General features: G+C 35.3%; 8 protein-coding genes and 1 pseudogene across 8 annotated transcripts; 6 read left to right on the plus strand and 3 right to left on the minus strand.

Moving 5' to 3' along the window:
* Positions 1 to 8,452: 8,452 nt before the first annotated feature.
* LOC114261971 (GATA transcription factor 9) lies at positions 8,453 to 10,415 on the plus strand. The gene is made up of 2 exons (XM_028202297.2): positions 8,453 to 9,005; positions 9,474 to 10,415. Exons 1-2 carry the CDS (start codon positions 8,685 to 8,687, stop codon positions 10,161 to 10,163), a joined length of 1,011 nt encoding a protein of 336 aa, XP_028058098.2. The 5' UTR covers positions 8,453 to 8,684; the 3' UTR covers positions 10,164 to 10,415.
* Positions 10,416 to 36,834: 26,419 nt separating this feature from the next.
* On the minus strand, positions 36,835 to 38,780 carry LOC145812841 (protein FAR1-RELATED SEQUENCE 5-like). The gene is made up of 3 exons (XM_082908067.1): positions 38,066 to 38,780; positions 37,805 to 37,976; positions 36,835 to 37,549 (listed from the first exon to the last, which is right to left on the minus strand). The coding sequence occupies exons 1-3, from the start codon at positions 38,778 to 38,780 to the stop codon at positions 36,835 to 36,837; spliced, it is 1,602 nt and encodes a 533-aa protein (XP_082764193.1).
* Positions 38,781 to 38,927: 147 nt separating this feature from the next.
* On the plus strand, positions 38,928 to 40,388 carry LOC145812842 (uncharacterized). Its single transcript, XM_082908068.1, has one exon. It carries the CDS (start codon positions 38,928 to 38,930, stop codon positions 40,386 to 40,388), a length of 1,461 nt encoding a protein of 486 aa, XP_082764194.1.
* A 5,442-nt stretch (positions 40,389 to 45,830) lies between these two features.
* Positions 45,831 to 46,829, minus strand: LOC145812844 (uncharacterized protein At5g49945 pseudogene; annotated as a pseudogene).
* A 7,116-nt stretch (positions 46,830 to 53,945) lies between these two features.
* On the minus strand, positions 53,946 to 54,860 carry LOC145812845 (uncharacterized). The gene has a single exon (XM_082908070.1). The coding sequence runs from the start codon at positions 54,858 to 54,860 to the stop codon at positions 53,946 to 53,948; it is 915 nt and encodes a 304-aa protein (XP_082764196.1).
* A 19,604-nt stretch (positions 54,861 to 74,464) lies between these two features.
* LOC114296995 (nuclear pore complex protein NUP35) lies at positions 74,465 to 78,592 on the plus strand. The gene is made up of 4 exons (XM_028241327.2): positions 74,465 to 74,593; positions 74,675 to 75,294; positions 76,759 to 76,870; positions 78,126 to 78,592. The coding sequence occupies exons 2-4, from the start codon at positions 74,699 to 74,701 to the stop codon at positions 78,432 to 78,434; spliced, it is 1,017 nt and encodes a 338-aa protein (XP_028097128.2). The 5' UTR covers positions 74,465 to 74,593; positions 74,675 to 74,698; the 3' UTR covers positions 78,435 to 78,592.
* A 25,537-nt stretch (positions 78,593 to 104,129) lies between these two features.
* LOC114296999 (CASP-like protein 3A1) lies at positions 104,130 to 109,101 on the plus strand. The gene is made up of 3 exons (XM_028241331.2): positions 104,130 to 104,500; positions 105,789 to 105,924; positions 108,591 to 109,101. The coding sequence occupies exons 1-3, from the start codon at positions 104,214 to 104,216 to the stop codon at positions 108,804 to 108,806; spliced, it is 639 nt and encodes a 212-aa protein (XP_028097132.2). The 5' UTR covers positions 104,130 to 104,213; the 3' UTR covers positions 108,807 to 109,101.
* A 4,583-nt stretch (positions 109,102 to 113,684) lies between these two features.
* On the plus strand, positions 113,685 to 124,873 carry EMB2083 (AAA-type ATPase family protein). The gene is made up of 11 exons (XM_082907795.1): positions 113,685 to 115,333; positions 116,185 to 116,357; positions 116,592 to 116,693; positions 116,800 to 116,964; positions 117,117 to 117,257; positions 118,262 to 118,420; positions 121,747 to 121,832; positions 122,111 to 122,189; positions 123,710 to 123,832; positions 124,290 to 124,346; positions 124,431 to 124,873. Exons 1-11 carry the CDS (start codon positions 114,013 to 114,015, stop codon positions 124,644 to 124,646), a joined length of 2,622 nt encoding a protein of 873 aa, XP_082763921.1. The 5' UTR covers positions 113,685 to 114,012; the 3' UTR covers positions 124,647 to 124,873.
* Positions 124,874 to 132,935: 8,062 nt separating this feature from the next.
* On the plus strand, positions 132,936 to 142,064 carry LOC114296997 (uncharacterized). Its single transcript, XM_082907796.1, has 9 exons — positions 132,936 to 132,966; positions 133,186 to 133,313; positions 134,222 to 134,335; positions 134,432 to 134,467; positions 134,611 to 134,748; positions 135,808 to 135,894; positions 140,253 to 140,300; positions 140,383 to 140,459; positions 141,633 to 142,064. The coding sequence occupies exons 3-9, from the start codon at positions 134,261 to 134,263 to the stop codon at positions 141,781 to 141,783; spliced, it is 612 nt and encodes a 203-aa protein (XP_082763922.1). The 5' UTR covers positions 132,936 to 132,966; positions 133,186 to 133,313; positions 134,222 to 134,260; the 3' UTR covers positions 141,784 to 142,064.
* Positions 142,065 to 144,179: the final 2,115 nt, after the last annotated feature.

Consider the following 144,179-nt stretch of genomic DNA (forward strand, 5'->3'; position numbering starts at 1 on the left):
GAGAAATAGTAGACTCAGTTACCAACCTGAAGGGAGTTTTCTTGACATAATAGAAGTATACTTCCACTCGGACTTCCGAGAGATAGACTTGTCTCTGCTCGGACTTCTGAAGGAGAGCCTTCCGAGGGACAACTCTTGCTCTCATTAGTGCGGGTCTGAAGAACAGCTCTTGATTTCATCAATACGAGCTCTGAGGATCTTTCTTTTCAAAGTAGAGTGGACTCTTACTCGAACTCCCGAGGGATAGCCTTTGCTTCCATTAGCTACCGAAATAGAAGTGCGCATCCACTCGGACTTCCGAGGGATAGCCTTGTTTCTGCTTAGACTTCTGAGGGAGAGCCTTGTCTCCTGCTCGAACTCCCGAGGGATAGCCTTTGCTTCCATTAGCTGCCGAAGTAGAAGTGCGCATCCACTCGGACTCCCGAGGGACAGCCTTGTTTCTGCTCGGACTTCCGAGAGACAGCCTTGTTTCTGCTCGGACTTCCGAGGGACAGCCTTGTTTCTGCTCGGACTTCTGAGAGACAGTCTTTACTTCTGTTGGTAGAAGCTTGGTAGACTCGGTTATCTTCCAGAGGAATCTTTCTTGCCAAAGTAGGGTGTGTGCTACCTTCGGACGCCCGAGGGACAGTCTTGCTTTTGTTCGGACTTCCGAGGAACAGCCCTTACTCTCATTAGTGTGGGTTCCAAGGGCCCCGAGGACGTGGATCTCAATCAAAAATTTATTTGTCTGAAATAGTAAAACCGACAAATGAGATGAGCAATATCAATTTCAGATCATGATTCAGGCATTATCGGAATGGGGCAATATCAACAAATAATAATGATCTATTTAAGTTACAACAATTTTATTACTCTGAGCAAGTTTATGAAAATGCAACAATCAAGTTTTTATCTCTCCGGGCCAATTCCTCTCAAGCCGACGTAAAGCTACAACGGTCACACAAAATTTTGGCATCAGCTATGTATTTCCCAAGCATCCACAAGTTAAACAAACCACAATATATCGTCTTTATTATTCAACAAGAGGAAGAGGGAGCCAAATTTCATACTCACAAATTTGGGACTGTTAGAGGGGTGAAGTCCGAAGCCGATGTTGGAAATTCAAGTTAAAATCAGAGAGGTTTTACAGACTGTAATCAACAAGACTGGGCTAGGCTTGGCAGGACCACACACGTTGCGTTGAGTGGGCAAACGTGCGTGGTGGGCGTCGGACAAGTTCAAGCCGGAAGCAACGCTGGTACCACAGAAGAGTCAGCAACCACACACGTTGCGTTGAGAGGGCGAACGTGTGTGGTGTGCGTTGGAACCGTCGAAGTCAACAGTGATTGGAGCTGGAACCAGTGAGTGTAAAGCAAGGCCAAGATCTATGTATTCGGAGCTTTGAAAAATGTTGCTAAGCCAGGAGGGCACACCAACGACGAGTTGAACAGCGTTAGGCAAGACCACACACGACGCGTTGAACGGGCGACGTGTGTGGTTTGCATTGGACCGCCGAAGCCGGAGGAAGAGTTTCAGCAAAGAGAGGCTGATGGTAAGCTGGTTCGGTCTTGGCACATGGTATCAAGCGTGACATCATTCCTATCACATCTCCACCATTGACATCAATATTTCAATGCAAGCATCAAATATTCTATTTACGTTAGATTTGTCAACATGAATTTCAAGACTACATTTCTTATGCAAATCAAGATTCAATAGAGGCAATAGCTATTTCAAGACAAAATTTTCAGTAGCAGCACCAACAAAACTCAAAAGATTCAAATTATTTCTCTCTCTACACCAATGAATCTATGCAACATTAGTACCCCATCTATGTCAATATTTATCGACACAAAGTCAAGCTCCAAAATATGAATTTCAGGGCTACATTTCATCATGAGTTCAAGATCCAGTCGGAGGGGTTCAACAAATAGCAATACCAATGTGTGTATCATCGACAACAACAACACGTTTGTTTCTTTCTTTTCAACGAAGCAAAGTGTCATTTTGTCTACATTCAAACCAAGCTTCTGAGTAAAGTTTCAAATTCAGGAATTACAATATTCAAAGATTCAATATTGTGATTTTAGCAACATCAGATTTTGAGTCAACAAAAATGCCTCAAGACTTGCCTCCATTTCAAGGAAAAAATCAACGGAGGGCTATTTAAGTTTTATTTTCTTTAAGTAATGAGCAGCAATTGACACATCAAGATTCACAAAATATATATATCAGATGTAGAGATTCTGAAGTTGGGTTTACCACAAAGAAGGCTTCCACCAATTTTTCTTTAAAAAAAATTTTCGAATAGCTTACCCACCAACGTACAGAAGCGATAAAGAGGTGGTAGAACACTTGGACAGACCGACGCCGCAAGGGCGGACGTGGTCGGCGTTGGCCAGATCACGGCTGAAGACGGTGCCTGGAAATTGCATTGCTTTTTTTTCTCCAACTCAACTGCGTGTCTGTCTGGATATAATCCCTCTGATTAGACTCGTCGCACTGCTTCAAGACCTTCTGCAAATGAATAAACCGTTCTTTTTTTTTTTTTTGTTGATCATTGGTAGCCTTAGAATCAGTTGAATGACAGATCTCTGAGTTGACCTCAATGGGAACTGGAGATCCACCGCACATAAAGTTCATCATTGAAGCCATATGATTTGGTCTAACTACAGGAGAACAAAACAAATTGCTCTCCTTCATCTGAGTCTGCTGTCGAGGTAATTCCTGTTGCTTGTGGCAAGAATGCTTTGAGCTTGATTGACGGTTATCAGCACTTTTGTCCGTACTGTCCTGAATTTTTTTTTTGCCTGGTTCTGAATCAAACTTTCTTCGGGCATTCATGAAATGATCTTTTACACCATTTTTGCTCGAGGAAGGGCCAAAAGGGGGGCTTAAAGGGCACTCAGGTGTGAGTCTCTTAGTTCCAGAAACCTTGATTGCATCTGTGATGGATTTTCCACCCAGAATGGGGGAATTTTCTGGATGATTACGTATCAAAGTTCTATTATCATTCTGGACATCTCTCAGTGCTATCTTTCTTAGTAGCGGTGACTGTTTATGGTCAGAAGGCATGCCAGCCCCACTGTTGCCCATCACATTGCTGTTTACTTCAGAATTAAGCATTATGGAACAAATATTTTAACTCAACTTAGAGAAAATTGCAAAGCCCTTCAAGCACAAGCACAAGCCGTAAGATAAAATCAACAAGCCCCTCCGTGAGCAAACCCGAAGCAGAACAACTCGAAGAAGAAGAAGGAAAGCTGCTTGAAGAAGAACAAAAAGCCTGGGTTGGTCTCTGTTTTAGAGAGAGGGGCGGCTGAGTATAGGGTTTGATAAAAAGAGACTAGGTCAAAAATTTATGGTCCTATAAAAATAAATAATGGGTCTTATCCTTCTAAAATAAAAAATGATGGTCGGTGTGCTTTATTTTTTTTTATTTTTTTTTTTTTTTTTTGCTTGGAATGAAAAATATATATATATATATATTGAGATGGTCTCTGAAAAAAAAAAAAAAAAAAAAAAAGAGTACAAAAAATTAAAATTTTTGCTTGTCAATTTTTTCTGTAAATTGAAGTGCGTCATCAACTTTATCCATAGACTCTGTCGTGACAAAACGTTTTTTTTTTTGGGGAACGTGATGCGAAACAGGGTCGAAGAAATGACAGTATGCATGTCTGAGAAATTTAAAATTTCTCATACACGCAAGGGGCAAATGTAAGAGGGGCTAATTTGAGCCCACTAAATTATTTAGGCCCAATAGCCCAAGATTAGTGGGCCCGAATTCATCGCAAGTCCAAGAATCGGTGGGCCCAGATTTATCGCCATTAAACGGATTGAATCGCTCTAAGCCTCGAAAGGGTTCGGATCCACGAACCTAGAGACTTACTCGGGCCCGGACTCGAAAGGGTATTAAGCGAGCCTAGAGATCCGAGGCACTCGGACTCGAAAAGATTCGGACCCACAAATCTAGAGATCCGAAGTACTTGGCTTCGAACGGATTCAGACGCAATCTAGAAGTCGCTCCGTTAATGAGTCCCAGAACACTTGCGGGCTCGGAGCTTTCCGGGATCTACGCACCAGAACCATGGGCGTAATGGAGTTCGAACAAAGGACCCGATCCCAAGGACGGTGAGTGGAGATAAATTCACTCTTCGGTTAAACTAGCCTATACCCGGGTCGAGGTGGCACGACCCCGGGGGGTCCATGAGACTCGGCAATATTTTGCGGCAGGACGTCCTCTGGGACTACCCCTGACCCTTTGGGATGATTGGGGATCATTGGTTAGGTGTGGCTAAGAAGAAGGGTTCGCCGAGGGAGTGATCTCCTCTTCGGGGTTTTCTCATCCTCGGAGAAGTCACCTCCTCGGAGAGGTCACCTCCTCGGAGAAGTCACCTCCTCGGAGAGGTCACCCCCTCGGACAAGGTGGTTAGAGAGAATATCCCCCATGTGCCTTGCACATGGGCTCCATCCTACATCATGAGGTGCCTATAAATAGCACCCACCCATAGCTTTACAAGGGATGGATTTTGGAGATTTTTAACTCTTGGGAAAGAACTAATTTCCCTTCTCCATTATCAACCTTGAGAGTGAAAGTGGGAGATCAATGGGAGAGCATTGCCATTATTCTATTCTCTAGCCATTTTGCCTTCTTCTTCACCCAATCTCTTATCTCCATCATCTCCTTTGTTGTTGTGTTCCTAAGTTGAGATTATTGAAGAATCTAAGCCTTTTATCATATTCCAGAGAATTCGAATTTCTCAACTCCTTTCTTGAACCCTCTCCTACAAGCCTAAATTTCAATGCCAAGATATATTTTTTATCTCATGTTTATACATTTTGTGTTTGAAATTTTTTGTACACATAACAATTATTTTCTGTCTTAAATCAAATGAACAGAACCAAAAGCTTCTTATATTTTCTTTACCAATCCCAAATAAAAGAAAAGGCCCTAGAAAATCAAGAGATTGTTGGTGTTACACCTAAAAATGTTGAGATGAAGTTTGACTGCAAGTAATGTGGATTTTTTTCTCTTCAACATGATATAGTAACCAATTGAATTAGCTATACATTCTCAATTGAGTGGTTAAGAAGTCTTGAAACAACATTTGATTATTTGTCATTCATTATGAGATTTTTTATTTATTGTATTCAGTTCTTTATTTCCTCCTTTTATGGTCTATGTTTTTGTGATGGCTATTGGATTTTTAAGTATAAGTTTAGAATTTTTTTGTCAATTGATAGATTTACAAATATCAAGACAATTAACATTTATTGAAGTTTCATACTTCTACTTTTTTGAAAACATTTTTCAGCAAGTGTGACACTTTTAATATTATTTTTTTATTACTGCTTAAAACTCCAAAATCACTCAATTTTGAAGGTATGAAATTTTACGATTTCTAGACTAAAACAAGTGTGATGGTTAACTTCTATTGCTTTTACATAGTTTGAATTTATGTAAAAATGTAGAATTTTACACTTTCAAACCCACAAAAAGTGTGAAATTTCTCCTCTCTCTCTCTTTTCTTTTCAATTTATATAAGTAAGTTCCAACAATATAAATTTTATCAAAACCTTGTACAATAAAAATTATGAAATTTTAAAACTAAAAAAAAAAATAAATAAATAAAAAGAAGAAGAAGAAGAAGAAGAAGAAGAAGAAGCAGCAGCTAATGGCATGTTACTCCTTCTCATCTCTACTTGTGTATAGATTAAGGCATATACCTAGAAACCTAATTTTTAATAAAGGGAATTATGGTGCGTACATGACTTAAGGAATTAATAAAATTGTTATAGGATTGGCTTCCAAGTCCTATTACTGAACTTTTTGTTGAAAGACCCTTATATTTATCAAATTTAATGTATTTTTTTTATGTTTGAAATTAATTTCTTACACAATGGCCAAAAAAAAAAAAAAAAAGATACGCGTTCCATCACTTCCAACTATTAGATTTAAAAGGCATACTTCATGCCATCAATTATAACTATGTTTTTATCATACCAAAAGTCAAATAGACAAGCTAGTAAATATCTTGATTAGCATTATGTTAGGTTTGACAATTTTTCCTCTACTATTGTGTGAAACACAACACAAATATACTTTTGTCTAAACGTCAATTTGAAATTCAACAATGATTCATCCCATTAAAAATATCACCATTAATAACACTAATGTATTAAAAAAATAAAAATAAATAAAAAAATACAACTTTAAGACCAAAACATCACATCATTAATGGCGGGACCCACTGCCACCTAATTAGTGGGAGCACTTTAGTGCTCCCAAGCATTTTTCTTTGAAATTTAAATTTAACTGCATTAAATAGTTCTACGATAACTAAAAAAATAATAATATACCAACATAATTTTTATGAGTGGTGCTACATATATTAATTAGTGTACTAACTAATGTATTAATACTAATTATGACATTATTATTAACTCCACTCATTATACAAATTATAAATATCAAAAACATCTGAAATTATGTCACATCGTTAATTGGTACATTAGTTAGTGCACTAATTGATATATATAACATTAGTCAATTTTTATATAGAGATTTGTTTTTTCTCAAGCTGTCATCTTAACTTGAAAGAATGTTTAGACTTGATAAACCCATTTTGGAATCGATTTCGATGATCCAAACTGTTTACTTTTTAAAATTTTGTGGGTAGAATATTGATGTAAAAAATCAAGATGATTAGATATCGGTAACTATATATTTGAATTATATTTATTTTTAAAAAATAGACAACAAATATAATTTCAAGAATGACCATCTATCTTTTGTAATATAAATTTAGTTTAAATATATAGCTACTGATGTCTTATTATTTTAATTTTTTGCATTAATATTCTCATGCTCGACATTGAGATTTCTAAGGCTCAAAGGCAATAATTAACTAATAAACATCACTAGATCATTTGGGGCTCTTCACATATATTTTTTTTTTCATTCAATGAAATTTTTTTTTAAGGTAAAGGATAAAAGATTTGTGTCAAAATTATAAAAAATACTTAGCATTACATTACAACAACTAATAAGTATCACTTAATCCTCCCTCTTCTTGTATTTTTAGAAGCACATAAATCAATCATATTTTGCATAATCTAGTTGTTTTTTAAAATCATTTTCAATGGATAACAATACTAATACATTCAATATTTCTTGTGACATGGTTGATTAAAGGTAATTTTTGATCGTTTTTAACTTAAAAAGCTTATTTCCCTTGATGCAACTATAACCGAAATAGTCAAAAAGTATCCTATAAGCAACTCATGAATATGGGAAAACAATTTGCCATTAATTGCAGATGATTGAGCACTTCAATTGGTTTATTGACTTCTTTTGAATGAGCCTTTTAAATTTTTAATGGGTCAATTTATTTTAAACTAGTTTGGGTCTTCTTTAATTTATTTTGAACTTAAAACATACATAATATATTATATTAAACTATAATAGGAGAGGGTCCTTTTTTAGGTCTATTTTGAGGGGTCCTAAGTCATGACTTGGTGAGCCTATGTCTCGGGCCGACTCTAAATACTCTATTCAACGAATCTTAAAAAATAAATAATTTAGATTATTAAAACAAAACTTATGATAAACTCCACAGATGTCTTAATTTCTTTCGTGTTAAAACTCCATTACGAGAGTAGCCCAACTCCTTATGTAGAATAATTTAGTTTTTTGTGATCTTATCATTTTTAATAAAAGAAATCTACTAGTATTTTCATTATTTTACAAATGTCAGTCACATAATTTTGGATGTGTTTTGTAGCGTAATAGTTGTATAGCAGCACTTCGTAAGGTAAGGTTGCGACTTTAACTTTCATGGAAAAGAGTTTAATATTATTTGTAATATTTATTCCTCTCCCATAACAAAAGTTGAAAGTAACTATAAAGGATTATTGAATTATTTGTTAACTTTCTAGCTATTATTGGCCATGGCAAGTTGAGTTTTAGCTTTTCTTAGGTTAAAATTTACAAAAAAAAAATAAAATAGGTTAAAATAGTAAATAAGATTTTAAATATCATATTAAATTTATAATCATTTCATTTTTTCTCTCACAAATATCATATCTAACTATAAAAAAATTCAATTATATTCTCAAATATAAAATTTTTTACCTACTAAAATAGCAAAAAACTAAAATAACCAATTTTTCCAGCAAGACCATTGTGATAGTGGTCATTTTAATATAATATTTCTCTTATTTATAATTACTCTCTTAGGATACCGATTTAAAAATAAATAAATAAAATAGCCCTTTCAACTTTTAAAAAATTCAAAAAAATCACTAACCAAATCAATGCCAAATTTGCATATTCACCACAAGAACTAAAAAGAAAAAAGGAAAAAAAAAAGAAAGAAAGAAAGGAAGAAAAAAAAAAAAAAAAAGTGCTTTTGAGTAATTTTCCATGTAGAAACACCTGTACATAACTAGCCAAGTGAGAAGCGACTTGCCAATATTTAAATTTACATTAATTATTTTTAGATGCTACTGATTTTCATATATTTACATTTCGACCCCTCTTCTCACTCATCAAAACCCAACCCCAACTTTCAGCTCTCTCCGCCCGTCATCTTCAAACACAATCCAACCCCCTCTCTCTCTCTCTCTAACTTTTTCTCTCTCTAAAATTCTCAAGGAACCGTTACTTTGCGTCTCTCGTGTCCCAAACGAGAAAGCAAGCTCACATGACACACCCTTCAATGGATTCATCACAGTTCTTCTTCGCCGGAGAAGCCCATTTCTTGCCTGAGAATCGCCATTTCGATCAAAAACCTTTGGAGAACAACAATCATTTCACCATTGAAGACTTGCTCGATTTCCCCAAAGACGAAGAACTCATGACTGACGCCTTCTTCGATAATGTTGCCGGAAACTCCACCGACTCTTCCACCGTCACCGGAAACAGCTGTAATTCCTCGGTTTCAGGCGGGGAAACTCAGGTTTCGGGTAATATTAGCTGCCGCAGCTTCGCTGATGCTCAATTATCCGGCGAACTTTGCGTTCCGGTAATTTTCTAGGTTTAAAAATGTTTCCATTGCTTTGAAACCTAGTTTTTATAGTTTTTTTTTTTTTTCGGCTTGATTTTCTCGTATAATGAAAAATTTTGTAATTTTCTTATCATTCTGTGAATAATTTGAGCTGAATTTGCTAATTCGAATAACAAATTCCTCTTATTTTCTCAATCCATTTGCTACATTCAATTTTTCGTTAATTTCCGTATTTTTAAATTTTTTTTTATAAATATTTAATTTTGATACATCTAGATTTTATCTTAAAAAAATACTTTATCAAAATATTAAAAAAATATTGAAAAATAAAACTAGATAAGAAAGAGGGTTGAATTTTGCCAAATTTATTGAGTAAAAAAAATGTAGAAATTCATGTAAATTTAGCTTGAAACTGCGAATATAATTCAATAAAGTTGAAAAATTCATGAAATAATTTGAAATTTTTTGAATTGTTTGAATGAACAGTACGAGGATTTGGCTGAGCTTGAATGGCTCTCGAACTTCGTGGAAGACTCGTTCTCGAGCGACGATTTGCAGAACCTCCAACTGATCACCGCCACAACAGCTCCGATCGACACCTCATCCTCCGAAACGGTACGCCCCACCACCGAGTTTCGGTCCGAGACTGGCCCGGTATTCCCAGCCGACGTGGCAGTCCGAGGCAAAGCCCGCAGCAAGCGCTCACGCGCCGTCCCTTGCACCTGGGCCTCACGCGTCGTCGTCCTCGCCCCCCCGGCTATCTCATCCCCGGAACCAAACACCACCGTATCAGCCAAAACGACGCCGTCGAAGAAGAGAGACTCGGGTGAGAATCCGGGCCGGAGTTGCCTGCATTGCGCATCCGAAAAGACTCCGCAGTGGCGGACCGGGCCTATGGGCCCAAAAACGCTTTGTAATGCGTGTGGGGTCCGGTATAAGTCGGGCCGGTTGGTGCCCGAGTATCGACCTGCTGCGAGTCCGACTTTTGTGTCGGCAAAGCATTCGAACTCGCACCGGAAGGTTCTGGAGCTCCGGAGGCAGAGGGAGGTTCAGATGCAGCAGCAGCAACAGTTTTTAAGTCAAAGCTCGATTTTCGGCGTATCGAACGGTGGTGATGAATTCATGATTCATCATCGTCATCATCAAATTGGTCCTGATTATGGTCACATGATATAGTGTGTGACGGAGTAGCGTATTAGGGTGGAAGTTTTCCTAAGTTTAACATTTAGTTTTCTAATTTCGGGATAATTTCAGTTTTCCATGAAAATTAAAAAAAATCGAGAATTAGGACAAAAAAAAAAAGAAAAAGGGAGGGAGAAGATGATCAATTCGTTGCAGACTTTATCATGTTGTCTAATTTTTCTTTTTCTTATTTTTGTTTTGGAATTTTTGCTAAATTTGGCAAATTAATCAAATTCCATTTCTTCAGATTTTTATTTATTTATTTAGAATAAATGCTATATAAACAGAAGGAATGAGCTCCCCTAAATGAATTAAAATGTATTGTTTGGGCTCGTGAAACATATTTTAATGATTTGAACCGTTTATTTAATAAAAATTTTTGTGTATATTATTTATATAAAAAATTAGATCAATCTAAAAATTGTAATATATTTAATCTATTGTGTTTATCACTAAAGCAAATAGATGGTCTATTTTTAAAAACAAATTAAACGGTTTTTTTTTTTCGATGAGTGTGATAAATTAAATATGTTAGAGTATCTCTAATGTTTTTTTTTTTTTTTAAAAAAAAAATCAAATTTGAGTAAAGATTTAGGTTAAGAGTTTTATCTAATACTAAGCGTTTTAACGTTAAATTTTTAATTTTCATCAAATAACCGATCGATCGAGAGGATATCTTGGCAGGCGTCCAACCTATAGTGTAAATTTTCTTCAAAACTTCTCCAATCTGGTTGTCTATCCAATTGTTTGGCTTGTCATCTATCCAGTTGACCGGCTAGTTATCTATCCAGTCATCCATCAACGGTCACTTGCGAAATTTGATAAAATGTTAAATGCTCATTTGATTTGATGAAAAGAGTAGGGATCTCTTTATTTGATACTAATTTGGTGAAATAGTTGGAAACATAAAAGGTGAGAAATGCAAAAAATCTAATTTTCTTATGAATAACAAATGCAAAAAATCTAATAAGTTGAATGATTTAAATAATTAAATTCTACAAACTCAGACAACATTCTCTTATTCAAATCATGAACCGAAAGTGGGAGACAACTCCTAAACGGAAAAAGTATACAAAATAACATGAACTTATCAATTTAAAACAAAGTGCACCTATATAATTATAATTACAAAGATGTCATTATTACATTGTTCTAGTAGATTGATAATATTATTTTGTTTTATTTAATTATCGTGAAAGTAACTATTTTGGTTGAGGGGAGAGAAATAAAAGGTGAGAAAATTTCTGTTGAAAAAAAAGTAGTTTGCACATAGCAATCATGGAAACAGTGGAGCACCACTTTTTTTAATGAAAACAATGGGCCATATTTATAGAAGAGTCCCTGTGACCATATCATCTCAAAAGGTTGACATTTGCACATGGAGAGCTCATGGGTTCATTATTATTATTTTTGTTTACAAGCCATGGTCTTTGCTATCTTCTTTATATTTAATTAAACCTAAAATCAAATTATATATTTTCATTGCCAACTTTCATTCACAAAATTCTCAGTCAACTCCTCCAAAATTTTAAAATTTTTAATTTGCTTGTTTCATGCTAAACTAAAGAATATAGTTAAAAGATAATAGAGAAAAATAAATGATATTCACATCTTATTTTGCCTTTAAAACTCTTAAAAGAAATATATAAAAATTAAATGTCAATATTATTTTTCCAAATAAATGTTCACATAAAGATTTGAAAAAAATTAAATTTCAGTAAAAAAAAATTACTCAAAACAATTAGATTTTTGTTGAGGTGTAACTTGGGTGAAACTAAAAATTGCGTCCCGTATCACAATTTTCATTAGCATCAAATACAGATCAACTTGTACCTCCATAAGTAGTTACAATTATTTTGAATTCTTTCAATTGAAATTCAATTTTTTCTAAACAATTTGATATTAGCTATGTTATGATATTAAACTTTTTCTATAGAATAAGATACACATGTGAGATATAAGGTGTGACTTCTATTTATGTTTCACTATGTAAAATTATATATTTGTTTTATGTTTACTCAATTCACATTGGCAAATGGCTAAGCAATGCACTTTCCATCTCGGCATTGAGGAAGGAGGAGTAGGAGGAAGGGTAGTGATTCATTGACCCTGTTGAGTTTTTATTCCCACTAGAAAGGAGCAAAAAATGGAGAGTGGTGTGGAGTTTAGTGATAGGTTGACGTGTTTGGGTGTTGAGAGAGAGACAGAGAGAGAGAAATGAACATCGTGTTTTGTACGTAGTAATTAGTAGGAAAACCTGCATCAAAGTGCGTATAGTAGAATCAATGTGGGAAAAGATCGAGAAAGAGAAAGTTACTTAGAAAATCTGAAAGAATTTTTTTAAACAGGTGTTACATGTATTAATTAATATAATAATATATATTATGATATTATTATTTTAAAATTATAACTTTATTTATTACATAAATTATAAATATTAAAAAAAATTTAAATTATGATATCATTTATTAATATACTAATTGATACACATAAAATATTTTTCATTTTCTTTTCCTAGTTTGGGAAATGGAGTAGGAAGAAGGTCATTATGGCACAGTTATGATATTTAAAAATAAAAATAAAATTTAAATTAATTAATTTAGTTGGGCAAAGCACATTGGGGCGATATAACTGCCCACCTGATTGTAGACATTTGCTCTTCCATTGGCCCTACTTCTATTTTTAAAATCCATATCTCCAATGTTCTTTTACTCCTGTCTTTATTTATTTATTTTTCATAATTTGGTGTCTAATCTTAAAAGATCAACTAATTTGAGGATCAATCTTACTGGAGACGTAATAAAAATCAATAAAATCGGTCCAACTAATTGAAATCGACCAAAATTTTAGTTTTTAGTATGTTTTTCATAACATACCGTTTGTTTTAGTTTTAAAACTTTTTATACCGATGCAAACTGAACCAACTGAATATTATATTTAAATATTTTTATGTTATAATTTGTTGAACATTATATGACAAGTAACTAATATAATACACTTTTGTGATAAAAATTAGGGAGAAAAACATTTATAGAGCAATTTTAACATATTTTTTCCATTTATTTTCAATGTAAAATTCTATAATTTACTATAAAACCTTTTAAAATTTCATGTAAATTTCTCTTCTATATCAAACTGATAAAATCGATAAGACCGAACTCTAACATATGGTCTGTATAGATTTCTCAATCATAAAAATTGAAAAAAATCAGTTCGATACTAAATATACTCTTAACACCGACCGAACCGAACCGTTTACACCCCTAAATCTTACTATCTACTAAGGAGGAATTCAATTAAAATCGGGACAAAATTCCATATGAACTAACTCTAAAAAATTATTTGTACTCAAGAGATTTCGAATCTAAGACTATAAAAGAAGCACACCCATTAATGTGTGTATATATTTTCTTTTTCGATGAGTATATAACATCATTCACTAAATTAGTGATTTTTTTTAATAGTCAGTCTAATATTTGGATTGGAGGGTTTGGTTGACGGTTGTAGGCACTCACCTCGTTGATTAGAATTGTTCATTTTTCAGAGTTCCCCAAGTAAATCATGTCATGCTTATAAAGGCTTATTTTAGAAAGTAGGGGAAAAAAAAAAACTTATTAACTTATTTGAGTCACATTACTTTTCTATTTTTTTGCACAATTTTTCAAAAAAAATCATAAAAAGTCCATAACCTACTTTTTTTTTCCTACTTCCCAAAACAAGCCAAAAAATCAAGTTGATCCGACATTACTAATCATATAATTGGATCACATTTATCTTCAAAATGTATGATCCCAAAATCTTACTTACAATTAATTTTTCAAAAACAAATGTCATCTAAAATGTAGATATTAATAGCTAATCAATTTAATCCAACATGATTTTTACGTAGGTGGTATTTTTGGAGGCATAAAGTAAATGATATACGTTTATCAAGGTGGATAAAAAATACTCCCACAGTCCCCTCAACGAAATCCTCTAGTTCAATTGTCTAGTTAGAGGGAAGCCTATCTCTCTCTTCTTCTTTTTTTAAAGAGAAAAAATAATAATAATAATAATAAATTGATTTTAGTAAATTCCACACTAAAATTGGACTTCACTTCTAATTGACAACACCCAATTTAGTTCTCATTTGATTTGTGTCCGAGAGGAATAAATTGGATATAGACTTGATCTATGGTGAAATTTGCACAAAATGACTGGACTAAAATGCGAACCCAAAATCTCAAGAATAGCTACTTAAGTTTTAACCACTGAATCAGTGGACACTCTGATCACATCAATTGGCAAGTTAAATCTCTAATGCTGTGTTTGGTTGGAGAATTTAGGGAGGGATTTGGAAAGGGAAACAGAAAAGGTGTGTAAAACTAGGTGAAATATAAACATGTTTTATTCATATTTCACCTATCTTTTCCATTTCCTTTTCCAAATCCCTCATCAAATCCCTCCACCAAACACAGCATAAGTCTAATCTGTTTCTCACACCTTGCACACATTTCTCTATCACCCTCACATAGTATTATATACTTGTTGTATATAGCATCTCTTAATCACATGCACTATAATAAATTAATTTCTAGTCTTTATACTTGATACCAATTAATTTTGGAAATTTTCTCCAAAATTCTTACATTACATCCTTTTTTTTTTAGAGTAATGTTAGAAACCCACACGTTTATACTTACAAATTCATCCACAATGATATAACAAGAGAGTTGAGCCCTCAATTATTAAATGTGTAATAAATCAAAACTCATCTCTTATCACATTATTGTGGATAGAATTGTGTGAACTCTTTGAAAATCTCAAACATTTTTTTTTTTTTGGTGCAACTTTATATATGTTTGCCTATATATAAGTACTTGAAAGTACATTGTATGTACATTAATTAGAAATATCAATGTGGAACTCACTCACTCAGTGTATGCTTGGATTGGAGACATTTGTGTGTACATTACATGTGATGTGAGGGGGACTTTGGGGGTACAGTAGACATGCATGTGGAATATGGATAGTGGGCACATGCACACTACGTGACATGCATCACTTTTTTTATTAAGCTTCTTTATTTTTTTATTTATATTACTTTTTGTTTATTTTTATTTTCATTTTTTGGTTCTGTATAGTATTATCCAAAACTCTGAGCATGGCAGCTGGGGAGGGTGTCAATGTCTGTCTAGGGATCTTTCCATGTTACTATTTTGAAATTCATAACAAGTTTCAATTATTCTTTATTGATAATTCCTGCATATAAATCTGGGCGGTAGTGCAATTGGCTTGGGGGAGAGCTCTAAGGTGTTGCCACACAACAAATTGGCGTGGATTCGACTCCACTACACGAGTCTCAACTTAAATGGAGTTTGTATTGAGGGGTCAGTGCAAGCTTTGAGATTATATACTCTCATTTAGAACAGACAATAAGATACTTTGGTAATCTCATCATGGATGCTACTTTAGACTTGCGGTAAAGATGTGAGGATTTTCCTGTAACAAAAAAAAAAAATTCTTGTAGATTACTTTTCTTTAGTGAAAAGATTGTTAGTGTGAGAATTATTAGTGAGGGGAATAAGAAAAATTGTATTTGTTTGTGATATATTTTAGTGAGAGATTAATTATATGAAATATCATAAATACCCTTTGGAATTTTTTTTTAAAAAAATTATATTTTATAAATATTTTTTTTACTATATTATTTTAATATTTATATATATATATATATATATAACTCAATACCAAAAAAAAAAAAAACCACACAAACACACAACACACTACATGGGCAAAATAGTCTTTTTATTCAAGCTAATTCCCTAATTTTGAAACCCAATCCTTCGAGGCCTTTGCTAATCTCCTCTTCCAAAACCTATCTTATTCCTAAGGGAGTATGACTATGAATCCCTTTCCAAATTTTATAAATAAACAATATTTTAATAAGTCTCACATCTATTCTAATCCAATCACATCTCCTGTAATCCAAAACAAATAGGCATTATCCCTTGTCCTACATTAAATAAAAGAGTATAAGAAGGGTATTATTGTAATTTCATATAGTTTTGTTTTTGTTTTTTTAAAAAATTGCATTAGTTATTTATTAAATAAAATGGATTAAAATATTTTTAATATTATTTTTTTAAATAAATTATTAATCATATACATATATATGTATTTTTAAAATACAAAATTTGTGAAAGAAATATTTTAATATTTTAATAAATACAAAAAAAAAATATTGTACCCCCACTTTACAAAAATATGTGTAAGGGCTTTTACATAATTTAATAGATTTAATCTCAATCAACTAATACCATCACACTAATACATAAATAAACATTCTTTATCCTCCATCTCTAACTTAATACGACCACACTAATAATTTTCTCAACCAATCCCACTGTATTCCAAATCCCCTCTCTTCTATAAAGCCAAACAAACATGGCCTTCCTAACTATGATTTTATGTTTGCATGTTAGAAATAAGCCCTTCTCAGGTGTCATAATGTGGTGCTATAAAGTTGCACAATTTATGTCAAAATTCATAATTTAAAAAAAATAAATTTACAAATACAAAAATAATCACAAAATCAAACACAAAGTATATATATATAGATAATTTGTTTGAGAAGTGAATCCCAATTATACATTATATATATATATATTTTGCCCATATGAGTTTTATTTTGTGTTTAGTTTTTATGTTTGTAATATAAAAAAAAAAAAAATTCTCTTAAATTTGAGTAGAGTGACAATTTTTTTTTTTTTTTTTTTTTTTTAAAGACATTTTCATGATAACTAATTAATTCCTTGGGTGGTGGCTGGGTGGGTCACAAATTACAATCAGTAGGTAAGGGCTAAAGCTAGCAATTGCTTGTCTAAATGGAAAAGTTTGGTGGTAATCTTCTTTCATGTGTTGATATGGCTGCAATCATAATGCAAATTGAGCTGGTACATATTATCTGTTTTTTTTTTTTTTTAATTTATCATTTTATATTATTAAAATAAATAATAAGATTTTATTTTTTTTAATTATTTGTTTAATAATTATTTTTAAATAATAAATTAATCATAAATAAGTGATGATACAAAATGATAATAAAAAATCAAAATCGATGATATATATTATTTATTTATAAAAAGTGCTAAGAAAAGAAAAGACCAAGGATTGATCTCATGTTAGCCTTGAATCAACCCATTATTAGGTAACTTTTGGTGGTTGAAACTTTTCCATTGTTGGTACTATGCATAATGATACATCCTTCAAGGTGACACTAGCTAATTGTTTCACCCTTTTTCTATTTGGCTTTTTCTCTTCTTTCATTAAATTGGTGAAATAAACTACCAAAAGCCATATGCTAGTGTGTGAGTGAATTTTTGATCACACTGTCAACTTAGTATTCAGTTGGAGAGTACTGGCAGAATAGATGACGCCTGAATGACCTGCAACAGAAAGAGAAGATTCCGACGGTAGTTCGTCCACTCGGGGCACTCCAACGATCAAGTCAGTTATCTCAAAGATAATCAATAGTGCTTAACTCACTATTCAGAATATAAATTGCGTACCTTTAACCCATGGGGGTGCCTCTCTTTTATAGCCAACTCAATCATAATCCCAATAGAAGCCTAGCTTCAATAGACTTTAGCTCAGTGCCTATCTTGGACTCTCCAATAGATAAAGATAAACTCCCTAAGAGTGTTTTCATTATCCATGCTGAAGTCCTTCTTCATTCTAGGACTCGTGTGCCCTATCCGCTTATCTCGGATTCCGATATCTTCGAAGGTAACCTCGGCCTAGCTGAGATAACCTCGGCATCACAACCAGGACACGTGGCACCTCGGCTGACACGTCGGCGTCACCTTGGCTACGTGTTGGTACTCAGAAAATATATCCCTACAGCTAGAATGGTGAATGAGAAGATAAGTGTGAAACCAATCTTTAAAAATAGAAAAATGTTTGGTGGCCCGAATTCTGCGGCTCGAATGGCTCGAATATGTCAAAACGACGTCGTTTTGGGTGTTTCGAACCATTCGAGCCATGTATTTTCGGGCCACCAACCATTTCCGTTAAAAATATAAATTCGGGAACTCCTTCTGTACATACGCACCAAATTATGCATATGTTTAGGAGTTGGGGTTCCTGCAAGGCACAACAGGATGTTGTGAGACCTATTGAGAGCGTGTCCTAAGTCTTTTTCAATTATTCGAACCATTTATATTGTAAGATTTATCGAATAGATCATCGATGCAAAAAATAAAGTAAATAGGACATCTGTAACCTCTTAGTAAGAGCACTTTTGTTTTTCAAAAAATATACAATTAACATGATTTTAATAATTTTTATAAAACAATTAGGACTTGATCATGGGGTTATAGATATCCAATTAACTTAATTTTTTTTACGGATGATACACTTGACAAATCTTACAATATGAACGGTTTAGATTATCAAACTACAATAAGAAAATATCTCTACGGGCAGTGGGGAGCCAAAAAATTAAATTAGATGAGGCACTTATTAATTACAATATCAAAAATTTTTACAAAAATATTTCATGCAAGTTTTCAAGATTGATTTTGAGAAACATCAAAAAAAATAATGCTATTTCTAACTAGTGTATCATGAACAATACAAAAAAAAATATAGATATAAGTCTTAAAATAAATTATATATTGATAAAAAAATTATATAAAATTTGATTAAAAATTCAATATAATGGTAATATCACATCATCATTGATATGTGATATCATCAACTAATAATACGTAAACACATAGAGAGTGAACTTTACCTGTCAAATGTAACTAACAATCCAATAAATTTCATATCTTTATAGTGAGATTACTTATATTTGCATGTCAATAATAATGACATTGCCGTTACATTCAAAAACTTTTTATAGATAATATAATTTATAGTAGTCTTTTTATTTTGAATTAAAACAACCATTATTGTTCTCATAATTTTTAAAATGTTGTTGTCATTTCACTCTAATAATATTTTTGTAATTTTTTTTTATTTAAAATATTTTCTTTATGTTTACAAAATTTAAAAAAAAAAATCCCAAAATCCAGGAGGGCACGTGACTCTCCTGGCCTTCACTCCCTCCGCCACTGTTTACGGGACCTCACAGCATGAAATAGAAAAACACAAATGAGTCCAAATTCGATAATTCTTTTGGAAAATCGATTTTGAATCAAAAATGCCAAAAATGGACTAATTTGCTAGATTACAGAGTCACCACCTAAATAATTTTAGAAAATTGAGGAAACTTGAGACTCATGCCAAAGGCCACTTATCCGTCATCACCAAAGTATCTCGGCTCAGGAACTTAGGTACGAGAGGGGAAGGTTATGAATTGAGCACCCCACTTGCCCGATCAAAGGTCGGCGTCTACTAATCATGATATGATTCTTATTTACATTATATGCACATGTTCCGATTATTAGGCTATTTTACTATGTGACACACACAAGCATAGACTAATTTGCAAAAGTTGTAATACTTTGATTTTATGTTTTTTTGAAAATTGTTTAGAATATGTACCACTTGAAAAGTGATCTCATATGTACATTCATCAAGTTATCCCAATTTGAGCAATTAGCCTTCATCCACAGGCATTCAAACAAGTATATCACTTAAGCACTTAGGTATTCATGCTTGATATGAGAACAATCACACGCATGCGATATGATAAAGCAATAAGTGTTCACCTAGTACTCCAATGCAAGCCAAACAAAGCAAAAGAATTAGAACATGCATGCTCCTAAATAATGCAACATGAATAATGCAGCACATGCGATATGCAATTTAAATCGGTTTGACTACTAACATGACATGCGAATCAATTTAATAACATGCGACTTGAGCACGTTTACAAAAAAGTAATAAATAACAATGTGGGTTAGAATGATGCGCTGAGCCTAATGCATGTAAGACAAATGAATGCTTTATACATGGGAAATGCTAAACGAAATATGATGCTCTATGCTATCCATTATAAGCGGGTAAATAAAAGTGAGAAAGACGTGAGTTTGGAAGACATACACTCATTATTACAATTTCCCCTCTCACAAAAGGGTTCGAATGAATGAATTAGCTAAGCTAACTAACTACCTAGAATTTAATTAACTATTCTAGCTAATTAAATAATTACAACACAAAATTAATCAATCTAATTAATTACAACACCAAGTTAATTAGCTATTCTAACTAAGTATTTAAATATTACAAGTCCACAAGTTCATAGGCCCCAGGAAATGAGGGAATAGCTTATGCATGCACATGATTTGCTCTCCAAAAATGCCTTTGTACTGTTTTACACCTCAGCCTCTACTCTACTCTGTGAAAAAAAGGTGGTATTGCCTAGCTGAAAAAGGTGGTCAGCAGGCCAGAAGTGGTGGACGACCATACACTAATAGTGGCCTGCTGTACAATAAAAGTGGCCTGTCGACCACTCATTTGTGATACTGTCTTACTGTAACAGATAACAAACAGAGCAATTTCAGGGAATGTTTGTCCACATTGCCTCTCCTTATCATTAAATAGCTTAAAGGAGGGGTATGCTTGATTCGCAAACCATCGATTGATGTAAATTCCTTGCATGATGGCCTAAGAATCAAAGGATCAAAGGATACAATCTCAATAAATATACAATGAAAGACCTACGAACCTCCTCCCTATTATGATATTGATCAAGGGAAATGGTTGTCGTTGACTCTTGAACCGTTTTCATCACTAACAAGTATGAAACGACTCAAGACTCAATGGATCCAATTAACGTCTGATTGAACCCAAGACATTTTATTATCTTGCTCCATTTTATTCCAATTTTATTACCCCATTTCATTACCTTTCCATTCATTAATCGATTGAGTCCAAAATAAGCATTAAGTCCACTAAAGGAGGGAAGTGTCAAACAAAGGGTTGTTTTGGGCATGAGAGAGATGTCATGCCGTTGGTAATGAACATCCGAAGAGATTAAACCATTAGGCATAACAATCTTTATCTCAAGCTTAAACAAACAATCGGTTTGAAACGACTCTCAAAGCAAAGAAGGAGCCCAGAAATTAAAGAAGTACAGAGATGATTAGAAATGAACATGAGTATGGAAAGCTTGAAATAAACATTATCAACTCAAATAGCTTGGTGTTTAATGCCTAAAACACCAAACCTATGAGGATCGTTACACTATAAGAATGCAATACAAAGCATGAATGACATGAACAACTTAAAACAGTCTAAAAATAGGCTAAAATAACACTGAAATTAAGGTAAATACATCTACAAAAGCAAGCTAAAATAATGGAGCAATTAAGCTAGCAAACAAGCCAAATGAAGGGAGACTAACCCCTTCATTTTTTGAATTTCAAAACCATATTTTAGCCTCTAAAAAACCTTTGAAAATAAGTGGTAAAAAGCTCAAAAAAAGATAATGAAAATGTGGGAAACACAAGGGTAAAAGCCTAAAAGACAAGGTTCAAAGAGGGGTGGTCCACTCCTCTACCCTTAATGGCTTTAAACCACAAGTTTCAGCCCACAAATACAGGTGAAAAATGGCCTCAAAACAGTAAGAAAAGATAGTGAACAAATAGAGGAAAGAAGATAGGATTTATACTTCTTGAAGAAAAGTATTCTTTTAAATTATAAACCACCAATTCCATACCCTCAAGAGCTAAAATGCAAGCCCAAACACCTCAGCAAAGAACCCTCAAGGTTTGGTTTAAAATGTCTAGGCAAAGTGCATAGAAGTTGCAAGGGAGAGAGAGAAATGTAAAGAGAGAAATATTTTTTAAAACTTTGCTCCACAAAATTTTTCTAACCCAAATTTTTTAGAAGGAGTCATCTATATATAGAAATATATGAGACTATCTCAGAAATATCCATACAAACACAGCTGGTGCAATGCATGTATCCGAGAAGACAGTTGGCACAACTGGCAAAAAGATCTGAATTTTTACACAAGTGGCCGGCCGGTCACTAAAAAGGGGGCATACACCATTTGTGGTCGGCAGGCCACTAGTGGGTCTGCAGGTCTTCGGATGGTCAGGCTTGAAAAACTATTGTTTTGGTCCAAAAACAAGACACAAGGTTTGTAGGTTTCTGAGGCTCAAAACTGAGGTTTCCTGTTGAGGAAATCGAGCATTTTGACAAGCGTGCACATTCATCATTGAGTGATCTAATTAGTAGCACCCAAGTCTTAAGGGCGGTCAAAAATGGGGTGTTTACACTTTATCTGTTTGATAAACTTACATATCGGACTGAGATAACTCATTTTTCTAAATCTCGACGACTGACAAGCTAGACTGATGTAAAAATTTAAAATTACCTTCAATCTGTAGAGATTGGTAGAGGTTATGATCAATGAGAAAGAAGTTTTTGTGCATGATCACCTTTTTCAAACGATGCAATTTGGGAGGAGCACCTTCCTTTGGACCTTATCTGGCGCACTACTCATTCTAGCATCATTTGGTAAACCACATTTCTCTAATGTTGTATTTGGTTGGAAAATTTGGAAAGACATTTGGAAATGGAAAGAAAAAAGGTAGGTGAAATGTGAATAAAATACCTTTACTTTTTGTGTCTGTAGATGAACATCTATTAATCGGCTTAGAATTAAGGAGAAAACCCCTTTTCAACATATTTGCACAACAACCACAACAACTAGAGTAAATTAACAAAAACACAACACCCACAAAAATAATAGCAACCTACAAAGGAGGATGATTTACAACAACTATAAAGTAGAAGAGAGAAGGTCAAACTGATACTATCCTCTTTATAGATCCGCGTTAAGCTCTAAACAGCACCATCAAAAATTCTGTTTTTTAATGGCTTGCTAAGAAAGGTGCAAAGGACTTAGATCAAAATAGAGTGGTAAGAGGGGAGCTAAAAGAACTAAAAAAGTTTATTATTTTGTAATTATAAAAGAGGAAGACAAGACACCAGGGATGGGGATAGGAGGAAAAGGGAGGGAAAGGCCAAATCGATGCAAAAGCAACTTGAAACCCAGTTTCCTCAACTCCCTCTCCCCTCTGGAAGGCAAAAATCAACTAAAGAAGGTAAGAGCAGCAAATTTGAAGACTCGCCGGAGGCCCGTCGGGAATCGCAAAACAAAAAGCGAAGGTGGCAAAAACCCTAGGGGTAATACTAGGAATATCAAATTTTCTACCAAATGAATGACAAAATGTCTCACATGGGTGTGGGGTCCACACTTCATTTGGTAGAAATTTTGGGCCCTATAGCATTTTCCAAACCCTAGTGTTCAAGGGTTTAGCGATAAATGTATAACTAAGACAATAAATTTTGTAATATCAATTATAAAATGCGTAACCTTACCATGAAGTAGCGTAACAAAATGTCTAGAATTTTGTGACTTGATTACACATTTTGTAACTTGGTTTCGATATTTTTTGTTACGGTAATTTCTGGCAAGGTTACCAATTTTATAATTGATGCTACGAAATTTAGTCACTTGGTTGCACATTTAGTGGTAGGGTGCAATGATACACCATAACATTTTCCTATAAAAAAATTAGGATAAATTACACTGGCCTCTTATGAAGTTTTAAAAAAAAATTAGTAAATTCAATGGTTTTAATATAATTACACTGACCTTTCTTTTAGTAAAATTAAATTAATCGAATTAATTCAGATAGTGCAAAAATACAAAAATAAACAACGTAAGCTATGCATTTTTATATAAAAGAGATAACAATATCATTTTTTCATCTATATAACCAACAAATTATTGATGAAAATAGAACAAAGTGTTATATAACTTAAAATTTCAAAGGAACTTAATGTAATTTTGTCAAAATTGTGGGATTTACTGTATCTTTTGTAAACTTCAATGGAGATCAGTGTAATTTATCCAACAAATTAGAAGTAAATTATATTTAGGTTTAGTTTCTAAATTGAATTTTTAGTTATTTTTTAATTTTTTACGAAAAAATGTACAAAAAAAATTTAAAAAGAATGAGTTGAATTTTTATATTCACATTTTAATTTTTTAGCTAATTTATTAGTATGTTTCCAAATAAGCCCTAACTTGTGGTTCTAGAAAAATATAATTTAATTTCATAAATTTAACATTATTTCACTGTTATTTCTTTCAATAAAATTAAAGTGATCAAAATTATTTTACATAGTGAGTACTTATTGAAATAAATAAAAATAAATATATATTTTAGTAGAAGAGATATATTTATTTATACAACTATTGAATTATTGTTAAAACATTATCAAAGTATTGTGTGGGTGTGAATTAAAATCTCCAGGCGACTGGTGTACTTATATGAAATGTATTTTTAAATTTCTAAAAATTACTTTCATCCCTAAACATAAAATCACAAGAAAATATTCTTTTTCCCCCCATTATTTTCATCAAATTGGGGAATTTATTAGGGGATTCTCTTTCAAGTACTTGTATCACAATTAATTCATAACATATTATTGTATTTCAATAAGTACTTTAATTTGGACATTTGATCTACCAAATCCTAATTCTTATATTTAAAATATTTGATGAACAATTTTACTCTTATAAATATTTTTTGAACCTTGAACAATTTGGTGATATGAACATTCATATTTAATAGTATCAATATTCACACTATTAATGTGAATATTAATGTGCCATTCACGTTATTATTATTAGGAATATTTTGATAACTACGTTACTCGCAAGACTTATTGGAATATAAAAAATAATTTAAATTAAGTAAAATAAATATATATAAAGAGGAATTTATGAATAAATGTCATTTAATTTAATTTTTTTTTTCCAAAAAAGAAAAAAAAAGTCTAAAGTATGGGTTGTTCCGGTTATGAAATGGGTGGGCTTGAACATGTAGCCAAACTAAAGTTTGTAGATGACCCTAATTTAATTTGTCGGTAGTTTGATCGATCATTTGATAACAGGATGATAGTCGTGATTGATAATAATAACAAATACGATAGATAAATATTGCACCGATGGTCCAGACAATTAATCGAAATACATAAATTCAGAAAATTCAAACAAACTTAAATTCGTTACCATTTTTTTTTTTTACTCTCCTGTACCCAAAACACTGTCGTTTTGCTTTTGTTATATTCAAGGTTGTCTCTCTTTCTCTCTCCTCTCTTCCGTCATAGGTCAGACTCTTCGTCTTCATCAGGTCCAATTATCTTTCATGTGATTTCTATATAATTTCTCTTGTTAATTAGGGTTTCAATTTTCATTCTGATTTCTTTGTGTCCGTGATTGATCGATTGATTTTCTGTTGATGATCTTTATATCTCACTTCTATATGAGTACTTAATTATTAACATTGTTTGATTAGCACGAGATTTGATTCTCTCAAATCGGTGTTTAATTTTGATTTTATCTGTTTAATTTTTGTTCTATTGATCGGTTTACTTGGTTCAACATTGAGTTTCGTTGATGGCTTTGACTTCAATTACCCTATGCTTTTCTTTTAATGGTGAAAATTTGTAATACATTCACCAGAAGAATTGTATTTTTGAAATCCAAATCTACAGTGAATATAACTTATTTTTTTTGTCACTTAACAAGGTGTTTTGATTATTTGAGCTTTTTCTATTTTTCTTGTTAAATTTTATCTTAAGTATATTAGCTAACAAAATTTAAACTAGTTATATATTTTAAAGAATACAAAATTGGGTTAAAGAGGCAAAAGACCAAGACATGTGTCTTTGTACGATGAACTAGAGAATGGACAATTCTCTTTCAATTAGTTACGATCCTACATCGGTTGACATAGATGCATATAAGTCTCTTGGGCATCCACCCTTGTATGTTGGTTTTCAAGGGTGATTTCTACTCAAGTGGTTTGTATCATTTGGTATCAGAGCCATTTACCATCTTGAGTATGAGATTGGATGCACTTATGTAAGTATGAGATTGTATGGGTGTGGCATTGTGATTCAAGCTGCGGAGGAGGCGATCTATAGGCTAGATTAAGACATTACTAAGGTCTTGAATATTGATAGGTGATTGAAGCCGTCAAAAGGGAAAGGGCTGCCATTAGGTCAGTGTTGATAGTGTAGGCTGTCGTAGATGTTGGCTGCAGGGTGTGGTGTTATGTTACGATCCAACATCAATTAACACAGGCCTTGGCCATGTGCATATAAGCCTCTTGGGCACCCACCCTTTACAAACAAGATTTCAATGATGAGTTCTATGCAAGGGATTCGTACCACAATCAAACAATAGATAACCCTCAACCCATATTTTTAGTGTATGTTATATATTTTTGTGATAAATATTACGTAATTACAGTAATGATAAGCAATTTTGTGATAATGTTTTACATTTTGTGATTCACAAATATTTTGATGAAGAAATACGAAATATTATATAATAAAAAAATGCATAATTTCAACTTTGAAAGTAACATTATCAAAAAAAAAAAATAATACGGAACATATACCAAGAAAATGTATAATTGGATGCATATACCAAAGAGATTTCCTATAAATTCTAAGGTTGTCATTTTTTTGAGTAGTAAAACTAGCCGTTAGCATATCCGGTGATGCAAATTCGAGTTACAGAAGGAATTTTTGTATAGGGTCTCACACATGACCATACTCTCCTCCACAAAGATGTCACACATGTGCAACAATTTTAATTATTTTATCAATAGTAAACTTCGAATACAAACTTTATTATTTGCTTTGATACCATGATAAAAGTTTAAAACAGTTATATATATATATATATATATATATATATGGATAGGCTTAAACCGGTTATGTTTAAATGAAGGATTTGAAAAGAAATTTATAAAAAACATAAATAAATAAATAAATAAAATAGAAGCTAATTTTTTATTACATTTTTCTTTTGCTTTTCGAATCACTCCTCAACCCTTGTTACTTATTTCCCTTAACAACTATTCATGAAATATGGGTACTCCAAAGTCGATTATTGACATCCCTTAAAATATTATTACTCAAGGTATTTATAAGATTGAATTTAAAAAGAAAACTAAACTAATAAAGAGGAGGAGGCATCCACAGAGTGTTGCAGAGGCAAAAGGGTCTGCTCTGAGATGTCAAAAGAGTTTGGGGTTGCATTGCATTATATTAATTATATACAATGGATTATTGTAAATATATGAGAGAACTCAGAACACCCCTCCCTTTGAATATGTGCATATTTTGTTTGGCTTAGCTTTCAAAATCTAACACTCTGTTTAGATGGGATGATTTGCTGAGAAATAATCAAAAAGAAAATTCTTTTATCATATTTGATTTATAAGTTGAATAAAAATAATAAAAAAAATAAAACTCTTAATAAGTTATTTCATTTCTTATAAAAAAAAATATTGACATTAAATGGGAAACAAATTGATTGGTTATAAAATATTTATAATACCAGTTTGTTTAAAATGAAATAGATAGAAAGTGAGGGAAAGAGAAAAAATAAAAATATAAAAAAAATAAATTATGAGTTTGTTTAGCTTGAAAGTGGTGAAAAGTAGAAGAAATTTAATTTTCTTGTATAACCTATATTAGCATTGTAATTAATTTTTAATTTCTTGCAAAAAATAGAAGACAAATTGAATGTGTTAGTTATTTATAACTAAATTTTTAAATTATTCTATCTTTTTCTTATAAAATTTTAATCTTAATCAAATACTTGTAAGAAAATATTTTTTTATTTTTTATTTCTTTTCTTTCACTTTATTTTATTTCATTTTTACTTTCTGTCAAATTTTATTTCTAATCATAAACCTCTTTCACATGTTTTACTTTCTTATTTATCCCAACATATGATAGTGAAAAAACACAATTCTATTTAACTTTGTGTTTTTAAATATAGCTATTCTACACGTGGTCATAATTAGATTACTACGAATTCAACAGAATTAGCTTGGTTATGTTAGATTATCACCAGTTAAATTTGATGAATTAGTTAAATAAACTAATTACATGATGATGTATATAAAAGGGAGGTTTACAGCTGTGTTATTGAACTACTACTAGAGATTAATTAAGACCAAGTTTGGCTAACCTAAAAAAGTACACTTATTTTATCTTTTTATCTTTTTTGAATCACATCAATCAACATCTCCTCTCTACTTTTTTTACACATAATACAAAAAAAGTCAAAAAGTGTACTTATTTAGTCTTCCCAAAAGTAAGCACATGGCTACAGAAATAGCCCCAGTTGGGCTACATTTTTACCAAGAATTTTATAATACACACCCTTTATATATATACATTTAGTTACGTTATTTTCTTCTTTAATTATGATAAATTTTCATGTTTAGTTATGACATTTTTTTGAGTTATTTAGTTACGTCTCATGTAATGTTTAGTTATGATTTTTTTATTATAATTTTTTATTTTTTATTTTAGTTATGACAGTTTTTATTTTGATTATATCTAATGTATATGATACACACCGCTCAAAAAGTATCTAACATAATCTTTTCCTATTTTTATAGGCTGCACTTCATCTCTTCTTTATCTAATCTTCTTTCCATCTCCTTTTACATATACTTTACTTGGTTGAGTTTTAAAAATTAATTTTATGTAAAAAATAAATAAATAAATAAAATTAAAAACACTTATTATTTTCATTTTTTTTCTTTTTTGGAATAGAAATAATTTTTAATTTATTCTTATAAAAAAAATTATGCCTTTAAATATACTTTGATCAATCCAAATAGGAAGGGGATGAAAATGTTAAAATTATTAAGCAAATTTTGGTGGTTTAGAGAAGCAAAGAGATGAGAGAAACATATTCAAGGTGAAGATTTTGATTTGGGCCAGTAAGGTGATCTAGGAATTAATTCTAATATCATGTTAAAAGTATAAAACACATTTAACCTAAAATCAATTAGTATTAGGTGGAGAAACCCTCATATTGTATTAATCACACTTGAATATATTTTAAAGATGTAATGTGAGACAATAACACAAGACATTAGGATAATAATAATAATACCAGTAGTTTGATCATGAACTTGCCAAAACAGCATAAGAGTTTAACACGGGCTTGCAATTCGCACAGGCATGCAATTCACTCCAACCCATAACATTAGTAGGCTCTTTTTAAGCCCTATACCTTTGGAAAATCAAGGCCCAGGAACTTTAGATTAGTTATTATTATTTTGTTATAAGTTGAGAGTTGAAAACTCTGTTCTTGTTTATCTCTGGGCCTGTTGCCCATCATCATTTCCTTCAACTGTGAAAAAAGAAAAACACTGGAGATATCTAATTTATTATCTCTAAAGACTATTATAATAATATGTTTGATAACTGTCAAATTTTGATTTGTCAAACATATTATCATGTGAGGTGTAAACTCAATACCATATTGTGTGGGAAATTTTCCGACCACATTGCCAACTCAGTAATTCAGCTGGAAAGCACTGGCAGAATAGATGGCACCTGACTGACCTGCAACAGAAATATATGAATCCCGCAGTGGTTCGTCCACCCGGGGACACTCCGACGATCAAGTCAGTATATCTCTCAAAGATAATCAATTATTCAACTCACAAGCTTGAGTCTAAAAAGCATACCTTAGATCCATGGGGGTGCCTCTCTTTTATAGCCAACATAAACCTAGTCCCAATAGAAGCCTAACTTCTATGGACTCAGGATTACTGCTAATCTTGGACTCCCAGTAAGATTAGGATAAACTCTCTAAGAGTCTTATCTTAATACAAACTGAAGTCTTCTCTCATTCTAACACTCTTGTCTCTCATCCAGGTTGAGTTCCCTTTTCATTCTAGGACTCTTGTTCCTTATCCACTTATCTCGGATTCCGATATCTTCAGAGATAACCTCGGCCTTGCCGAGATCACCTCAGCGTCACAACCAGGACACGTGGCACTTCGGCTGACACGTCGGCGTCACCTTGCCACGTGTTGGTACTCAAAAAATATATCCCCACAACTGCCCCCTAGGTTCTATTACTTCGGCATTCTGAGGTGATGGAACCTACACTGTTCGTTCATCAGTGCCCCTCTGTCCGAGATCAAACTCGTCAACCTCAAAGTTTCCTGGACTTTACTGTCCACTGGTGTCAAGAATCAAGTTTCATGCTTTCCAAGCTGCTTGAAATCGCACCTCCTAGCCGAGGTTCTGGTTCCATTAATTCGTAAACTCCAAGAGCTTTGCAACTGCTCCACTCACACTCTCTGGTGAGTTCCCGATTTCCAGTCATCTATTTGACTCCGGCGATTTTCATATCAGCGTTCATTTCACTTGGTAGGTTCATAAACTCTTTACTTGCTATTAAGCTCAATCTTTCATAACTCTTCTGAATCTGTTTACTTGTCATCTGTTGCCTTCTATTTTTGTCTGTCTTCAAGTTTTGAATTATTTGAATGCCTGGCACTGTTCTTGTCATATCCGCTTTCTGTTGCTAGCATCGTGTCTGGGTCATTACTTTCTTGTTCTTCACATACTTACTTAGTGCCTGTGCACTTGGCTTTATTCTTGAACTTTGTCGTCTTCTTTGACTATTTTTCTCTTTTTTCATTCAATCCTCTGGCTTTTTCTCTTTCTAGCTCTTTTGCTTAAATCCGTCATTGTTCCAAGTTTTCAAGCTTCTGCAACTGTCTTCGTTCCTCTCCTCCGGTGAAGCTTACGTCATTCTGTCATTATCGTCAGACTTCGGCAATTCTCATTCCGGCTTCCCTCTTTCTAGTAAGCCACTGTTCCTCCTGGTTTTATTTCTTGTTGCTTTCCAAGAAGCTTTGTTTCATTGTTAATCACCATTGCTATTTTACCCGTTGTTTCCAAATCATCTTCTTGAATACACACTGTTCACACATTCTTGATTTCTGCCACTGTTCTTGGCTTGAAACACTTGTGCAATCTTTTTGTCTTGATTTCCTGATAGTTTCATCACCATTCTTGATTACGAATTACATTCTTGTTTCTGTTTTCTGTGTCTTTTTCCAGATTCTTGCTTTCAATCCTTGCCTTCAAACTCCGAGGTGCCAATCGCCGAGAAGAGCCTTGATCAAACTCTTTGGGAGATCGATGCTGAGCTCGAGGCTGAGAAAGCTACTGAGAAGTCTTCCCAACTGTCTTCTATATCCTGCCATTGATGCCAAGTAGTTTTGCTTCCTTCTTTTACTCCTTGTACCTTGTACCTTGTACTTTATCCGTCTTTGTATGCTTTTAATCCGGCCGACGTGCCATTTTTGTAGTCTGAATAATTTATTTTTTAATATTCAGGCCGAAGTGCCTTCTTTCTTCTTTAAATGCATTTCTCTGATTTCTTCTTTGAATGTATGTCTTCTTTTTTCTGCTCTTGTACGATTCTATACTTAGAATAATTTGCATGTCTTCAAAGTACACCTTGACTGTGCAATCTCTTCGGGTAAAATACCTCTGTCACAACTTCTAATCTTGTTCATCTCGGCCTTGTCCTAACACTTGAAAATATTGTAACAAATATTTTCACAAGTGTTGCTTAGGACTTGTCACTTTCTCAATGTCTTCTATCAAGACTTCAGTTTTCCATATTTCAAGTTTTGACAACCTAGTAGTCTCGGCAAGTACGCAAATATTGCTTGAACTTGACTTTAACTTGTAAATTTTTTTCAAAAATTTCAACAATTGTTTAACCATCATCCTTTATCATAACATCGGCTTAACTTCAACTTGTAAATTTTTCTCAAAATTTCAACAAGTGTTAAATCATCTTCCTTTATCATAACCTCGGTTTAACTATAACTTGTAAATTCACACAGAATTTCAATAAGTGTTAAATATCACATCGGTTTAACTTCAACTTGTAAATTCACACAGAATTTCAACAAGTGTTAAATATGACATCGGTTTAACTTCAACTTGTAAATTCACACAGAATTTCAACAAGTGTTAAACATGACCTCGGTTCAACTTCAACTTGTAAATTCACACAGAATTTCAACAAGTGTTAAATATCATATCGGTTTAACTTCAACTTGTAAATTCACACAGAATTTCAACAAGTGTTAAACATGACCTCGGTTTAACTTCAACTTGTAAATTCACACAGAATTTCAACAAGTGTTTAAATATCACATCGGTTTAACTTCAACTTGTAAATTCACACAAAATTTCAACAAGTGTTTAAATATCACATCGGCTTAACTTCAACTTATAAATTCACACAGAATTTCAACAAATGTTAAACATGACCTCGGTTTAACTTCAACTTGTAAATTCACATAGAATTTCAACAAGTGTTAAACATCATATCTGTTTAACCAACTTGTAAATTGCTACAAATTTCAACAAGTGATAAACATCATCTTGGTTTAACCAACTTGTAAATTGCTACAAATTTCAACAAGTGGTAAACATATTCTTCTTCTCTCTGCCCCCTGCATGGCTTCCACATACTCCTTTGCGTACCTTATAAAAGGTCTTCAACCTGTCTAACTGCAATCCAACCTTGTGTGTTTTCTTTTTTATCTTCTGGGATCTGAGATTTGCTCACTGAGCTCTTCTCTTTTCGGACTTAAGTACCGAGATCTTGTCTGCTAGAATCTTGGATCTGCTCACTCAGGTTGAACTCTTCTCTTCTCGGACCTACTCATCTAGGCCGAGATCATGTCTTCTAGGATCCGGGATCTGGAATCTGGGATCTGCTCACTTAGGTTAAGCTCTCGTCTTCTCGGGCCTACTTGTCTAGGCTGAGATCATGTCTTCTCGGATCCGAGATCCAGGATCTGGAATCCAGGATCTGCTCACTCAAGATGAGTTCTTCTATACTGGAATGTTATCTCCTTGGGAGCGCTCATGCCCCCTGTCTTTGCATCCTTTCTAAAAGGGTCTTCGTTCCTCCGCAAGTATCTATCCTTCTATACCTGGAGGTCATCTTCGTTGTAGTATCCGCTTCGATCTGTTGTCTTTGGTGCGTCACCTTCCTGGCCAGCGTCTTTCACTCCGTGACTCTGGTCACGAGTTTCTGTGTTACGGTTGTCCCCTTCAACGTCGAGGTTGATAGATCTCCCATTCCCAGCAGGAACATTGTCTCCAGTCTGATCCTTCTGTCCGTCATTGGCCATCTATTCTTCCTTCTTTTATTGGCTATCCATTCTTCTTTCTTTCCCACAGACGGCGCCAAATTGTGTGGGAAATGTTTCGACCACACTGCCAACTCAGTAATTCAGCTGGAGAGCACTGGCAGAATAGATGGCACCTGACTGACCTGCAACAGAAATATAAGAATCCCGCGGTGGTTCATCCACTCGGGGACACTCCGACGATCAAGTTAGTATATCTCTCAAAGATAATCAATTATTCAACTCACAAGCTTGAGCCTAAAAAGCATACCTTAGACCCATGGGGTTGCCTCTCTTTTATAGCCAACATAAACCTAGTCCCAATAGAAACCTAACTTCTATGGACTCCTAGTAAGATTAGGATAAACTCTCTAAGAGTCTTATCTTAATACAAACTGAAGTCTTCTCTCATTCTAGGACTCTTGTCCCTCATCCAGGTTGAGTTCCCTTTTCATTCTAGGACTCTTGTCCCTTATCCACTTATCTCGTATTCCGATATCTTCAGAGATAACCTCGGCCTTGCTGAGATCACCTCGGCGTCACAACCAGGACACGTGGCACCTCGGCTGACACGTCGGCGTCACCTTGTCACGTGTTAGTACTCAGAAAATATATTCCCACACATATCATTGGGGGGCATTTGGAAGTAATAAATTAAGTGAATGTGACATTGTTATGTGAAAAAAGATGAATATATAAGGAAAAATTGAAAATTTTGAGCTTTTATTTTTCTCTCCACAAATTCTCTTTGAATCCTTAATCCAAATACGATTTTCATATGTCTAATTTTATTTGTCTTATGTTCAAGATTGGGCGACTAAAAATAAGCATGGGATCCTCTATCGTTGTTCTCATTGCACTTTTAATCAAATAATCGTGTTGTAAAAATTCTTATATTTTAAAATTCATATAATATATGTTGTTGAAAAAATATTGGAGCTACAGGCAAAGTGCATGAATTTTGACATAGAATATTTTTTTCCCTAAAACTGGTCAATCATATATTGAGATCTTCCCTTTGTTGTCTTCTCTCATTTTTGTTAGGATCTTTCTCATTCTTGTTTGTGCTCGGATTAGATTTAACACTTTTTTATCAATATATTTCAATTATTATACGATTTGTCAAGATCTCATTTGATTTTTTTATTGAGATCTATCAGATAATGAATATTTATCATAAGAAAACTTTTAAGTGTACAAAATGTAATGAAAACTCTCTCAAAACTGTCCCGGCTTTCTGTTCCATGCGTCTCCGCTTGCCACATGGTCTAATATTCAAACAAAACTTAACTCTGTCAAGTTAACAAAAACTCTTCTATATATTTTATAATTAAATTAAAATAAAAATCTAAAGAACCCTAGTGGCCTATTCATTTACCTACCCTCACTGCTGCACCTTTTAGATTTCCAAGAACAACACATATTTGACAATATGGGGAGAGAGAGAGAGTAGAGAGAGAAACAGAAAAAAGTTAACATAAGTTGCAGAGGTGAACTAGAGGCTTTGTATTGGGTTTGTAACGCAAGCCGCGAACGATTTCGGAAGCATGGATTTCTTTATGCTTCTTCCTCAAGTTCTGCCCAATTCCCCAACAAATTGTCAAGTCCCACAAGCATGGAATTCGAAATATCTTGTTTTGAGCCACAGTATATGTTTGATACATTGTTTCTTGAAATTTCTTATGCGATCTGTTTTGTTTGCAATTTTAGATTTTCATCTATTCCACACCCTGTTCAATCATGGTCTCAAAAAATAAGCAATTGATTTCTCATATTGCGTTGCTTGATATTTTATTATAATTTTTTTATTTGTTTTGATAATGAAAAACCCCAGCCTTATCTTTTATGATCAAAATACTCATATACCTGTGACAACCAATATTATTTGTAATCTATTTGGTTAATTAGAATTATGTGAATTGTAATGGGTGATCATACTTTTAGTCTAAGCATCTCTAATCCTTCACATTTCTATTATTACATTTTAATTTAATTTAAAGATGTTCAAAAAATTATCTCAAATTCTTTCAATTTGAAGGAGAGTAATTTTTTTTTTTTTTAATCAAATTGATAACTTATCAAATTTGAATTTTATCTCAGACATTATAGATGTTTTTTTTGGGGTCAAATTTGAAGAAAAGAGAAATTTGAGATAAGATGGAATTTCTAAAAAAGATTTTGATGAAAATTTGATATATAAAAAAAAAAATTGAATTGCTTATACCAAATTAAGTTTTTTATGAAAATAAAAATAAAAATAAATAAATAAATTGTGAAAGGTTGGAGATGGCCTTATGAAATACTCATTTCCTTAAAACTAGTTTCAATGTATTTTCTATAATTTTCATAGTAAATCAAAAGTAAAAATTTTATTCCAATGAACCAAACATAATAAAATATTTTTGTTTGACTATATGTCTAGGTGGTTGCATTTTGTCAAAATACATCCTCAAGTAATCATATTGTTAGCTTGTGACCAGAGTCATAATTTGTTTAAAAAAATCAAATCTTAGCTCAAATTGGGTTCAACAGAGGAGCTTTTACAACATGATTTGTGTGAGTGATCAAGAATCACAAATAAGATAATAGCTTTCAATGAGAAATTAAATAAAAACTATAGATAATTTTATATTGCTTCAACTCTTTCAAAAACAAAGTGTTACTAATCAATTGTCTTGCCACAAATTCAATAACTAGAAAAATAATAAAAACAAATGTTGTCAATCTTTACATAAAAATTCAGTCACATGCGTAAATCAAAAGGAAATTTGTAAAACTGTTTGAAACTTTAGCATCCCCACATAAAAACCAACTTTTGATTATTGCTAAATAAAGCTATCTTCGCAGGCATTCCATCATGATTGTCATCTTAAACTTCAATGTTGGTCCTCCTTTCGTTGGCCTTTGTCATGAAAGCTATTGAAATAAAATGCATCATATCCTTGTGTTGGTAGTTGTGCCTGTAAATAGGAAAAATTATGTTATTTCTGTGGCGTTTTCTTTTTAAATTGGAAAAAAAGAAAGAAAAAAAAAATCAATGTAAATCATGTAAGAAACACCAAGTTACATGTAGTAAATCAGTCATTTTAGTAGGCTTTTGTTGATTTTTGAATAGACTGTAAGTACTAAGATCATTTTTCTAGTACATATTTTATTTAAAAATTGCACGAATGAAACATATAAGTTATCCTGCTAATAAAAAACAAAACAAAACACAAAATAAATAATAAAAAAATACAAGTTTAATAATGAGAACTTATGAGAGACTAATTTACTTGTCCATATTGGAATGTTTGTGTTAGTTGTGACGATTGATGAAATAATGTGTGCACAGTAGGAACATCTATACTTGAGTGAACATTGAGTTTGCTATTGGTTTTTTGAATTGAATCATATATATCAATTACATCACTTGTAAAATAGGAAGACACATTATTTTATAGTACCTATGACTATATTAAAATAAAAGGAAGACAAATGATTTTATATAACAATAAGGATACCTGTGTGAAATGCGCTGACGGAGAAAATGCACTTTGTTCAACAGGATCATACATTGGGTTAACATCATTTGAGAATGGACTTCCATGAGATTTTTTCTTCTTAGTAGCCCTTTCAAGAGCACTTTTGGCCTTTTGCTAGACTTGCTATTAGTTCTCTCTTTTAACTTTAATACCTCTAACTCTTACATCAATGCCATCAACGCATATGGTTTCGTTTTGCTTGAACAAATTATTGTTGGCATGTGAAGTCCCAATTGTCTCAATTACAACTCCTCTTAAACTCGCATTCATCTCTTCCAATATCTTGTTAAGGCCATCTAAAGCAATTTTATAAGTTTTTTCTGTTTCAGTAGTTCTAGTTGCCAATTGAGTACACAAGTGACACAACTGTTTGTATTGTCTTCCAATCATTGCCTTTGGGTCTTCATAGCTTATACAAGTCACTTCTATACTCCCTGATTTTGCATCCTTTGTCCACCTCTTTAAAATGTACTGGTCAGGTATCTTAGTAACATTTTTTGAAGAAAAAACTTTAAGTGCATGTGAACATAAAATTTCCATGAACTCAAATTTTGTACAGCTACACACCACTGTACCTTTTGATGAGTCTTGTGTAACAGTATGATCGTGATGCTTATGGTAAGGAATGATCTTATATTCAGTCACTTTTCCATCCTCACCACATAGATGCATATTACAATCATAAGCCTTGCACAACTCAGCTTGAAATAATTCGAAGACCTCCGGTGAGCATATACTTGCTGCATGCTTTAAAATTTCTACCGGAAATGTTAAACTTGGGGTACTTTGACTTGCTCTGAAATCAGCTTTGAGCTCTTCATAACGGCGACCATCAATTAACCTTTGGAAGTGTTGGAAAAAAAACAACAAATCATGCTTGTAGTTAACATTTTTTTACAACACTACTCATGCTCTCTCTGTGCTGGGTGGTGGTCATGTCTGCACAAAAAGTTTGTCTGCCATAAACTAAAGCCCATTTCTCCTTCATATTATACATTCACTTCAACCAATCATTATCTTCAAGGTTCAACAAATCATCTTCTTCCTCATAGTGTTGTATATGCAGTCAATAAAATCTTTTGTAAATTCTTTGAACCTTGCAAATACACCACTAAATTTCATAGCTGCATTTTGATAGATATGCCAAATACATAAATGGTGAAACGTGTCTAGCCACTGAGCAACTAATGCTTTTGCCATTGCTGGATCTTGATCTATAAGGATAATTCTTGGTGTTTTTCCAAACATAGCCTTAGCAAAAGTATCAACTAACCACATAAAAGAATTAGTTCTCTCGTCATTTAACAATGCAGCGCCAAAAATAGTGGTTTTCTTGTGATGGTTCACCCCAACAAACATTGTAAAAGGTCAACCTTCTTTGTTTTTCCTATACGTCGTATCAAACATATTACATCTCCAAAATGAGCATAATCAGCCATCATCTTTGCATCTACCCAAAAGATATTAGTAATCAAATCATCTTCATTCACTTGTATGGCATAATAAAAATTAGGATCTTCTAATTGCATTTTTTGCAAATACTCCAATACACCACCTGCATCACCCATCTTCATTTGTGCAGTTCTCTTGGAACGCAAATAATTTTTATATTCTTGAGGAATAAACCCAAGATTCTTTCGTCCTCCAACCTGTTTAGCCATAAACTCAACTGTTGTTTTTGGAACTATACCTGAATAGTGTGCCATATCTGCTTCAGCAGCTTGAGCAAGAGTAATATTCCTATGAGACCTACATAAATGAGTCTTTCTTGGAGTACATGTGTTATGATTATGCTCAGCAACAAACTCAGCAATACGGTATTTTTCAATCACATGACAATACTTCACTTTCATCTTTGCCAAACAATCAAATCTTGTTTCAGGACGATAACATTGTACATTAACACCCCGTTTATCCTTTTCTCGTTTACTTTCACAAGAGCAATAAAAGATCCTGTCTAGTATCTTACTGATCCTATCTTTATGTTCTTTGCTTCTACGCACACTTAATCCAACTTTGTATGCATACGTATTATAAAACTGATATGCCACTTCTTCTGTCTCAAACTCCATGCCAACTTAAAAACGCAACTTGTGAATTTTCTCGTCCTCTCTCTCTCTAGAGTGGAGGTTTTGTCCTCTCTCTCTCGGTAGGGGGGTTTTCTTGCTGTGTGCAAGTTTTTTCTTCCGATAGAAGGTGGCGGAGGTGGTACTGATACGATGGCGGATTCCCTTCTCGACCTTACTCGTACGCTATCTCTCACTTCGGAGGAGGACACAGTTGTAAGGATTGGGGGGGAGTCTACAAGCTTGATGATGGGCAAATCGGATATGTGTCTTGTTGGCAAGTTACTCACTCGTAGGCCGTTTAATGTCGAAGCCATGAAGAATACCCTGCTCTCGGTGTGGCAACCCACTAAAGGCATGCAAGTACGGGTCATTGGGGACAACCTGTTTGTGTTCGTGTTTGGTCATGTTGTGGATAAACGGAGAGTCTTATCGAACGGCCCTTGGACATTCGACAAGCATCTTCTAATGTTGGGCGAGATGGATCCCAACGTTCAACCATCTGATATTCAATTAACAGGGGTGCAATTCTGGGTGCATGTTTGCAATCTTCCGCTAGTTCTGATGAATAAAAAGGTTGGAGAAATAGTTGGCAACGCTGTTGGCCAATTTATTGATATGGATTATGAAGATGGTGGCATTGCATGGGGCCGAACAATGCGAATTCGGGTGGCCCTTGATGTTCGAAAGCCCCTACGACGGGGGATGAAATTGGCTTTGTCCTCTGCCGAACCAATCTGGGTGGACTTCAAATATGAGCGTCTCCCGATCTATTGCTATTTTTGCGGAAGGCTCGGCCACAGCGAACGGGAGTGTGATGATAAACTATCCTCTGCCGATGGCTCTCGGGTTGATAGTTTGCAATATGGGGCATGGTTGAGGATGGATAATATCAAAAGTAAGGGGTCTCGTCGCGCTGGTTCGATTGACAAAGGAGTAGGGGGGACGCATCCTGGTGGGCAGGGGATACCGCTGCGGACGAATCATGCACAGGTGAATCAGGAGGAGGGGGCACCTCTGCGTGCTTCGCCAACCCGTGCTCCGATGGAATCCGACAGGCGTCGGGATAGGAAAGAAATCAGTGGACAAACTCTGACCCCCGTGATTGAGGGCGCTGATCAAGGAACCGCGGTATATGAGGCTACAATCTCGGGAAGTAACATATCTCCACCCACATCTTGTAGTTTTGAATATTTGCATGGGCGGGAAGATATTGAAAACGAAGGGCTGGGGCATCAATCTCAGAATTCCAGATTGGGCCTAGATGGGGCCAAGCCCACGGTAATTGTGTCCGGTGTGGGGGCCCAGCTGCCTTCCATGGATCCTATTCTTCAGATGGAGGTGGAGGATAGCTCACTAAGTGGCTCGGTGATGCCCAAAAAGAAATGGAAACGGGTGGCACGGCAGCATATGGATTGCATTAAGGCCCACTCCCCTGTTACGGGGTCTAAGAGAGTGATTGAGGAGGTAGGAATTCAGGATGGGAATCTGAGTGATGAAACCTTGGTTGTGAAGAATGGGAAACGCTTGTGTGTGCATGGGGGTGTTGACAGCAACCCACATAACAATATTCCAACGGTGGAGGCTGATATTCAGCCCCGCCGATCCCAATGAATGTGGTATGTTGGAACTGCCGCGGGCTTGGGAACCCACGGTCAGTTCGATCTCTTCAGTTTCTACTGAAGAGGGAAGTTCCTGGGCTGGTTTTTCTCATGGAAACCAAGCTCGATTCGAAGCACATGGATGGGATTCGGCAAAAATTGGGTTTTTGTGGTGGTTTTTATGTTAACCGAGTTGGACTTGCAGGCGGACTTGCTTTGATTTGGAAAGAAGGTATCCAAGTTAGTGTGAAGAGTTATTCGGTTGGTCATATTGATGTTTTTGTAGACGCTGGCTTGGGGGAACAATCTTGGCGATTTACGGGATTTTACGGACACCCGGAAACGGCACAACGGAAAACATCTTGGGAATTATTGCGTAAACTATCAACATGCTTCCAAATGCCTTGGCTTTGTGCGGGGGATTTCAATGAAATTCTGTTTAGCCGTGAGAAGTGTGGTGCCATGGGGCGTAGTCCATCCCAAATGGAACAGTTTCGGAATGTGATCGCAGATGCACACTTGGCTGATCTGGGCTTTGTGGGGCCAATTTTCACTTGGTCTAATAACCGTGGTGGCCAAGCGTTGGTTCGGGAGCGATTGGACCGTGGTTTTGCTAATGATGCTTGGCAACTCTTGTTTCCACATGCAAAGGTTTATCCTATAGCGTGTACATCCTCGGATCACCTACCGATTTGTGTTGACATTTGTGGGGCTAAAGATCAACGTCAATCTCCTGCTAGTGGCCATCGCATGTATCGGTTCGAAGCTATGTGGTTACGACATGAAAGTTGTGAGCAAATAGTTGCTGATAATTGGATGAATTCTTCTAATGCGGATGTTCGACATTTGGTCTCTAATATTACAAGTGTAAGTTCTTCGCTGCGACTGTGGGATCGCCATGTTTTTGGGTGTGTAAAGCGACAGTTAAAGGAGAAAACCGATCAATTACAGCGGTTATTTACGCAACAGTTCATTTGTCCGAACGCCGCTGCAGAAATGGGTAGGCTACGTTGTGATATTGATGAGATTTTGGATCGGGAATCTATTTTTTGGGGACAACGTGCTCGAGCTAATTGGCTTAAGGATGGGGACCGTAATACTTCGTTTTTTCATTCCAAGGCCACCCAACGTCATAAGAAGAAGAAAATTGCTGGCATTGTGGATCATAATGGCTTTTGGCAGGAGGATCAACGAGTGGTGGAGGACAGTTTTGTCAAATATTTTCAGGAATTATTTTCGGCGGGTGAGGAACTGAACATGGGGCCAGTTCTGCAGTTGATTCAGGCTAGAGTTCCCGCTCACAGTGCATCTCAGTTGAGTAGACCATTTTCTGAAGTTGAGCTCCACCATGCGCTGTTCCAAATGCATCCAACAAAGGCTCCCGGGCCTGATGGTAAGCCTGCTTTATTTTTTCAAAAATTTTGGCCAGTGGTGGGTCCTAGTGTGACTTCTGCGGTGCTTGGGGTATTGAATGGGGTTGATGAGATTTCACATATTAATCATACTTTCATTGTGTTGATTCCTAAAATTAAGCACCCCAAGCTCATGACAGAGTTTCGGCCAATTAGTTTGTGTAATGTTGTTTATAAAATAATTGCAAAAATGTTGGCCAATCGCCTTAAAGAGGTGCTGCCTTCTGTAATTTCCGACACTCAAAGTGCGTTTATTCCAGGCCGCCTCATTACTGATAACGCGTTGGTGGCATTTGAAGTGTTCCATTTTCTTAAGCATAAGAGGGCCGGAAAGGATGGCTGCCTGGCCTTAAAACTTGATATGAGCAAAGCCTATGACCGAGTGGAATGGCCATTTATTAATCAGATGATGCTCCTCTTAGGATTCCCGCAAAGGTTTGTGCAACTTCTTATGAATTGTGTGTCCACTGTTTCTTTTTCAGTGCTTATTAATGGAAAGCCTTCTAGCATGTTTTACCCATCAAGGGGCCTCCGCCAAGGGGACCCGCTTTCCCCTTATCTGTTTACTATTTGTGCGGAAGGAATGTCAGCACTTCTCGGCCATGCCATGGCAGCTAACAGGTTGTCCGGAATTTCAATTTGCCGTGGTAGTCCGCGCTTGTCACATTTATTTTTTGCCGATGACAGTCTTCTATTTGCGGCTGCTAAGGAAGGTGAGGCGGGTGTCCTGAGAGATATTCTCAACAAGTACGAACAAGCATCGGGGCAAAAAATTAATCTTCAAAAATCGGCTGTTTGCTTTAGTAAAAATACGGACTTGGTTACTCAGCGAGTGGTGACATCTATTCTAGAGGTGGGGGCATTGGAGCCGTATGGGAAGTATTTGGGATTACCATATTGTGTGGGGCATTCTAAGCGCGCCGTTTTGGGGTTTGTTAAGGAGCGAGTATGGTCTCGGTTAAATGGTTGGAAGGAAAAATCGTTATCGGTGGCGGGTAGAGAGGTCCTCATTAAGTCTGTTGCTCAAGCCATACCCACTTATATTATGTCCTGCTTCCGCCTTCCAACTGGAGTGTGCCATGAAATTGAATCTATGGTGAGCAATTTTTGGTGGGGACAAAGAGAGGAAACCCGTAAAATTCATTGGACTAGCTGGAAACAATTGTGTAAATCTAAATTATGTGGTGGTATGGGATTTCGGTGCCTTCAACATTTCAATTCAGCTTTGCTGGCCAAACAGTGTTGGCGACTACTGCAACGGCCTCAATCTTTGGTTGCGCGGGTCCTTAAGGCTAGGTATTTCCCACAAACTTCATTTCTTGATGCTGTGGTCGGGAGTAACCCATCATTCACCTGGAGGAGTATCGTCGGATCTCGAACATTATTAAATGCTGGGCTTCGATGGCGAGTTGGAAATGGTGAAAGCATCTCGGTTAGGTACGATAAATGGGTTCCAAGGCCTCACTCCTTTAAAATAATCTTGCCACCTTCGAATCTTCCGGATGATGCGCGGGTTAGTGATTTAATTGATCCTGAGAAGGGAGCATGGTATGATGAGATGCTTGCGCAAAATTTCTTGGGCATGGATGTGGAGGCTATCCGATGTATTCCTCTTTGTCCCACGTTACCCCCGGATCAATTGGTCTGGCATTTTTCCCGAAATGGTGAATTTTCAGTACGATCGGCATACCACTTGTGTATGGATATGGCCTCTGTGGATGGCCACGGTGATACCTCCACTAATGGGCAGTCGCCTAAGCAGTTCTGGCGAGGTTTTTGGCAACTTAATTTACCGACCAAACTAAAGATTTTTGGATGGAAAATGTGCCTTGGGTTGTTAGCGGTAAGGGCCAATCTGAGGCAACGTCATATCGTCAATATGGACTTATGTCCTTGGTGTGGAGTGGAGACTGAAACGGTAGGCCATTGTTTTCACAATTGTGACTTTGCCATGCAAGTGTGGCGATCGAGCTCACTTAATTTGTTTATCAAATCCAATCCTGTGCACAATTGTTTTGAGTGGGTATATCAACTCATGGCCACAATTGGTCCAGAATCCATGCAATTATTTGTGGCTATGTGTTGGTGCCTTTGGAATAATAGAAACTCCATTCTGTTTGGCAACAATTCAAGGACGGTGGAGGAAGTTGTTTCTTTCGCGGTAAATTATGTTTCCGAATATGCTCAAGCTCAAGACCGTGGCCATCTTCCTCCGGCCCAGGGTCCGATGCGAAGGTGGGTTGCGCCACGCGAGGATGTCTTCAAATTGAACTTTGATGGCTCTGTTAGGAAGGCCCATGCCAGTGCTGGGGTTGGCATTATTATTCGGGACTGTCATGGGGAAGTCATTGCGTCTATGGTTGAGCGGCTACAGTATATGGAGGACGTTGATTGTGTGGAAGCTATGGGAGCGATAAAAGCCCTGCAATTGGCTTGTGATTTGGGATTGGGCCATATTCATCTGGAAGGTGACTCTCAAAATGTGGTGGCTGCACTTCAAGGTAAGGCGGATAACCTCTCTTGCTATGGTCATTTTGTGGGGGTGGCTCAAGCGCTCCTTTTGCGGTTTCCTTCTTCATCGGTTTCGCATGTTTGTCGGGATGGCAATTCGGTGGCTCATTGTTTAAGTAGGTTAGCCTTTGATTTTGAGACGCCACGTATTTGGATGGAGGAGGTTCCTCCTTCTTTAATGGCGTTGGTGATGTCTGAGGCGTCTTCCTCTGTGTAATTGCTTATCCTCTCTAAAAAAAAAAAAAAAACTCCATGCCAACTTCTGGAATTACATTTTTTGAAATTTCAGAATGAACTAAATCTATACCATTCATTGTAGCTACTGAGTTTTGTAATTCAATTTGCTCACCTTCATCCCCCATTGGAATATCATTTTCAAACTGCAACCTGCGCCGAGATTGTAAGTCATCTCCTGAATAATTATCTTCAATGTCCATAACCTTTCCATGATAAAATAAAAAATAAATAAGAAAGCCTAAGACACAACCTTTTACTTATTATAAAAAAATTAAATAAATAAGCCCACTATATTAACAACAAACAAATACATTAACAAAATTCATCAATTCTACACAGGAAAATCTTTAAAAACTTATTAAATACTATATTATAATGGAAAGTTAGATGGTGGGGTCGGGGCACATGGGCTTCTAGGACTAATCTTGAATATAAATAAAAAATAACAAAAAACAGAAGGTTGGGGGCACGTGTAGTTCCTGCTTAAATCTATCCCTACTTTTAACCTTCATATCATATATATATATATATATACATATATGGGCTTTGACTAATTAATTTTAAAAAAAAATTATAATGTGCATTGTTATGTCAATTTGGTGAGAAATTTATTTAAAAAGTGTGTATCATATATATTTTTAAAAAAGCATAAAGTGTGTACCTATGTAGGGTTGGTTTGGTAAGTTTTAAAAAAGTCAAAAAGTCACTATCATATTTAAGTCACGTCATCTTATTTAAATCACATCACCTCTCTAACACATCACTTTAAACCCAATCCAAATCCAACACATATTTCATAAAAAGTCAAAAATTTTACTTATTTAGATCATTCCAAATAACCCCTTAATGTGCATTGTTATGTCAATTTGTTGAGAAATTGGGCAGAACTTGAAGAAGAAGCATAAAGAAATCCATGCTTGCAGAATCGTTCGCAACTTGCGTCACAAACCCAACACAAAGCCTCTAGTTCACCTTTGCAACTTGTGTTAACTTTTTCTCTGTTTCTCTTACTACTTTCTCTCTCTATATTGTTGAATATATGGAGTGTTGTTCTTGGAAATCTAAAAGGTACAGAAGAGAAGGTAGGTAAATGAATAGCGTCAGGATCCTCTAGAGTACAATGTCTAGAGTGATCTCCTACAGTAAATAATCCAATGGCTGAAATTAAAACTCACCAAAACGACGTCGTTTTGGTGAGTAAGTTTAAAAAAAAATAAAAAAAAAACCAACTTTTCACCCCTGCAAGCCGATTTCAGAAAATCAAAGTGTGTTCACAAACAGACCATCTTCTCTCTCTAGAAATCCGAAATAACAGCCAAATCCTCAACAACCCACTTCCTATTACTCGGCGGCGAAACTAAACTCGCGAAACCCTGAAGATCCCTCACTTCTTTGTGCATTGTTTTTGACGCCTTCTTCTTTGCCAGTGCAAGAACCACCTGATGCATTGCTTCATCATTCATATAAACCTCAAAAGTCATCTCATCTTTACAAGGCACAACCATATTGAACAATCTCGAAATGAAATCGTGCCAGCTCTTGAGCTCCATTGTCGCCAACAATCCCTGACAAAATTGCCGCCCGCTCGCATAAAATTTGAACACATTCTATCCTTCTTTCAACAACAATGGCGAGTCAGCCTCATCACCGACCCCCAAAAGACTAAAATTCTTGTCGAAAATTGAGTCCTTGGTCGCGAATTTCGTTGCCCAAGCCAACGCATTGTTCTCATTCTCTTTCTTACCATAGAAATAATTGATTACAAAGATAATCAAGAACCATCCGCACGCAATCTCGACTAAATACGATCGTTGAACATTAGCAGTGTTCTTCACAGTTTTTTCAATTTTCGAATCCAAATTCGATTCGGAATCGGTTAAATTCACGATTTCTGGAGGTTGGTATTGTACAGGGAGGCCTTCAAATTCGTCTTCGTCCCAGTACTCGAACGAACTCGTTGAGGGTTTGGAAGGTATATCTGAATCAGCTGAAAAAGGGGTTTGATCAGGGGGTCCATGATCGGACTCGGTGGTGTCGGACTGAGTGATAGTCGGAGGTGTTGGGGATCGGAGAGGGAGATCGATGAGATGGAGAGAGTCATCGTCTAGGGTTTCGTCGTCTGCGTCGAAACCCTCGAAGTGTGAGTCAGCGACGGAAACGGTGGAGAGAGTAAGGTGGTGGAGGAGAGAGAGAACGAAGATGAGAGCAAGGAAGTCGCCTCTGGAGAGGAAGAGGGAGGAGAGAGGAGAGAACCACAGAGATGAAGAGCAGTGTCTCCTTGCCTCCATCGCCATGATTGTTAGAGAGAGAGTGTGGGATTTCTAGAAAGAGAAGATGGTCTGTCTGTGAACACACTGTGATTTTCCGAAATTGGCTTACAGGGATGAAAAGCTGGTTTTTTTTTTTTTTTTTTTTAAACTTACTCACCAAAACGACGTCGTTTTGGTGAGTTTTAATTTCAGCCATTGGATCGTTTACTTTAGGAGATCACTCTAGACATTATACTCTAGAGGATCCTGACGCAAATGAATAGGCCCACTAGAGTTCTTTAGATTTTTATTTTATTTTAATTATAAAATATATAAAAGAGTTTCTGTTAACTTGACAGAGTTAAGTTTTGTTTGAATATTAGGCCACGTGGCGAGCGGAGACGCATGAGACAGGAAGTCGGGACAGCAAATTGGTACAGGAGATCTACAACCAAATAAAAGGGCATATAAGAGCTTTCGGTAATAAATACATTGATTTAAAGCAATCTAAGTAAATAAACAACAAAAATGTTCCCCACATTTCTACAAATCTTTTCTGATTAATCAAAATTAGTGTGAGACCATGAAAATCCGCTCACATGGATTGTAGAGATCCAATGAAGAGAGGAGCTTTGCCCCTGTATATCTGCAAAGATGAATGTAGTCGGCGCCACCCAACCAAGGTTACCGGCCGGAGACACTCCGATGATGAAATTAGTCACTGAAATCAGAGAAGACATCTCTAAAGAAAGAAATGTTTTGTGTGATATATGGTAGAGAGAGATAAGGCATATCTCATCTTCTGGGATGCCCCCTTTTTATATAGATGGGGGGTGTGATATTAGTTTGGGTTGGATCCATTGTAGGCCTTGTTTAGGTTAACCCTAATAAGCTGATGTATATTTTTTTCTGGCTCCCACAATTGCTCCAAAACTTTCATTGTCTGCGGTAGAAGGAATGAGAGTTTTTTCTTGCCAAGTTACGTTGTTCAAATAAATGTTAGGTCCTTTGACAAAGAATGCATTTGATAAATGAATAACATAAATGAATGAATGGCTGGATGAATACATGTATGTATGAATGTATGTACAAATATATGTATATAGAGGAGAAAGGTGAGCTAAAGCCCAGTGAGTAATACTATCTCTATAACAATGGGCCACGGTATTATAACCCCCGGGTAAGGGTGTAGGCCGCGGTATTATAACCCAGGGCAAGGATGTATTATATTATCGAGTGCAAAGATTGCTTCCAAATATGGACTTTCGTGCCGAGGTAGAAATATTTCTATGTGCCGAGCACGGAAATGATTGCATGAACCAAATAAGACAGATTAGATAAGGTAGATATATCAGCCAAAAGATGGATCACGGTATTATTACCCTCGGGTGAGGATGTAGACCTGCGGTATTATAACCCTCGGGTGAGGGTGTCACGCCCCAAAATTCGAGACCACAAGAGTAATATATAAAGTACAACTCAAACAAAAGAGATAACCACAATATTTTAATATACACATATAAGTAGCGTTATAACATAGATAACTTATTTGAGTTCCACTAAAGGTTTACAAAATTCTGTCAAACCAAAAGGTAAAAGGGAAGAGAAAACAAGAACAAACTACTAGTTCAAATTTTTCAAGTGAACCACGACTCTAAAACTTCATCTTGATTGTCTTCGGGATAACCTTCCCCGTCGTAAGCTGCTTCTTCACCTGGCATAACACGCCATGAGCTTGGAATGCCCAGTAAAAACACACACACCCCTATATCTTCTATCAATCAATCAACCATACACAAAACAAATTAGGTAACATAACATATTTACGTTAAGGTTTTATGAATTAGTAGTTAGACTAGGCATCTAGAACCCCCCCCCCAAAGAGATCCTTCTACCCAATCACAAGATTAAACACTGGACTACTCAGAACTCCCCCTTTTGCTGCTTTGCAGACCTTACCACCCATGCCCACCTCCCGATTATTTATCGGTCAGCGACATCGAAGGACCTCAAAAGGGACGGCCAAACAAGTAGGCTCGCTTACACCCCAAATCATGCCTAGGGCTCGCTTACACCCTGCACATACCATACCAAAAGGCTCGCTTACACCCTGAAACCACCGCATAGAGTTTGAATACGTCCGTGTCAACCTAGGGGTTCGCCCAAAACGCTTACACAAGACTTAACTCATTTGGTATCATAATTCAGGTCATTTAAACGAGTATGGGAAAAAAAACATACTAGAGGAAATATAGTCCATGGTCATCATTCATAGGTATCGTAAGGCAAGAAAATAACATTAAAAAGGCTTTGAAACATTTAGAGACAAATAACATAATATAACACAATTTCCAGCACTGTTCGGTTCTGCTGGGCTAACAAGAATGCTTTGGTAAAAATACTTCTAGGACAAATTAGGGGCTGAAATTGCACAGAAAATATATTCAACCTGTCTAGTTTCAATTCCAATTTTTAGAAGTTGCACAGCCCCTCCACAAATTCATCTACAAACTATATTCGAAAATCTGTCCAGATTTGTCACCCTTTGGGGAAACTAACGTTTCTCTCAATATACCCGATGGTTTTCACTCAAATAAATTCTGTTGGAAAGAAGACTCAGAGTTATAAATTTTGACAGAAGAACCAACATGAGATGATTTTTCTAGAATTTTATAAAATTGCTAAAAGTGGACTGTTTTTCAGAGACTCAGGACCAGATTTTTCAACAATTTATCCAAGCCCTAAAAACACACAATTAGGAGCTAATAAAATTATCACAAGCTCTAAACACATAAAATACCCTACAATAAATTCAGATTTGAGAATTAGATAGATTTGATATTTCTTTTAAATTATAGAAGTTGCAGTAGTGCCTAATTTCACAAGTTTGCAACACAATGATACTATTTCATACCTACACCTTCACACACACCAAAAACACCCTATTTACCATCAATTTGTAACACAAGAGGCATATTAGACCATAGAATGAGATGATGAAAGGGTTGGAGAAAATAAGGAAGAGGTATGTTCTTACCTTCAAGAATTCCTTCTTTTTTCCCTTTTTTTTTTTCTTCTTCTTCTTACTTCTCTACCTCCCTTCCCTTTAGCCAACTCTCCCTCTCTCACCCTCTCCTTGGGCTTTAGAAAAACGTGGGAGGGGATTTGGACAAGCCTCACTTATATAATATAAGGTAGCTTAATGGCTAAGAGATTAAATATCTAGATTTTTTTCTTTTATTTTATATATAGATATATATAAACTATGTATATATTCAAATACACAATAGTATTCTATTCAAATAAATAATAAATGAAAGAACAATAAAAACAAAAAAAAATAGAAATAAAAATAAAATGTGTGAATTAATTTAGAAATTATGAGGTAAAATAAATAAAACCAAGTTTTAGGATAGTTCCAATCATAAAGTGGTGTCCTATGATTTAATTATGGTAACACACGGAGAAGTTATTATTTACTTGGGCCTTTACGCAGACTTTTACGGAACTAGAGCTAAAATGCTATTAACCTAAGGCTCAGGGTTTCAAGTGTAATGACAAAAAAAAATTAGGGTCTCTACAACCTATCCCCCTTAAATAAATTTCGTCCTCGAAATTAGATCATATCTTACGTCTCAAATAGTTGTGGATAATTTACCCGCATCACGTCTTCACGTTCCCAGGTGAACTCTTCAATACCATGGTGACGCCAAAGTATCTTAAGAAGGTGAATTGTCTTCCCTCGCAAGTTCTTTTCTTGACTGTCCAAAATTGCTATTGGTCCCTCCTCAAAGGTAGCGTCTTCTTTGAGTTGGATTTCTTCCCAGTTGATGATGTGAGAAGGGTGCATTATATACTTCTGCAGCATAGATACATGGAAAACATCATGTACTCCAGCCAACTATGGGGGTAAAGCTAACTTGTACGCAACCTCTCCGATTTTCTGAAGTATCTCGAAGGGTCCAATATATCGAGGTGATAATTTTCCTTTCTTTCCAAAACGAATGATCCCTCGGCGAGGCTGAATTTTCAGGAAAACATAATCACCGGCAGCGAAGGTTAACGGTCTTCTCCTTTTATCTGCATAACTCTTTTGACGATCTTGAGCTGCCACTAATCTTTGTCGAATAAGTTTCACCTTTTCTGTAGTTTCTTGCACGATCTCTGGGCCCAATAGACTTATTTCTCCAACTTCAGTCCAACAAACTGGTGATCTGCAAGGCCGGCCATACAGTGCTTCGAATGCAGCCATGCCATACGTGAACTCTACCAACGGTAGGTATCGCTCCCAATTCCCCTTGAAATCCATCACACAAGCTCTTAACATGTCTTCCAAAGTCTGAATGGTACGTTCCGACTGTCCGTCAGTTTGAGGATGAAATGCGGTACTGAAACATAATTCGGTCCCTAGCGCTTCCTATAAGCTTCCCCAGAATCGCGAGGTGAAACGCGGGTCTCGGTCGGACACAATTGATACAAGAATTCCGTGTAATCGGACAATTTCTTTAATATAGAGATGACTCAGCGATGTCAAAGTGTCGGAGATTTTATATGGCAAAAAGTGCGCAGTTTTCGTCAAACGATCAACTATAGCCCATATAGCATCATGTCCTCTAGGTGACCTGGGTAGTCCTGTGACGAAGTCCATTGTTACATGCTCCCATTTCCATTCTGATATTGGTAAGGGCTGAAGCATCTCTCCAGGTCACTGGTGTTCTGCCTTTACTTGCTGACACGTAAGGCATCTGGCTACGAATTGAGCCACATCTTTCTTTATTCCGTTCCACCAGTATTGGCGTTTTAAGTCTTGGTACATTTTCGTCCCTCCTAGGTGCACTGCGAATACCGAATGGTGGAACTCCTTCAGAACTTTTTCTTTAAGCGACTCATCTTGTGGTACAAACACTCTACGCTGATGTCTCAAACTTCCATCTAAATGAATCGTCCAATCAGGTATAGGATCGCCAGATGCTATTCGCGCTTTTATGAACGCCACCTCCTGATCATACTTCTGTGACTCTATTACCTCGTTCAGTAATTTGGGTGTAGCGATTTGAGCGCCAAGGTATACCTTCTCGTCCTGAGCTTTCATCTGTACTCCAAACTCATTAAGTGTTCCGACCATGTTCCATTCCTTAAGTGCCAAGCTAGCAATAATTCCCCGGTTCTTGCGACTCAAGGGATCCACCACCACGTTAGCTTTGCCAGGATGATAGGATAGAGTAAAATGGTAATCTTCGAGGTTTCTAGCCATCGTCTTTGTCTCATGTTCAAGTCCTTCTGCGTGAATAAATACTTCAAGCTCTTATGATCCGTGAAAATCTCAAATTGTTCACTATACAAATAATGACGCCACTGCTTTAACGCAAAAACCATTGCTGCCAACTCTAGATCGTGTGTCGAATAATTCTTTTCATGCGATTTCAGTTGCCTGGAGCCGTAAGCCACAACCTTCCCTTTTTGCATTAGCACACAGCCTAGCGCATCCTTGGACGCGTCGCAATATACCGTATATCCTATGTCTCGCTCCGGAATGATGAGTATTGGGGCACTAGTCAATCTACTTTTGAGTTCTTGAAAGGATTGTTCACATGCTTCGTTCCAATCGTATTTTACCCCTTTTTGTGTTAGACGAGTCATCAGCTTAGCTAGTTTAGAAAAGTCTTGAATAAACCGTCGGTAATAGCCGGCTAACCCTAAGAAACTACGAACTTCGAATACTGAAGTTAGCTGTTTCCAATCTAATACTGCTTCTACCTTGGCCGGGTCTACAGCGATTCTATGCTCCAACATGACGTGTCCCAAAAATGTGACTTCCTTCAGCCAAAACTCGCATTTACTTGCTTTTGCGTACAGCTGGTTGTCTGTTAAAACCTGGAGAACTACTCGTAAGTGTTGCTCATGTTCTTCTTCCGACGGTGAATAGACTAGAATATCCTCGATAAACACCACCACGAACTAGTCCAAGTACTGAGTAAAAATCTTATTCATCAAGCTCATAAACACAGCTGGTGTATTGGTTAATCCAAAGGGCATTACCACAAATTCGTAATGGCCATATCGGGTTTGGAAAGCAGTTTTTGGTATGTCATCATCAGCGACCCGCAATTGATGATAGCCAGATCTAAGATCAATCTTTGAATAAAGCTTCGAACCTCGAAGTTGATCAAAAAGGTCATCAATCCGTGGAAGTGGATATCGGTTCTTGATCGTCACCCGATTGAGTTGCCGATAATCTATGCACAATCTTAGTGTTCCGTCATTTTTCTTTGCAAATAGAACTGGTGCGCCCCACGGTGAGGTACTTGGTTGGATAAATCCCTTTTCAAGTAATTCTTGCAGTTGCGTCTTCAACTCCCGAAGTTCGGCAGGCGCCATACGGTGGGGTGTCAGGGATATTGGTGCAGTACCCGCTTATAACTCGATACTAAAATCTACTTCACGATGTGGCGGTAATCCTGGCAATTCCTCAGGGAAAACATCAGCGTATTCACAAACTACACGCGGAAGATTTAAGTCCGATTGAGCTTCTTCATTAATGATCAAACTTGCTAACCATCCAGCAAATTGTCGACGCCACTGCATTTTACGATGTGTCGTGCTTAGGGAATCCTCTCTATCCCCCTTAAATTGGAAACACGTTCCACTAGGTGTGCAAACCGTCACCCTCTTGTGGTAGCAATCAATCACTGCTCAGTGGGTGGATAACCAATCCATTCCCAAGATTATGTCAAAATTGGACATGTTCATGACCCGAAGGTCACAACTCAAGTGTAACCCTGACACTTCTAATTCACACCCTCGACAGATTAATCCTACCCTAATACTTCCTCCCAAGGGTGATGCAACACGTAAAGTAGTTTCTAAAGGTTCACATTTAAGACCTAATGATTTAACACATGATGTTGATATAAAAGAATGTGATGCGCCAGAGTCGAATAGAATGTGAACCCAAGAATGATAGAGTACAATGTTACCTCTAATTACTGATGGATCTTCATTATCTTCCTCTTGGAGAGCAAAAACTCTGCATGTGGCTTTTTGATTACCGGTTGGTCCAACCTTTTGGTTTCCTCCTGACTTGTTCATCCATGGCCTTTGCCCGCCAATAACTTGAGCATTCGCGCTTGAACCCCCTACTTGATTTCCCATCCCAGAAAGTTAGGGACATTCCGACTTCTTGTGCCCTATCTGATGACAGTGAAAACATTGGATTTGTGTAATAGGCTTGGTTTGTAAACTTCCTTTCTGGCTTTGTTGTTGCGGCTGTTGCGGCGGTCTAGTGTATGGTGTCCGTACCACATTCCTTCGGTCATTTCTTCTTGGCCCTACAAAGGACTGACCCCCTTTCTTCGTTTTCATCATCCAAATCCTTTTTGAGTCTGCCCACTCTCTTTTTGCATCCAATGTCGTGTCCACCACATCAGCAAATGTAGGGAGGCGCAAGGGTAACACTTTACCTCTAATAATAGGGTCTAAACCCCACTCAAATTTTTGTGCTTTCTCTTCCTCATCTGCCACATATCGGGCTACGTATCGAGCCAGCTCTTCAAACTTGGCCACATACTGAGTCACTGACATCTCACCTTGTTTCAAAGTTTGAAATTGCCAAATTCGCTCTTGTCTAACTGTGTTTGGGAAATATTTTCTTAGAAACAATTCTTTGAACTGAGCCCAAGTCATGTTTGTCGTGTCCCGAGAGTTTTTCATCAAGGACCACCAATGATCCGCTTCTCCTTCTAGCTGATAACTTGCCAGGGCAATCTTGTCTGTATGCACAGTAATACCCATGGTTTCCAACATCTTTTCTATTTGACGAATCCAGCTCTCAGCGACTCTCGGGTCAGGCTCACTTGTGAACACCGACGGTCTTTGCTTTCTGAACTCAGATAACAAATATATCCGCTCATTTGGTTGCGTTCTTCTAAGCCTTCCTAACTCTTCCAGAATCTGGTTTCCGACTGGTCTTGGCAACTCTTCAGCAGGAATAGGTCTACCGCGATTAACGCCTTGATTGCGAGCTGGACGTCCTCGTCGGCATCTTACTTGATCGTTTGCTTCCACATTGTCCGCCATCTGCCAAGTTTGTGGGTAATATAAGCTTAGGGTTGTTGTGGAGGCGAAGCGGTGTTCAATAAATAGTCTAATTTAATGTGGTCTGAGGTGTAATTAATTAATTTATTTATTTATTTATTTTCTTTCCTAAATGGATGATGCAATTAAACCAAGCAGAATAAAATAAAATAACATACAATACACTAGAATAACCAACTAGATATTTTATATATATACGCATATAACTTCTTCTTACAAAAGGTTACACTATCTAGGTTAGCGTGTAGGGTGTATACACCAAAACAAAACACGCTTCAACCACACAAAAACTATTTACAAAGGTACACAAAAAGGTTCGTCTCACGACAACTACAACCCTAAGTCAAACGATTCCTCTGGGTCTTCTTCGGGATCTTCTTCAGGATCTTCCTCGAGATCCTCTGGTGGTAAAGGAGCATATGTTGGGGAGGCTGGAAACTACTGGGCTAGTGTAGGGGAGTACTCTGACGACACCTCTATAGGGAATGCAGGGGAAGCTCCAGGAAGTACCGAGACAAAAGGAGCCTCTAACTCAGGATGATAAGAGCCACAGCTCTCAGGTCCAACGCGGCGCATCACTGGATGCGGATCCTCAGCCAATACCTCTTGCCTAAGCTCAGCAAAAGTCTGACCATTCCGCTCTATCTGTAGAGCGAACCTAAGCTCCCGGTATTTGCACTGGAGGCGTCGGCGTACCAATGCTCGTCTTGCTTGCGTGGTGTAGTATGAAAAATCCTCCTCTGTTTTCCGAATAACTTTCTTTATCACGCACTCCGTTCCTAATTGACACCGTCGGTTAAGTCTTTGTGGACTAACAGCTACTGCCCGCTTATTCTGGAAACGAAAAACTCCCCAGTCATCAACGCTTTCTGACGCAGAATCCATTCTACGGTAGGTAAACAAATTTATTTTTTTTAGTCCACCTTTAATATGATATAGTATAATGTTAACAAAATGTAGTAATGTAAAAGGCAAGGATATCTAAAATCACAAGTCAACACGCGTGGGTTAAAGGTTGAACCTAGGGCTCTGATACCAATTTGTCACGCCCCAAAATTCGAGACCACAAGAGTAATATATAAAATACAACTCAAACAAAAGAGATAACCACAATATTTTAATATACACACATAAGTAGCGTTATAACATAGATAACTGATTTGAGTTCTACTAAAGGTTTACAAAATTCTGTCAAACCAAAAGGTAAAAGGGAAGAGAAAACAAGAACAAACTACTAGTTCAAATTTTTCAAGTGAACCACGGCTCTAAAACTTCATCTTGATTGTCTTCGGGATAACCTTCCCTGTCGTAAGCTGCTTCTTCACCTGGTATAACACGCCATGAGCTTGGAATGCCTAGTAAAAACACACACACCCCTATATCTTCTATCAGTCAATCAACCATACAAAAAAAAAAATTAGGTAACATAACATATTTACGTTAAGGTTTTATGAATTAGTAGTTAGACTAGGCATCTAGAACCCCCCCCCCCCCCCAAAGAAATCCTTCTACCCAATCACAAGATTAAACACTGGACTACTCAGAACTCCCCCTTTTGCTGCTTTGCAGACCTTACCACCCATGCCCACCTCCCGGTTATTTACCGGTCAGCGACATCGATGGACCTCAAAAGGGACGGCCAAACAAGTGGGCTCGCTTACACCCCAAATCGTGCCTAGGGCTCGCTTACACCCTGCACATACCATACAAAAGGGCTCGCTTACACCCTGAAACCACCGCATAGAGTTTAAATACGTCTGTGTCAACCTAGGGGTTCGCCCAAAACGCTTACACAAGACTTAACTCATTTGGTATCATAATTCAGGTCATTTAAACGAGTATGGGAAAAAAAACATACTAGAGGAAATATAGTCCATGGTCATCATTCATAGGTATAGTAAGGCAAGAAAATAACATTAAAAAGGCTTTGAAACATTTAGAGACAAATAACATAATATAACACAATTTCCAGCACCGTTCGGTTCTACTGGGCTAACAAGAATGCTTTGGTAAAAATACTTCTAGGACAAATTAGGGGCTGAAATTGCACAGAAAATATATTCAACCTGTCTAGTTTCAATTCCAATTTTTAGAAGTTGCGCAGCCCCTCCACAAATTCATCTACAAACTATATTCGAAAATCTGTCCAGATTTGTCACCCTTTGGAGAAACTAACGTTTCTCTCAATATACCCGATGGTTTTCACTCAAATAAATTCTGTTGGAAAGAAGACTCAGAGTTCTAAATTTTGACAGAAGAACCAATATGAGATGATTTTTCTAGAATTTTATAAAATTTCTAAAAGTGGACTGTTTTTCAGAGACTCATGACCAGATTTTTCAACAATTTGTCCAAGCCCTAAAAACACACAATTAGGAGCTAATAAAATTATCACAAGCTCTAAACACATAAAATACCCTACAATAAATTCAGATTTGAGAATTAGATAGATTTGATATTTCTTTTAAATTATAAAAGTTGCAGTAGTGCCTAATTTCACAAGTTTGCAACACAATGACACTATTTCATACCTACACCTTCACACACCAAAAACACCCTATTTACCATCAATTTGTAACACAAGAGGCATATTAGACCATAGAATGAGATGATGAAAGAGTTGGAGAAAATAAGGAAGAGGTATGTTCTTACCTTCAAGAATTCCTTTTCTTTTCCCTTTTTTTTTTTTTCTTCTTCTTCTTACTTCTCTACCTCCCTTCCCTTGAGCCAACTCTCCCTCTCTCACCCTCTCCTTGGGCTTTAGAAAAACGTGGGAGGGGATTTGGACAAGCCTCACTTATATAATATAAGGTAGCTTAATGGCTAAGAGATTAAATATCTAGATTTTTTTTTTCTTTTATTTTATATATAGATATATATAAACTATGTATATATTCAAATACACAATAGTATTCTATTCAAATAAATTATAAATGAAAGAACAATAAAAACAAAAAAAAAATAGAAATAAAAATAAAATGTGTGAATTAATTTAGAAATTATGAGGTAAAATAAATAAAACCAAGTTTTAGGATAGTTCCAATCATAAAGTGGTGTTCTATGATTTAATTATGGTAACACACGGAGAAGTTATTATTTACTTGGGCCCTTACGCAGACTTTTACGGAACTAAGGCAAAAATGCTATTAACCTAAGGCTCAGGGTTTCAAGTGTAATGACAAAAAAAAATTAGGGTCTCTACAGAGGGTGTAGGCCTGCAGTATTATTACCCCCGGGTGAAGGTCTAGGCCTGCGGTATTATTACCCTCGGGCGAGGATGTAGGCTGCGGTATTATTACCCCCGGGCAAGGGTGTAGGCCTTTGCTGATGGCGCTCCATGCCAAGTGCGAAGATTACGTTGTATTCGAAGACTTATGCTAATTTTAAGTGGTGATATATTGGGCCGACTATTTAATTGTCAAGTTGCTCGGTTTGCATTTTGCTTGGTTTGCGTTTAGTCCAAGGTAGACTTGCCCCATTACTTTCGAAGGATAGGTTTTAGTCGGAAGGAATGCAGATTTCCATTGCCCTATGTTGCAGGGAAGATTCGGCTTTGGTAAAATGATGGCGCACAAAAATATGCAAACTGCCGACTGCCAAATGCGAATTGCTGACTGCCAAGTGCTAGCGATCGACTGCCAAGTGTGTAATGTATTGCCCCAAAACTGGCGCTTGCTTAGAGCGGTGTGAAAAGGAGCGGGAGTGTGTAACTCAAGTAAATGTCATTGTAATGTTTGTACCAAGTTGGCCGAGTATGCATGCATATCAAAGGTGCCGAGATGATGATCGGCTGATGTGCCCCAATTGGAAAACGGAAAATTGATTGATGTCCCAGTGGGCAATTGTTTTGCCAAATAATGTTGTTAAGCGAATAAAGTTGCCGAATACTGTGGCCAATGTTGCTGCATGAGGCTTGACAATGCATAAAGTTGACAAATAATGTTGTTTAGCCGAATAAAATTGATGCACGGCCGAATAATGATCATAATGTTGAATTAATAATGGTGCCGAATAATCTTACCGAGTAAATTTGATGCACTACCGAGTAACTAGTGTCAAAACATCTGTGGTGTTCGTTTCATATATAATGTGATTTTGCCGAAAAGTTGGTCAGCTACACTTGGGTCAGTGACTGTGCTGATCTTTTGGTCGGCGATTTTTCTTACCTTCGCGGTGTGTCGACATCCCTTCGGAGTTGGATTTGCTAAGAACTTGGTTGGCCATGGTTGCCAATTTTTTAAAGGTGAGTGTCTTGTCCAACGTATATTTGCCCCATTGCTTGTGAATAAGATTGGTTATTCAGAAGGAATAAAATTGATTTGGGCCAAAATTGCCGAGTAGGCCGATAAGAATTTGAAACGGATTTCGTGCTCTTGTTCGGTGTCGTGGCGAAATCGGAATGAAGTCGAGACAAAGTAAGGTGCTTGATGATATGTAAAGTGAGCCATTGCGCTCAATTTTTGAATAAAATCTGCAAATAGTTTTTTTTTTTTATGAGCTGAATTTGCAAATTCTGATCGTACGGATGGACTTGAAATGCGTCAAATAGTTGGAAAGGACTATTGGATCGCTATGATCAGACCCTTGATGGCGTAATTATAGCCAAAATAGAACTGAGAGCTCAGATCAGCACGGTGTAATTCAGCCGTGAAGTACAGAATAATTTTTGCATGGGCTGGCTCGGTTGTCTTCTCTAGCGAAGTAACTTACTTTCTGGGCAAACTTTGATAGGCCCGTATGGCTTTGTTTGAGCTCCGATTTCGACGCAGTTTGTGGCGTTAGACTCGTCTCGACGAGGACTTCACACTGGTATAGTCAAAGCTTGAATTTGACAATTCTGAAAAATGCCAATTGCTAGAAATTTAGTCTATTTCGCAACTGTTGGCGGCCTGTGGTTCGTTCGTGGCTCTTCTAGTTAGTGATTTTGGACTTTTTAAGTTGATGCGAATCTTGTGGTAGGTTCAGATGTGAATTTCGGCAAGCCGAGATGCGAGTTTTATGCCGAGATACTAGTGCCGAGCAAGATTGTGGTTTGCAAATAATGTACGTGTGCCGAATAAAGTTTGCGAAGCGTGTGCCGAATAAAGTTTGCAAAACCAAATAATATTGCCGAAGCCCAGTTGATAATATGTGGCGTTGATAAGCAGTTGATAATATGCAAAGTTGGTAATTTTTAATCAATTGGTAATATGCCGAATGAAAAGCTGAATTGCAAAGTTCAGCAATATTACAGCATAATGTGTTGCCAAATAAATTTCTAAAGCCGAATAATGTTGATGAACAATGAATGTTGGATGGATGGGGGAATGTATTTAGCAAAAAAGCTTGGTGCACATTGTTGGCTATGCATTCGGTGGCGAGAAATCGAAGCTGTTCTTATGGCCACGGTGGTTATAGAGCTACCGAATAGGTTCGTAACTTTGCCGAGCAAGGTGCTGAGTTACGGCAGTGCCGAGAAGCATACGCATGGTCTCGAATGTTGTAACGCTGCCGATGTCACGACCCAAACCCGGCCCTATGGGTTTAGCACCGTAACCGGCCAGTAATCCGAGATTACCGAAGGCCTGCTTAACAGTAATACAGTAAAACAGAGTACAGGGCCTGGCGGAAGCCAATACAGTAATTAAACAATGTCCAATGAGCTGTGACAGTCTGTATGCCAAAAAGATTTTTCATGCATTCATACATATACAAACAGTACAGTCTATACAAAATTTACAGTCACACAGTACAGGGACCTAATCCCTTGATAACAGTACAGTTAGCAACTGACAGTCTATACAGTAATCCAAACAGTATGGAGACAGACAGGGGAAACGAACAAAACACCCCAAAGCCATAGCATGGCAACTCGGAACCTCGCAGTGAGGCACAAAGGCTGGCTTGACAAAACTGGAGTCTAACCCACGCTCCTAGCTCCGATCTGGTGGCTGAGCACCTACATATATATATAAACAGTGAGCTAAAGCCCAGTGAATAACATAATGCGTAAAGAGGTTTAGAATGAATGTCCTTACGGTAATGAAAACAGTTCAATTCAATCAGTATTTCAGTTGTTCAGTACAGTAAACAGTCATATGTGGTACATCCATTAGCATAACAGTAACAGTAGGTCTTAAAAGACCGAACAGTAATGATGGCCATCAGTCAGTAAACAGTAGTGGCTCCACGAGGGAACCGACAGAGATCTCTGTAACAGTAACAGTAACAGTAAACAGTAGGTACCAAGGATGCCACAGTACAGTTCAGAAATAAAGGACATACATTCATTCAGTAATACCAGTTCAGTAAACAGTTCAGTTCAGTATTCAAAAGATATCAGTTGAACATATCTTTACACAATTGTTACTCACAGAGTTTGGGCTACGGTATGCTAGAGCGTGTCTCCCCAGTCGCCAACCCTACACAGTTCACAGGTTGAACACACTAAGCTACACAGTTGGGAAATATCATAACTTAATCCCTAATTTGCCTTGGTGTGTTCTACAACGATATCCTCATCAAGATGTCTTAAACTAGGCCTAAGAATGCCTAGGATGGGATGAGGATGCAAAAATACACTTAGAAAACATTTTGTAAACTTTGCTGAAAATAGGAGCCTCGCTCGAGCGAGACTTTCTTCGCTCGAGCGGAAGTCCAAAATCAAAGGCTTCGCTCGAGCGAGGAATCCTTCGCTCGAGCGGTCTGTCGAAACAGTAAAAATACTGGATGCTGTGATTTTGCGCGCGATGGTCGCTCGATGGTCGCTCGAGCGGAGCCCTGGACAAAGGTGCTCGCTCGAGCAGGGAATCCTTCGCTCGAGCGAGGAAGCCAAATCTGAAATTTCCAGATTTGCCTCCCAAGCTCAAACCAAGCATTCTACCACTCCAAACTCGACCTCTTGGGCCCAAATTCTGGAAAACATAACTAAATTCAATGTATAACAAGTTTCAAAGCTCAATTTATGAATTCAAGCCCCAAAGGTGAGTCAATTAAAACCATATTCAAACCCAATTTCAAACCATTTTCCAAGAACAATATGACCATGCAACATGCATGATCTTAAATCATTTTCAAAGCTTTAATGCTGTTTCAAAAGAGCTTAAACCTTCAAAAACAAGATTAACTCATGGGGTACCACAAAATTATAGACATGCATGCACCATTATACCATGTATGGACATGCATGCACCATTATACCATGAATTCAACTCAAAACTCATTAATTCAAACATGCATGCATGAAATGAGCTTCAATTCACCATTAATGACCCAAATCATGACTTAGCTCTACAATCTAACCTGGACCATGCAACAATCAACTCAAAACATGAACAAGAAGACAATGGAGCTACCTTTAGTCTTGTAGTTCACGAAGGGAGCTCAAATATGCAATCTCCTTAACAATTTCTTCAATTTCCAAACAATTCACAAGCAAAATTGAGATGAAATCAACTCCTCAAGTCTCTCTCTCTCTAAGGTCGGCTAGAACAAGAAGAAAATGGCTGATGAAATGTTCTGATAAAGCATACACAAGGCTTCAAATATGAGTAAACAAAGGCCCCACTAGATGGCAAAAGTGTAATTACGTCAAACTCTTTAATTAGCTTATTTTAATCTAATTTAATCATACCCAATCAGTTTTCAGGTAAATACACCATAAAATCATATTAATTACGAGGGTCATAGAACATCAATCGGTTTCTAATTCGGCCGCCGATAAGGCCTTCAATTAGCAGTTTAAACATATAAGCATGAACAGATAATCATACAGTCAAACACATAGAATGCAATTTAACTAACATATACTCAATCAATTCGGTTTCCAATTTCAGTCAGTCAGTTCAGTACTTTAATCAGTTCAATTATCAGTCATAATCAATTCAGTTTAACGATAATCGATGGTTATCGGTAATCAATCAGTCATAAGTCGGTAAACAGTATGAGGGTTGTTACAGTCTCCCCTCCTTATAAAGAGTTTAGTCCTCTAAACTCGAGTTACCTTCATTCTGGAAGAAAACAGGGTTCAGTGGAAACAGTTCAGGATATCGTTTGGCCATGTCATCTTCCCTTTCCCAAGTGGCATACACGCCACCGTGGTTTTGCCAGTCAACTTTCACTAACGGGATCTCTTTGTTCCTCAGTTTCTTGATTCGTCTGTTTACAATCTGTATAGGCCGTTCCTCGTAAGTGTAGTCATCACTCAACACTACACGAGTAGGCTCTATTACATGGAAAGGATCCCGAAGGTAGTCTCTCAACATAGAGATGTGGAAGACGTTATGCATGTGCTCCATTTCAGGAGGAAGCGCAACTTGATACGCCACCGGATTGATTTTCTCAATAATCTCATACGGTCCGACGTATCTTGGTGCTAACTTGCCTTTGACTCCAAAACGAGTCTGGCCTTTCATTGGTGTCACTTTCACAAATACGTGATCACCCACTTCGTATTCTCTGTCTCGTCTTCTGATATCAGCATAACTCTTCTGTCTACTCTGTGCAGTTTTCAGTCTCTGTTGTATCAGTTTCACTTTCTCAGTTGTTTCATAAACAATCTCGGGCCCAAGCAAAGGCCCATCTCCAACTTCTGCCCAGCAAATCGGAGATCTACATCTTCTGCCATACAATGCCTCGAAGGGCGCCATACCAATACTCGAATGGTAGCTGTTATTGTAGGTGAATTCAACTAATGGCAGATGACTTTCCCAGTCTCCCTGAAAATCAAGGACACACATTCTCAGTAAATCCTCCAGAGTTTGGATGGTCCTTTCTGATTGGCCATCTGTCTGAGGATGATAGGCACTACTCAGTCTCAATTCAGTACCCAGTGCAGTTTGTGGGCTTTGCCAAAACCTCGATGTAAACTTCGAATCCCTGTCAGAAACAATAGACACAGGCACTCCATGTAGTCTTACAATCTCATCAATATAGATAACAGCCAATTTGTCCGCGTTATAGATTGTCTTGACAGGTAAGAAGTGAGCAGATTTGGTTAATCTATCAACAATAACCCAAATTGAATCCATACCTTTTTTGGAGCGAGGTAACCCAACGATAAAATCCATCGTGATATGCTCCCATTTCCACTCTGGTATGGGTAAGGGTTGCAATAGTCCGGCAGGTCGTTGATGTTCAGCTTTGACCTGTTGGCAATGAAGACATTTGGATACAAAATCAGCAATTTCTTTCTTCATTCCCGGCCACCAGAAATTCTGTTTCAGATCTTGGTACATTTTCGTATTCCCCGGGTGGATAGATAATTTCGAATTGTGGCCTTCTTGCAGAACTCTTCTTTTCAGTTCAGTATCATTCGGTACACACAGTCTTTCATGAAATTTCAGTACATTGTTCTCAAATTTGAATCCCGGTCTCGGTTTAGATTCTCTTTCTTCGATGATCTTCTTCAAGAAGTCATCCAGTTGTTGTTTCTCTTTAATCTCTTCAATCAGTGCCGGTTGAGCAGAAATAGTAGCTAAGGTTCCACCTTGGTCTCTCAAAACAATTTCAATTTCAGATTTTTCAAGGTCACAAAGCAACTCTTTCTGTCCGGTGAGCAAACAAGCTAAGTTGACAATTGACTTTCGGCTCAATGCATCGGCAACAGTATTGGCTTTTCCCGGATGGTACAAAATCTGTAGGTCATAGTCTTTAATCAGTTCCAGCCATCTCCGCTGTCTCATGTTCAGTTCTTTCTGTGTGAAGAAATACTTTAAGCTCTTGTGGTCGGTGTATACTTCACATGTCACCCCATACAGATAGTGACGCCAGATTTTCAGTGCAAACACCACTGCAGCAAGTTCCAGGTCATGGGTTGGGTAGTTCTTTTCATGGGGTCTCAACTGTCGGGAAGCATAAGTAATAACTCTCCCATTCTGCATTAAAACACACCCCAAACCCTTATGAGAAGCATCACTAAATACAGTATAGCCATCCGTACCTGAAGGTAAGGTAAGAACTGGTGCAGTCACTAATCGAGTTTTCAGCTCCTGGAAAGCAGATTCTCTTTGGTCAGTCCAGTCAAATGATGTCCCCTTTTGAGTTAACTGAGTCAATGGTAGGGCAATTTTGGAGAAATCTTTGACAAATCTTCTGTAATATCCAGCCAGTCCCAAAAAGCTTCGGACTTCAGTCACATTTGTCGGTCTAGGCCAGTTCACTACAGCTTCAATTTTCTGCGGATCAACAGATATTCCATTTTTGCTAACAACATGCCCCAGAAACATAACATGGTCAAGCCAGAATTCACATTTAGACAGTTTAGCATACAGTTTCTGTTCTCTTAAGGTTTGTAGGGCAAGTCTCAGATGATGTTCATGCTGTTCTATACTTTTGGAGTAAATCAATATGTCATCGATAAATACAACAATAAAGTCATCAAGGTATGGTTTAAAAATTCTGTTCATGAGGTCCATAAAAGCAGCAGGGGCATTCGTGACTCCGAATGGCATAACTAAAAATTCATAATGGCCATACCTTGTTCTAAAAGCAGTTTTATCAATGTCTTCTGGTTTAACCTTCAGTTGATGATACCCCGATCGGAGATCGATTTTGGAAAACACTTGTGCACCCTGTAACTGATCAAATAAATCATCAATACGCGGTAATGGGTATTTATTCTTTACAGTTACCTTATTCAGTTCACGGTAGTCTATACACAATCTCAACGAGCCATCTTTCTTCTTGGCAAACAAAACAGGCGCACCCCATGGTGAGGTACTGGGTCTGATGAACTTTTTGTCTAACAGCTCTTGCAGTTGCACTTTCAGTTCTTTCAATTCAGTTGGAGCCATTCGGTACGGAGCTGTAGAAACCGGCTGTGTTCCGGGAACCATATCAATAGTAAACTCAATCTCCCTGTCAATCAAATCTCCTGGCAAATTTTCTGGAAAGACGTCTGGGAATTCTCTGACTATAGGAACACAGTTCACATTAGCATTATCATCAGTAGATACAGTCAGTACAGAGCACAGATATCCCTTACACCCCTTTCTAATTAGTTTAACAGCTTTTACTAACGAAATCAAATACGGAGGAGGTACTACTCCACTCCCATTAAACACGAATTCAGGCAAACCAGGTGGACGGAAAACAACTTGCTTGGTCACACAATCAATAGTGGCATGATATTTTTGTAACCAATTCATCCCCAATATTACATCAAAATGATCAATGTTCAATGGTAGTAAATCAATAAACAGATGCATATCCCCAACAATGATTTCACATGCGGGGTACATATAAGCACATGTCATGGATCCCCCTACGGGTGATGATACGGCTAGCAGATAGTTCATAGGTTCTAAGGGTCTATTCATTTTCCGTGAGAAAGCATGCGATACATAAGAATGTGTAGACCCCGAATCAATCAATACATATGCATTTTGTGTACAGATAGAGAGGATACCTGACACAACGGTCTCAGTATTTTGCACGTCTCCCGGTACTAGGGCTAACACTCGGCCCTGCCTCATGGGCTCTTTCCCGGTAGCTCTGGGGTTAGGCTTTGGTGCTACAGTTGATGCTGCTGCGCTTGGTTCAGCTTTACTACTGGCTTGTGGAGCAAAGGGGCAGTCTTTAACCATGTGGCCCACCTTGCCACACCTGTAACAGGCTCCAGATATTTTGTAGCAGACCCCCTTGTGCTTCTTGCCACACTCAGGACAGGGTGGTATGAACCCACTCACTTGGCTGGGGCTAGTTGTCGACCCCGTATTCTGTTTCTTGTTGGCTGGGTTGTGCTTGCCTTTCTTGAATTTGAAACCCTGCCTTTTACCATGCCATTCGGTTGTTGGTGTTTCAGATTGTTTCACTGCTGCAATGTTCGACTCGGCCATCAATGCCCGGTCGAGAACACCCACAAAAGTCGGTAGTTTCAAGACATTTATTCGATCAAGGATTGCAACATTAAGGCCACCTTCGAATTTTCTGGCCTTCTTATACTCAGTATCCACCATATCCGGTGCATAACGGGCAAGTTCAGTAAATTTTGTTTCGTACTCTGCAACGGACATTGTGCCCTGTTTCAGCTGTTCAAATTCAATCACTTTTCTATCCCTGACACACTGAGGGAAGTACTTTTCAAAGAAGGACTCCTTGAACTGAGCCCAAGTCAAAACAGTATTTGTATCACGGATCAACATCCACCACCTTCTAGCCTCTTCTTGTAGGGTGAAGGTAGCTAACAATACTTTGTTCGCTTCTGAGCACGGAAACACTTCGAATAATTTTTCTGTTTCCAGAACCCAAGCTTCAACTTTTAACGGTTCAAGGCCTCCCTGAAAGGATGGCGGTTTCATCTTGCTGAATTTATGGGTGAGAGCAATAATATCCCCATCATCCACATTCGCATTAGGTTCCGGCTGTACCGGAGGAGGAGGAGGCTGTTGGTTCTGTTGTTCAAGTCTAGCAGTTATCAGTTCCATCATTCTTTCCATTCTTTCCATTCTTGCCTCAGTAGATGAGGACTCAGGTTCATTTGCATTGTCCATTTCACTATAAGCAGTTATAACAGTTTTAAACATAAGCAGTCATTTGTTTAACAGTTTACCACATTAGTATGTATTCAGTCATAACATAACCACACACTTATCATGCTCATGAGATGCCCTAATCACTTTTCTAGGACACCCTATAGCTCATTTGGACACGTGTGTGCGGTATAACTCGTGGGAAGTATCGCTCTGATACCACTCTGTCACGACCCAAACCCGGCCCTATGGGTTTAGCACCGTAACCGGCCAGTAATCCGAGATTACCGAAGGCCTGCTTAACAGTAATACAGTAAAACAGAGTACAGGGCCTGGCGGAAGCCAATACAGTAATTAAACAATGTCCAATGAGCTGTGACAGTCTGTATGCCAAAAAGATTTTTCATGCATTCATACATATACAAACAGTACAGTCTATACAAAATTTACAGTCACACAGTACAGGGACCTAATCCCTTGATAACAGTACAGTTAGCAACTGACAGTCTATACAGTAATCCAAACAGTATGGAGACAGACGGGGGAAACGAACAAAACACCCCAAAGCCATAGCATGGCAACTCGGAACCTCGCAGTGAGGCACAAAGGCTGGCTTGACAAAACTGGAGTCTAACCCACGCTCCTAGCTCCGATCTGGTGGCTGAGCACCTACATATATATATAAACAGTGAGCTAAAGCCCAGTGAATAACATAATGCGTAAAGAGGTTTAGAATGAATGTCCTTACGGTAATGAAAACAGTTCAATTCAATCAGTATTTCAGTTGTTCAGTACAGTAAACAGTCATATGTGGTACATCCATTAGCATAACAGTAACAGTAGGTCTTAAAAGACCGAACAGTAATGATGGCCATCAGTCAGTAAACAGTAGTGGCTCCACGAGGGAACCGACAGAGATCTCTGTAACAGTAACAGTAACAGTAAACAGTAGGTACCAAGGATGCCACAGTACAGTTCAGAAATAAAGGACATACATTCATTCAGTAATACCAGTTCAGTAAACAGTTCAGTTCAGTATTCAAAAGATATCAGTTGAACATATCTTTACACAATTGTTACTCACAGAGTTTGGGCTACGGTATGCTAGAGCGTGTCTCCCCAGTCGCCAACCCTACACAGTTCACAGGTTGAACACACTAAGCTACACAGTTGGGAAATATCATAACTTAATCCCTAATTTGCCTTGGTGTGTTCTACAACGATATCCTCATCAAGATGTCTTAAACTAGGCCTAAGAATGCCTAGGATGGGATGAGGATGCAAAAATACACTTAGAAAACATTTTGCAAACTTTGCTGAAAATAGGAGCCTCGCTCGAGCGAGACTTTCTTCGCTCGAGCGGAAGTCCAAAATCAAAGGCTTCGCTCGAGCGAGGAATCCTTCGCTCGAGCGGTCTGTCGAAACAGTAAAAATACTGGATGCTGTGATTTTGCGCGCGATGGTCGCTCGATGGTCGCTCGAGCGGAGCCCTGGACAAAGGTGCTCGCTCGAGCGGGGAATCCTTCGCTCGAGCGAGGAAGCCAAATCTGAAATTTCCAGATTTGCCTCCCAAGCTCAAACCAAGCATTCTACCACTCCAAACTCGACCTCTTGGGCCCAAATTCTGAAAAACATAACTAAATTCAATGTATAACAAGTTTCAAAGCTCAATTTATGAATTCAAGCCCCAAAGGTGAGTCAATTAAAACCATATTCAAACCCAATTTCAAACCATTTTCCAAGAACAATATGACCATGCAACATGCATGATCTTAAATCATTTTCAAAGCTTTAATGCTGTTTCAAAAGAGCTTAAACCTTCAAAAACAAGATTAACTCATGGGGTACCACAAAATTATGGACATGCATGCACCATTATACCATGTATGGACATGCATGCACCATTATACCATGAATTCAACTCAAAACTCATTAATTCAAACATGCATGCATGAAATGAGCTTCAATTCACCATTAATGACCCAAATCATGACTTAGCTCTACAATCTAACCTGGACCATGCAACAATCAACTCAAAACATGAACAAGAAGACAATGGAGCTACCTTTAGTCTTGTAGTTCACGAAGGGAGCTCAAATATGCAATCTCCTTAACAATTTCTTCAATTTCCAAACAATTCACAAGCAAAATTGAGATGAAATCAACTCCTCAAGTCTCTCTCTCTCTAAGGTCGGCTAGAACAAGAAGAAAATGGCTGATGAAATGTTCTGATAAAGCATACACAAGGCTTCAAATATGAGTAAACAAAGGCCCCACTAGATGGCAAAAGTGTAATTACGTCAAACTCTTTAATTAGCTTATTTTAATCTAATTTAATCATACCCAATCAGTTTTCAGGTAAATACACCATAAAATCACATTAATTACGAGGGTCATAGAACATCAATCGGTTTCTAATTCGGCCGCCGATAAGGCCTTCAATTAGCAGTTTAAACATATAAGCATGAACAGATAATCATACAGTCAAACACATAGAATGCAATTTAACTAACATATACTCAATCAATTCGGTTTCCAATTTCAGTCAGTCAGTTCAGTACTTTAATCAGTTCAATTATCAGTCATAATCAATTCAGTTTAACGATAATCGATGGTTATCGGTAATCAATCAGTCATAAGTCGGTAAACAGTATGAGGGTTGTTACAGCCGACCAGCCTCGTTGAATTGTCGAACAACTCCATTGTTCGTAAACTTATGATCGGCAAGTCCATAATAACCAATGTGTTGCCAAGAGTGATGGATGAGCTTCAATGAAGTGGCAAGTCGATGGGCCAATGGTGATGCCGAGTAAGGAATTGTGCCGAGTAATGTTGCTTGGTAATGATGTCGCTGAATTGCAGAGTTATCCTTTGGCTTGCTCTAGCGATTCCTTTCGATCTTTCGCATTACTTCAGCGGAGCCTCACTTTGGCATAATTAGCGTGGTTCATGTTGGTTCATATTATCTTCCGTATTATTTGAACTCTGCGCAACTATCACAAGTCTCTTGCACTAATACATGCAATGTATAATATATAAACAAACTCCAAAAAATGTTAATTTTCGAGTTTTACTGCAACCCGTTGAATCTCAATTTTTATGGGAGAAAATAATTAATTATGGAGCAATATTTCTTCAAAAGCAAGCCCAAATATTAAGATAAGCAATGTTGGCCGAATAGTGATACTGAGCTGATTCAATGCAGGGAATGGAGAAGTTTGATGGTATAGCAAAGGCAAATTTGATGCATCCATGCTTGAGTGTGCCGAACAATTTTGTGTCATCACGGCTGATATATTGTATTTTATTTATTTATTTTTATGTTGATTTATATTCATTAATTAAATTTTTTTTTTATTTTTTTTTTAATAAATGTAAGCAACAAATATCTGCACATATATCTATAAACTTGGTCAAGTCATTGAATAAAGGTTGGACACCTGTGAGTCTAAGTATACATAGAAGAAATAAATTGAATATGGCCGAACAATCTTGTTGAATTGCGGAAAAGATGCTCTCTTTTAAGAAAAGTGAAACCCACTGGTAGAGAGAGAAAATAGAGAAGCAAAAGTAGACCATGAATTCCATATTGTTTAAAAAAATTTTGATGAGATGCACAGTGAACAAAAAGTTCTATTTTGTAAGCACGAACATATGTATATCTAATCCAAGAACCAATTTGTAGAGAGCAAGATCAAATTTTTACTTACAAGAACATGTTTGTTATTCTCTTCGTTGAACTCTTGCAGATGTTTTCCACAGACGACGTCAATTGTGAGACCATGAAAATCCTCTTACATGGATTGTAGAGATCCAATGAAGAGAGGAGCTTTGCCCCTGTATATCTGCAAAGATGAACGTAGTTGGCGCCACCCAACCGGGGTTACCGGCCGGAGACACTCCGATGACGAAATTAGTCACTGAAATCAGAGAAGACATCTCTAGAGAAAGAAGTGTTTGTGTGATATATGGTAGAGAGAGATAAGGCATACCTCATCTTATGGGATGCCCCCTCTTTATATAGATAGGGGGTGTGATATTAGTTTGGGTTAGATCCATTATAGGCCTTGTTTAGGTTAGCCCCAATAAGCTGATATATATTTTTTTCTGGCTCTCGCAATTAGTACTTTTATTCATCTGATAGAAGTTGCCATCATTTTTGCAAAATGTTCATCTGTTACTTTTACTAGAAAATATAGTTTGAAAAAAAAGAGAAGCCATTTAAGTATATAACATTAATTATTAAAACAAATTAAGTGTTACGATAATATTTGCTAATTAAATATTAAAAATAAAATTAAATAAACACTTTAGATATTACCAAACAAGCCAATTGTACATAATTGTTAATTAATAAAAAAATTGCAAAAATTAATTAAAAAATAAAAAATTACAAATAAACCTCAATGTTTGAGCTTGTAGTTTTTTATTTTATTTTTTTATTATTAATTTTTTAATAATTAGTGATTATGTACAATAAACCTGTTTGGTGTAACTTAATGAAATTAAAAACTGATAATCAAAAAGTAAAAACTACTTTTCCCTCAACTTTCAAATAATCAATTTTTTTCATATTATTTAAAATATTTTTGCCTAAAAATTATAAACAAAAATTATATTAAACAGTCTAATACAAATTCTCAAATTAAAATAAATTATAATCAGCTTGTTTGGTTCTGGTTTTCAAAAAACAGTTTTCAGAAAATTTTACTTTTTTGTTTTTCTTATTTTAATGTTTTTAATGAATTTTTAAAATATTTTCAGCATTTTTTTAAATTTTTAGACACACCTAACATAAATACACTTAAAAAGTATAATTTTTGTGTAAAAAATTCTTTAAAAAATACACTAAATACCAAAAAATACAAAAACAAAAACAAAAATTTAATACATTTTTCATATTTTTGTGTATTTATTAATTTTTTAAAATATTTTTCACAAATATTTTACTATTTAGATACATTCAAATAAGGTGCATGTAAAAAAGTAAAAAAATTGCTTAAAATTTTAAAAATATTCACTAAAAACAAAAAAATACGAAAAATAAAAAAACTCAATTTAAAAAAAAAAACTGAATTCAAAAAACTGAAACCAAATATACTAAATAATATTTTTTAAGTTGTAACAAACACCATCAATATCTACTCAAATTATTGGGCATGCTCTAATCAATATGACTAATTTTTGGAGGACTAAAGTTCGTTTGTCAACTATATATTTTAGTCAAAAAATTAAAAGTCATTATAAGTTATCACATCACTTTTTCTACTTTTCTGCACATATTTTCATAAAAAGTTAAAAAAATTACTAAGAGTTCGTTTGGAATGTGAGTTGGTTTTTTAGCTTTTTGGCTATTTTAACCTGTGAATAAAAAGTTTCGTTTGTGATAGATTTTTTGATTTTTTTGACTTTTGTGAGAAAAAAAAATAAAATAATTATGGGTTTGATGTGACATTTTGTCCTATTTGGCTAAAATAACCTAGCCATATAAGACAAACAACACCGCTAGGTAGCTCGAGAAAATGGTGACTCGAATGGTCGAGGGGCCAAAACGGTCGTTTTGGCACTTTTTTTTTTCTTTCCCCTTCATCTTCTTCAGCTTCTCTCACTCTCATCCCATTAAAAGTTGCAGAGATAGAGAGAGATCTCAGATTTACTAGGAAAAAAAAAAAAGAAAATAGAGACGACATGAGGCGATTTCGATGGTGGTGGATCTGGATTTCAAACGAGAGAGAGAGAGAGAGAGAGAGAGAGAGAGAGAGAGACCTCAGATAGAGAATCAAAAGATTTTGGAGGGAGAAATTTCATAGTAGAGAAAGAAATTTAGGATTAAACCAATTTCATGTCCTTACCCCAAAACAAACACATCCATAGGGATTACAGAGAGATTTTGATGGGTTTGATGAAAGCTTACATCTGCCAAAATCTACAACAATCAAATACACAAAATTTTCAAGTTAAATTGTTGATTCTACTTTTTTTACAACCACTCTCTCTGTTTGGTTGGCAAGAAAATGCAAAGAAATAACAGGAAAAAAGGAAAAGAAAAAGAAGGAAAAAAAAAGGAAATTTTACAATTTAAACTCCTTTTCATCAAATTTTTTAGCAGCTAAACTAGGCGATTGATAATGTTTGATTCTAGTAGCAAAAATCAACACAAATTCAAATCAAATTCCAACTTGAACCCAACAAGGCCAAAGAGATCAAGTCCTGTCTCAAATTCCATGTCTATTTCTCTCATATTCCCCAATCGTATCCCTTGCTTCGCGGACTGATTTTTGCTTCGAATGATTCGATTGGTAATTGAAAATAGAATGAAGAGAATGAGCTCATTCGGTGGCCGCTGATGATAGAGCTCGCCTTGCCTCGTCGTGGACTCCGACAGCGATCTGGATTGTGGGTGTCGGAGAAAGATGAGGCTTTTGGAGTGAAGAAGAAGAAGAGAGAGAGAGACATGAGTGTTTGAATGAATGTTTAAAGAATAGAGATAGAGAGGAGAGAAGAGGGAAGAAGAGGAGAGGAAACAGATAGAGGAGAGAGAAAAATTTTGTCGAGCCACTCGAGCCTAAAAAAACTTGAGCTACGAAGCATTATACCTAGACAAAATAGACTATTTTAGCCAAATATGACAAAATGTCACACTCAGCCATAATCATTTCATTCTTTCTCTCACAAAAGTCAAAAAAGTCAAAAACTCGATCTCAAATGAAGCTTTTTAGTCCGAGACTGAAATAGCCAAAAAACTAAAAAGCCAAAAAATCAACCCACATCCTAAACGAGTTCTAAAATAACCTATTCCCAAATGAAGTCCAAGACAACCCCATATATATTCACCTCTCTAGATATTCATAAATAAATTTCATTTAGCCTCCGTTCAGGGTTGAGTTGGTTTTTTAATTTTTAATTATTTTAATTTACGGTTAAAAATTTTTATTTGAGATAAAAAAAAAATTTAACTTTTTAAATTTTTATAAGAAAAAAATTAAAATAATTATAATTTAAATATAATATTTTATTTTATTAAATTAAAAATCTATTTCACCTTTTTAAGACTAAAATAACGACAACCCAACCCAGCCAAAACTTTCACGCCAAACATAGCCTTGAATATTAAAACCTAATCCTGGTCGCCGACCTAGGGTTTTTTATCAGCAAGTAGCGCTCTGTTTTCGAACGTTGGGGGGAAATTGACAAAAAAGCATTCAAAAATCTCCCAAATTCAAAACCCTAATCGATCCTCCTTCGCTCCTCCAACCCCATATACAGGTCTCTCTCTCAATCGATTGTATATTTGTTGGACTGTGATTTATGTGTTTTTCTTCATCATCTTCAATTGTTGAATTGTAGATTTACAATCATTATAGAAGAAAAATGAGCACCACAGTACATAGAACACCTAAATCTAGAAGACAATCATTGTTCTTCCATGATTTGGCTTCCCCTGTTTCTACAACCCATAGAGGAAGTGGAAAATTCACAACCCCAGGTCAAGCTGCAGCTGTTTCAGCTCTATGGCGCGAGAATTTCTCCAATTCCGATCTTCCCCCTCCGCCCATGTTCACCCTCGAAGACCGATCGGATTTCTCTCCGGAATCTGGAATTCCGGACTATCCCACGTCTTCGGAAAGCAATTTAGGGTTTAGAACTCCTGTCCAGAGCTCGGGAGGCCAGTTTTCGACCCCGAGAATGAAGGCCGAGGCGAGCACTTCGTATGCTGTAATGGGTGGTGGGCAGCAGCTGCAAAATCCGCAGAGTCCTGTGGGGAGTTTGAGTTGGTGGTCGCCTGGGAAGAGTGGCGGTAGTGGCGAGCAGGATGAGAAGGGAAAGGGTTCGCCGGTTGAGGGTGTGGTTAATTCGGGTGCTTTGATTATGCTTCCACCTCCGAGGGAGGTTGCGAGACCGGAAACGCACAGGAATTCGTTACCTGTGGGAGACCTTCATGAAGAAGAATGGGTCACTGTTTATGGGTATTGTTTATACTTCATTTTTTTGAGATGATTGTGAATTTATTCTGGTCTGTGTAGTTTTTTTATTTATTTATTTTATGAGATGCTTAATTTTGATGATGATCAATGCTAGATGTTGACAGTAATGCTTGGTAGTTTATACAAATGTGGTTTTTTGGAAATGCAGTTATGTCATTGTGTGGTAGTTATAATCTACATGATGGGAATTACAATATTTTAGGCATGTATGAAAGTTAATTTAAATCTCAATGGAAATTAAAAATTAGCATGAAATATTGACTATTGGAATTAGTATGTTTCTTTCTAGAACCAGTGAAGCTCATCTTATGATTCTTTCTAACTATTAAATGATTTCCTATGTACAGTGTAACAGTAATCATTGCTGTTCTTGCTGATAATACAACACCAATTTCATTTTTAAAGAGTTTTTTGAGGATGACTCTGATATCCTTTTTTTTTTTTTTTAAAAAAAAAAAACAATTGTATATATATGATTGCATATATGATTGTATTAGTTTTGAGTACAGTGGGATGCCGCAATGATTTTTCTAGTTTTATAGAGTTGCTTGCACTGACCAATGAATTCCATAAACCAATATCTGTTAACTTTAAAATTAAATCGAGATGAAGGCAGAAGTTGACATGGTTCGGCTGAATTGACTATGTAATTGATATTAGTATAGACGTTATATTGTGCTGCGTTAGCAGGAAGGCATAGGCGAGAATGGAGTTTCTGAAATTTTACCAAGAGGTTAGCAAGTGAACAATTAGCTGAAAGAGGATGCCCTTCAGGAGGAAGTTGGGATGCTTAAATAGTGGCAATTACCAGTAGATGGATGACAGAGCTGTATCTAGGTCTAGGGTATGGACTTGATACAAGCATGTTTAGAGGGTAGAAAAAAGTATTGTTGGAGTCGGTGATTCAGAGTCTGATGCTTGTATTGTTAATTTATGTTTTTCTTCTCTTTATTTCTCTTTATTCTTTAGATGAGAGGGCCTAGAAAAACTAAACTCTGATATATGAATAGAGGAAGGGTAATGATTGAGTTGAGGAAGACAAATATGCACAATACTGAATGAGTGGGTCATAACATTTATACCTTTAAAAATGGATATATATATATATTTGGGAAGGGTCTTAAAGAATGATATTGATGACAATAGGCAGCAAGACATCAATATTATGAGAGTCTGAAGTTGTTTAACTCAGGTTTCTAGGGGTGAGTCAATCTTTATTGGTTTTTCACACTTTTGTGGAATGATTGTGAGGGACATAGAGCTTCTAGGATTGTCATCAGTGTATTAAACTTCATGCTTCTACCCTTATTCCTTGCAACATTACAATATTCAACTTCATGCTTGTACCTTTATTCCTTGCAATGTTACAATGTATATATTGTTTGTACTGCTAAGTAATTTTTATGTTTCTAAACCTGTGATGACATTTTTTAATCTTCCGTCCAGATTTTCCCCAGGGGACACCAATTTTGTTTTGCGGGAGTTTGAGAAATGTGGTGTGATCTTGAAACATGTTCCAGGTCCCAGAGGTGCTAATTGGATCCACATCCTGTATCAGGTTTTTCCCATTCTCCCACAATTTCAAGTTTGAGCTGTTCATATTGAAATTCTTTTGTTAGTATTCATGTCTCTTAGTTTTATTCTATGTTTCTGTTCTCTTTGGGAATATGACATTGTCTTTTTGGCTAACAAAAAGCTTGAAAATCTTGAAAATCTTCTTTGTTACTTGCAAATAAATGCTAAATGGTAATGAAAACTGTGGGAATATGTTTCCCAAATGGCAAGTGACATCATCATCATTGAGGGTATGAACCCCACAACCATAAGACACGAGCCTTGTTTCGCATAGCCTCGGTGCCATGCATGTCACCTGCTCGTTAGATGCCACATTAGTTTTAATTTTTCGAGATATGTACTTTGTGGTTTTTCCTACTGTCGGAAAACTAGCTGGGTTCATTTTTGCTGAATAGTTACAAGGAATTTGCAAATTGTTAGAAATATGCAAGGAAATTCGATAATGCTCTTCTCTTTTATTTGCTCAACCAATGCTAAGGATAGAAATTCTTAACCCAGTCTGTTGCTTCTCTGGTTGGGGGCCTTGGACCCATCTAGTTAAATGGATCAATTTCAGCAAGTCCTAGTTAGATTACATAGTTATCTATTTTATATTTTTGAATATTCTATTCATTTTCTCTGTTATTTATTCTAAAGATATTTAATTGTCTTTACTGATTTATATAACCAGTTCATTTGGTAAAATAGTTGAAACATTTAAAGTGTTGTGCTTAAATGTTTTAAACATGTTAACCATGGGCTTGAAGTTGTTCACATTGTATTGGCATCAAGTTGAGGACACAAACTTCTTGAAAAGCAATGTGAGACATAAACTGCCAAGACTATATACCCTAACTCGATCGAGTTCACACCATTATGTATTTACAGTTTAATTGCACTGCTCAGAATATAATATTGAGTACAAAACTTGCTTTTGAAATGATTTATATAATTATCATACTTTAAGTTTTTAAAATACAGCAGTCATATTAACACATCAGGGCTAAAAATATTTATATTTCAGGCTTAATTAGTGTTCTTGTTAGTTGTGATCTATTCCATTTCACGTAGATGGACGGGGCTAATTGGTTGTGTACCAAACCAAATTAAACCTTGTGTCCCACTTAAGTGGTGTCAGTTAAATGGATTTTTTTTTGTCATTCTACTTTGTCAAGGGCTATATGCTCAGATAACTGGTTATGTGCTGGCATTAAAACAATACAACAGCTATTAATTTGTTCACTTATTTACTGGCGCAGAATCGGTCTGATGCTCAGAAAGCTCTCAGCAAAAATGGAATGCAAATAAATGGAGTCCTCATTGTTGGAGTGAAGCTAGTTGATCCGGGACAACACCAAGTGCTGAATGAAAGGCTGAACAATCAAGGATTCATGACTTCAACCCTAGCACCATTGGGTAAAAGCTCAGAGCCAAACCCTTCAAGAGCCTCTCCTCACATCGACTATCTTCAAAATGGAAGTAATAGTGCTAGACACTCATCTGGTACCGTTGCCGCCCCTGCAAAATCTGTGGCATCAAAAATCATGGATTTGATGTTTGGTGTCTAGTTGAGTTTTCATTTGCTTTCTTTTTTTAATACCGCCCTCATATTTCTTTTCTCTTTGAGTGCAACATAAGGCTTAGTTTGATTTGGTTATGGCAAATGTATAACTGCCTGTTCTGGTAAAAAGGCGCTTGAGGTTCTGAGTAAATCTTTTTCTTTTAAGTTTTTGTTCACATCAATTTTCCCTGAAGCATATGCTGGTTTGTTCACATCAATTACTTTCTTGTTGTGGCTATGGAGAGGTTGTTGTAGCATGTAGGAGAGGAAATATTCATTCCTGATTGAGAAATGTTTTGTTGTTGTGAATGTTTTTTTCATCTACATTCAACTAGTTAATTTTCATACCACACTTAGTGTGTGCACACGTTCTAATATATATATATATATATATTATACTATTTGATGAGAAAAGTTTTTATTTTATTTTTCATAGAATCCTGTTAGGTCAAAATTTAGAACTCGTAAGCCTTTATAGATGAATGAAATTTGAATGAGCAAGCGAGCGAGTGCGGGAATTTTACTATTACTATGTGATATATTATTGGTATCTGACTCTTATGTGATCATCAGCGCATAATAAAACTGAGTGTTGTAATACAACTAATGTAATGTATTCATTCAGTCATAAATATGGGATGCTTCCCTCGTCACTATGATTTTATCTGCATCTTTATTATGCTTCTGTTCCTACTCCCCCTTTTTAGTCTCCCCATTACGTTTGCACAATCAGAATATCTACGATTTTGTTTGATTTTATCTTCCAAGTGACCAGTATCACACTCTTTGTAAAATGGGATTAGATGGGAACATTGTGAGATTTTCTGCAATAATTTTTGGTTTAATGGTTTTGCAATAATGATTTAAATCCTGGCTCCGTTTCTTTAAAAGAAAAGGCTGATAGAAAGTGACAATGGTCCTGTTTGGTAGGACTTATAAGTTGCTTATTTCAGTTTTTAGTTTAAATTAAGCTAAAAATTTGTATTTGGTGCAGTTTAATTAATCAGCTTATAGCTTAAATTAAGTTAAATTTTAACTTTTTTGAAAAGCTGGTCATTGGGTGTTTAACTTTTCAACTTAAGCGCACAGTTGATTTTCTGGGGATTAAACGACTTAGGTGGTGTTTGGGAAGGAAAGTTGAGGTTAAATTAGCCACATGCGGACAAAAAAGGCTTATTTAGCCACATGACTGCAAAAAAGCTTGAATGGGTTGGAGAGGAACCCTTCTTCGGGTAAATTTACCAAAATACCCTGAAATACTCCTCTGATTCATTTCGCCCAATGCCTCACTACACACACAACCTTCCTAGGGCACAGAAGAAGCGAAGGAGGCGATTAATGGCAACCAGCTGCGACGACGTCTGAGGCAGCTTCGCAGAGGCGATCGGCACCGGAGTACGCATCTGTGACGACGAAGACGACTCGCGAACAGGTCGGCAAATCGAAAATTGGATAAGAGAACCCATTGGGTGTGCGTATATGGAAGTAAGGCCATGTTTGGCATATTGTAAAAAAGTTAAAAAGTCAAAAAGTTACTCAAAAAGTTAAAAAGTTACTATTCACCAAAAGTCAACAATTACGGCTGCATAACTCCCAATCTTAATTTTTCCCTACAAATCAATTTTTACAATTTTTTATTACACATTTTTCCATAAAAAGTCAAAAAGTTAACCCAAATATCCATATTTTCTTCCTCAATTTTTTCGACTAAAAAGACAAAAAGTGCACTTATTTAGAACACCCCAAACAATCCCTAAAACTGTGAGTGTGTGAGTGACGACATCTGTTTTATATTTTAGTTTTAAAAAATAAATTAATAATGGTATATAAATTAATAGATTATATATATATATATATATATATATATATATATATTTTAGAAATTTTAATATACATCCTTTCAAAAATTATATATCTTATGCATTTTTAATTATATTATTTTTTTAATTATAACTAATTTTTTTAATTATAATATTATTTTAATTAACACTCATGAGTTTTTTAATTTTGATTTTATCTGCATCTTATCATGCTTCTGTTCCTACTCCCCCTTGTTAGTTTTCCCGTTACGTTTGCACAATCAAAATATCTACGATCTTATTTGATTTTATCTTCTAAGTGACCAGTATCACACTCTTTGTAAAATGGGATTAGATTAGATGGGAACATTGTGAGATTTTCTGTAATAATTTTTGGTTTAATGGTTTTGCAATAAAGATTTAAATCCTGGCTCCGTTTCTTTATAAGAAAACTCTGGCCCTATTTGATAGGACTTATAAATTTTATTTCAGTTTTTAATTTAAATTAAGCTAAAAATTTATGTTTGGTGCAGTTTAATTAATCAACGTATAACTTAAATGAAGTTAAGAGCTAGTTTGACATGTATTAAAAAAGTCAAAAAATCACTATCTTATTTAAATCACATCATCTTATTTAAATCACATCACCTCTCTAACACATCACATCAAACCCAACCCAAATCCAACCCAAACTCACCAATAAGTCAAAAAATATATTTTTTTAAAACATCACAAACCAATTCTAAATTTCAACTTTTTTGAAAAGCAGGAAAGTAGGTGTTTAACTTTTCAACTTAAGCGCACAGTTGAATTTTTTGGGAGATTAAACGATTTAAATGTCCCTCCCAAACTTCATTATTTACGAAACTGCCACTATGTATGCTTTGGTCTCTCTTGCCCTGTCACATTCTCGCCTCTCATACTCTTCTCTGTTACCTTTGATCCTCTCAATCTCTCTTCCTCTGTGCAAATCCTCTCCCTCCGTCGCCCTCCGTCGCCTACAACTGCCATCTGCTTCCATCGCCGCCGTCAACTGCCATCTGCTTCCATCGCCTTCGTTAGCGGCCAGCGATGCTGTCAAGGTCGAGAACACAGATTAGGGCACAGATTTGACGGATATAGATCGACGACGATCTCACTGTGGGACTCGCGGGGTTGGGAAGTACTCGACGGCGGGGTAGGGGAATGAATTCAGAGCATGTTCTTCCCAATCAACAATTGAGGTTGTGGTGATCTCTAGAGACAGTCACACCCTCTCTCCCAACCCCTCCCAATCTTCGTCATGTAAAACTCTCATTTCTTGATCAATTAAACCAGCAAATTTTCAGTCCATTCATCTACTTCTACACCTCTGATTCAACGTTCAACTTTGCGAGATTAAAGAAATCTCTATCAGAGATCAATTTATGTGTGTGTGTGTGTGTGTGTGTGTGTGTGAGAGAGAGAGAGAGAGAGAGAGAGTGAGGTTTTCAATGTTTTCAATTTTATTAGTAATTGTAATGAAAATAATAATAAATTAAAAAAATAACAATTGTTATATTATTTAATTGTAATGAAAAAAAATAATAAAAATTAAAATTGAAGCAGAAAATGAATATTATAACTTCTATTAAATAATTAATTGAAATTAATATAAAGAAAAATAATATGTAATGATCACAACATTAAAATAAATACATAGATATTAATTGTAATGAATTAATAAATTACACAAAATTAACAAAAATAAAGAAGAGAATAAAAAGAAGAGAAAAAAAAAAGAAAGAAAGAAAGAAAGAAGAGAATAGAAAATAAGGAGAAAAAAAAATGAAGAAAAAGAAAAAAAAAAAGTATTGATGCTAATTAAACTATTAATTGGCACTAATTAATTTATAATAAAAAAATGAAATAATTTTATACTAATTGATACTATTAATGAAAATAATAATTTTTGTAATACTAATTATATTAACTTTTTTTAATGAAATAATTTTTTTAAAATTAAAATTGAAAAAAAATGACAAAATAATCATTTTTATGAGCAAAAATGACAATTACACAGAAAAAGTTATTTCTCCGAATATTTTGCATGAAATCATAAGTTTAACTAACAAATTAATTTAAGTTGCAGAGGAAACTTTATTTTCTATAATTTTCTAGTATTAAACACATAATTTTTTTTCTCTTTTTATTTCACTTTCCTGTATTCTTTATCTAATCAAACTGAGCCTGAAATATCTCTTTTGTTTACATTTTCATAAACTATTTTTAAGCGGATTTTTGTTTGTCTTTACTAAATTTTTTTAGTTTTTATTTTATATGTTAGTCTTTTATATATATATATATATATATATATATCAAGATTAGATACATCTAAAAATAAAAAAATTAATTAAAATATAAAAAAATTCACTAAAATTAAACAAAAACTCGTCTGAAAACACTTTTTGAAAATTCAAAACAAACAAAATTTGAGTTGACAAACATAACCAACAATATTAACATGAAAGCATGCCAGATTGGACATTATTAAAAATATATCAATTTTAATTCTTTTCATTATTTTAATGATCCATTTCAAACCCTCCTTACTTTTGCTTCCCTTAATTTTTTTTTTCTTTTTATTAAATTAAAATTAGTAAATTTGACATATCAAATCATGTTTCTTTTGTTAAAATGTCAAATTTATATATATTAATTGACCAACTAAAACTTTCAAATAAAAAACTTGAATAACATTATAAACTCATACTTAATTATTTAAAATTATCATTTTTTTTATTAAAATTCATTTCATACATAGATTTCATACTACACAAATTCAATTTCAACCATACAATCTCTTTCGAAGTAATTAAGGTGGGGTACATGAAATTGTTTTAAAAAAATTAAGACAAATTACACTAACATCCCTTCAATAAAATCACACTATCACCCTCTATATTCTCTAAAATCACACTTACCTCCCTTGTCAGCATTACCGGCCTTGGGCTAAGGCCATTGAGGCCTATGCCTTAGCGTTAAGATCCTCTAGAGTTAATTCTTGGAGTGATCTCCTAGAGTGATTCATCCATGGCTAACTTGTGTCCACTCAGCTGCCAAGAGATAAGATTCAGCCTCACTAAAATCACGTTGTTTTGGTAAGTAATTTGAAAAAAAAAAAAAAAAACCAGCTTTCAAAATTCAGAATACATTCCTGTTCCCTGTTCATGTGAATGGCAGATGTGATAAACAAACAAACAAATTTATTCATTGATATGATAAACAACTATCACTAGAACCCAAACAAACAGAGTATCATCTGTAAGTGACAGATGTGATGAACAACCATCAATAGAACTCGTATCCACTTAATTTGTTCATTGATGAGTAAAAAAAAAACCATTATCAAGTTGTTCAATAAATTGTATAAAAAATTTAAAATGTAATCGATGAGAAGACTAGTATTACAAAATGTTACAAGAATATTGTACAATCTTAATTGCATCAAGAACTAGTTTCTAATGCATCTTGATTTGTACACAGAGAGAGAGAGAGAGAGTCCAATGTTCAGCAACAAATAGAAGAGAACTTTTTTGCTTCTCATGCTTGATAATATGTTAGAATGAGCCAATGATGGCAATCTTTCAATGATGATGGATAGAAAACAAGAGTCGCGGGGGAACCCATTGCTCCATCTAGACTCCAAGAACACTAGAAACATATACAAAAGCCCAATCACTAAGATGGCAAAAGATAAATACAACTCTGCAGAGAAACTAGGAACCACCACCATTCTTTTAACTTCAGACAGTGATCCACGGCGATGAAGGGGCGTCGGGAGGCAACGCCATCTCTCTCTTCTTCTTTTCTCTCTTTCTATATCTGCTGCGTGTATAGGCAGCTGAAGGAAGGGAAATTTGAAATCTGGAATTTTTTTTTTCTTTTTTGTTTCATGTTGTCCCAGATAGGCAACCCAATAGGGGGGTGAATTGGGTTATTAAAAATTTCACAATATTAAAATTAACACAATATTCAGAATTTTAATAAATAAAAAAAAACAGAATAATAATTATCAATATAAAAGTAAGAGAGATAGGAAGAGAAAATCAAACGCTGCGATTTATAGTGGTTCGGCACGCCAAGCCTACGTCTGCTCCCCAAGGAACCTCCTTGAGAATTTTTTTACTATCAATTGAATAAATACACCACCAAGCTTGTGGATTTGGTACATGACTTACTCTTATCTATTGAGCCTCACTCAACAATAAAAGTCTTACCCTTACAAAATCTCTCACAAAAATAAGGAATAAAAATAAGTGGTACTTAAACCCTCTTTTACAATAATTCTCTCACAAAGAGTAGATATGAAAGTGTAAGAACAAATGCTAAACTTAGATCTGAAAGTGAAAGAGCAGAATACAATTTGGAGCTCACATAAAATTTTCTCTTCAAGTTCTTGATTTTCTCCACACACAACACTTCTATTTATACACAAAAATATACCTGTTAGACGCTTCTTGCTGACGTCATGGCTTACATAAGCACGCTCCTTGTTGACGTCATGGATGACATTAGTTTGGAAGAGAATCACGTGTAAGAAAATTTACACTCTTGCAAATTTGAACATCTTTAGGTATTAGTAAAAAATGTACAAAAAGGAAAAGAAAAATTAATTTGAATTATATCTTGTATGACTTTCCACATGCTAATAATTAATGTGTTCATATGCTAATATTCAATGTTTCCACACACTAATATATATAATACAATCAATGTTGTGTAAAAAAAATATAATTGCTCCGTGATGTATACTATTTGTATTATATGCATTATATATATAAAGTTATACATATATAATGTTCTAATCAAATATTTGCATACACAGAAAAATCTCTTCAAATAATATTTATGATGAATTTGAAAATATATGCCCTCTTTAAAATATTGTATATGTTGTAGAAATTTTAAACTAAGGCCAAGTTTGGCATGATTGAAAAAAGACAAAAAGTTAAAAAGTCACTATCCTATTTAAGTCACATCATCTTATTTAAGTCACATCACCTCTCTAACACATCACTTCAAACCCAACCCAAACCCAACCCATATTTCATAAAAAGTCAAAAAGTGCACTTATTTAGTCTTCCCAAACTAGGCCTAAATATATTCTACCACTCCATATTAATTTTGTCAAAACAAGACAACCTATCAATATCAAATTTATCAAAATAATACAATCAATCCATCATTTTTGTCAAAATAATATAATTAATCAATTTTTAATTTGGTCAAAAAGTGAATAGTGATTAGCCTCAATTTTCAAAAAGTGAATAGTAAAGTTTTCAAAAATATTTTTATTTAACTAATATTGAACAAATATATATATTTTAAAATGATAATATTTTGTGTCAAATAAATATGTACATTAAAAAAATCTAAATTGTTACAAATAATATTTTAGACATCATCAAAAGTAAATAATACAAATAATATTTTAGACATCATCAAAATTAAATAATATGATTAACACTTCAAATTACTCACCAAACGACGTCATTTTGGTGAGCCTGAATCTCAAATCTTGACAGCTGAATGGGACACGCGTCAGTTATGGATGAATCACTCTAGGAGATCACTTTAGGAATTAACTCTAGAGGATCTTAACGTTGTGCGTTAAGCCCCCAAAATTGGGCCCAAAATACGGGCACCAAATTTAGTAAAGTATTATAGTATATTATAAATTTAAATTGGCGCAATTTATTTTTGTTATTTTAGGGCCAATTCAAATGGCTCAAAAATATTCTGTTTGACAATATTTATTTATAAATGTGATTTGGCCCTTAAAATTAAAATATCTATAGGAAGTGTGGATGGCCTAGGGAGAAGAATAATACGTACAAGCTCTTAATCTCTCTCTCTCACACACAAAGTGACGAAGCAGAGCACTAAGCAGCGGCAGAAATTGATTGGAAATTATCAATGACAGCGACTCACTCACTCTCTCTCTCTCTCACATAGCCTCTCCCTCGAATAAATAAATTTGTCCTAATTTTTTTCTACCTTCCTTCTTTATCAGATTTTAGTGGAATAATAAATTTGTCTTAATTTTTTTTACCTTATTTATTTATCAGATCTTAGTGGAATAAATAATTTTTTCCTATTTCATTCCTCAAAAATAAGAGAGAGACACAATGGTGCATCATTTTATTTTTTTTTAACAATCATGGATGCATATTATAATTAGCAACACTGCTGCATACCCCCAGTGGGGGTCGCACCCCCAGTGAGGTGTCGCGCCCCCACTGGCTGAAACCCAAAAAAAAAAAAAAAGTTTTTTTTTATCCAATAATAGACTGCCACCTCACTGGGGGTCGACCCCCAGTGGGTGTATGAGGCATTTCTGTATAATTAAAAAAATAAAATGACATAATTTTAAATTAAGAAATCATAACTAAACATAATATAAGTCATAACTAACAAAATTCATGAATCATAATTAAAATAATGTTAAATAAAAAAATCAATTATAATTAAAAAAATAATATAATTATAGGTATATATAATACTAGAGGTGCAACTCGGGCGGGTTCAGTCGGGTTGGGAGGTTGTCCAAGCCCAACCCAAGTTGTGCTGAGACCTGCCCAAGCCCGAATTGTAACCCGAGGTTGTCTGCCCAAGCCCGATCCGAGTTAAACCCGAATTGCCTGAGTTGCCCGAATTGTAAATGAATTTCAATTTTTTTTTTTTGCAGCTACATTATTAAATTATTAAAATTTGACTTTATTTTAAATTTTTTTAATAGAAAATCATTAATACCATCAAAATAAATAATTTATATAATGTAAGAGAGGTGCCACAATAGTAATCCTTATAATTTATGAATGAAAATAAAAAGAAAAAAAAGTAAGATTTTATGTTATTTGTATATATAATATATATTTAATATGATTTAATAATATAAATTACTTTAATATCATATAATGACTAATAATTTATATGTATATTTAATATTTTTATATATCTATATATGTATAATTCGGGCTTCGGGTTGCTCTGGTTGTTCGACGTCTTTGCCCAAGCCCGCCCAAATTTAATTCGGGCTTCTAAATTTTTGCCCAAGCCCGTGTCGAATTTGAAAATATTTTGTCCAAGCCCTAAAAAATTTCGGGCTGGGCTCGGGTTGCTCGGGTTGAGCCCGCCCAAATTGCACCCCTATATAATACCCATTTTTTAAAAAGATGTATATTAGAACGACCCCACTAGGTAGCTCGAAAGTGGCATGGCTTGAGTGGCTCAAGGTACCAAAACGACGTCGTTTCGGTACCTCTCTTTTTTTTTTTCTCTTTTTTTTTTTTCTTTTTTTTTTTTCTCTCTCTTTCTCTATGTTGTTTGGTGTTCTGTCTTTGGAAAGAAGAAGACACAGAGCTTCACTTTCCCTCATTCTTTGTTTGGAATCTTTATGACCAAAATCAACACATAGGTTCATCTTCCTCAAGATCACCGTCACCATCTGGCTTGTTATTCTCTCGCTCCCTCTCTTTCTCTCTCTTCATGGATAGTTACTCTCTCTCTCTGTGTTTGTTGATTTTGTGCAATAATAAGATTTCTGGAATGAAATGGGAAATGGGATTTGTGGGTAGGGTTTGGTTTGGAATTTTTGATGCTTAATTTTGGAGAATTTTCAACTTATTTTACATATATTTGATTTTATTTAAGTCTATACATATGTATGTATGTATGTATATATGTATGTGTGTTTATATATTGCGTGGGTTGGTGGGTTTTGAAAATTGTAAACTTCTCACATTCCAAATTAATCTTCTTTATTAATTAGGTGGATGTTTGACTTCATGGTCAATTTCTCTCTCCCTCTCTGCTTTTTATTAATCTTCACACTAGACTTTGGATAATCCACATATATATATATATATATATATATATATATATCCATTAATTGTATGTGTGGGGTTGTATTTTCTGAATACCAACACGTGGCAAGGTGACGCCGACGTGTCAGCCGAGGTGCCACATGTCTTGGTTGTGACGCCGAGCTTATCTCGGCATGGCCGAGGTTATCTCCGAAGATATCGGAATCTGAGATAAATAGATAAAGGGCAGGAGTCCTAGAGTAAAAAAGGAACTTTGCTAAGATAAGGATAAAGCTCTTAGGGAGTTTATCTTTATCTCTTGTGAAATCCAAAGTAAGCACTGAATGGGAGTCCATAGAAGTCAAGCTTCTATTAGGACTAGGTTTATGTTGGCTCTAAAAGAGAGGCACCCCCATGGGTCTAAGGTATGTTTTTTATGCTTAAGCTTGTGAGTTTAGCACTTGATTATCTTTGAGAGATATACTGGCTTGATCGTCGGAGTGCCCTCGGGTGGTTGAACCACCGCCGGAGACTTCTCTTTCTGTTGTAGGTTAGCTAGAGGCCATCTATTCTGCCAGTGCTTTTCCAGCTGATTACTAGGCGGGCAGTGTGGTCAGAAAATCACTCACACAATTTGGCGCCGTCTGTGGGAAAGATAGGAGAATAAATGGCCAGCAACGGACAGAAGGAAAAGATTGGGGACGACACTCCTGCTGGGAGTGGGAGACCCATCGACCTTGATGTCACAGAAGACGAATACAACGCAGAAACTCGTGACCAGAATACCGGCGTAAAGGACGTCGGCCAGACTAACAAACCAGATCGAAGTGGCTACTACAATGAAGATGACCTCCAGGTATGGAAGGATAGATGCCTGCGGAAGGACGAAGAGGTGAAAGAGATGGTAAACAATTTGGCAGACTTGCAATCGATCGTCAACTTTATGATGCAAAATAACGTCATGCAGCCAATATACCCGTTACAGGACATGCCGATGCCAGCAGCCAATACCCAGAAGCAATGGCAGAAAGCAATTCCAGAAGCCCCCCAGCACAACGGGAGCGAAAGACATTCTCACCGACCATCTAGGGAGGACGGACGAAGGGAGCCAAGAAGAGAAGAATCACGAAGGACGCAACACGCAAAGGAAGCAGACCCCAGAGGACATCGGCATGTTCAGGGGCAGGCACTGTGCTTCGACACAACTCATGGAGAAGGGTCGAAAAGGGCTCACCACGAGGCCGAGAGTAGTATACCGAAGAGACTGAAATCAAAAGATAGCCGAGCTCCTGGGCGGAGCAAAGAAGACTTAAGAGATTACCTCAAGAGGAAGCAGCAGAATGCCGAAGCCGAGGTAACATCCCTAGATAAGCCGAGGACACCATTCTCGGTGGAATTGGACAGGTTCGAGGCACCAAAGAGATTCAGTATGCCGAGGTTTCAAATATACGACGGCAAGTCAGACCCCAACTTTCACGTCGGACTATATTTGAACTCAATGGCATTGTATAGTGGGAACGAGCCGTTGCTCTGCAAAGTATTCCCCTCATCCTTCGGGGAGATTACATCAGATTGGTTTCATAAACTACCGAAGGGAAGCGTGAAGACTTATGAAGGCCTGGCCGAGATGTTTGTGGCCCGGTTCGTGACAAATAAGCTACAGCCATTAAGGATGGACGCATTGATGGCCTTGAGGATCAGTAAGGATGAAGGCCTTAGGGCCTATGCAAAAAGATACTATGAGGTATTCAACCGAATACCAGAATGTAATCAAGAAGTAGCGGTCGTATCATTCAAGAATGGCCTAAAAGACAATTGTCCGCTACGAAAATCTTTGGCAAAAACCTTGCCAAAAAGCATGGAAGAGCTCATGGCAAGAATCGAGAAGTATGCCAGAGCCGAAGAAGACACATCGGCGAATAGGGAGATAAAACAGGAGAAAGGGAACGGCTCGCCGAAGCGAGGTGATTAAGGCTGAAATGTACATCATTGAGGCCGTTAATTAGAATCTCTTAACTTCACTTGTTGGTCAAACTGTATATTTTATGTGTGTTGAGTGTCAATCAGGTTATACATCGTCGGAGCATAAAATGAGCAAAAAGTCAGAATTTGGGCAGAGTTGACTTTCCCGCACGTGCGTTGACTTTCCCGCACGTGCGTTGACTTTTTCTGGGAAAGTCAAACCGACGTTTTAAACCTGTTTGGACGAGATTGGAAGCATAAAAAGACAAGAAAAAGGCTGGATTAGGGTTCTGAAATTGTTTGGACCTAAAGAGGGAGGCGAGGGTTTGGAAAAGAAGAAAAACAAAAGCTTCAAGGATGTCTCCCATGGTGGTTCTTTCTCCTTCTACCTCCTTCCACTCCTCCATGAGTGGCTAGTCTTCTTTTCTAGTGTTTTGATGAAACCCTAGCCATGTAATTATGCAGTTTTCTTTTTTGATTTTATATTATGTAAGGTTTGAACCATTGTATGGTGTTTTAGAAATTCTTTATATATAATTTTCATTATCTTTTCAAATATTTGACTTTCTGTGATTGTTGAATATTACCCATACATGAGTTTTCTATTCCTTCACATTCAAGGTATGGGACGAACCATGCTACGAGGAACGAGTCGTATCACTACCCTAGTTTAGAGTGAACGAGTCGTATTGCTTGAGATGGTTCGTGCTCGTACATTGAATGTGATAATCTTCTTGTTAAATGCTTTGAGCTTGTAGTTATGAAACATTAATTCGTTCAAACCATAGCATAATTAATTTCAATTGGAAACCCTAATTATGTGGTTAGTGGTGAATTCTCTACCCTAGGATTTTTCCCCAATTTAGTAAATCCAATTTCATTTAATATTGATAATTTAATTCCTTAGTTTACTTTATTTGTTAATTAAATTAGGTTATGATCATTCAATCTTTTTATCAAAATTAATTTAGGAATTTAACAATTAAATTAGTTTAATTTCAGAATAGTCCCTGTGGATCGATACCTGGACTTGCCATTATTCTGATAGAATTTGGTATAGTTTAGTATTTAATTTTGGTGTGTTCAACGACCCATCAAATTTTGGCGCCGTTGCCGGGGACTTCTGGCGAAATTAGTTAATTTAAAGTTACATTCTTATTTTAATTTTTTAGTTTAGGATTTTATGCTTTTGGTGTTGCTAAGTGTGCAGAGTGTTTGAAATTGGAGCTATCATTGAAGTGCAAGCGGAGCGCAGCCGAGTTTAAATAAAAACCGCAGCACTAAAGTGAGTAAACAGAAGCAAACACTCACAAGCAAAGCACCAAAGTGCTAAAACAGAAGTCAAAGCTCAAACAGAGGTTGGGGACAACGTCTACACGTCAACCATCCGTAAGACGAGTAAAGCGTTTTCGTTAAACCGCTGTGAGTATTTCTTCCTTTGGTATTTTGCTTTCATACTTAGTGCACAGAGTCGGAACTTGTTGTGTGTGTTTGGGTAGTGTATGCACGGGCGTCGTTCTTGTCGCCCTGAATTGTGGAGTTTGGACCTTGAACTAGAAAGGACCCTTAGGAGACTTAGGACCTCTGCCCGTATTCCTAGGCTTGAATATTCATACATTGAGCCATTAGAGATGGCAGATCCTAATATCCCGAATGAGCCTAACCGGACACTTAAGGATTATTTTACACCCACTGCATATACATCACCATCATGCATCCAATTGCCCAACACCACTGCTGCTCATTATGAGATCAAGTCCAGCACTATACAAATGCTCCCATCATTCCATGGACTAACTCATGATGACCCTTATAAGCATTTGAATGAATTTCTGGAAATTTGCTCGACAGTAAGGATCCAGAATTTCACGAATGAGGCCTTAATGTTGCGATTGTTTCCATTCTCGTTAAAGGATAAAGCCAAACACTGGCTAAATTCTTTACCGGCTAATTCAATCACAACTTGGGACCAATTACAGCAACGGTTCTTGGAGAAGTATTTTCCTATAGGTAAAACCAACCAACTTAGGCGAGCCATCACAAACTTTGCTCAAATGGATGGCGAGCAATTCCATGAGACTTGGGAAAGACTTCGAGACCTTCTCCAACAGTGTCCCCACCACCAAGTGCCTAATTGGTAACTTGTTCAAACATTTTATTATGGCTTAACTGAGCCACACCGCCAAATGGTGGATTCGTCCTATGGTGGGACATTTATGTCTAAAAATGATGCCGAGGCATGGCAATTGTTTGAGAACCTAAGTGATAATTCCCTTCACCATGCCTCCGCAGCCCGGCAAGTCCGACAACCCATGGTTGGAGCCCCGAAAAGATGGGGCATTTATGAGGTCGGGCAAAACCTAGAGTTAGCCCAACAAGTAGAGGCATTGTCCCGCAAGATGGACCAATTATTAGCTACGGGACATGCTCCTACCCAACATGATCAGCCTCAATTTCACGAGGCATGTGGTATTTGTGCGAGCGCTGCTCATGACTTGAGTGAGTGCCCTTCGGCATCACAATTTCCGGAGTTAGTCCAAGAGCATGTGAATGCGACTCAAGGATTCTCCAACCCGGGTAACAACCCATACTCCAACACATATAATCCGGGATGGAGAAATCACCCTAATTTCTCATGGAGGCCCCCTTCACAAGGCACTTCTTACAATCCTCCACCACCAAGGCAGAATTTTAATAATTTTGCCAACCAATCATCTTACCGACCACCGCAACCGTATAGACCCCCACAACCATACCGTCAACCACAACCCCCGCCTGTTCCTCAGGGCAACTCTGCCTTTGAGACTCAGGTGTTGGAAGTTCTTTCAGAACTTAAGGGGTTAGCACCGATAGTTCACTCCCATACTCACTCTATTGCCAAGATAGAGACCCAATTGGGTCAAATGGCTAACAACATGAATCGGAGAGAGGAGGGAAAATTACCAAGTCAAACTGTGGCTAACCCTAAGGGACAATACGGGACAGAGAGTTCGGGTGGGAATGGTAAGCAACATGAGCAAGTGCAGGCGGTGGTTGCTCTAAGAAGTGATAGGGAGTTAGAGCCTCAATCTGTTGCGTCTGATGTAACTAGAGTTAGGAAGGGTGACCACGGTGGTTCACCAAGTGAGAGCAAGGGTGAGGGGGAAACACTTAAGAGGGATGAGTTAGTCCCTAGCACTCCATATGTGTCTAAGGCACCCTTTCCCCAGTGCCTTGATACACCGTCCCCTTTTAATAAGAAGGCGGCATCTATGGAGGCAATGATGGAGGTCTTTAAACAGGTAAAAATCAACCTTCCCCTGTTGGAGGCGATTAAGCAAGTACCATCATATGCCAAATTTCTGAAGGACCTTTGTACGCAAAAGCGTAAATCTAGGACACATGTGTCCCAAAAGGTCCTACTCACGGAGCAAGTAAGTTCCATCTTGTTGAATGACACACAGCAATGAAGTTTACTTGCAGCAGAAATTGAAGAAGAGGACGTGAAAGTCCTAGAAGACGTCGGCAAGGAGCCAGCCGAGAAGAACGAAGAGGCACTAAAGAAAATCCTCGTCCAGGATGGGGATGAAGAACTTTTATGCAAAATTCAAGATCAAGAACTACTTCTCAACACCAAGTTTTTCCCAAAGCAATGAGCAAGCAGAGGCATCCAACAAAGTAATCCTGGATGGAATAAAGAAGAGGCTGCAGGCAGCAAAAGGAAAATGGGTAGACGAACTACCCAATGTACTCTGGGCATATCAGAATACGCCGAGAAGATCAACTAGGGAAACCACTTTGCCATGTCTTATGGCACAGAAGCAGTCATTCCACTGGAGATCGGCATCCCTGGAATCAGAACCCAAGGGGTAGAAAACAGAACTAATGATGTTCTCTTAGCCCGAGAGCTAAATCTTCTGGAAGAACGAAGGGAGAAAGCTGCAGTTCAGCTTGCAGCATACCAACAACAGCTTGCCAGAGCATACAACAAGAAGGTCAATCCAAGAAAATTTCAGAATGGTGACCTCATCCTAAGGAAAGTTGTCGACAACAAAAAGAATCCCAGAGAGGGCAAGCTTGGCCCAAATTGGGAAGGACCCTACAAGATCATCTCGGTACTGGGAAATGTGGCATACCGGCTTGAAAATAAAGAGGGCAAAGAATTTCCAAGATCTTGGAACACTTGTAATTTGAAATTTTTCTATCATTAGAATTCCTTTGTTCCTTGGCCATTTGCCGAAATAAATAAATAAAGACACATTATGTTTTCAAGATACTTGACATTGTCTCTGGAATACATGTATAATGCGAACCCAAGTGAAACTCAGGCTCACATTAGGGGGCAGAGGGAAGAGAAAAGTATTGTTTAACACTTGTTGAAATTTGTGGACAATTTACAAGTTGGTTAAACCGAAAAGTATTGCTTAACACTTGTTGAAATATGTGGACAATTTACAAGTTAAGTTAAGCTGAGATCATTGTTTAACACTTGTTGAAATTTGTGGACAATTTATAAGTTGGTTAAACCGAAAAGTATTGTTTAACACTTGTTGAAATTTGTGGACAATTTACAAGTTGAGTTAAGCCGAGATCATTGTTTAACACTTGTTAAAATTTGTGGACAATTTACAAGTTGGTTAAACCGAAAAGTATTGCTTAGCACTTGTTGAAATTTGTGGACAATTTACAAGTTAAAGTTAAGCCGAAATCATTATTTAACACTTGTTGAAATTTGTGGACAATTTACAAGTTGGTTAAACCGAAAAGTATTGTTTAACACTTGTTGAAATTTGTGGACAATTTACAAGTTAAGTTAAGCCGAGTTCATTGTTTAACACTTGTTGAAATTTGTGGACAATTTACAAGTTGGTTAAACCGAAAAGTATTGTTTAACACTTGTTGAAATTTGTGGACAATTTACAAGTTAAGTTAAGCCTAGATCATTGTTTAACACTTGTTGAAATTTGTGGACAATTTACAAGTTGAAGTTAAACCGAAGTAATGCATAACGCTTGTTGAAATTTGTAGCAATTTACAAGTTAAAGTTAAGCCGAGATAATTGTTTATCTTCACTTGTTGAAATTTGTAGCAATTTACAAGTTGAAGATAAATCAAAGACAAGAAACTTGCCGAGGTATATCATCGGTTGGCATAACCAAGGTATGTCACCCTGAGAAGGTTACACAAAGGAGGAAGAGTGTACATATGCAGAATATTCTAAGTATAGAATCATGCAAAGACAAAAAAGAAAAGACAGGAGTGCAAGCACTTAGAAAAGAAAAGTTATATTCATTCACCAAAGGGCACGTCGGCCACACAAAAAACATACATTGTTCTAAAAAGATAACGAAGCAACAAAATACAAGTAAGCAAAAGAAGAACATAAAACTAAGGCTCTTCTCCTCCAGATTGTTGAATTTGAAGATCAGATACCACCTCGGCCTCCTTCTCTGCCGCTATCTCGGTGTCAATTTCTTGGAGAGTTTCTTCAACAGTCTTGACCTCAGAAGGGATGTCGGCTGGTGCGATGTCGGGAACAGCTTCCTGGACAACCTCATCGCCTTCTTCATCATAAGTCAAGTCTAGGACTTGCTTATTCTGAAGAGGGGACTTGGCCCCATCAACATCTTTTAATTTTTTAATCAAAGCCTCGTCCTCTTCCTCCTCGGCCTCATCCTCAGCATCAAATTCGCCGATATCTTCACTCGGGGTTGGGGCTGGAGGAAATGGCAAAAGAATGGCATCGGCCTTCCGCAATGGAGAATCATCAAGAACATTAAGCGTTTTAAGAAGGGACATCCAACCAAGGGTGAAACCCTTGTTACATGCCTCCTTCACTTGTGTTTCGTAGGCCTCAGTAACGTCGGCCATACCCTGTGAGTACGCCTTTTCGTCAGCGTCTTTGATTTCAACTTCTTCTGTGGCCAAGGCCTCCTGAAGCTCCTTTTCAGCCTGGGCCATTTTTTCCTCGGCCTCTCTCCTTTGCGATTCAGCCACCTTCCTAATGGCCTCAGCAGCCTCAGCCTTTTCTTCGGCTTCGGTCTGAGCCTTGATGGCTTCCTCAGCTTGGTCTTCCAGCTTCTTCATTTTTGACTGAAAGCCTTTGTTGGTCTTTTGAAGGCTGGAGACCTCCCTCTTCATCTCGGCAAGCCTCTCCCTATTCTCAAAAGACTGCATTAAGAAAGAGTGGGCATGCTGGATGGCCTAAAAAAAAAACAGAAACAAAACAGAGGTATTAAAGAATATTCAAAGTGTGAAATAAAGAGAAAGAAAAATTTACCAAGTTGAAGACGTTTACCTGAACAGAGTGCTGTAACATTAAGGCATAGTTCTCATACTCGCTATACTGGGCGTTCCGCTCCAGGTCACCTGGGAGAAGTAGAGCGGTACTGCGTGTAACGCCGACATTGATATCGTCAGCGCTATCACTTGCCATTACGGGCTTATCCTCTAGGGTGATTTCAAGGGCCCAGGGGGCATCTGGTTTCTTTGACCCCGAAGTCGTTGCAGATAACCTCGGCCTTTTTGATTTAGAGGATTCGGGATGAGGTACTTCGACAGACCTCTTCGAAGGGACAGAGGCAGTTTTCTGACTTGGAGCCAGTTTTGGGGCTGGCAAAGTGTCCTCAGTCTCAACCGGAGTCACTTTCGCCTTCGGTTGAGCTTTCTTAATTCTTTTTGGTTTTTCTGGAGGTTGGGTTTGTGTTGGTTGTTCGTTAATGGATGATGGAATGTTGGCTAGGAGGTCTTTAGCAACTGGCTTTGCGCGACCCATCTCGGCTGTAAGAACAAGACGTCAGCGACGCTTTCTTTGGGATGGTAGAATGGGGTATGGAGCCGAGATCGACGGTTGTTCTACTGGATCAGAGGTTGATCCTTGGTTTGTTCGCGATGTTGATGCAACTGGAAGAGTTGTAGCAGAGGGAGGAGATAAGCTCTTCTTCTTCTTTTTCGTGGGGACGTCGAGGAGAGCTGATTTGTATGTTGGGATAAAGTTGAGAAGCAGGGGTGCCTTTCGCTTCTGAACTGGCAGGTCTAGTAATTTCTTCAAATCCTTACTGGGAACAAAGGATTGGCGAAAGTTTTTTGGCGGCTGAGGAAGAACTGCAAAAGTAAAGACAAAGCAGACATTAGGAAACAGATAAAGTATACAAGACTTTAAAAGTGAAACAAGTATGAATGCAAGGCTCTTACCATTACCCTCTATAAAGACTGATCGTGGGAGAGGGAAGAGGTGGAGGTCTTCATTTGGGGCGAACTCCCAGTTCCCCGTGGTAATGAAATAATCGTCACCAGCTCCCTTGTTGGAGTCTGGGAGGTCGGCTACAATTTTGAATACTGTGGACCTTGGCTTAAGGTAATAAATGTAGCCTTTTTCTTTCAAGTTAAGGCCACACATGGTATAGCAATATTGGATGTCGGCAAGGGTGATCCTAGCGTTTTCCTGTTTAGCTAGGGCTATAATACCATTGATCACACGGTAAGAATTGATGGCCAGTTGCATAGGGTTCAACTTATAGTAATAGAGAACCTCACGAAACAGAATGTTTAGTGGAAGCCGAAGTCCACACTCGATAAAGGCGACTACGGGGAAAAGCCTGGAGTCGGCAGTGGGCATGATGGAGTCATCATCTCTAGCCAACCTCAAATGGACGTCGGCTGGGATCTCAAACTCCTGTTTAAAGTATTCTAGTTTGGAGGGGGTGTTTACCCTATGTTTCCACATACCCATGATATCGTCTTAATCTTAGAAGGTGGACCTCAGAAGATGTTTTTGAAAGGTTATTGGGACATCGGCAAACAATAAGGTAGGTGCAGGTTTCAATTTTTTCCTAAGTTATGGGTTCTACAGACAAATCCCAGACCTAAATCTATGGAAACACGGATTGAAAGCAAGAATCTAGAAAAGATGCAAAAAACAGAAAACAAAAATGAAGTTTCAAAAACAAGAACTGAGATAGGCTATCAAGAACATGAAGAATACAAGAGTATATGGCCAAGAACAGTGGCAAAAGTGCAAAGAAGTGGTGAAACAGTGCGTGTGTTCAAAATGTGGGCAAAGGCAGAATCATGAATAAATGTATTCAGATGTACGATTTATGAATTAAAAAAGCTTGAAACAGTACAGTAATGGCGACAACAAAAAAAGAAGAAACATCAGGGAATTGAAAACGAAAAGAACAGTAGCTTACCAGAAAAAGGAAAGCCGGAAAGGGATTTGCCGATGTCCTACGATGGTTGAAGGAGCAGAAGACCGGTGGAAATCTCGCCGGAAGGGGTGAACGGAAAAGGTTGCAGAGCTTTGGAAGCTTGAGCGATGGAGGGTTTCGAAAGCTAAAGAGAGATAGCAGGAGATTCGAATGAAAAAGTGAAGAGACGGAAAAAAGGGAAAAAGTTTTTGATTAAACAGAAACGGCGGCAAAAGCAATCAATACGCCTAGAAGAACGAGGGCGTCAGACGGCGCACAAGAAGAAAGAGGCAGCTAACAGGCGCGTCACGTGTACGGACTAGTAAGAGGGAAACGAGTGGCTAAAACGGTTGGGTTGAAGTGCATGACAGCTCATGTGCGTAAGAAGGTCCTTAAAAATCTTGATTTTTTAGGGAAAGCAGGTCGGCCTGAAATGAATGATCTCGGCTGTCAAATTTTAAGCCGATTTACTGGAAGAAAATACAGATATAGGTTCCATCACCTCAGAATGCCAAGGTAATAGAACCTAGGGGGCAGTTGTGGGCAATGTTTTAAAAATCGGACCGGTGAGTGAACCGGAAAAATGATTGGGTGGACGGGTCACCCGTTCAACCGTCGGGTTGAACCGGAATCGAATCGTGACGTCATAAATATATTAAAATTATATTTAAATAAAAATATAATTAATAAAATTATAAATTAAAATTTTTAATAATCTTAAATATTTCTCTTAATATTTTTTTTATTAAAAATATATAAAAATATATTTAAAAATATTATTAATTTTAATTTTGGAAGAAGAAATCAAATATTCAATATTCAATATTCCCTCCATATGATTTTAATTCAAATAATTTGATTGAAAGAAGAGCAAAAATTTTGGAGGGATATCAAAATTTTAAGTTTCCCTCCAATAGATTTCTTGAGTTTTTTGGAAGAATTTTTTTCTTATAAATAGATAGAGGCTTTCACAATAATTTCAAGCTCTCAATAGGATTCCTCACAAGAGGAGACCCTTAAAAGAGAGTTTCCAATTAAATTTTTATTATATATATATAATAAGAAAGAAAGAAAAAAAAAAAAGTTCGTTTTTATCAACCCGGTGAACCGAAACTGGGTCGACCGGTTCGCCGGTCCGCCCGCCGATTTTCTCGGTTCTCCCAAAATAGGCCAGTTTTCCACTATGACCGGTTCTGTGGGTGTACCTGGACCGGTCGGCGGTTCAACCGGTTGAACCGGCCGGTCCGGTCCGGTTTTTAAAACCATGGTTGTGGGGATGTATTTTCTGAATACCAACACGTGGCAAGGTGACGCCGACGTGTTAGCCGAGGTGCCACATGTCCTGGTTGTGATGCCGAGGTTATCTCGGCATGGCCGAGGTTTTCTCCGAAGATATCGGAATCCGAGATAAATGGATAAGGGGCAGGAGTCCTAGAGTAAAAAGGAAACTTTGCTAAGATAAGGATAAAGCTCTTAGGGAGTTTATCTTTATCTCTTGTGAAATCCAAAGTAAGCACTGAATGGGAGTCCATAGAAGTCAAGCTTCTATTGGGACTAGGTTTATGTTGGCTATAAAAGAGAGGCACCCCCATGGGTCTAAGGTATGTTTTTTATGCTTAAGCTTGTGAGTTTAACACTTGATTATCTTTGAGAGATATACTGACTTGATCGTCGTAGTGCCCCCGGGTGGTTGAACCACCGCCGGAGACTTCTCTTTCTGTTACAGGTTAGCTAGAGGCCATTTATTCTGCCAGTGCTTTTCCAGCTGATTACTAGGCGGGCAGTGTGGTCAGAAAATCACTCACACAGTATGTATATGTATATGTATATGTATATGTATGCATTGCAAGTTTAGTTTTGTCTGAGAATCCCTTGATTTTCGTAGTGAAGAAGACATGACATCTCATGTTCTGACTCGAGTTCACAGCGTTGTTTTTTTTTTTTTGGTTCATAGAGTTCTGCAAATGGGTTTTTTTTTTTTTGGGAACAGACAAAGTGGGTTTGATTCATGAAGTTGAAGAAGAAAAAGAAGAGATTCATCAAACCCAGCAAGAAAAAAAAAAAAGTTTCAGAGAATGAATTAAAAAATCAAACCCAAATTAGAGAAAGAGATGAGAGGTGAGAGTGCAGAGAGTGTTTGAATAGAGATAGAGAGGAGTGGAGAGGAAAGGAAAGGAAGAGAGGAGAGAAAAAATGTTCTGACCACTCGAGTCAAAAATTCTCGAGCTACTAATCTTTTCCATATTCAAATTTCTATTCGAAATGAACCTTTATAAAAGGAAAATGAGTGGGAGCACTAATTAGTGCCACCACTAATAATGTGGCATTGGGTACAGTGTTGTTGTGTCTGTTTGATTTTTTTTTTTTTTTTATAAATGGATGCCACATCATTAATGATTGCTTTAAAATATCAGTTTTAGTGGTCTCTATCATTGCCCTTTATAAAAATACAGAAAAAATTTGCAGTGTACCTGACCCACGTGTTGTTTGGAGTCACGGACAATCAACTGTAGTCAAGGGCGTTGTACCTGACCCACCTGTTGCTTCGCCACGTGTCTCCTGCATAGGACGGCCCGGTAACCCACGCATTTTTCCGACCCGCTTTCCTACGCTTTTGCTTGTTTAGAGTGTACTAAAATATATATTTTTTATTTTTTAGGGTCATATTATCTGTTTATTTTTTTGTATATTTTTTTTTATAAAAAATCAAAAAATATATTTATTTAGATCATTCTAAACAAACCGTCCTGGATTGTTTGGGATGTGCTATATGAATGCACTTCTTAATTTTTTAGTTAAAAAAGTAGAAAAAATATATATATATATATATATATATATATATATTTGGGATAACTTTTTTACTTTTTATGAAAAGATGTGTAATAAAATATTATAATAAAATCAAAATGATCATTCTACTCTTGTTGACTTTTTGATTTTTGGTAATTGAATTCAAAAAGTAAAATAATAATTTTGTCCTCTAAGCTTCCTTCGCAAGCTTCTCCCAAATAGTATGGATTTTTTTGACTTTTTGAATTTTTGACTTTTGTAAGTTAACAAGGGTAATTCCGAGAATATAATTAAAAGTTGATTTTTTTTATTTTATTTTTTAAATGTATAAAAAATATGAGAAATATTGTGACCCAAAATAAGTTAGATTTTTTACTTTTATCTAACTTTCCAAAAGAGGCATCAATTTGATAGAGACTATTTGAATTTAGTGGATGTTTGACATGTTTTAGCACACTATATTATTTAAATCGCATTATATCTCTACCACTTCAATTAAAATTCAACTCATATTTTACGTTTTTTTTGTAAAAAATCAAAAAGTATACTAATTTAGCCCTTCCCAAACAACCCCTTACTAGGTTTTCGTTTGATATGCCAGGTTTTTTTTTTTTTTTTTGGCTATTTTAGTCATAAAAAGACAAAATAGACTTTTTATTTTTATAAGACAAACTATCATATCCAACCTATAATCATTTCATTTTTTCTCTCACAAAATTCAAAAAAGTCAAAAAATCTATTCCAAACGAGACTTTTTAGCCTCAAGTTAAAATAGTCAAAAAGTCAAAAAGTCAATCCACATATCAAACAAACCCTAGGCATATTGTTAGTCAAATCCCGATTATCTAAACTATTCATATTTTATGATTTATTAACAATAATAAATATATATATATATATATATATATATATATAATTAAGATAATTTGATTTTAGTAATTATAGTCTTATTTGGCATGTGTTAAAACAATACATTATTTTATTTAGATTTCTTGAATTATATTTGTCGATTATTTTTTTAAGACAAATATAATTAAAATATATAATTAATAAAATTCAATCATCTTGATTATTTATATATTTATTATTCTTAACGAATCATAAAACGATTTGATTGGAGTCATGATGATTCAGATTATCAAAATTGACTTACAATAAAACCTACTTTTAAAAGTAAATTAAAAGTTATTTTTATTTTTATTTTTTTTAAAAACACACAAAAGAAATAATATGAAACGAAAAATTAAATAATTAACTTTTAATCTAATTGTGAAAAGGCTCAGAGCATTAGCATCAGTATCTTCAAAATAACAAAAAATTAAAATATAACTAATAAATCATCAAATTTTTCCTCCATCAGTCTTAACAATTTTTTTCTAAATTAACTTTTTGTTAAATTTGCTACAGTAATTCCTTTGACGAAGCGAGCAACTGTTCATCGCTAAAACATGTGATTTGGGTGTATCTGGACATCCGTTCGGAAGTCCGGCCGGTCAACCGGTCAATGGCAATTTTTTTTTTTTTTTTTTTTTTGTACATTTCCTCTAGTTTTACCTTTTGTAAAACATAAGAAGTGTTTAGTTGATAGCTCGTTAATTTAATTATAAAAAAAAAAAACAAATATTTTAAAAATAGAGAGTTTGATGCAGTGGATGACTAGCTAAAATAGAAAAATGACTTTTTAAGTTATAATTTGACTAAAATTTTGAAGAGACTGATACTGATGCTCTTATGAATACTCTCTCAAGTTAGATTTTTAAAGAAGCCAAACCCTTTAGCATCCACACTAGTCTCTTCAAATTTTTAGTCAAATTATAACTTAAAAAATCATATTTCTATTTTAGCTAGTCATCTGACTGTATCAAACTCTTTATTATAACTCAAATCTATTAAAATATTTGCTATTTTTTTGTTATTAAATTGATGAGCTGTCAGGAAAACAATTTCTATGTTCCTTGTAATGGTAAAATAGGAGGAAATGTATTTAATAAAATAAAATAAAATTTACCGTTGATTAGCCGGACTTCCGAGCAGACATCTGGTAATACATAAAAAATTGAAAGCCTATGAACAGTTTCTCGTTTCATTAGGGGAGGTACTATAGCGTTAACAAAATGAATGAAGGCTATAGCGAAACTGATGGATCACATATTCACAACTTTTGCTCTCCACATAGGCTAATGTTGATGTTGATGCTCTTACAAGGCCTTTTTGGTAAGAGATTAAAAGAATTTTTTTTTTAACTTTTAACTTTTAACTTTTAATTTTTTTTATTATATAATATTCAGTGTGTTTGTTTTTAATTTTCTGAATTCAGTTTTTTGAAAATTAAGTTTTTTTATTGTTTGTATTTTTTTTTATTTTTAGTGAATATTTTAAAAAATGCAAATTTTTTTTTTTACTTTTTTATATACACCTTAATTAGATGTATTTAAATAATAAAATATTTATGAAAAAATATTTTAAAAAATTGATAAATACACAAAAATATAAAAAAATTATTAATTTTTTTAAAAATATTTTTGATATGTAGTGAATTTTTTTATAGATTTTTTGATAAATATTATACTTTTTAAATGTATTTATGTTAGATGTATCTAAAATTTTTTAAAAATTATTTAAAATATTTAAAAAAATTCATTAAAAACAAAAAAATTCCAAAAAATAAAACGTAAAATTTTCTGAAATCAAAACCAGACAAACTGATTATCCCTTTACTTTTTAAAACATTTTTTCAAAAGGGAAAGGCCAAAAATAAAACTAAAAAAACCAATTTTTAATCTCCCAATGCCTAGTAACTCGAATTTTCATGACTCGAACGACTCAAAACGATATCATTTTAATACATTTAAATTATTTAGGGCACACAAATTCAATTTACCAAATATTTTTCTTTTAAATTATTTTTAAAAACAACCCTAAAATAAAACCCGACTTCCACTGCTTTCTCTGTCTCGACTCGAGCAAGCACTCTGTGCCTACGTTTGGGAAGAAAATTTTGGGGTTTTTTTTGGGCTATTTTAGCCACAAAAGATAAAATAGGTTATTTTAGCCACAAAAAACAAAACATCACATCCAACCCATAATCATTACACTCTTCTCTCACAAAAAAAGTCAAAAAAGTCAAAAAAAACAAAAAAGCCTTTCCCAAACCAAGCTTTTTAGCCCAGGCTAAAATAGTCAAAAAAGCCAAAAAGCCAAACCACTTCTGTATGTAGAACGGACCAGAGAGAGAGAAACAATGATGAACGGACTAAAGACGCCGGCGGCGGAGATAGGGATACAACTAGCGGAGACGAAGGTGGTGGAGAGTGGGCCAATGAGCGGCCCACTGGTCTCGGCGGCTCGTACTGACCGGAGCATTCGGCGGAAACTTGACGTGACTCATGCAGTTCTGAGGGTGGCTTGCCTTTTGGCCTCCGTGACCGCTCTCTCTCTCATGGCCACTGCCGAAGAATCTGCCACCGTCTCCATCTTCGGATTCAGCCTCCCTGTTTACTCCAAGTGGTCCTTTTCCGACTCATTCGAGTAAGATCTCATTAACCTCCTCCAAACTACTGAAATGCCATTCCATTTCTCTCAAATCTTATTATTGGTTTTGAGTTTTCAACAGTTTTTTTTTTTAAAAAAATAAAATATTGTAGTCATTTTTTTAAAAACTATTTTTAAAACCAAACAGAGAAATCTAACTCGATTGAATTAGTTTTTGATTCACTCCGTTTAGTTGCTGAAAAATGTTTTGGGACATTGTTTTTTCTCTCGTAATTTCTCCGTAGCCAAACAGACCTAAAATACGCGGTTCTGATCAAAATGGACCGGCAAACGTGGAATCTTGTAATTCTTAATTTGCCGTGTTATGGTGGATTGTTGAGTTTTAAATTGATGATATTACCCTTGGGGTTGATGATTTTCAAAAGTTTGGAAAATGCAAAAAATAAAGTTGTTCACACACTTTTAAAAGTTTACCAACCAATCACAATATTTGATTGGTTGAAAACAAATTGAGTTGAACGGAGTAATATATTGTTAAAGATTGATTTAGTAATTAAATGAATTTAAAATTATGTTCAAATTTAATTTGTTGATTTACATACTGATACTAGCAGATCTTGAAAACTAACCATTTAAAATTTTGTTCAATTTTGATTTGTTTACATATCACTCTCAAGCTCGTTAATGAGCTAAACACGAGTCGAACTCAAGTTTGTTTAACCACCCTAATTTGAAATGGTGAATCCAGAAGAGTATTGATCCCATCTAACTTGTGTACCCTTTTGTTTTTGAATGTCAAAAAAGTGTTTTATTCACATTCTTTGAAAGAGTGAACAAAATACGTACTTTGATAGATTGAACAAAATTGAACTCCTTGGGATTTCCAACTTCATCGAAATTCAACGTATAGAAACTCACACCCGTGAGTGAATTAAGCTTATCTTGTGATACTCGGATATACAAACTATTGCTGAGGGACTTCGGAACAAATATTGAGTGCAATTGTGTCACTGTTAAAAATACATTGTAAACGAAATTCAATGGATAATTCTTTTTCTTGCTAATATAATCTAATCATACTTCTTATTGATTAGTGAAACCCCCAAGTGATATAACAGTTGTACTGAATATTTACTCATGATTTGAGAATGTGGGTCATTTTTTATGTTGCTTAGGTGAAGTTCATTGAATAGGCGTGATAATCTTCAAACAGTTGTTACGTTTACATTTTATATTTGATGCTGTTGGAAGACATTACATAGTTTAGAAATGTTTTTTGAATGACAAAGGAGTTGAAATCTGTCAAATTCGTGCCCGAAAACAGGTATCTGGTTGGAGTTTCGGCAGCTGTTGCAGCTCACTCCTTGCTTCAATTGCTCATCAGCGTCTTGAGGCTGCTGAGGAATTCTCCAGTGATTCCTTCTCGGAATCATGCGTGGATTATTTTTGCTGGGGATCAGGTAAAGTGGTTTCTCCTTGTTCAAAAGTTAAGATCTTTAGAGTAATTAGTCCTTGCAAAGATGGGTAATCTAGATTGCCTTTAATTCATATCTTTGATTGCCTTTAGTTCACCTTTATTCTATGTCCCCACTCCCAGTCCTGTCATTACTCTTTTTGTGAATTGCATATTCCTTACAAGCGACAAGGAATACATACAAAGATTTCACACTGCATACTGGTTTTAGAAAAAGAGACTAGGAACAGAACTTGATTGTGGTATGCCAGTATCATCTAATGACCTGACACTTCCGTTTTTTTTATCTATCTTACTTTTTTATGATGGAGCTGTAAATAGAGGTATGTGGAAGAGTGTCAGAAGATACCCTCTACATGTAGGTTGTGTTTAGATTAAGGATTTGAGGAGGGAAAGGAAAAAAGGAAGAGAATATATCAAAAAAGGACATTTATAGGACAATACAGTTCCTAGTGAATGATTTGGTAGAGGATTTCTCCTGCAACACTTTATTTTTTACATTCATAGGGAACTATACCAAAGAAAGGACATTTATCTATGAAATTAGGTGTGGCAGTTACCCCTAAGCTTTATAGTGTTTTCTTTAAATATATAAGTACGTTATATGTGATAATTGGGATGTATTAACCTACTTAGCTCATCCAAATTTATTTGTGGCTTCAAAGTTATGTTTGGATGTTAAATATTTTCGGAAAAATAACTTTCAGTTTTCATTGTTTGGATGCACTTTCTCTGGCAAAACAGGAGAGAAGACACAAAAGGATAGAAGAGAAAATACAATAAAAGACAGTGATGTCTCTCTTTGTTTGGATAATTCAGGAGAGAAATGAAAAAAGAAAAAGAAAAAAAAGGAGAGCTGGTTATTCTCTCCTTTCGCTTAGCAAAGATTAAAAAAATAGAAGAGAAAATATAAGAAAACTTTATAATGTGAGTAATAGGGGTGAGCATGGTCCGGATTGGACCGGATTGGGATAAAACCAGGACCAATCCGTTATTTACGGTTCCTAAAAAATTGGAACCAATCCAATCCGTTTAAATCATGGAACCAATCCGAACCAATCCATTTAAATACGGATTGGATCGGTTTAGGACCACGGATTCACATAATTAAATAACAAAAATATATATATAACACTTGAATTTCATAAAAATATAAACATAGCGCTATATTAGTTCCATAATAGCAACATGTTTTTCTATAATAACGACATACTGTTCTAGAATTTAAACAACCATAAGAAAACTGGTTTCACCATAAGTATTTAGACCATTGCAAATTAAAACTTAAAACTAACAAACAAAAGTAATAAAAGAAGATATTATACGATTTTAGGTTTGAGTTTAGATTTTACATAGAATAAGAAAAGATACTATGGGGGAATGTATAATAAAAATATAGACTATTTGTATACGGTCCGGATCGGTTCCAATCCGGAACCGTGGGATTCAATCCGGAACCAATCCGTGAACTACGGATTTTTAATTATTCAATCCGGAACCGAACCACGGATTCAAAAAACCAATCCAAACTTATCGGATTGGACTGGACTGGATCGGATTACGGATTTCACGGATTCCTTGCTCAGCCCTAGTGAGTAAGAAAGGCAAAAACAAAACCAATTCTCATAATAAAAAAAAATAATAATAAAAACTGGGAACTAATAACTCCATATTCTCTCTCCAAAATTTTCAATTGAGATTCAAAGATTGGGTTTTAAGGGAGAACTCTTTTCTCCATTTATCTCCTATTAAGCCATCTAAATGGGTGATTTAGGAGGAGAGACTCTATTTTCTCTAAAAATCGTCCAATCCAGATGAAACATCACTGAAGATCTTTCCTGTAAAATATTCTAAAAGCATATGAGGGAAGGGAACAGTACGGAATGACCATATATCAGCTAGACTTGAACACCAACAGCAGCATCTCTGATAAGATCACTATTTTAGCAACACCAGCAACCACTTTTGATGTTTGTGACAACTTCCCAAGGATGGAAACTACTTTCCCATGGCTTCATGAATTTCTATATCAATGTTTGTTGGGACTTGTTTCTTTCTTATAAAAAAATATGGAGTTGGTTTGTTTGAATTGATTGGTGATCTTCCTTCAGTTTTCCGGTTTCCCTCTGTGGCCATCCACTTTCAGTTGGAATCTATGTGTATGCTTCAACTCGCACTTGTCTGGCAACTGTTCGATAACATGTGTTAACCAAATGTTATTTTTACTTGTTCAAAAAAAAAAAAAAAGAAGTTATTTTCCAGAGAAATATTTCAAAATTTTAACAAAACACTATAAATAGAAAAAATAATTTTTCATGTAAATTTTTTGACATAAAATAATTTCCGAAGTATGGCATTTTATATACTTCCAAACAAGCAGAGCGACCAATGAAGGAAATTCCAAAAATGCCCTCTCGATATTCATAGCATTCCCTTTTAAGTATTTGGTATTTGGTGTTTGGTGTATGAGTAGCAGTAAATTGCATAAGCAATAATTTGTTGAACAATAGCCAAACCAAAATTTCGGGTCTTTTCTTCTCTGCATGCCACCAATGGGGGCTGCATTTGTAAGACTGAACGACTTGAGATTCTTTTTTCCTATGTCTCCGGTGTCTTTGCACAAGGGCTTGATTTTATCGGATATTGTTGCAGGCGTTTGCATATGCAATGATGAGTGCTGGATCAGCTGCATCAGGTGTCACCAACTTGAACCGCACGGGAATCAGACATTCGGCTCTACCAAATTTCTGTAAGCCCTTGCATAGCTTCTGCGATCGTGTTGCTGTTTCCATAGCCTTCACTTTCATCAGCTGGTTCTTGCTCGCTGCCTCAGCTGTTGTTGACGTAATTTGGCTATCCAAGTACTGACTTGCTGCGCATCCTACACTGGGTCGCTCATCTTTTATGAATCTATGTTTTAGGTGTTGTCCGAATTGTTTTTATCTCATAATTATCCGAATGGTTAATTATCTCTGCTTATGGAAGCAAGTTCAGCAAACTAGGGTACTGTGTTCTCTGCAAAGAACAAAATGGCCTTTCTGGTTTGTGATCCGAGTGGGTTGTACATCGATCGTTAGGCAATAGGATCAAAGACATGTAGATTGAACTTGAATCTAGATTATCTAAGTTGATTGAGATTGAAATTGAATCTAGATTATCCGATTCATGAAACATTCAAGGATCATTGAGAAACAAGATCTAACTTGATTTTGTAGAAGAGATGTGAATAGTTATACAGTATCCACAAATAAAGCTTGGAATGAACCAGTTTTGTAGTTGGTCTATTTTGAGAATTGAAAAGACAGCATTGTATTCAAATTTCACTGTTTCTCTCTGTATAAAAAATAAGTACATGATCAAAATCTCTGATAATTGAGTGCCATTTTGGGAACATTTTGTCTAAAAACGCAAGTGCCAAAAATGCTAAAAAATTGGTTTGGCAAGTGCTAAAAACGCAGGTGTAAAATTACAAATTAGGGTTTATGAAAAAAAATAAAAAAATAAATTTTTTATGTTGGGTAAAGGTATTTTGATTATTTTAATTTGATTTGACATCATAAATAAATATTAAATTAAAAAGCAAAAAATTAACTTTTTACTAATTTTTCAAATTACTTTTTTTTTTGAGGACTCCAAATCACTTTTCAAAAAGCTAAAAAGCTTAGTAAAAAGGCAAAAATTAACTTTTTACCAATTTTTCAAACACCCGGATTGTCTTTAGACTATAAACATGTTCACCTATATAAGATGCACTGAACATAACGTCAACACAAAAAAACAATCGGTTAAGAATAATACTATACAAATATAATTGTATACCAAACATTTATACACGATGATTTTATGTTCTCTATTTTAAAACCAATCCTTGAAGAAAATTTTTAAATGTATATTATTTCCTTGGCAAAATTTTAATTTTGAAAGGAAAATAATATTTGGTTTGAGTTTTCTAAAAACACTTTTTAGAAAATTCTATTTTCTATTTTCTAGCTTTTCGTTTTTTTTTTGTTTTTATTGAATTTTTTAAATATTTTAATCAATTTTTTTAATTTTTAGACATACTTAACATAAATACATTTTAAAAGTATAATTTTTGTGAAAAAAATATTTTAAAAATTCACTAAACCAAAAATACAAAAAAAAAAAAAAAATGAATATGCAGCACATTTTTCATATTTTTGTGTATTTATTAATTTTTTAAATATTTTTTCACAAATATTTTATTTTTTAGACACATCTAACTAAGATGCATATAAAAAAGTAAAAAAAAATCCTTCAAAATTTTAAAATATTAACTAAAAATAAAAAAATACGAAAAATAAAATACTCAATTTTCAAAAATCTTAATTCAGAAAACTCAAACCAAACACATCAGTTTTTGTGTCTCCTGAATAGATCAAAATAGAAAAGTAATTATTTTATTCAAATGAAAATAAAATTTCAAATTAAATGAGAACCTAATTGATGAAAGGTAAAAAAATTAAATAAGTGAATTCGTAATATTTAAAATTTTATTATTTTCTCACAGCATGCATCCTAACTAAATTAAATGAATTGAATAATATTGATACTATAATTTTATTACTAAGACCATCTTCAACGGTTCATCAAAGTTGACATCAAATTTAAAATTTGATAAAAAAGTTAGGGTGTGTTTGATTGGGGGGATTAGGAGGGGGGACTATCCACTATTTGGATTGTAATCCAAATAGTGCACCTTATCCGTCGTTTGATTTTTTTTTAGTCCGGCGGACTCCATGTCCGGCCGGACTCCATGTCCCCCATATGGGGGACTATCCTGTCCTGGGGGGGGACAGAAAGTGGGGGACTAATCACTGTTTGGATTATATGCGAAAATGACCATTTTGACCCTCTACTATTTAATTATGTATTATATTTAATAAAATTCAATAAAATTTAAATGTCTCAATTTAAAAATAAAATAATTTTATTTAACTTTTTATTAATTTTTTATTTATTTAATTTTTTAAAATAATTTTTTATAGATATTTTATTGATGTTTTATTTTAAATTTTGTTTATGTTTTATTTAATTTCATTGTTTAAATTTAATAGATGTTTTAATAGGTGTTTTATTTAAACAATTAAATGTTTAATTTCAACAATAAATAATTTCATTTATTTAAATTATGTTTTATTTAAACATTTAAACATTTGTACATCAACATGTTTTTTAAATTATTTCAACATCTGTACATCAACATGTATATTTATTTAACATCTATTAAATTATGTTTTAATACGTCAACATTTGATTACATCTACATTTGTTAATTGTTAATTACATCAACATTTGTTAATTTTTTAAACATAATCTATACATTAACATTTATTTAATTGTTAATTGTTAATTTTTTAAACATAATCTGTACATCAAAATAATTTCAATGTTAATTGTTTAAATAAAAATTTAAACATTTAACCATTAGTATGTTTAATTTCAACAATAAATTTTTATTTGTTTAAATAAAAATAATCTATACCAGTCAAATTTTTTTATCAATATTAGTATGTTTAAATATCTTTAAACAAAATTTAACCATTAGTATGTTTAATGTTTACTAAAAATAATTAAAATATTAAAGATATGTTTAATATTGCTATTACATAGTAAACAATTGAAAAAGGGTAAAATAGTCTTTTGTTCATTTATCCTATCCAGTCCGTCCAACCAAACGTTGGATTCACTGAAAATAGTCCTATCCAGACATCTAATCCCATGAAAAAACAAACACAGGATACATATCCAATCCGACCAAATAGTCCGGGGGATTCACAGTCCCAGGATTCAAGTCCGATGGATTCTAATCCCCCATTTTCCAGTCCGTCCAATCAAACACACCCTTACTGTTTGGTGCTCCAACGGTTGCACCAAATCGATATCAAAATGAGATTTCACCAAACAATTCATCAAACTGAGGACAGAATACTGATTTCATCAAAACACTGTTTGTGGCCGTTGGGGAAGACCAACCGGTCAACCAGCCGGTTGCCCGGCCAGTTGACCAATTAGTCGACCGCCAAAAGGTTCAAACAGTTCCAAGAAAAGGTTCAAACAGTAAAAAAAAAAAAAAAAAAATATTTGCCTTATCGGTTGACCAGCCGGTCGACCACTAAAAGGTTCAAAAAGTTCAAAAAAAAAATAAAAAAATAAAAAAATTTCGCTTAACCGGTCGACTGGCCGGTCGACCAATCGGTTGTCCCGGCGCAAATTTGATGAAAGTTCACTGTTGGAGCGAGTGATATCAGATTTGGTAAAATGGATCATTTTTTACTCAGATTTGATGAAAAAAGAAATGCACCGTTGGAGATGCTCTAATAATAAGTCAGTTCAATAATGAGAGGCCTACAATATTATTATTATTTTTTTTGCCAAATTTCTGTCAGATAATGTTACAATAAAATTTGAACAACTTAGGTTGTTTAGTAACTTATATTTTAGTTGATTTTTTAATTTTTTAATTATTTTAGTCTGACTAAAAAAGTTAATTGGCTTTTTTATGTAGTTGATTTGATAGTTATGAAAAAAAAATAAAATGATTATAATTTAAATATGACATTTTATTTTAATTTTTTAACTTATGTCATTTTTGGCTTGTTTTGAGCACTATGTTAATTTTTTTTTTTAATTTTTTTTAAAAAAATATATAAAAAAATAAAAAATGGATGTAACCTAAAAAAATTAAAAAATTCAAAAAAAAACTTTTAATCCAATGGCTAAAACAAACCTTTGAGTATTTTAGCTAAAAACAAAAAGTCACCAAGCTAGCTTCCTAAACACCCCCTATTACTTTACTCAATAAATATATATACATCATAAAAATAAAAAATTAAAAAAAAATAAAAAACTATTCGAATTTGTAATTGATTTGATAAAATTTTTGTTAAATCAAATTTAAAAATATTTTAAAATTTATAAAAATTTTAAGTTCAGCTTAAATGACTTCATCCTCAACATGGTTTTCATACCCGGACCGGCCCGGCCGGTCGAACCGGGAACCGGTCCCCTCTCCGGTCCGGAAAACCCTCCAGACCCGGGGTTGGCCAAAAACCGGTGTTATTAGTGAAAACCGGAATAACCGGTGGTGCAACCGGGAAAACCGGTGAACCGATTCCGGTTCGGTGGACCAACCCGGTTGATTTTTTTTTTTTTTTTCTTTCTTTTTTTCTTTCTTTCTTATATATATATATATATATATATATTATATCAAAATTTTGACTAAAAATTCTTACTTCAAGAGTCTCCTCTCATGAGGAGGAGTCTCATTGGAAGCTTGAAGAAATAATGAAAGTCTATTCCTATTTATAGGAAAACAATTGTTCAAAGAGAACCTAAAAATTGAATGTGGGATTCAATCAAATTGTTTGAATCATATTTGATTGGAGGGAAAGTTGAAAATTTTATTTCCCTCCAAAATTAAATCTAGCATTCAATCAATTTGTTTGGAGGGAATGTTAAATTTTTTTAATTTCTTTAAAACTAGTGACTTTTTTTTAACAATTATGACTTTATTAAATATTATTAGTAAATATTATGCAACACTTTTTTTTTATTATTTCAGTAATTATATATATTTTTATTTATTTATAATTTATAATTATATTTATAATTATATAATATTAATTATGACGTCACGGTTCGACCGCTTCGACCCGACGATTGAACCAGTGACCCATCCACCCGGTTTCTTTTCTGGTTTGCTCACCGGTCCGGTTTTCAAAACAATGATCCTCAACTCGTTCGCAGCGTATTAGCAGAAAGCATACGATGCTAAGGAGGACGATTCTGTAAATTTACATTTTCCTGCAAATCGCTCCCCTTTCCCTCTCTTCATCTGTAGAGCTCCTCTCTCTCTCTCTCTCTCTCTCTCTCTCGTGTTGATCAGTCGGAATTAGGGCTAACATTCGAAACCCTAATTCACCTCTTTCTAAACCCAAATGATGTATGTCGCAATTTCAATGGCGATTCAATGATGCTCCTATTTATCTCAATTCCATACATTACACAATGTAAACACTCTTAAACCTGCTCTCCAATTCCTCTGCACAATCCTATGGCCTGTCACTGCGCTTTAGGTACTCCATTCTTTCCATCTCTTCCTTTTCTTCATCTTCCAAGAACTCGAAGATCAATCAAACACCCACTTCACTTTTACGGATCAATTACTTGCCGATTAGAGAGCTCTGAAACTGAAAACGAATCAAAACCCAAAAAAAATCACTTAGATATACTCAAACTCTCTGTGACGCTCACAGTAATCGCAGCTTCACTGCCACAACCCTCCATTGCAGCGAAAGTATCCGAAAGAAAGCGTTCGGCGAAGAAAACCGAACCTTTATCGCCTGAAGAATTGAAATCATGGTCACAAGGACTCCCCGTGGTGTCCAATCGGATGCCCTATTCGGAAATATTGAATTTGAAACGAGAGGGAAAGCTTAAGCATATAATTAAACCCCCCGCCGTAGGTTTAAAGCAGCGGCCGGGGGTGGTTTTAGCGGTTTTAGAAGATTCTAGTGTTTTGAGAATAGTGTTGCCATCATTAGAGACCGATAAGAAGTTTTGGGTGTCTTGGGATGAGTTGGGTATTGATTCAATTTGTGTCAATGCATATACTCCGCCTGTTAAGAAACCTGAGTTACCGTCTCCTTATTTGGGGTTTTTGTCAAAGATTCCGGTTTGGATGGTTTCATTTTTGAAACCAAAGCCCCTGTCGAAGAAAGCGTTGGAGGCTAAGAGGATGAGGGAGGAGATGAAAAAGACTAATAATGAGGAATTGGCTAGGATGAGACAAGAGAGGCAGATGATGGAGAAGGCTATTAGAGCTCAAAAGAAAATTGAAGAAAGACAAAGAAAGAGTGAGATGAAGAAGGTGAAGTATGAGGAGTCGTTGCGACAAGCGCGTAGGAATTATCAGAACATGGCGAATATGTGGGAAAACTTAGCTAGTGACTCCAATGTTGCAACCACACTTGGGTTTGTGTTTTTCTACATATTTTATCGGACAGTTGTGTTGAATTATAGGAAACAGAAAAAGGATTATGAGGATAGATTGAAGATTGAGAAAGCGGAGGCAGACGAGAGAAAGAAAATGAGGGAGCTAGAGAGGGAAATGGCAGGGATAGAGAGTGGAGAAGATGAGGAGGAGGAAGGAAAAGGTGAGCAGAATCCTTATTTGAAGATGGCGCAATTCATGAAATCCGGTGCTCGTGTTCGCCGGGCGCATAGCAAGAGACTCCCTCAGTACTTGGAGAGGGGCATAGATGTGAAGTTCACGGATGTTGCAGGGCTTGGGAAAATACGGCTTGAGCTTGAGGAGATTGTGAAGTTTTTCACGCATGGGGAAATGTACCGGAGGAGGGGTGTCAAAATTCCAGGTTGACATCTCTGAACTCTAATAATTTTGTTTGATATACATGTACTGTAATTTGAACTCAGAATCTTGTTCCATTTATTTTTGGTAGGCATCAAAACTGCATCTCTGGTTGCATTGTACTTGTAATCCGTTTGGTGTAGATGATGGTTGAGGAAATTCTACATTTCCCACTTGGAGCAATGCTAGGGGACATGTTATTGTAGCATCATCTAGAAATTAAGCATAGGATCAACCTATGATATATATTGGCTGTTGTAAATTTGAAATTCAAATATATTAAACTCAAATTCAACAAAGCCTTATGCCAACTCTAGTGGTTTGTACACTTCTCATATCATTCAGCTCTATGTAGGGCCTATGTTTGCTTAATCTTCAGACATATTTATTTTCTTTCATATGTTCTTTTGGTCTTTATACCTTGTAGTGGCTTTAATCTGTATCAAATACTTATTCCTTTCAAGTTGAGACTGAAGTTACTGATACACATTTTTTTAATATTCAGTTTATTAGGTGCTACATCTAGTTTTTTCATGAATGCATTCATTTATTTTTATTTATACTTATTGTCATTTCATAACTAACCATACATCAATACTCATTTTGGGATTTTTGGTTTTTTTTTTCCGTTGTTTCTTTGTTTAGATGTGTTCTTATATATCTCCTTAAGATGTGAATACCACAATCACAATGCCATGGTTGACTTCATAGTTGAATGCAACAATTTTTCTTATTATTGTTTCAAAAGAACATAACACTTTTTCGTAACATATATTTGTACTAATTCTATGAAATCCTTCTTCGGGTTGATATGTTGTGTTGAAATATCTATATTTTGATATGTTGCTATATCAGGTGGTATACTTCTTTGTGGTCCCCCTGGGGTGGGGAAGACTTTATTGGCAAAAGCTGTGGCTGGTGAGGCAGGTGTAAATTTCTTCTCCATTTCTGCTTCACAGTTTGTGGAAATATATGTTGGAGTTGGTGCTTCTCGTGTTCGAGCACTCTACCAAGAAGCAAAGGAAAATGTAATCATTCTTTTTAGCATCTTTGTAGCAGTTTCTTTTCTTTCGTCATGCATTCTGAAAAATCTATATGATGGCATGACGTGTGATGTTTTCTGACTCTGATTTCCAGTATCATCATTGATTCACCCAATGTCTTTCTTTTCTCCTTTTCATTAGTTTGGTTAACTGTCTCAGGTTCTGAATATGTTGTGATAATTTTTGACATGTAAGTTTTGTTATGTCGGTTTGAAATAGGCTCCATCTGTTGTCTTCATTGATGAATTGGATGCTGTTGGAAGGGAACGTGGTTTAATTAAGGGTTCTGGTGGACAAGAGCGTGATGCTACTCTCAATCAGGTTGGCTTGTGCTTATTGCTTCTCTTTGAATTTGATCTAATGATGCTGCTTTTGGCTGATTTATATGTGGGCTGATGTTAACATTTGAGTTTGCTATGTGTATTAGCTTCTTGTGTGCTTGGATGGGTTTGAAGGAAGAGGAGAAGTGATCACTATTGCTTCAACAAATAGACCAGACATTCTAGATCCAGCACTTGTCAGACCAGGACGGTTTGATCGAAAAATATATATTCCTAAACCTGGGGTAATAGGTCGCATGGAAATTTTGAAGGTCAGGTTCTTCTGATGTATTATCAGTATATGCACATGCTCTGCTATTCAGTTCCATTGCAAGACTGTTGGATTTCTTTTTAATATTTCTTGTGGTTATAAGCACCAGCTTCTGTATTTATCATCTGTTTTTTTTCTCTTTTCTTGTGTTAGGTCCATGCTCGTAAGAAGCCAATGGCTGAGGATGTGGACTATATGGCTGTTGCCAGTATGACTGATGGAATGGTTGGTGCAGAGCTAGCCAACATAATTGAGATTGCTGCTATCAATATGATGCGTGATGGAAGAACTGAGGTAGTATTTGTGCATATATTGAGCTTCCATGTATCATTTCTCAGTTTTTCGTGTTTTTTTTACAAAAAAGTTAGGAAGCTGAATTCACTGCTGAAAAATAGTTCATAGGAACTCGAATTAGCCTTAAAAATCCTACAAAGCACAGGAGATATTAAAAGCAGATGGAATACCATATAGAAAGTTGGAGTCAAACCCACTAAAAAGGGCTGTTTTTCAGAATATCTAGTGATGTATATGTATCATATCGACAGTCCCCCATCACCTCCTGTGACTACCTTTTAAAATGCCAGATTTGGAGATAATGATATTTCAATTTTTATTTTACTTTCTGCATTGAGAATTTTGGGTGTGGTTTGCTGTTGATTATTATGCAATGTATGTATATGTTTGTGTATATTTACACATGTATATGTATGCACATATTGCATTTCCATATTAATGTATGCATATTGAGCAGCATCATGTGGAGGATTTCCACCATAGCCTCTCATGGTTACCTTTACCTGTTATGTTGTCTTTCCATACTTGGAATTCATAATACCTTGGCTATTATTTTTTTAGTTATTATGATAACTTGGGTATTATTATATGTCCTAATATATATGATCTTGACTATCGTGTATAGTTGATTATCATGTTAGTTGATTGTTGTTGATGGTGTGATATATCTTACAGTGTTATACAAAGTCAACGCGTATCTCAAATGCATGCATGTGTAATATAATATGGTACACACTATCAAACATGAATCAGTGGCATTCAGATGATGAGTTGCAAACAAAAAAAGAAAGAAGTTGAGTTATTAAACTGGAAGATATTTGCAAATATATGATAAAACAAAAAAGTGCCCACTGAAGATTGTTGTGCAAAGTTTCTACCACAATTTCAATAGATGTATTCACGTTTGGTTTATTTCTTTATGCCAACAACATGACCTCCAGCTGGAATGGCTGTCCTTCTGGTTACTCAATTAGGTATTCAAAAAATTTGTTTCACTTGTACAGATTACAACTGATGACTTGTTGCAAGCTGCACAAATAGAAGAAAGAGGATTCCTCGATAGAAAGGAGAGGAGCCCTGAGATGTGGAAGCGAGTAGCTATTAATGAAGCAGCAATGGCTGTAGTAGCTGTGAACTTTCCAGATCTCAAGAATATTGAGTTTGTATAATCCTTACACTCAACTCTTTGCTCTCATATGGACACTTGTATTCATGGTTTTGTAGTTATATGTAGCTATATGCATCTTTTTCTTGTTTCCTGAAGTAGTCTTTTGCGCCTTAAATTTCTTTGTGATGTTTGACTTATATAATTGGTGCTGTGGAACTTTGAGTCTAACCTTGTTGACACCTTGTTTAACACTAATATTGCAGTTGTTGAGAATTATCACTCTTTTTAACGGTGCTAGATGCATCTTGCCATTTTTAATGTATGCCTGCATCACATTGGTGTAGTACATATATATTTTATATGTTTTGGGCCTAATCATGGGAGGTAAAATGTTTTTATTTTTTAATTTGTTTTTAACAAGATTGGGCAGTTGTGGAGAATTATCACCTTTTTTTTAATGGTTCTAGATGCACGTTTCTATTTTTTTAAAGTATGCCTGCATCACATTAGTTTGAGTACGTATATATTTTATATGTTTTGCTCTCATATGGACACTGTCTAGTATTTTTACTTCCTGTATGCATTTTGTTATTGCCATCTATCTCTTAGACATTAACGTGGGATATATTGCTTCACAAGGATCACAATGCGTAACTGAAAATGGCAATTTGATTTTTTTTTACATGTTAGAAAAATCTATATGGAAAATTTTTATGTGTAATTTAATCAGAAATTGCACATTAATATAAATCTAGAATAAGTTTCAACAAATGCAAGGGAAGAGAGAGCTTATGTTCTGCTGACCAATTTCAAAAAAAAAAAAAAAAAAGAGGGGAAAGATTCTATGAGCTGTTGTCGGGAGAAATTTCAGGATGCGTTGTAAACATGTGATGAGAAGAATGGACACTTACAAAGTACTTAAATTGTTACAGAAAGAATGTGTACCATATATATAGGCACTATACGATGTTAAACAAATCCATTAATTTTCAAATAAATATTTAGAGACTGTTTCCAGAAAATAACTGTAGTACCATGCATAGTAGGTAAGTTGTAACCCATACTTCACTGGGGTGGTGATCATCTTGTCTCTCCAGCTGGTGACAACACTATTATTAGCTTATGGTGTATTTTTGGTACAAGGTGTTTCTTTCTTTTAGTAAGAAAAAAACAATATTTTGTTATGAAAAAAATATTTAGTTGTTTGTTAACATGTAGTGATGATTTACATAACATTGTTAAGTTTCAATGGTGAAAAATCAATGAATAGCTTGTTTTTTTTTATAAAAAAAATAGCTGTTAAACTTATAAAGCGGCCCACTCTATGCAGTAAATTAATGTATTTCTGTGCACTTGATTTCTTGTTATATCAACATTTGTTGAAAGGAGCATCTAGTTCTTCCAAAATTGCCTGAAATATGTTAGTCTGTAAAAATTTGAGAATAGTTGTCTAACTCTTTTTTTGTTTTTTGTTTTGTTTTGATCTTATTGTAGCTACTTTTATTTCCAAAGCATCCAAAAAAAAAAAAATTTTGGGCTGTGTTTGGAAGGATTCTAGTATGATGTTTGGTTTGATTTTTGGAAAATGAATTCCACCCCTCCTTTTGAAAACTCGTTCCAGACGGGCTTTTAAATTTTCAAATTTGGCCTACCGGTCGTCTGGCCGGTTGACCTAAACAGTGCGATTTTTCTTTTCTTTTTTTTTTTTAATAATAAAACAATATTTTTGAAATTTTTTAAATTTTTTTTGAGCTTTTAATAGATTTTTGAGTTGTGTGTTTGGTTATGAATTGTAAGTTTTTGTATCAGATATCATATGTCACATCAAAAATTCCCAACTCAATTCAAAACTCTTTTCAAAACTCTTTCACCAAACAAATTTTCTACACTCAAATTATAATTCCAAAACTCACAAACTCAAAATATAACTCTTATTCTCAAATCATATTTAGAAAACTCTACCAAACGTTACTTTGGTATTTTTTTTGTGTGTGATATTATGCAAACATTGTGATGCATCACAAATATTGCAGTGTCTCTGATTTGTGGAGATTAAGAACCTCCAACACTTCTTGCTGATATTTCACATTAGTTGAGCTAGTAGCGATGGTTCTTTTTCAAAATTAGATTGAGATGACTGCAATTATTATATATTAATCAGCGAAGTGCAAATATATCTGTCAGTTCAAAAATAGGAAAGAAAATGTCCTCTAAAACCAATGACTGGAATGATTCATGAGGGATATGGTTCAAGGTGATGGCGATTTGAGCATAAGGACACATGGAACAGACAAGGGCTGAGGCTATAAGCAATTGCTGATGCCCTGTCATTAGATTGAGGATATGGTCATAGATTGATCAGAATGGTAAAACATGATTTGTTTAGTAAAGGCGTTAGTAGGCTTTGCTAAGTTTGGTTGTGTTGGTATTAGTCTCCATTTATACTCATATTTTCAATCTTTAGTGAATGAAGGACATAGATTAGATGCAATCATGCCTCAAAGGGAAGCTCTTATGTGGTTATACCTCTAATTTATCAAAGGATTTCTAGAGATTAACCATTGATGGCGATCTAAAAGGCATTGCATGAAGGATAAATTGAGGAATTGGAACGTTAGTTTACTTGGGAACTATAGTTCTAATTGTAATATATTTTTATTTTCCTTTTTGTTTCCTTATTAGACAATTTCCTATTTTCCTTTTTCTTTCCTAATTAGACAGCGCCTATTTCTATATATATGGATGGGATGTACTGAAATATTACTTCTTTTTTTTTTTTTTTGTGTGTGTGTGCATAATTGAGAATTAAGGATTTGGTATATCTCTATTTCCCCTCAACAGATTCTTCTCTTTGCTTTCTTTTCTTTCTCTAGGCATTTCTCTTTTTCTCCGTCTCTTTTCTGGTCCTACACCAACCATCTGTTTTTTTTTTTTTTTGGTGGCATTTTCATTGGAGTTGAAGGTACAAGCCCAAAATGAATCTAAAATCATTACGTGGGTGGAGATTACATGACTCTGAGAAACATCTTTGTTCCTTGTTCAATTTATTGTTCCATTCAATGCCTTGAAACAACCAATTGAATTTTTTGTGGGTGTCACACAATGTTGGTTGCACAGTGTGGGCTAGTAGGAGTAGCAGTAACACTGAACAAGTGGACCATACACTCTTCCGTCGGAGGCTAACATAAGGCACATGTACTGCTTACATATCTATGACATGTGTCTAGAGAGGAGTTGTATACGCTATTCAAAAGGCTTCATGCAAATTTATTTTACCTGTGTAGTTTCTCTTTGCTTATTAGTTTTATTGATTTTTTTTATAGCAATTTCTATACAGTTACACTGACGTTTGATTTTTTGATGCTTTATTGCTTTGAGTAGGTTAATATTTCTCCTAGAGCTGGCAGAGACTTGGGTTATGTCCGTATGAAAATGGATCACGTCAGATTTAAGGCAGGAATGCTCAGGTGACTCCTCTTTCTGTCCTTAATTATTATTTTTAATTCTTTCCTTTGAAATATTGTCATAGGTTATGAATACAGATTACAGTCACTAATCCTAATAGGGAAATAACATATTTTCATGACTAATATAGTAATGCATTGTGGTGAGAAAAAACCTACTTTGAAATTAGGGTTTATATCTTTAATTATGTAATTATCTTTACTGCATTCTAGCTTTTTGGAAGCCACCTAAGAAAATGACATCTACTTCAACTTTCATTTTGCCTCTAATTTTCATGCAGCCGGCAATCCCTCTTGGATCACATCACTGTTCAACTAGCACCCCGTGCAGCTGATGAGATTTGGTATGGTGAGAGCCAGGTACGAAAACCTTACCAAACATTTCACTCATAAATACATAAATTTCTTTCAGAATGGTTTGACAGAGATTGTTGGTACAATATAAGCTGGTAGTCTGGTAGATGAAAGCCCAATGCTTTATATTTTTTCAGTGTTAAACCCTTTAGATGGCAAATGTGATAGTCATTTCTTACAGACAGTGAGAAATCAATTTTAGCTTTTGTCAGTAGATGTTAAAACTGTGGACAACCATATTACCCTGCAAGGCTGCAAACTAGTTTGAAGAGTTGTTATTTAGTATGATATTCATCTTAATTATTCAATTGGGAAAACAATATATGACTTGCACATTTGCAGAAATTGAGTAGTTTTTCTTAATGACTATCAAAGTGAGTTAAAGTAAATTTGGCGGTCTCTTTTTATTGTGTTATGAGAGGTTTAGCACTGTATTCATGGCTGTATTGGTTGATGTCTTTGAGAGTTCAATTTGATCAGGGTTTAAACTATCCGTTTAATTTGACCAGTTGCTTAATTGGTTCACTTGTTCTCTTTCTCTTCCCTGATCCCTCATTTGCTAGACATGATGAGGAAAATTCTTTTGACCATAGTTGTCAAATCAGGATTCGAATCGTGAATCGAAATGGTATTGTACCGAATCGCGAATCAAATCGAATCGAATCGTGAATCGTAAAGATTCGGTCAACCTTTTTTAATTATATAGAAAATATATCTACACACTTAGATATTAAATATATCTAATAAATATGAAATATTTAGATACAAATCACCAAAAATATTGTTTTAAATGATGATCATGTGGTCTAAGTAAGAAATTTAAGAAGTTAACATTGATTCCAATGTTTACCACTTCACCTTTTTCCCTTTTGGGTACTATTTATTATCAACCGTTCTTAATGAAGAAAGCAAACGAAGAAAAACTTTCAATTTCCAAGTCACAATAACTCAAAAACAATGTTTTAAACTTTTTATAAGGTTAAAAAACCAAAATCTTCTGACTTTTTCAAAAATCTCACTTGATGCCTTCAAAAAATTCATTTTGTAAATGCAAGTATTTAGATAAAATTGAATATGTAAGACTAGAATATTGTAGAGAGAGAGAGTTCTTCTTCTTCTTTTTTCCGCTAAAGTTTGAGTATTTGAGAGTAAATAGGGAGGAAGAGAAAGTCAAAAGATGACATATAGTAATCCTAGAGACCTTAAAAAGGTTGTATGAACCCTTTTCTAACAATAAAAACTCAAAAAAGAAAGCCAAATATCGATTTTAGCAAATTGAATTGATTCACGATTCATCGATTCGATTCACCGATTCACCGAATCACCGATTCGATTCACCGATTCACAGCTATTTGCGATTCACACAACCTGTTCGAATCGATTACCTACTGAATCGAATCGAATCGTACGATTCGCGATTCGAATCGTACGATTCTAATAACAGAGCTTTTGACAGAGAAAATTAAAATTTTCTATTTACCACCTGTATTTGAAATCACCTGTAGCTAATGCATTGAATTTTCCAGTTGAGTACGATATGGGCAGAAACAGCAGACAATGCCAGGTCAGCAGCACGGACTTTTGTTCTTGGTGGCCTTTCTGAGAAACATTACGGGTTATCTAACTTCTGGGTTGCAGATCGAATAAATGTAAGGAAATGTACTTTATACTTCCAACTTTTATACAAGGCTTCAAGTGTTTGTTTTGGCAAATTGAAGGTTCTTTATAAGCTACTTTGCCCTCAACTTTCTTCTTCTGATTCACTTTGAACATGTCATAATAAACGGGAGAAGCAAAAAGTGGTAAAAATGTGTACGGCCTGTGAAATTTTAAAAAAAAATTTCCCCATAAAGATTGTAGGGGACATGCAGTGCGTATAATCAAACCTATAAAAGTTTGGTTTGAGTGTCGTCCCCAAAAGGTTGAAATTAGACAAATTCATGAAATGGTTCCCAAAAAAAAAAAAAAAATAGTAATAGTAATTGCAATAACAATAAAATTTGTTACTCTTGCAAAACAAATCAATTTAAAAGACGTTTCCTGTTGTGAAATTTGGCTATGCTTGCCGACCTGCTAATTTTGTGTTATGTAAATTTCAATCATTAGGGCATCGATGAGGAGGCATTGCGGATCTTAAACATGTGTTATGAGCGCGCAAAAGAGGTATCACATTATTACATGGAAATGTCAATAACTGGTGTGACTTTAGAAAATTTCATTTACATGACTATTGTTTTCGAATATCAGATCCTGCAGCAAAACCGAGAACTCATGGATGCTGTGGTCAATGAACTTGTTCAGAAGAAAAGTCTCTCCAAACAAGAATTCTTTCGCCTAGTTGAGTTACACGGATCCCTCAAACCAATGCCACAGAGCATACTCGATATTAGGGTTGCCAAGCGTTTGCAGCTCCAAGACATGATGATGAACCAGAAGGAATCAGCAATTAGGAGCAATGAATGAGTAAGGTGAGCGGACACGAGCTTTTAGGCAGTTATAAGTTTGATCACTGTATTTTGTAGGTTAGGAATTTTGGGTTTATCAAAAAATTTTGTTTTGGGTAATTATAATGTGTACTGAACTGTAATCTCAAATACCTGCAAGGCATTCCATCTATGATAGCCATCACATTGTATGAACCTATTCTCCTTTGGTTTGTTATTTTGACATAAATCATGTTAAAAGTCTAACCTTCGATCTTCTGAGCAAACAAAGAATTTTGTTTGTGATAATTGGTAAACACAGCTGTTTTTTTTAGTTGCTTATTAATTTAAGTTTCTATTTTTTTTATTATTTATTTTTTCTTAGTGATACAAAATTGGTTAACATAACTCTTTGGTAAATGAATTGGGATGTATAAAACAATTTCAAAATCGGTTGTTAACTCTGTCATTATATATTTTGTTGCACCTCATAATATAATTACAATTTTCAAGTGAATGTGAATTGGAAGTAGAAAAAATCAGATTGGAGAGAGCTATCAAAACATAATGCAAGAATTTCTATCTCCAATTTTCCAAAACATTAACAATAGTTAGATTATTTCTTGAAATTCTCACATAAACTAATGACTGAATGTTTTAAAACATTAGAGATTGAGATTTTAAAATGGAGAGATCTTAAGTTTCAAAACATTGATAATAGATTACACTCGTAAAGAAAAAAAAAAATTCAATACCACTTTGATTAATTTTACTTGTTATAAACGGGCTATGGCGCAAGTGGTTTGCCTGGATAATAATCAGTGTGTTTGGTTTCAATTTATTGAATTCACTTTTCTAGAAATTGATTTTTTTGTTTTTCGTATTTTTTTTTGTTTTTAGTGAATATTTTTTAAATTTTAAACAGTTTTTTTACTTTTTTAAATACTTTAAAAAGTAAAATATTTATAAAAAAATATTTTAAAAAATCAATAAATACACAATAATAAGAAAAATGTACTAAATTTTTGTATTTTTTTAAAACATTTTTGGTATTTAGTGAATTTTCTAAAGATTTTTTTCATAAATATTATACTTTTTTAAAAAAATCAGTAAAAACAAAAAAAAAAAAACACAGAAAACAAAAAATTTCAATTTTCTAAAAGATGAATTCTGAAAATCCAAACCAAATAATCTGGCTACTAACTAATTAATAACTTATATTTGTGTAAAAAAAAATTCACTTATCAATTATTTTTCAAGTAATGCTAGGAATAATCAATCTGCTTGGTTTTGGTTTTCAAAATTCATTTTTTAGAAAATTTTATTTTTTTATTTTCACTGAATTTGTTTAATATTTTAAGCAATTTTTTAAATTTTTACACACACCTAATATAAATATACTTAAAAGTATAATTTTTGTGAAAAACATCTTTAAAAAATTCACTAAATACCAAAAAAAAAGAAAATTCAGTATATTTTTTTTATTGTTGTGTATTTATTAATTTTTTAAAATATTTTTTCATAAATATTTTACTTTTTAGATACATCTAAGTAAGGTGTATTTAAAAAAGTAAAAAAATTACTTAAAATTTTAAAAACATTCACTAAAAATAAAAAAAATTAAAAAAATTAAAAACTTAATTTTTAAAATATTAAATTCAAAAAATTGAAACCAAACCCACTGGATAGGTGTGCCCTTAGCCCAAGGCTACAAATGTCATCTCCTTGGATCCCAAATTCTAACTTTTTTCTCCTTGTTAAATTATACTTTTTACTTTTATAATTTGTTTTTTTTTTTTTGGTTGTTGTTGTCGTAGTTGTCATGGTTGTCTATGTTGTCTCAAATTAAATAATTTAATTCATACACTTTAATTTTAGTTTTAATTTGGTCTTTTTGTTTAAATTCTTACTAGCATATCACCCGTGCTATGCACGGATTGTATTTACAATTATCTATATATGTAAATTGTGATTTTTAAATATTTTTTTTAAATGCCTTCTTTTTTTCCTTTTTTATATTATATTAAAGTTTAATATTTTAATAATAATCATGTGTTAGACTTTTTAAAAAATTAAATGTCTTTTATTTATTTATTATATTATATTAAAGTTTAATATTTTGATAATAATCATATATATTGGACTTTTCAAGAAATTTTTTTTATGCTTATTCTTAATGCATTAAAGTGTTATTATGAGGGATAATAATCATATGTGTTGGGACTTTTCAAGGAATTCATGTGTTGGATTTCAAAGAATTTTTTTATGCTTGTTATTAATGCATTAAAGTGTTATTATAAGGGTAAGATTTGGAGGTTGGAAGAAGTTAATAAATGCTAAGATTTTTTTTTTAAAAAAATCAAAAAATCAAGAAATTTAGATTGGGATATTGGAGCTCCCACAAGACTTTGGGTTAAAAACCCACTTTTGCTTAATATATAGTATAGATATAGATTCATTTTTGCTATGTATATAACTTAAGAAGCTGACAAGTATCTCAAAAATATTAGTTTTAAGGGCAAACTTTACTTTACCCCTTATGGTAGAGGCTATATGCGGATCACCCCTTTGATATTCGAATATCATCACATAACCTCCCTGTGGTTGATGGAGTGAAGTACACAATTAACACCATTAACATCAGAAGTAAAAGGACTATTTTGCCCTTGTATATATAACCTTTGTTTAACATTTGTTCTTCAACAGTTGTGCATTTGAGAAAAACAATAGAGAGAACTTAGGATTTTGATATATGAAATTCCACCAAACCAGAACAAACCCATCATCATCATGATTCGACAGTCGAAGATCGCAAATGGGTCTCGATCAAATCAAATTCTAAGTTCAAAATAGAAATGGGTTTGGATCCGAACCCGTTTTACCCCGAATCGTTTGTCGAATGGGATGTGCGAGCACCATTAGAGGTGATATACAATGTGTATGAAGACAATCAAAATGACAATGTCTTGGACGAGAAAAAAAGGAGACATCCATTGTTGTGATTGATTTTAGGAATTTAATATTTAGATTTTAAATTGATTTGTAGAATATTGAATGACTGGATAATAGATATATACATTTACAAGTTATAAATATACATATATATACAGATTATATATATATATATATATATATATTATTCATTGTGCATATATATGTTTGTGATACAATTTGCAAGTTTATATATATATATATATATATGTACCTTAGAGTTGGTGATACAAATTTTGTTTTCCTTTTTTATTTACTTGACATAATTTAACACCAATTGATATGATCAAACTTAAACATTTGTAATTGATTAATTTCACCGAGAGTGGTTTGATTATCGAGCTATTGGTGAGAGTTTGTAATTTTACTCTTTTTTTTTTTTTTTTTGATAGAGATTTTCAGATTTGGATTTTGAAAAATGAAGAAGAAAGGCTGCTTTGGAAGTTGGTGATGAAGATGAGGGCATTTTAGTCATTTTATTCGGATGGAAAATCATTTTTCCATGACTAATTGCACAGTTCTCGTGTGTATTACACAGCCTGTTAGAATTAGGGTTGGGCATTAGGTCATCCAATCCGCCCAAACCGCCTTACCCGATCCGAACTGCGTATATATGGGCGGTTTCACAAACATATTAGGGTAGGGTACGGTTTGGATTTTATCTAATTTTCGGATTGCAGGCAGGTTGCGGGTTCGACCCGCAACCGCCCAACCCCCCCCCCACAAAACTCTTTTTTTTAAAAAAAAAAAAAAAAAAATTTAAATTTGACCGTTCAAAAAAACCTCTTTTTTTAATTGCATTTTGGTTTTGGGTGAATGTAAGTTAATAAATTTTATTTTTATTTTTTACATTTTGGATGAATGTAAGTTAATGAAGAATTATTATTATTATTATTATTATTTTTTAATTTGGGTTAGGAATGATGAATGTAGGATGAATGCAAGTTAATGATAAATGTAGATTTTGAATGATTTGTTTAGGTTACAAATTGAGATGAATGCAAGTTAATGATGAAGGTAGATTTTGAATGATTTGTTTAGGTTACAAATTGATTTTGTTGGGTTTTTTTATTTTATAAGTTTTTTATAAGTTTTAATTCATTAATTATTAATGTTAGAGTATTTTAGAAAATGGGAGAAAAAGGTCTAAAAGAAATATTAATAAAAAATGGGGAAAAAAAAGGTTAAACAAAAAAAATTTGAAAAAAAATTCAATCTGCAAACCGCTTACAACTGCGAACCCTATCTGCACAAACCGCAAACCGCATTGCGGGCAGTTGCGGGTTGACTTTTTCTCAAACCGCATACATGCGGGCGGATCCAAACCGAATTGCAAACGGTCCCAAACCGAACCGCGGACACCCCTAGTTAGAATAGATGAAAAAACTAACTATGCACTCCACTCCATCAACCACAAGGGATTATGTAGTGATATTCGAGGGTGATCTACACATGGCCTATACCATAGGGGTAAACTGAAGTTTGTCCTAATTTTAAACTTCAACTTAAACACAAGATCCAAATTAAAATTAGATTTAAAATGAAATAACCAAATTGCTCAATTTGAAATAAAAAGAATTAAAGTAAAATTTTAGTTAAACTACAAAAGTTAAAAATATAATATATATATATATATATATTTACACTTGTTTGGCAGGTAACATTTTAACTTAAAAACTAAAAGTCATTTTTTGGTATGATTAATAAGGCTTCGTTTGGAAAGAAGACTGGGTTGGGTTTGGGGCTATTTTAGTTGTAAAAAGACAAAATAGATTTTTTAGTCTAATAAGACAAAATATCACATCTAACCCATAATCATTACATTTTTTCTTTTACAAAAAGTAAAAAAAGTCAAAAAATTCTTCCCAAATGAGACTTTTTAACCTCAGGTTACAATAACCAAAACGAGAAAAAGTAAAAAAACCAACCCACTTCTTAAACAAATCCTAAATTGATTTTGTTATTTATTACGAAAAGACGTACATAAAAATAGAGAGGTGATATTGTTTATGGTGTTGCCAAATGTGAAAAATTAACAAACTTTCAACTCATACAAAAAAAAAGTTTGAAGATTCTTTTCCTTTACTCTAATTTGTGTACATCTTTTTTGAAAAAGTTAAAAAATTATCTCTAAACATAAATATTTTAACTAAAAGTCAAACAGTCACTATATATTTGGGAAAATCGGTTTAAGGTCCCTATTTAACTTTTAGTAATGGATTAGGTCCATAATGTATTCTTTTGTAGCCTAAGGTCCCTCAATATTATTTTAAAGTGTAAAATACCTGTCTTACCCTTGTTTATAATATACGTTGTTTTGAATTTGGCAGCTAAAGATCATATTGATATTTTGTGGGAGATTACGTGAGGATGAACTTGACGATTCAGATTTTTGTGGAGATTTTCTAGGGTTTTTGTAGGTGTTGAAATCCTGTTCGTTGTTTGTAGGTGTTGAAATCCTGTACGAGTTGAAATCATGTTCGTTGTTTGTAGGTGTTGATCGATCGTGTAGGAGTTGAAATCTGGTTCATTGTGTTTGATTTGATTTCATGTGGAGCTGAATTAGATAAGTTTTCAATTTTTGATTTGATTTGATTGTGTAGGTGTTGAATTAGGTTTTTGTTTTTAGTTTTGATCAATGTGAGAGAGACGAACTCAGTGTTGTTGTTTTTGATTTTTGAAGTTAATTTTTCATTATCTATTTTTGATGAATTTTCGATAGAGTTGATTTTGATTTTTGGAGTTGCTTTTTCATTCTCTGTCAACATGGTTATGAGTTGTTTTTTGGTGCTCTGTTTTTCTGCGTTTTTGTGCTCTGTTTTTTGTTCACTTTGCATTTTTTGTGTAGTGCAGAGAAAATTGCAGGTTTGTCACTATAATTGAACTCAAATCACAGAGAAAATTGTAAGCTTGTAGTGCAGTGAAAATCATAGAGAAAATTGTAAGTAGGTAGAGAAATTTACAGATGTAGCAATAGAGTAGTAAGTGTTTTGTTTTTTTTTTTTTAAATTTTTTGAATTGAATGTTTTGTGAACATAACAGATCTTCTCTGTGATTTTTTTATGTGCTTGTGTTTAATATATTTTTGTCTTTTGATGTTAATGTGTTTTTGTTTTTGTTATATTGAAAGTGAATATAAGTTCACAAATTTCTCTGGACTTTTCTTTGTAGTCCAGAGAAAATCATATGATTGTATTACAAATGATAAGTATTACAAATTTCTCTGGACTTATATGTTGTGTTTTTATGTGTTTTTATATGTTTGCACTTTTCAAAGTTTTCTGATATGTTTTCTTTGCACTTTTCATTTTTTTTTGCACTATTCATATTTCTGGACTTTTCTTTGTAGTATAGAGAAAATCGTAGGTTTGTTATTATAATCCAATGAAAATGATAGAGAAAATGTTAAGCTTGTAGCTGAGTGAAAATCACCCTTAAAGTTGGTGTCTTGATCTTGATGCTTATTGCTTCTTCAACTTGAACTTGTTTTTTTTGTGGTGTTCTGGTGCTGCTGCTGCGTTTTGATCTAAGATCATAAGACGCAGACACAGAGACTTTTGGTTTCTTTTTCGGGGTCTCTGGGGTTGTGTTGCTTCTGCACTTTGCCATTTCTATAGAATGAAAACATAAACATTAAATCGCAGAGAAAATCACAAGGTAGCAATGATTACACAACAGAGAAAATTACAAGGTAGCAACATAAACATGACAGAGAAAATTACACAACAGAGAAATTTTGAGGAAATGGAGCATTGAACAAAATAAATATGCCAGAGAAAATTAGACACAAGACATAAACATAATGTGGCCAGAGAAAATTATAAATGCTGCCAGAGAAAATTAGACACACAAGTAAGAAACGCAATTTGGCCAGAGAAAATTATAAATGCCAGAGAAAATTAGCCACACCAATAGAGTAGTAAGCCACAGATAATTTGCTTGAGAAAATAATGAAGAAACATAAGCATGCCAGATAAAATTACACAATAGAGAAACACAAATGTAGCAAGCCAGAGAAATTTACAAAAACAAGAACACAAGAAGCTTCAATAAGAAGCCCCAAATGCACAAAAAACAGTTCAATTTTGATAATTGGAAGGAAAGCAACCCATCATCAGTTGGAAGCAAAGAAATTCTGGACTTCCAAAGAATTTCTCTGGATTCAACCCAGAGAAAATTCAAATTTCTCTGGTCCATCATCAGTTGGAAGCAAAGAAATTCTGGACTTCCAAAGAATTTCTCTGGATTCAACCCAGAGAAAATTCAAATTTCTCTGGTCCAGAATTTCTCTGGAATGATAAAACTCTAATTTGATCAATTTGTCATTGGTTTTGCTGCTGCTGATTCAATCACAATTTCCTGCACAAACAAATTAATAGTTCTTCTATGAGTTTGTGATAGATTTTCTTTAAACTTAATGGTATGAATTTCTCTGGGTTGAATCCAGAGAAAATTCAAATTTCTCTGGATCACTTTAAGCCTTCCTCTACTACTGCCTCTTCCTCAAGCTTCTTTTTCCAATATTCTTCAAGTAGGGGTCCAAATATTGCTTTTCCAGAAACAACTCCAATTCTACTAAACCCAAAAAATCAAAAGACGTTATATTCAACACTCAGAGAAATTTTGAACTTGAAGATGTTATATTCAACACTGGATATATATATATATGCTGACATTGTATATATATATATATGTATGTATCATATATATATATATATATGTTTGCAACCATAGATAAGATAACTAAAAGTGACTGTTTGATTATGGTTGGAAATGGTCTTAATTGATTAATTACCATATATATACTAGTCAAGACAGTAAGCAACAGATTGTGTATATATATATATGTATATATATATATATACATCTATCAACTCCACTCCACTCTGTTTGTTTACCCAGAAAATCAAATTTGCCAAACTTAGTGCTTTTGTTTTGCTGAATTTGTTTTCGTACTCGCCGGAAAATACCCAACACCAGTACCAGCATCACAAAGGAGAATATCCAGTGGACAGGTCAAAAAAATCAACTCATTTGAAGACGAACAGACGTAGGGTATTTTGGTCCAAGAAATTGATAAAATGCGCGGGTACTTTGGTTAGGGACCTGAGGCAGTATTACATCTTTTAATGTCCTTTATGCAGAAAATTGTTAGTATTAGGGAGCTTAAAAAAAAAAACCCTATATATTTTCATATCATTCTTTTTATTTTTTTTACACATTTTTTTATAAAAAATCAAAAAAAATTACTAAAATAACATATTTTAGCAAAAAAATGACTTTAAAAAGCTTGTTCTCAAAAACAAAATTTGGGGATCAAGAATTATAAAATTGCATTCGGTAAAAATTGCAAATAATAGAAGCCTTAGGTGCTGTTTGGCGAGTGATTTTGGGGCTAAAACAGTTACAAAAAATAAAATAGATTATTTTAATCATAATAAATAAAACATCACATTTAATCCATAATCATTATACTATTTTCTCATAAAAAAAAATTAAAAAACCAAAAAATCCCTCACAAACTAAATTTTTTAATCTAAATTAAAATAATCAAAAAAATCAAAAAATTAAAAAGCAAACCTGCTTAGTCAGTTAGCACTGAACTTCCTTTTCAGTGACCGATACATTTTGCAGAGTATTGGGAGTGGTCTCTTGCTTGTGCATTGGAAACGAACCGTGAATGGGCGACGAAGCAATCGACGATCTTCCCTGTCCGGTGAGTTCTCTCTCTGTTTGATCTTCACTACTGATTCATTTCTCTTTTTCCTTTCTTTTTTTTTTTAATTTTTTCTTTTTCTGGGGTTTAACCTATTTTTTAATATAATTTTGGTGCCATACTTTTTTAAAAATTTCTGTTTAATTTAAATTTTGTCATGCTTTTGTTCATAAATTTCTGCGGGCTGTTGGATTTTGGGTTGAATTCCTATTAAATTTCAGATAATCTCTATGGGTTAAATTTATCTTCAATTTCGGTTGATTATATATAATCATGTTTCCTAGAAAGTATAGTTCTTGATATGAAAAAAAGTATATATAAAAAAAAAAGAAAGTAAAAAAATTAATTCAATCTTGAGTTGGAGCTCTTGATAATTTTTTTAGTGGCAACAAACAAAGAAAGAGCTCAGATTCAGTCGATAATGAAATCATGTTAATGAAAAAAAAAAAATTTCAGGTACTTATCATTTTACCCACGAAGGTTTTTTTGTTTTTTGTTTTTGTTTTTGTGATTTTTCACCTAAGCCCCCCAAGAACTTAGAGCCAGCATTGGATACTAACAAATATACCAACAACATCTATACCAATCAAAACACAAAGCTTACACGTGAATTCCACTTGACATGTCTCAACTTGACATTGTGCCTAATTGAAATGTTTGTTGGTTCCTAATTAAAATCTGACAGTTAAAAATAAAGTAAAATTGAGAACTTTGATTTCTTCTTTGCCCCCGCTATTTGCTCTGCTTTCTATGCTTCACAGGTAAGTACTTTAAATTCACCAAAATTTTAGAAATCAACAATTCGATTTGTCCGATTTTGTGCAACACAAAACAAGTATGACTTTCATAAATGTCTTGAGTGCATGAATGTGTAATTGGTTTTGATGGGCGTGTTGTTTTGATTCTAGTTGGGAAAAGTGCGCTATTGGGTCTAAACATTGCTAAAAATGGCAGAAGATTACCATGCCGAGCGTCCCTTGTTTGGTGGCGCAATAGCCAGCACATTCCCTCTTCGATTTCAGGTTAGTTCTTATATCTATGTATACATATCTAAGGGTTCATTAATATTTGAACACTAGACAAGGCCATTTACTGATGAACTTGCCTTGGACTTGCAGGATGTGAGCAACATTCGACAAGTCCCTGATCACCAGGTTATTGATGCATTTTTCTTTTAATAGTTCTCCAATTTGTTTTGTTCATATGATGCTCTGTCTGTTTCAGTTTCATTATCACTTTTTTTGGATCTCAATTGTTGACTGACTTCATGTTGTAATAATTCATTGCTTGTTTGAAGGAGGTTTTTGCGGACCCTGCACGTGATGAGAGTCTGATATTTGAACTTTTAGATCTGAAACTTGAAGTTGCTGACAATGGAAGTGCCACCTGGTTTCTTCAAGACCTTGCCAGAGAACAAGACGCTGAGGAAGTCATGGTAACTAAATCAACATTCACATTTTATTTTTCAGGGCTTATTATGAAAATGTGGTATCTAGATAATTTTTTTTGGCTTTGCATCGTTGTATTTGTATGAGTAAGGGATTCCATATTTAATCTATTGAAAAATGGAGCACGGTGGCGTTGAGAGTGTATATTATTATTGAGTAGTGTTAGACAAATATATCCCTGGTATTGGCATATTGTATGGGCTACTGGGAAAAACAGTTTGAAATATTATTTGTAACTTTAACACTTGGTCATGTGTAATAGAGTCAAGTGGCTAATTTATTTTTTCCCTTTCTGTTTGCTGGCATTTGAAGGTGTGGTGGTAGAGTGACCATTTAAAGATTTTGTACAAAGAGTGAGTGGTATGAGATAGGAGACATATAGAGTAGGATGGAGGAAGATGAAGTTGGGAGACTGTCATGTTACATAAATAGAACCAGAATGGTAAAATTGCCCTTACCTTACTCACTTTTATGAGTCTAGAGAAATTCTATGAATCTCTGTGTTTTGTTTTCAGATGCTGAATCGTGCATATAGATTCTTATGCTTGCCAAAAGGATGTTTGACATGACGGAATTGTCAAATTCATGTCAACGCGATGACATTGTGGAGTCTTATGATAGTTGGATGACTTTTGGCTCTTGCCAATTATAAGTTTTTATTTTTTTTTAAAAAAATTCTTAAAAATAAATGTCTTTGTTATTGAACATGTGGTCCATTGTTCATTCTATTCTCTTTCCTATTTGTAATAAGCTTTCTTATTAGTTTCCAAAAATCGCAACATTACAATTAACTGTCTGTCTTAGAAAAGGAAGCACTAATGATCTTTAAGTTTCTGGTTTTGGCACTTTCTTGAGAATCTTTTGTTGTTGGGATGATTACTTAGCATAACTTAATAGGGTATTACTCTTTCAAAAGTGGTACTGATGATTTCTGCAAAGAATTGACTGTAAATTTTTTAGGTGTTTTTGCAACTTTGTGTTTTGTTTGTTTTAGTTTCTATGATATACACTTTGTATTTAACTATCCTTTCATTTTGTTATTTCAGATAATTGAGCAGTCTGCAGTGATTGAGGCTGATGGGTTGCGTTTCAGAAACATCCCTGCAGTTGTTACTACTGCAGTTGGCCAGATGGTAAAAAATGGCATATTAATTACACAAAGTGATGTTGCTTTCGATGAATTTATTATGCTTTTGTTATATGTATCTCAGGTGGTTCTAAATGTTGCATGCCATTGGTTATGGTGGTGACCTATTGAATTAATATTGCCTAGTGCTATTGTGTAAGAGAATTTGAAGTTTCAGTGACTTTGGAAGGATGAAAAAGCAGTTGCTCTAGGGCTTGATTATTCTAATTGGGACTTGTAAATGTATATGTGATGGCAAAAATACTTGTCAAGCTGCTTACTGTTCTAATCTTCCCTGTAGGCTTCTTACTTTGCCAGTGCAATCATATAATAGTTGCACCATTTATGATTTTTTACCTGGAACGTGGATCGTTCAGGTTGTATAGATCACTAGTAAGAATTTATGTATTATTGATTGATTGATTGTTGTATATTACAAATGGTGAGGGGCTCCTTATATAGGAGATGTAGTAGAGTAGGTGGTAGTAGGTGGTAGTGGTAGGTGTGCAGTAGGTGGTAGTAGGTGTAGTAGGTGATGATAGGTTTTAACAGCCCCCCGCAAACTCAAGGGGGATAGGAACTAACCAACTTGAGTTTGGAGAGAGTAACAAAACAAGAAAATAATCTGAAAAATAAAAAATGGATAGGAGACACTGTATGGTCGTGTCAGACCGTTGTAGAAGACTGTATGGTTATGGCAGACCGATGTAGAAGACACTGGCTCGTGTTGGACCGATGTAGAAGACAGTTTATGGGGTCATGTCGGACCGTTGTAGCAGACAATGCTGTGACAGTTGTTGTGACAGTTTACGGAGTCTTGCTGGACCCTTGTAGAAACTAACCGGAATCAATGTCGGGACAGTTTACAGAGTCTTGTCGGACCCATGAAGGAGCTAACCGGAATCAATGTCGGGACAGTTTACAGAGTCTTGTCGGACCCATGAAGGAGCTAACCGGAATCAATGTCGGGACAGTTTATAGAGTTTTGTCGGACCCTTGTAGAAACTAACCGGAATCAATGTCGGGACAGTGTATAGAGTCTTGTCGGACCCATAAAAAGTCGCACCCTCAAAAGGTGTGCCCAATCTTTCAAAAGGCGTGCCATCAAAAGGCGTGCCCAATCCATAAAAAGGCGTGTCATCAAAAGGCGAGCCCAAGTCATAAAAAGATGTGCCGGACATGATGGCGAGGCGCGTCACAACATTGGCTTGCGCGCCCGTTTTGTCATCTGGCGTCAAGTGGCGCGCGATGCGCGTGTTTACCTTGGCTATTTAACCAAGGTTGAGGCGGAGGCTGTGCAAACCAGTCTGAAACCGCCGAACATTTGCATTCTGAAATACTCTGTAAACACTCTGTAACCTACCCTGTCTGATAGTACCAATCGGTAATCGTTGCTTCTCTGAAACACTTAGCAACCCAAAAAACATGGCCTCTTCTTCCCGTCCAGCTACCCAGAACATGGCCTCCTCTTTCGTGGTCTGCTCACGCTCTTTCCAGACCTCAACGAGTCAACAAGAGAGATAACTGGTGCGGTGGCCAGTGAACCTTAACCAAGCACCTCTGGTTTTGCTCCGTTGAACTTTCCGATGCGGTCGGTGGAGCAAAAAATGGCGGTGCAAACTGATATTGAGGCCAATCAGTATACTTTGAAGTCATGTGTGGAGACCATGACGACGGTCACAAACCTGTCGCACCGGCTGCAGAGTAGGACAAATGAGGTGCAGCAGTTAAACGCCCAGCTAGCTCTGCTCCAACGCATGTATAAGGATGCGCGAGCAGAGATAAGTGTGCTAAAGGCGGAAAATAAGGAGCTGAAGCGGAAGGCCACCGTGATGTTCCGATTTGGAGGTTCGCCATATGCTGCAGTGGAGGAGCAGGGAGTAGTGATCGTGCCCAGTGGAGTGGGAAACATGGAGGCAACACCGTCAAGGGCTGCTCAGGACGGAGGCAAGAAGAAAAGACCGGCGGCAGAGTAGAGAAGAAAAATCCCGCCTGTGGAGGTGGTTGTGTTGTTTTTGTTTGTTTGTTTGTGTTTTTTTTTTTTTGTAAAATTGTGATCGGGGTTGATTCCGGAGATGAATAAAATATGGGGGTTGTGCAAATTTGTAAAGTTTTTATTTATTTTTATTTTTTTTGTGTGTGCAAAGCTATATGGTATGAATGGAATTTGAAAAAGATTAAAAATAATGTGAAAGAAAAATAAAGAAAGAAATAATAAAAATATATTTGAAATCAAAATGAAAGATAAGGAAAGTGGTTTGAAGAAAATAAATAAAAATAATGGATTTTGAAATCAAACGGAGGAGAGAGAGGGGACAAGCCCATGTGAGGGAAAGAGGGGTTTAAAGAAAGTGAGGGAGTGGGTTGATTAAAAAAAGGATTGTGGGTTTGATGATTCATTATTTTAAGATGTATATATATATATAAAATAAAGAAAGTCGGGAACAACATGATAAGGGTGTATTTTAAAATGATAAATAAAAGAAAGTGGAAGACAACATGATACGGGTGTGTATGGATGTGATAATGAGGGTGAAACAAATTTGGTGGGTCTGATTAAATAAATAAAAGAAGAATGGGTGTGTGTGTATGAAGCTCTGTGAGAGATAGAGAGATACGAGATACACCACAAGCTTCGTTATACAGATGAGGCATTAGTTTCTGCAGCTCAACTGTCATACCAGTACATTAGTGACCGCTTCCTGCCTGATAAAGCAATTGACTTGATTGATGAAGCTGGCTCTCGGGTTCGGCTCCGCCATGCGCAGCTCCCAGAGGAGGCCAAAGAGCTTAGGGCTCAGATCACGGCTCTTATCGACAAAGGCAAAGAGATGAGCAAAGCAGAGACTGAAGCAGGGGACGGAGGTCCTGTGGTGACCATGGAGGTGGAGTCGCCGAGGAGGACGGACCCATGACCTTACCATTTATCATGGCTGTAACAGTTTCAGACTATGACTTAGATGAAGAGGCTAGTGAAAGCGTGAGCTGGTGGCTCAAGGCAGCAGCGGCAGCGGTGTTGTAAATAAGTTGGGTAGTCAAATTCCCTCATCACCTGCATCGTGCTCACCAGAGGCAATGAAATTAATTGCTGCTCTAGTCGAAGAACAAAATATTCTAGAGGCAAATACTACACTTGCTGCTGGAGTTTCAGCATTTCTCTGGCTATACATCTCCATCCAAGGGTATAAACCTGCAAAGGTTGTTATCACTTCTGAGCTCCCACTTGGCTCTGGCTTGGGTTCGTCTGCAGCATTCTGTGTGTCAGTCTCAGCTGCCCTGCTTGCTTTGTCGGAATCTGTGAATCTTGATTTTGGTCATCAAGGTTGGTTAATGTTTGGAGAAAATGAGCTGGAATTGGTGAACAAATGGGCTTTTGAAGGTGAAAAAATAATCCATGGGAAGCCGTCTGGTATTGACAACATAGTGAGGTGCCGAGAGGGAGAGGGAGGTTTGAATTGGTTGAGATCCGGCGGGCGGTCAAGGCAAGGTTGCCGCCCGCCGGAAGGTGAAGAACACCAAGATCTTTAACCTATAGCTCTGATACCAAGTAAGAATTTATGTATTATTGATTGATTGATTGTTGTATATTACAAATGGTGAGGGGCTCCTTATATAGGAGATGTAGTAGAGTAGGTGGTAGTAGGTGGTAGTGGTAGGTGTGTAGTAAGTGGTAGTAGGTGGTGGTAGGTGTAGTAGGTGATGATAGGTTTTAACATCACTCTACTTAAATTTATGCGACTACTAAATATGATAGCAATTATATTTTAATAGTTGGACATCTAATAAAATATAGTTATAAACTAATCATGTAAAAACACAATTCTAGAAGCATTATGGTCCAGTTGTTTTACATTTTGGTCATGTAAAAATTCAATTCTTTCTAGATTTTAATGTATTATATTTGATTTTTTTTCCTCCTATACGAAACTTTTATGAAAATTTATAGGAAAATTTTTGGGATTATTTTGGATCGCTAAATTCTCGGTTTTGGAACGAAAGTGTGCCATATTTTGGAACACAAAACTTAAATCACTATGGTATTAGGTTTTTCGGGTAACGCTGATTGTATTATGTGTATTACTAATTAGAACATCTCTACCAGCTAAACCATAGTAGGGTTATTAGAATAAATATTTAATTCATTTGAATGACTGTTTTAGAGTCAATTACTTTGTGATAAGTGGGATAAGAAACATGTATGTGCACGCTTGTAAAACTCATGAGCAACTTAGTGGCCTTTGACTCATCATCGATAGTAATGACTAGTTTTAGTTGATAGTATCTTGTTGAGAATGGACTCAATTCAAAGATGCATTTGGCCTGTTTTAATTGATATTTACCAACCTCTTTACCATTCATGCTTAGGCCATCTCTAAGGGACGTCAAGGAAGAGAAGCTCAAAATACAGTTAGGGTAAGTTGGTATTTTTTTTATCTCTACTGCTGGTTATTTGTTTCAAATTGCCAAATAAAGTTTGAAATATTGATTCCTGCAGGTGTATTTGGCAAATTTGCGCCTCAAGGAAGTTGGCACCGATGTACTAATCACTGCATATGAACCCATCTTAATAAGGTAAGTATCATCTAGGATTAATAATTTGGCTTTTGTCAGTTGTTCCATCTTTTTGTTTAACGGTTCCTCATTGAGATACACTAGAGGAAACCATTCCTGTTTTATAGCAACAGAGTTCAAAATTCTTTGGAGTATGAACATTCACCCTGTTCAAGCAATTTAACTGTCCTGCACATACACTTCTAAGCAAGGACATCTTCATGCAAGTAGATGGACACAACATATGTGGCAGGCAGGTCTCAGTTATAGCTTGCTGTCTCAATATGTTGGAGATTAGAGGAGTTATCTTGAAAGATTTTCTGTGACACTTTCACTTGTTGCCCATCCAAATTCTTATAACCACAAAAAAAGCTGTGCTTTCACTCGTTTAGAAAAAAAGCTTTCATTTCTTCCTTCTTCTCTCACCCCCTTCAGCCACTGACCACCACAACCTCCGGCCACTGTCTCCGGGGACCTTCTTCGACAACCACCTCCCACTGGCAACAACCATCTTTTGCTGGAAACCACTTTCGGCCAGCATTTCCAACAGGCAAAAACTACCTCTGGCAGTTGACAATGACCTTTGGCCACTATCTCTGACTTCCCTGCAGGCCGCCCCTCTCATTTGTTTTCAAAACAAAATTTTAAAACATGTCTATCAAACATATCTTTTTGTTGCTTTTTTATCAAAAGTAAACACAAACATATTCAATGTTTCCTGTAGACAAAAAATAGTAAACTGTAAGGCTCCATTTGTTTCGACGGAACTCATTTTACATTGTTTGGTTAGACATAAAAGTAAGTAAAATATTTTTTTTTTTTACAAAAAAAACTTGTGTCAAAAGCCCCAAAACGACTTTCCTTTTATAATTCGGTAAGTCATTTTTGGCTTACTTGCTCGACTCACTGCTACGGAGACGGACCACCCCTTTGGATGTTGAAACTAGAACTTTGCATGTGATCCTTGATAGGATGTTGGTAATCTGAGTATTAAAAAATAATTTTACAAACATTAGCCAAACACCAAAAATAGAAAGAAAAGTTATATTTTGTATAAAATTGTTTTGTAAAATATTTTTATTCAAAACAAACAAAGCTTAAATGTTATCAAATGACACCTTAGTCTAATAATAATATTGTTACTGGGGGAATTTTCCTGACACTATATCATTTGTTTTGCTAATGTGGCTGCAGCCCTTTGAGTGAAAGCGCAAGCGCAGTCGGTGCTGGTCTGGCTGTACCGGCTGCACAATCAGGATGTATGCCAATGGCTGAGGTTTTTAAATTTGCAGTCTCTAGTTTCAAGGTCAATGACTGGAGCCTTTTTGGTGCTGCAGCTGCTTGAGTAGTTCTCAATTGCTGTCTGGTTATGGGGGTGGTGTAAATTTGGGCGGTCTTATTATGTTTTTTAGACTCATTTATAGGTTATTTGGGACATTTTTCAGCTCTAAGTTCTTATTTATGAAACTATTTGTAGGGAGTTATTTTTTGTTTGGCTATTTTCTTATTATCTTTTTCATTTCAGAAATCATCAGTACCGCTTATGAAAGAGTTGTGCCCTGTTATGTTATGCTGAGTAATCATCCCAACAATAAAAATGTAGAAAAATATGGCCTTGTTTGGGAAGTTGGTTATTTGACTTTTTGCTTATTTTAACTTGGTTAAAATAGTTGCGTTTGGAAAGTTGGTTGGCTTGTTTTTATAGTTAATTTGATGGTTGTGAAAAAAAATGTGAAATAATTGTGAGTTAGATGTGACATTATCTTATTGGCTATTTTAGCCCAGTTTGTCTTTTAGTGGATTATTTTAGCTCAGCCTTTTTCCCAAACATCCTTTATGTGTTTAAATTTGAATATTTTTGGCATTTTTTAAACTTCATAATGCTTGTTAAACACTGGTTAGTAAATTATAGCACATTTCTTCTATCTTCTTCAAAAATACCCTACAATTTCCCTTTTTAATTTTTATTTTGCTATCAAATTTCTTTCTATATATATAAGTTATTTATTTTTATTGTCAGCTTAAATAAAATTGATTTTTTTTTTGGTTGCTTATAAGATTATTTGGGATGTTAAAATTATCGTGATTTTCTTAAACAATAGATTGATTGTTTGAAATATAAGGTTAAAATTTTTCCTCTTGTCTTCTTTCTAGGCATATATTGACTCTTTATTTGCTTTACAAAGAAATCTAAAAAAGTACCTTCTTTTATTATATATATATTCTTTTCGTATTCTATAATTTTACTTCATACTCTTATTAATTAAGAGTTTTCTACACTTAAATGTTATCATAGTTTGTTGTATTGATATGTATTCTATTGTAGTAGTTTTGAAATATTAATAATTTATTTATTTTTACCAGACTAAATCGGCATCTAATACTTTGTATTAATATTAGCACCTACTAGCCGAAAACTCTAGCTACTTACACTTTATTACTGTTGTTGTCAGCATGTAAAATTGGAGATACAACTTTGTCATCTTTATCACCATTGTCATTTATATAACAAAATACTTAGAATTTAAATTTATGACATAAATTTAAACTAGTATGATATCTGCTACACTCAAAATAAATATAATTAACACATTTCAAAGTTTAGAGTATTTTTTTAAATATTTCTTTTAGTTGAGAATATCGTCGTTCTACTGTGAAAAATCACTAGATAGTTATATATATCTTTTTCATTGGAACATTTCTTGTTTTGCCTATCCTTTTATCCTCTTGTGGATGTTTATTAAGAGTATCTCTAGTCTGTCAAACAGTCCGCCATTGTTATAATATGGTAGTTTGTGAAAAAAATGATCTCTAAATGATTTTTGCTATAATAATTGTTAAATTATAATAATGTCAAAATTAACGCCAAATTTAATATAAGATTTGACATTGTTAAGTCTATTATAATCATTGAGAGTACACGTTTGATGGCAATCTTTGAACCTTGATTGTGGATAAAGAAAGCATTGTCTTAATCATGAAATTATTGAATTTCAAAATCAATCAAAAATGTATATTCTCATGCTGGTGGAATGTGAGTATACTTACCTGACAATTATTAACATCCAGAACATTTATTTACTATTATAATAATAATGACTTGCAAATTGAGTTAATTTTAATAACAAATCATTTGAATGAAGTATCTCGATGAAAATCTCATTTATTAATTAGGTGGGGGTTAAGTTGCATAAAGTCTCATAATGTTGACAAGAAAGCCTCTTTCCACCCAAGAAAGAAAACTAGTCTTAGAGGCCTTGCTTAAGCCACATAGATCCTACATTGCCCTATTTGGTAGGGTTTATTTCCAGCTTATTTCAACTTTTAACTTAATTTAAGTTATTTTGATATGTTTGGTTCAGTTTAACAATACAGCTTATAGTTTTTTGTAAATCAAAAATCAACTTATTCTTTGAGTGGGAGAGGAGAAGCTTAATTTATAAGTAAAAAATCAGCTTATGTCACTGTTATAAATTATAATCACTTTCCTACACCTCTACCACATGGGTTAAGGTAATAAACACAAGAAAGAAAGAGATAGAAGAGAGACACTTTTTTTTATTTTGTTTTGTTTTGATGATGAAGTCTTACCAAATCATTTATTTCATACCATTCCATGCATTTTCGCAAAGAAATTCCATGCATCAATAAATTTTTTATTTAATTTTCTCACCACTAGATATAAAAATCATTTATATTTATTGCTGTAGATCCTACTCATCTTTGTTTGCAAAAGTACAT

Source organism: Camellia sinensis, chromosome 15 (genome assembly GCF_055761805.1).
Source record: "Camellia sinensis isolate YWXY chromosome 15, ASM5576180v1, whole genome shotgun sequence".
NCBI lineage: Eukaryota > Viridiplantae > Streptophyta > Magnoliopsida > Ericales > Theaceae > Camellia > Camellia sinensis.

Excerpts from the sequence above, each read along its gene's own strand:
- LOC114261971 (XM_028202297.2), top strand. The coding sequence starts at position 8,685 with ATGACACACCCTTCAATGGATTCATCACAGTTCTTCTTCGCCGGAGAA. Across the intron at positions 9,006-9,473 it reads CCGGCGAACTTTGCGTTCCG|TACGAGGATTTGGCTGAGCT; the intron begins GTAATTTTCTAG and ends TTGAATGAACAG.
- LOC145812845 (XM_082908070.1), bottom strand. The coding sequence starts at position 54,860 with ATGGCGGACAATGTGGAAGCAAACGATCAAGTAAGATGCCGACGAGGA.
- LOC145812841 (XM_082908067.1), bottom strand. The coding sequence starts at position 38,780 with ATGGAGTTTGAGACAGAAGAAGTGGCATATCAGTTTTATAATACGTAT. Across the intron at positions 37,977-38,065 it reads GAAGGTTGACCTTTTACAAT|TTGATACTTTTGCTAAGGCT; the intron begins GTTTGTTGGGGT and ends TTATGTGGTTAG. Across the intron at positions 37,550-37,804 it reads TTTAGTGGTGTATTTGCAAG|GTTAATTGATGGTCGCCGTT; the intron begins GTTCAAAGAATT and ends ACACTTCCAAAG.
- LOC114296997 (XM_082907796.1), top strand. The coding sequence starts at position 134,261 with ATGGCAGAAGATTACCATGCCGAGCGTCCCTTGTTTGGTGGCGCAATA. Across the intron at positions 140,301-140,382 it reads AAGCTCAAAATACAGTTAGG|GTGTATTTGGCAAATTTGCG; the intron begins GTAAGTTGGTAT and ends TGATTCCTGCAG. Across the intron at positions 140,460-141,632 it reads TATGAACCCATCTTAATAAG|CCCTTTGAGTGAAAGCGCAA; the intron begins GTAAGTATCATC and ends ATGTGGCTGCAG.
- LOC114296999 (XM_028241331.2), top strand. The coding sequence starts at position 104,214 with ATGATGAACGGACTAAAGACGCCGGCGGCGGAGATAGGGATACAACTA. Across the intron at positions 104,501-105,788 it reads TCCTTTTCCGACTCATTCGA|GTATCTGGTTGGAGTTTCGG; the intron begins GTAAGATCTCAT and ends GCCCGAAAACAG. Across the intron at positions 105,925-108,590 it reads TTATTTTTGCTGGGGATCAG|GCGTTTGCATATGCAATGAT; the intron begins GTAAAGTGGTTT and ends ATATTGTTGCAG.
- LOC114296995 (XM_028241327.2), top strand. The coding sequence starts at position 74,699 with ATGAGCACCACAGTACATAGAACACCTAAATCTAGAAGACAATCATTG. Across the intron at positions 75,295-76,758 it reads GAATGGGTCACTGTTTATGG|ATTTTCCCCAGGGGACACCA; the intron begins GTATTGTTTATA and ends TCTTCCGTCCAG. Across the intron at positions 76,871-78,125 it reads GGATCCACATCCTGTATCAG|AATCGGTCTGATGCTCAGAA; the intron begins GTTTTTCCCATT and ends TTACTGGCGCAG.
- EMB2083 (XM_082907795.1), top strand. The coding sequence starts at position 114,013 with ATGGCCTGTCACTGCGCTTTAGGTACTCCATTCTTTCCATCTCTTCCT. Across the intron at positions 121,833-122,110 it reads TTTAAGGCAGGAATGCTCAG|CCGGCAATCCCTCTTGGATC; the intron begins GTGACTCCTCTT and ends ATTTTCATGCAG. Across the intron at positions 124,347-124,430 it reads GTTATGAGCGCGCAAAAGAG|ATCCTGCAGCAAAACCGAGA; the intron begins GTATCACATTAT and ends TTCGAATATCAG.
- LOC145812842 (XM_082908068.1), top strand. The coding sequence starts at position 38,928 with ATGGCGGATTCCCTTCTCGACCTTACTCGTACGCTATCTCTCACTTCG.